Source organism: Vipera ursinii (assembly GCF_947247035.1).
Source record: "Vipera ursinii genome assembly, chromosome: 2".
Taxonomy (NCBI): domain Eukaryota; kingdom Metazoa; phylum Chordata; class Lepidosauria; order Squamata; family Viperidae; genus Vipera; species Vipera ursinii.
The window spans coordinates 212,165,763-212,309,941 of record NC_139513.1 but is presented as its reverse complement, the minus strand read 5'-3'; the positions used below and the strand labels follow the sequence as shown (position 1 = coordinate 212,309,941).

Genomic DNA, 144,179 nt, shown 5'->3' with positions numbered 1-144,179 from the left:
ACCACATCATTCCAATTTTTTAAAAATCTAACAAAATGCTTCCAGAATAAGAACGGAAGAAAGATACATGGTGTTCACAAAATGCAGTTTGGAAAGCAACCAGTTTCGCTTTGGATTCATTCAGAGGCTGCCCACTCCAGCTTGGCTAGAATTGGAAATTAACAAATGACCTTCATTTTTCTTTATTTATTCCATTTGATGAATAAAGCCTGATCAAGTGAAAAACGATTGTGTGTTATAAATACCCTTTTAAATTTTTATTACTATAAAAAACAGTGTGATTTCAGCAACATGTTCATATCTTAGCAAAACTGGAAGACATTTGCAATCATAGTTGCCTTTAGTGATAGGGTCAATTTTCAGACGAATAGCTTTGGTAGCTTTTGATATTGCATGAAATGTTCCAGAATAAGATGTAAGTTGTTCCCTGCTTGGAAGAATCTTGGAGTTTTGTTGGTGGTTTTGCTTTTTAAACTTAGAAAAGCTGCCAGTTAGGAAAACATTACAATTTAAGGTTGTATTTTTTCATCTGTGTGTGTTTAACTCTCCAGATTAAATAGACTTAAGCATTATCTAAATTCAAGCCCAGTTATTTATTTAATGAAATGTATTTCGATGCTTAACAATAAATACTTAGAATTAAGTTGTGTCAAGCACCTTCTTAACTTCCCTGTTTAAATCAATGCCTGAAATCTGCTCGATTGCCTGACTTTGACCAGCCACAAATGCCAATTCACTGAAGGTTTGCACCAGATTAGAGCAAAGAAGTCTTTAATCTTTATTTCAAAGTCCTTACATTTAAGTGCAAATGAATGAAATTAGAGAAAAGAAGTTGAGATAGATGTGGCAGTTGTATCTTTCAAGGAGCAGGAAGCATTTAAAGATTTCTCAAAGCTTGCCATTTTTCAGGGATTAGCCATAAAAAAAATGAAATTGAGTGTGGGCCAAATTGGACCGTGCATTTCTAGACAGCGTTGTTGGACCATATGACGATGCATTTAAAACTAGAGATGATAACTTGTCCTCTACAGTTTAATAACCATGCAATATTTATAGTTACGCTCTCTGGTTCCTTCCCCCTCTGCCTAGAGAGTCACTTTGATTAACTGGTATGCAGCAAAAACCTTTTTACGGGCTTCAGACTTTTCTTCACCTTTTATGTATCCTGTTTACATATTTTAATATTAATGGAAAGAAGCAACCATAAAACACGAGTCTTGACAAAAAAAAATGGCAGTATTTTAACATTTAAATTTGGCCATAAATAAGGTAAACATAATAAACAGAGGTGGTTGGGGGTTTTTTTTCCCCTCTCTACACATATTGCAGATTGAGTTAGCGTTACACACGAAGCTTTATATTATCATGACTAAACTGCACGGTTTAATAATCAGATTTTAATTTTGGACCTGCACTCCTAAAGTTGTCTACATTTTTTTTTCATTGTCATCACCTGCAGTAGTTCAGGGGGCTTCAAGTTCCTAACTAATCTTCTGTGCAAGTTCCTGCCTCAGAGTCCAGCTTCTATCTGCAATTCTCCCTCCCTCCTTCTTTCCTGATTTCTCCTACAACTTTGCCCATCTTTTTTCTTTCCCAGAGAAAAGAAGAAGAAAATAATCCACCAAGGCAGAAGAATGAACCAAACCATTTAAAATGTCTCGACTGGCAATGTTAATCAAACTGAAAGTACAGTGTTTCCCCAAAAGTAAGGCCTACCCTTGTTGTTAGCTGCGAAGTTGTGTCTGATCCATCGCGACCCCATGGACAACGTTCCTCCAAGCCTTCTTGTCCTCTACCATCTTCTGGAGTCCATTTAGGCTCACGCCTACTGCTTCAGTGATTCCATTCAGCCACCTCATTCTCTGTCATCCCCTTCTTCTCTTGCCCTCAACCTTTCCCAGCATTAGGCTCTTCTCCAGTGAGTCCTTCTTTCTCATTAGGTGGCCAAAGTATTTGAGTTTCAACTTCAGGATCTGGCCTTCTAAAGAGCAGTCAGGGTTGATCTCCTCTAGGACTGACTGGTTTGATCGCCTTGCAGTCCAAGGGACTCACAGGAGTCTTCTCCAGCACCATAGTTCAAAGGCCTCAATTCTTTGGTGCTCAGCTTTTCTTATGGTCCAACTTTCATTGCCTTACATTGCAACTGGGAAGACCATAGCCTTGACTATACACACTTTTGTTGGCAGGGTGATGTCTCTGCTTTTTAGTGTGCTGTCTAGATTTGCCATGGCTTTCCTCCCCAGGAGCAAACGTCTTTTAATTTCTTGGCTACAGTCCCCATCTGCTGTGATCTTGGAGCCCAGGAAAATAAAATGTCACTACCTCCATTTCTTCCCCATCTATTTGCCAGGAATTGAGAGGGCCAGATGCCATGATCTTGGTTTTCTTAATGTTTAGTTTCAACCCAACTTTTGCACTCTCCTTCTTCACCTGCAACAAGAGGCTCCTTAGTTCTTCTTCACTTTCTGCCATTAGAGTGGTATCATCTGCAAAAATAAGCCTTAGCTTGATTTTTGGGGGTGGGCCTAATATAAGGCAAGAGCCTTGGTGGAGCAGTGGGCTAATACCTCCTTAAGTAACACCAGCTGCCTGCAATTAGTGCAGGTTCGCATCCCACCAGGCTCAAGGTTGACTCAGCCTTCCATCCTTCCGAGGTAGGTAAAATGAGGACCCAGATTGTTGGGGGCAATAAGCTGACTTTGTAATAATGCCGCTTGGGGGGGGCGAAAGCCCTAATAAGCAGGCATATACATAGAATGAAGGCTATTGCTAAGCACATTGGTTTGTGCTTAAATTGTAAGCCGCCCTGAGTCTTCGGAGAAGGGCGGGATATAAATGGGATTAAAATAAAATAAAAATAAATAATAATAAGCCCAACTCCAATAAGCCCTAGTTTTGGGGCGAGGCACACACTTAAAAATCAAGCTAAGGCGGGGGTAGGGGTATGGATCTTCCCCTCGCACCCTGCGCCCATTACCTTGCAGCCAGGCCTCTCCTTGCCAGCCCACTTCTTCTGCCACATCTTCTGCAGCTAGGCCTGCATTTCTCAGTCACAGGCTTTTCCAGAAGGCCACTGCAGCCGAGGACCGAGCTATGGATTCAATCCATAGCTCAGTTCTGCAAGACCTCTGCAGCCGAGGACCGAGCTATGGATTCAATCCATAGCTCACTTCTGCAAGACCTCTGCAGCCAAGAAACAAGCTATGGATTCTGCAGTTGGAGAATAAAGCTGCTCCTTCGGCCCCAGAAGAAGTGGACCTGCTGGGCCCCGCTGTTGGTGCCGGAGGTGAGTAAGACACCACCACTACCACCCCCGAAAATAAGACCTGAAGGAAGAAAAAAATGAATAAAACCTGGTCTTATTTTGGGGAAAACACGGTAGGTAGTAAGGCAGAGATTGATGAGGTCCATGATTTTAGGTATACTGATCCAAGTATATTTGGCTGGTCTGTATTTGGCTGGGTCTGGTGTTTTGTGTGGTATTGCTGTCGTAGATTATTATTTTTTTGTTAGTTCCAGATCTAGGGGCCTAAACCGTGCTGTGATATTGAATGAAACCACCATTTCGTCTTCTTCTATTTTTAGGTCCTTGATTTTTCTGGAAGCACTGTAATGGGGAGGGGGTAGAATGTTGCTACCCTGTGTGGGATGTCCAAGCTTTTTTGTACAGGTGGTCCTCAAGTTACAACAGTTCATTTAGTGAACACTCAAAGTTACAACATCACTGAAAAAAGTGACTTATGACCACATTTCACACTTATGACCAATGCAGCATCCCCATTGCCACGTGATCAAAATTCAGACATTTGGTAACTGACTCACATTTAAGACCTTTGCAGTGCCCTGGGATCATGTGATCATGTTTTACGACCTTCTGACAAGCTAAAGCCAATGGGGAAGCCAAAATCCACTTAACAGTGGTGTTACTAACTTAACAACTGCAGTGGTTCACTTAACAAATGTAGCAGCAAAGGTCGTAAAATGGGGCAAAGCTCATTTGGCAAAGGTCTCACTTTGCAACATAAATGTTGGGCTCAATTGTGGTTGTAAATTGAGGACTGCCTGTAGTTCTTTGACTGTGCTTCCCATTAGCAATTACCTTCCACCTCCCTGCTCCCAGATCCTGGGATTGTCTCTTTGCTCATGAAGCCAAGAGTTTGCCATCACCTAGTCCAGCGTTTTCCAACCTTAGGAACTTGAAGATGCGTGGACTTCAACTCCCAGAATTCCCCAGCCAGCATAGCTGGCTGGGGAATTCTGGGAGTTGAAGTCCACGCATCTTCAAGTTCCTAAGGTTGGGAAACGCTGACCTAGTCTACCATTGATAATCTGGCTAACTTTTTAAGCCATCCTTCTCTTCACTCACTTCGGTCAGTCAGCCTCCAAGAACATTAGTGAGGACATGTGACAACATGAAACTACTTGACAACATGAAACATGAAAGCCTAGAAATTATTTCAGACTAGCCCAGGGGTAGGCAACCTTGGCTCTTTTATGACTCGTCAACTTCAATTCCCAGAATTCCTGAGCCAGCTATGGGAATTGAAGTCCACGAGTCATAAAAGAGCCAAGGTTACCTACCCTTGGACTAGCCATTGTCATCAATATTACTCAGCTTCATAGCTGAAGTGTTGTATGGAATTTGGAGAAAAAGGTTTTGCAGTTTTGGTTTGCTACTATTTGCATTTTTAAAATGTTGGTAACATTTTTATTATGCAACCTTAAAGAAACTTGATCTAATTCCTTGTTCATGTGAATCCCTTGCCATCTTTGCAGTGAGTGACTAAATACATCAAACCGCAGAGATGGCAAAAATCTCAAACATATTTGGAAGAAAAGCAACCAGGTCTCTGATTTCCTAAACAATTTGGGCAAAACATTTTTTTTTTTTGAGAAAGCAATACTGTAATGGGGTAAAAAGTGTTCCAAACAACCTGAAGTGTACGGAGGAGATGCCTGTAATTTGTCTTTTAAAATAACATTCTGATGTTTAATTATTATTCTCATCAAATCACCATAAAAACAGCATTAAAGCCTCTTGCCAGCAATAATTGGTACTTTCGGTTCACAGGGGTGTCACACCATTTTATTTTGATAATTTCAGCAGCAATCATGCCAATAATGAAACAGCAAAACAAAACTAACCAACTACTGGACTGGTGTTTGGATAAAATTGGGGTGGGGAGAAAATAAAATAAGGAAGAAAGAAGGATTATAGCCATCTAAGCTGAACTATCCAACTAGAGCAGACATGTCAAACACAAGGCCCGGGGGCCGGATCCGGCCCGCGAAGTGGTTTCATGTGGCCCGCGAAGCCATCCTGGAAACAGTGAGGGAACGGCCCCCACTGCCTTGGCCTGGCCCAGAGACCCTCCTTCTGCCAGAGACCCTCAGATCTGTCCCACTCCTGCCCAGGCCCCCATAGGCACCCTTGATGCGAACGATGTAGAGCTGGCCATGCCCACCCAGTAGGCCATATGCACTCTAGCCACACCCACCCAGTAGGCCACACCCACCCTGGCCATACCCACCTGGCCCCCTGAGGGCAACCGCAATGCTGATGCGGCCCTCAATGAAATTGAGTTTGACACCCCTGAACTAGAGAGTTCTAGGTATGGATTTATCTGGACCTTACACTAAATGCCTCATGACCTCCCAATGGGATTGGGAGTTGTTTACAGGTAGTCCTCGGCTGACAACTACAATTGAGCCCAAAATTTCTGTTGCTAAGCAATACAGTCGTTAAGTGAGTTTCCACCCACTTAATGACCTTTTTAGCCACAGTTGTTAAACGAATCACTGCAGCTGTTAAGTTAATCATGTGACTGTTAAGCAAATCTGACTTGCCCCATTGACTTTGCTTGTAAAGAGCCAGGTGGGAAGGTTACAAATGGTGAGATCACATGATCCTGGGACAGTACCACTGTCATAAATACATGCCAGTCGCCAAGCTCCCAAATTTTGATCACCTTACATGGGGATGCTGCAACAATCGTAAGTTTGAAAACTGGTCATAAAACACTTTTTTCAGTACCATTATAAGTTGGATCAGTCACTGAACAAGCGATTGTAAGTTGAGGACTACCTCTATTAACAAACCAATAGTTAAATGTGACTAGGTCTGTTTCTGAGTTTTGCCCCGTTTTATAACCATTCTTGCCCCAGTCGTTAAGTGAAATCGTGGCAGTTTTTAAATTACTAACCTGGTTGTGAAGTGAATCTGGCTTCTCCATTGACCTTGCTTGTCAGAAAGTGGCAAAAGGTGATCAGATGATCCCGGGACACAGCAATGGTCATAAATACGTATCAGTTGCCAAGCATCTGAATTTTGATCACAGGGATGCCTGCCGCAGTGGTCGTAAGTGAATACAAGTCACTTTTTTCCGATGCCCTTGTAACTTTGAACGATTGTTAAACGAATGGTTGTAAGTCAAGGACTACCTATGGTTTATATCAGGGGTCTTCAAACTTGGCCCTTTTGTGATTTGTGGACTTCAACTCCCAGAATTCCTCAGCCAGGCATGCCTGGCTGAGGAATTCTGGGAGTTGAAGTCCACAAATCACAAAAGGGCCAAGTTTGAAGACCCCTGGTTTATATGATAGCAACTGTATTCACTACTGACCACTAGAAGGCACTGTGTGACTGGTTTCATTCCTGTTAGAATTATTTACAGCATTATCCAGAGTTTTCAGGATTTTTGCAAACTAAGGTAGTAGTAATGGGAAAAGCTTTCAATCACTTCAACGGTGGCTGAATGATGCAACAGGGACTCTATAAGTCACTCATGTAGAAAGAACTTTCCACAAACTCACATCAACTGAGAAAAGAAGACCTAAAAAAAAGGGGGGGTGACGTTGATGCCATGGCTTTGGGTCCGTTTCAGTTTATATGCAGACCAGTCTTTCTTGCTAAACTAGTCCTCAACTTACAACCACAACTGAGCCCCAAATTTATGTTGCTGTGTGAGAAATAGGATAAGTGAGTTTTGTCCTATGTTACGACTTCTCTTGCCACATTTGTTAAGTGAATCACTGAAGTTGGCAAATTAGGAAAATTGGTCGTTAAATGAATCTGGCTCCCCCATTTTGGCCTTTGCTCCTCAGAAGGTTGCAAAAGGGGATCACGCGACCCCGGGACCTTGCAACCGTCATAAATATGAACCAAGTTGTCAAGCATCCAAATGTAAATAACTATGCTGTAACGGTCAGAAGTATAAAAAGTGATCATAAGCCACTTTTTTCCAGGGCCGTTGTAACTTTGAAAGGTCACTAAATGAACTGTTGTAAGTCGAGGACCACCTGTATAGATTTTAATGTCCCATGGGGAAAAAAAGAAAATTAATGAGATGCTACCAACTGAAAGCAACCACAGCAGAAAGAGAATTCACTTCCAACTGCATTCATCTATTATGTAACAAGTCCATGTTTACATTTCCACATCAAAGTTACCCAGTGTGAAGCCACTTTGGGACTACCCAAAAGCTTTAGTTATAATTCCAAGAACCTAGGTTGTCCTACAGATGCTGATTTGAACCTGGGAGACTGAGTTTGGATAGTGGACATGATAGTTTGAAATGGCGCTCCATCACTGGAGATTGTCACTGTGTAAGGCCACATTTGGAATACTGCATCCAGTTTTGGTCACCACAATGTAAAAAAGATGTTGAGACTCTAGAAAGAGTACAGAGAAGAGCAACAAAGATGATTAGGGTGGCTAAAACATATAAGGAACGGCTGCTGGAATTGGGTATGTCTAGTTTAATGAAGAGAAGGAATAAGGGTGACATGATAGCAGCCTTCCAATATCTCAGGGGCTGCCACAAAGAAGAGGGAGTCAAGCTATTCTCCAAAGTGCCTGAAGGCAGGACAAGGAGCAACAAATGGAAACTAATCAATGAAAGAAGCAACCTAGAACTAAGGAGAAACTTCCTGACAGTTGGTACAATTAACCAGTGAAACAACCTGCCTTCAGAAGCTGTGAATGCTCCAACACTGGAAGTTTTTAAGAAGAGACTGGACAGCCATTTGTCCGAAATGGTATAGGGTTTCCTGCCTGAGCTGGGGGTTGGACTAGATGACCTCCAAGGTCCCTTCCAACTTTATTATTATTATTATTATTATTATTATTATTATTATTATTATTATTATTATTATTATTATTATTGACATTCACCTGTGTGTGACGGTATAGGTTCTCCTGCTTCAGCAGGGGGCTGGACTAGAACACCTCCAAAGTCCCTTCCAACTGTGTTATTCTATTCTGTTCTGTTCCATTCCGTTCCATTCTACTCCATTCCATTCCATTCCATTCCATTCCATTCCATTCCATTCCATTCCATTCTATTCTATTCTATTCTATTCTATTCTATTCTATTCTATTCTATTCTATTCTATTCTATTCCATTCTATTCCATTCTATACCCGTTCCATTCCATTCCATTCCATTCCATTCCTGTTCTATTCTATTCTATTCTATTCTATTCTATTCTATTCTATTCTATTCTATTCTATTCTATTCTATTCTATTCTATTCTAGTACCTAGAGATATGAGAAGAGAAAAAAAGGAAAATTGGGGAAGATCATAAAATAAAAAGACCTGCAAATAGAAATAGAATGATTGTGGCAGAAGCAAGCAAAGGTAGTCCCAATAATACTAAGTGCCTTGGGTACAATCCCAAAACAACTGGAGCACCACTTGAACACTGTTGGCACTGACAAACTCACCATCAGTCAATTGCAAATGGTGGCATTATTTAGAATAGCTTACATCCTGCAATCTTTAACAACATCAAACAACATCTGCCTATCCCAGGTCCTTGGGAAGGACTCAGTAGGTAGATAAAAATGCCCAATCCAGTCTAAAAATCTGGCTGATTGTGAAACCAACCATAAAAATAAATATATGTGCAGTTCAGAAAAAGTCAAAGATGTGTTTTCCAAGGAAAAATTGCCACATGAGCCCCCAAATTATAGTTATTTGAGGCAGTCAGACTAGAAATTTAAATCTAGCTCTCTAATATGCATCTCCAGTTTTGTTATTACTGTATATTCTTGGAACAAGTAAGTGCACTAACTTACTATAAAAATTAAACATACTTGTTTCTAGTTACAGAAATTTAAACCATAGTATAGAGGACCTGCTCCTATTTCTTTACCATTACCAAATACTTCTGCATGAGGGAGCTTTGTAAAAAAAAATTTAAAAATGTGATTGGCTATTTTATTCATACTATGTTTGGAACTTTTCAAAAGCTATTCTAATATGCTCATTTTACTTCACCAAACGGAAATTAAATGTCCGGGCTCTTTGATTGACAGCATCTAATTTACACAATACATACAATACAGGGGTATTGGCATATTTTTGGTTGATTTACTAAATTAAATAGTATTTTTTGCTCACAATCCATTGTATTAAAACGAAAAAGCACAGCTCAGCTTTTTAATGCTGGATTTATGTTATGGATTCCAATTGAATCAAATTTTAACTCCTATTTCATTTAATCCCAGGTTATTTTTAATATGTGCTTAATGACATTATTTTCATTAGTTTTTAGATAGATAGATAGATAGATAGATAGATAGATAGATAGATAGATAGATAGATAGATAGATAGATAGATATAGATAGATAGATAGATTACCTTGCTAGGCCCCAAACATGGGACAAATTTTATTTCCTGTTTCAGCCTAACCCAAGGCCATCCACAGGCAGTGGTCACAGTAGTGACAGCTCATATTTGTGTAATTTTTTTTTTGGTTTGCTAACAAAGAGTTATCAGTCTCCCTTTAACTCTTTGTTAGCAATCAAAAAAAAATTACATATATATATTACATATATATAAATTACATATATATTACATATATATATTTAAATTACATATATATATTTCCCTTTAATTCTTTGTTAGTAATTTACATATATATATATATATATATATATATATATATATATATATATATATATATATATATATATATATATATATATATATATATATATATACACACACACACACACACACACACATACACACACACCAATTTTCATCCTGTCCCCTGCAGACAGGGTGAAAAGAATAACCATACAAATAACCAGAAAGAGTGGAGTAAATGTTTTAACTCTTCAGCTATTGATTTTTAAAAAGTATAAGCAAAAATATGTAATATTCAACTGATAATATTTTGCCAATTACAATGAATCTTTAGATTATTCCTAAGATAAGAGGCTAAATGTAATTAAGAGGGGTGAAGTGGGTCCTGTGGATTTACAATTAAGCTCACAAAAAGCAATTTAAATAAACACTGCAAGAGATTGGAAAGCAATAGAAATGCCTACATTTTATAGATTGTTGTAGGAAAGTCGGAATTAGCATTGTTAGCAAATTAATTCCTTCTGTTACAGGAATTAATACAAAACTGGCCATCGCTTAGAAACGTTGAGAATGCAGATTGCCAGGACAGAATACAGCACTTATTTTCCTTTCTTAGTGCCCATTTCCTTTTTTTACATTTTCTGTGTCTTTCCTTTCTCTATGCGTTTATAATGTTGGTAAGATAAAAGTGGGCATTATAAAAATAACCAGGGTAAAGAACAAAACCCAAGGTGGCTCTGGGCTTTTAGCGGGGACAACATGTTACAAATACTGTTAAATAAATAATGTAAACCAATCCCAAACTTCTCATGGTACAGAGCACTGTTTCTCAACCTCAGCAGCTTTAAGATACGTGGACTTCAACTCCCAGATTTCTCCAGCCAGCACTGAGCATTGCCAAGATTGAGAAACATTGGTATAGAGCAGGGGTAGGCAACCTTGGCTCTTTTATGACTCGTGGACTTCAACTCCCAGAATTCCTGAGCCAGCATTTATCACCTTCCACCCTCATTCTTCCTCCACCATCATTAGGCAGCATGACAAAAGCACTTTGTTGCAAAACTAATGAGCTTCTATGCCCCCTGACAAGTCTCAATAGAATTTTCAGTACAGGAGGAATGGATTATGTCAGACACAATACATCCGAGATCAGGGTTAGGTCCAAAATGAGTACAAATATATTCCAGGCTTCCTCTAAGGAAGAAACTGAACTACTAACAGTCAAGGCAGATTGGCAGTAGATAAAAGTCAATGGGATTCAGGGAGGGCAGGATTTAGATCTCTTGTGGAAATGAAGGGACTCTAAACTGATGACACATTTGGCCCTTCCCTCCGGCTTAGCCTAGTCATCTCCTATAGATGATACGATAGCAAGCAGCTTCACCCCATCACTCAAAATTCTTTCAGGAATGCCGGTGCAGACAACCTTCCCTGAAAATGGTGGGAGGGAGGCGGGTAACAGTCGGACCAACAATATCAAAGGTGGGCTACTGTCAGCCTTGCATGGTAGCCTAGAAAAGGAAGGACGACCAGGTGGGCTAGTTCCACTTTATCACAAGGTTGCATTACCAGAATCTCGCAAGTCTGAAAGTACATTTCTCCCCCTTTGTCTTTACATAGGCAGGCCTTGACTTAGGACCACAAATGAGCCTAAAATTTCTGCTGCTAAGCAAGAAGTTCTTCGGTGAGTTTTGCTCCATTTATACAACCTCCCTTGTCAAAGTTGTTAAGAGAATCGCTGCAGTTGTTAAGTTAGTAACACCATTGTAGAGTGAATCTGGCTTTCCCCCCCCCTTGACTTTGCTTGTCAGAAGGTCACAAAAGGTGATCACAGGATCCCCGGGGACACTGCGACCGTCATAAATCTGAACAAGTAGTGAAGCGTCCAAATTTTGATCACATGACCATGGGGGATGCTGCAGTGGTTGTAAGTGTGAAAAACTGTCATAGGTCACTTTTTTCCAGTGGTGTTGTAACTGTGAACAGTTACTAAACAAATGGTTGTAAGTCAAAGACTACCTGTAGCCCAAGAAACTAGGAAAGTATGCTTCTGAGATGTTTGCCATGCTCACATTCTTGCTGCTGTTTAAGTGACCTTTTATTTGAATTTTCCCCTGGCTATGGCTCTCCCCAAGGTTATTCTCAGGTACCGTTGCAGATGCTGATTGAACTTTTTTCTTTCTTTCTTTTTCTTTCTTTCTTTCTTTCTTTCTTTCTTTCTTTCTTTCTTTCTTTCTTTCTTTTTCTTTCTTTCTTCTTTCTTTCTTTCTTTCTTTTTCTTTTTTGCAAGCTCTTCTTGGCTATCGTGGATTGACTCATATTGTTGCCAGGTTTCCGAGATCAGCAGGAGTAAAAAGGCATTCAGAAAGACCGTTCCAAGCTGCTTTTTAGAGCTTATGGAAGTGTCCAGAGTGTCAGTTTTGACTTCACCGCTGATGAAAGGGCAGAATACCCCCACTGTGTCTGAGAACAGCAGGCAACAGGGAGGCAGGGCAAGTTGTCTGGCACACAACTCTATCTGCAATCTGTCCCTGAGCACCTTATGCCTGAGGCAGCTGTCTAGTTCTGCCTAATAATAGAACCGTCCAAGCCACGGGAGAAACAGCCCATTTAGCTAGGTCCAGAGGCTCATTAAGCGCGCACTGCCACCACTTAAATCCCCCGATAGATAAGGGATGCCCACCTCCACAGAAACGCACAGGCCAAGGTTATGCACCACTTGCCCTTTCACGTCTGCTGATGGGGCCCATTCTGAACAATACACGATAGGCTAATTAAGTTATTTTTAAGCCTATCTTTTCTAGAACGGAGGAACCAAATCTTGGCTTCAAAGGAGAGCCGAAGAACGAAGAGTAAATAATGCAGCAGATGAAGCGGAGCCTTGAGCAGCACAAATGGCTCCTCGGGGAAGATTGAAAATGGAGCAGTGATCTTTGATATGGGATGATGTGCTTTATATAGAAGCGGATCCCTGTTTTCATCTGCAAAATCAGAGACAGCACGTCTCCCAGTTCCAGCTTATGAGCCTAGCCTAGCATCTGGTGAGGTTCGGCAGAAATAGAAGGAGAGACTTTAATCGAATCCATCACATTATTTACTTCACTTTTGGGGGGAATATATGCATATCAATGGAGTGATGCAGTCTTGAAACCGACTACATTAAACTCTGCACAAACAAAAAATGTTTCCTGGTCCCCAAACCTCTCACTTGGTCACTCAAGGCAAACAACAATGGAGACTATCAACTTCTATGAGCACGGCCCTATCCTTAATACCTGGGCCTGCCACTCTTTTAATAGAAGAACGAACTGAAGCAAAAAACGGGTCATCCTTGACTTACAGCCATTTGTTTAGTGACCATTCAAAGTTACAACAGCACTTACGAACATTATTCATAAGTGACTTATGAACATTGTTCACATTTACGACCGTTGCAGCATCCCCCATTGGTCAGTTGATCAAAGTTCGGATGCTTGGCAACCGGTTCCTATTTATGACAGTTGCAGCGTCCTGGGGTCACGTGATCGCCTTTTGCAACCTTCCGGCAAGCATGATTAATGGGGAAGCCAGATTCACTTAACAACCGTGTTACTAACTTAACAACTGTAGCGAATCACTTAACACCTGTGGCAAGAAAGGTCATAAAATGGGGGCCAACCGTACTTAACAACTTAGCAATGGAAAGTTTGGGCTCAATTGCGGTCATGAGTCGAGGACTATCTATACGCAAGGCCATATCTTTTTCTGGCTTGGAGTTATTTCTTCAACAATGATTTGCCTTTGCCCACATGGCCTGAACTGGTAGAAATTAGTCCGAGTCTTGCTGGTTGTGATGTAAAGCAGTGATGTCTATCTTTGAAATCCTAAATGTTGATGGAGACCTAAATGCAGAATTGCTGTTAGTCCTAACCGTTGGCCCATATCTAGGGATATTTTTTTTCCTTTAAAAAGAACACGTTCACAAAAGTTCTTTGCTTTTTTTAATACACAGCCAGTTTAAATGCTATCAAATTAAAATATGTAGAGTAACGCAGGGAAAATGTGCAACACAATATTAAATGTAAACAAATTCAGTACACAACATTTTTGTACTCGATATCCAAAAAAAGGCCACCCAGAATAGCAACATGTCCCACTTTAACCCTCGTCAAATAAACCCAATTTTGTGTTCCCTCTTCTTACAACAGTCATGGTCTATAATCCATTCAGATGGTTGCTGATCCTCGTTACAAATTTCTTCAATACTTTAGGCAGCCTCTTTTGTAACTCCAGCGAAAAAAAAGTCCAACATCCCAAACTGAAAGCCATGAAAAACTATCTACAGTAGAAGAGGGGGAAATTGAAGCACAAGCTTGCAGAATACTGCTGATAGTTCATAAAAGCCTCAGCGGTTCCAAAGTGCAGTTGCTCCTAAACCAGTGGTTGCTGGCAAACTCTCAAGCACAACACGGAATCAGTTAATTTATTCTTTGATAAATGTCTCTAGTTGCCCTGAAGGTATTTATTTCGTTCGCACAATCAGTTTGTCAGTCATACGTATGTACAAGCCCACACCCGCTTTTGTAGGTTTTGCTAGTTTTAGATTACTGCAGTTGAGAGATGTCATTGACTTTGGTTTATTAAATGCCAAATGCCAGCAGCAGAAAATCAACTTCAGCTTGGCTTGCTGGCCTTGGAATTCTGGGAATTGTAGTCCCAAAACATCCAAAAGATGCCAAGAAGGGAAAAAGACTCATCAGAGCTCAGTGCCATGCCATTTTTAGAACCAACATTTTCAAAAGGGAATTATAATAGCAGTCCCTTTAGTGGCTACGGACTGCACAAATGCCTTAACCTTCTGCATACACTAACAAAAACAATTGCTGTATATTTAAATGGATATTTAAAACAACTTAAAAATATTTAGATATTTTTTTAAAAAAATTAATGTAACTTATCAATATCCAATTACTGTATAATCTGAACTAAAAATAATCCAGAGGAAAAATCCCAAAGTGATGTTGACCATTTCTTATTTGAATTCTCTGTGGATTGTTTTGGTTTACTGATATCCTCTTCAGCTTTTGCTTTATAGACAAATTGCAGTGGAACTTCGCAACTTGTAGGTTTGAAAACTGGAAATCTCACATCTCCTCTCAAAAAATACTGTGTGTCTCATACTTCTGGTAGGAGAAAGGTTCCCTGAGGATTGACTCCAGCACGAGTCCAAAAGCTCAGAAAACTAAACCTCTGGCGCCGGTGACTGACTCAGATTGGATCCGGTCATATTCTTGTCCTGATTTCTGCTTTGAGTTATTGGTATGGTAGTTCCTGCAGCCACCACCTCTCTTCCAGGGATACCTCCCCTGGCATACACATTTGTCTCCGGTGCATAAGCTCTCAGTGTACATACAAGCAATAAGTGATAAATCATAATTATAATCATAAAATACATTCATCATAAATCAGAATAGAATAGAATAGAATAGGATAGGATAGGATAGAATAGAATAGAATAGAATAGAATAGAATAGAATAGAATAGAATAGAATAGAATAGAATAGAATAGAATAGAATAGAATAGAATAGAATAGAATAGAATAGAATAGAATAGAATAGAATAATAGGAATAGAATAGGAATGGAATGGAATAGGAATAGGAATAGAATAGAATAGAATAGAATAGAATAGAATAGAATAGAATAGAATAGAATAGAATAGAATAGAATAGAACAGAACAGAACAGAACAGAACAGAACAGAATAGAATAGAATAGAATAGAATAGAATAGAATAACAGAGTTGGAAGGGACCTTGGAGGTCTTCTAGTCTAACCTGTTCAGGCAGGAAACCCTACACCATTTCAGACAAATGGCTAGCCAGTCTTTTCTTAAAAACTTCCAGTGTTGGAGCATTCACCACTTCTGGAGGCAGGTTGTTCCACTGGTTAATTGTTCTAACTGTCAGGAAGTTTCTCCTTAGTTCTAGGTTGCTTCTCTCCTTGACTAGTTTCCATCCGTTGCTTCTTGTCCTGCCTTCAGGCGCTTTGGAGGATAGCTTGACTCCCTCTGCTTTGTTGCAGCCCCTGAGATATTGGAAGGCTGCTATCATGTTATCCCCTAGTCCAGACATGTCAAACACAAGGCCCGGGGGCCAGATCCGGCCCGCGAAGTGGTTTCATGTGGCCCGCGAAGCCATCCTGGAAACAGTGAGGGAACGGCCCCCACTGCCTTGGCGCTTGCCCTGGTCCCATCTCCTGCCAGAGACCCTCAGATCTGTCCCACTCCTGCCCAGGCCCCCATAGGCACCCTTGAGACGAACGATGTAGAGCTGGCTACGCCCACCCAGCAGGCCATACGCACTCTAGCCACACCCACCCAGTAGGCCATACCCACCCGGCCCCCTGAGGGCAACCGCAATGCTGATGCGGCCCTCAATGAAATTGAGTTTGACACCCCTGCCCTAGTCCTTCTTTTCATTAAAATAAGATACAACACTCAGCCATAGTCATAGGATACTAAATAAGCAATCAACATAAATCATACTAGGATACTAAATAAAACAATATAAATCGTAAGATACAAGCAACAAAGTTATAGTCGTAAGAAGATAAGGAATAGATAATAGCAAAGTTGAGATAACAGTAATGCAGCCCTTCTAGGCAGTTTGACAGTGTTGTGGAAATTAGTTCTGTAGCAAACTGTCTTTGTGTCTTGTTGTTTTAATGTGCAATGCTCTGTAGCAGCATCTTGAGGGAAGAAGTTGAAACTGTTTATGTCCAGGATGTGAGGGGTCTGTAGATATTTTCACAGACCTCTTTCCGGCTCGTATAGTATGCAGGTCCTCAATGGAAGGCAGGCTGGTAGCAATTGTTTTTTCTGCAGTCCTAACTATCCATTGAAGTCTGGGTCGGTCCTGTTTGGTTGCAGTGCCAAACCAGACAGTTGCAGAGGTGCAAATGGCAGACTCAATAATTCCTCTGTAGAACTGTATCAGCAGCTGTATCTCCCAGTTGTGTGAGATAGGATTCTCACAATCTATGCTACCTTTTAATTGATAAAAAGATAAAAATAGGGGAAAAAAGGAAACAATTTCTGTAATGCAAACTTTTGGCTGCCTAACTTAGAAGCATTCAGTAAAGATTTCATCTCTTCTTTTCCTCCTTGGTAGGCAGAACAATCCAATTAGCGAAAAATGTCAAAATTTATTTAAATGGTGCAGTACAAGTAGTCTTCGACTTATGGCTACAATGGAGCCCACAATTTTCATTGCTAAGCAACGTTAAGTGAATTGTGCCCCCATTTTATGATCTTTATTACCACGGTTGTTAAGATGATCACTGAAGTTGTTAAGTTGATCACTGAAGTTGTTAAGTCAGGGATCTTCAAATTTGGCCCTTTTATGACGTGTGGACTTCAACTCCCAGAATTCCTCAGCCAGCGTGCCTGGCTGAGGAATTCTGGGAGTTGAAATCCACACGTCATAAAAGGGGCCAAGTTTGAAGACCCCTATGTTAAGTCAATCATGTGGTCATTGAGCTTCCCCTTTGCCATAAATAATAAGTAAATTCCCCCCCCCCCGACTTTGTCAGAAGCTCCCTAGTAAGGTTGCAAATGACAGTCTTGGAAGGCTGCAACCATTGTAAATACATGACGGCTGCCGAAGTTTGATCATATGATTGTAGGGAATGCTACAACTGTCCTAAATGTGAAAAACTGATCACTGAGTCACTTTTTTCAGGGCTGTTGTAATTTTGAATGGTCATTAAATGAATGCTTGCTATGTCGAGGACTATCTGTACAAAATATATCATATACAGCAGACATGTCAAACACAAGGCCCGGGGGCCAGATCCGGCCCGCGAAGTGGTTTCATGTGGCCCGCGAAGCCATCCTGGAAACAGTGAGGGAACGGCCCCCACTGCCTTGGCGCTTGCCCTGGTCCCATCTCCTGCCAGAGACCCTCAGATCTGTCCCACTCCTGCCCAGGCCCCCATAGGCACCCTTGAGACGAACGATGTAGAGCTGGCTACGCCCACCCAGCAGGCCATACGCACTCTAGCCACACCCACCCAGTAGGCCATACCCACCCGGCCCCCTGAGGGCAACCGCAATGCTGATGCGGCCCTCAATGAAATTGAGTTTGACACCCCTGCCCTAGTCCTTCTTTTCATTAAAATAAGATACAACACTCAGCCATAGTCATAGGATACTAAATAAGCAATCAACATAAATCATACTAGGATACTAAATAAAACAATATAAATCGTAAGATACAAGCAACAAAGTTATAGTCGTAAGAAGATAAGGAATAGATAATAGCAAAGTTGAGATAACAGTAATGCAGCCCTTCTAGGCAGTTTGACAGTGTTGTGGAAATTAGTTCTGTAGCAAACTGTCTTTGTGTCTTGTTGTTTTAATGTGCAATGCTCTGTAGCAGCATCTTGAGGGAAGAAGTTGAAACTGTTTATGTCCAGGATGTGAGGGGTCTGTAGATATTTTCACAGACCTCTTTCCGGCTCGTATAGTATGCAGGTCCTCAATGGAAGGCAGGCTGGTAGCAATTGTTTTTTCTGCAGTCCTAACTATCCATTGAAGTCTGGGTCGGTCCTGTTTGGTTGCAGTGCCAAACCAGACAGTTGCAGAGGTGCAAATGGCAGACTCAATAATTCCTCTGTAGAACTGTATCAGCAGCTGTATCTGCCTCCCAGTTGTGTGAGATAGGATTCTCACAATCTATGCTACCTTTTAATTGATAAAAAGATAAAAATAGGGGGAAAAAGGAAACAATTTCTGTAATGCAAACTTTTGGCTGCCTAACTTAGAAGCATTCAGTAAAGATTTCATCTCTTCTTTTCCTCCTTGGTAGGCAGAACAATCCAATTAGCGAAAAATGTCAAAATTTATTTAAATGGTGCAGTACAAGTAGTCTTCGACTTATGGCTACAATGGAGCCCACAATTTTCATTGCTAAGCAACGTTAAGTGAATTGTGCCCCCATTTTATGATCTTTATTACCACGGTTGTTAAGATGATCACTGAAGTTGTTAAGTTGATCACTGAAGTTGTTAAGTCAGGGATCTTCAAATTTGGCCCTTTTATGACTTGTGGACTTCAACTCCCAGAATTCCTCAGCCAGCGTGCCTGGCTGAGGAATTCTGGGAGTTGAAATCCACACGTCATAAAAGGGGCCAAGTTTGAAGACCCCTATGTTAAGTCAATCATGTGGTCATTGAGCTTCCCCTTTGCCATAAATAATAAGTAAATTCCCCCCCCCCCCGACTTTGTCAGAAGCTCCCTAGTAAGGTTGCAAATGACAGTCTTGGAAGGCTGCAACCATTGTAAATACATGACGGCTGCCGAAGTTTGATCATATGATTGTAGGGAATGCTACAACTGTCCTAAATGTGAAAAACTGATCACTGAGTCACTTTTTTCAGGGCTGTTGTAATTTTGAATGGTCATTAAATGAATGCTTGCTATGTCGAGGACTATCTGTACAAAATATATCATATACAGCAGACATGTCAAACACAAGGCCCGGGGGCCAGATCCGGCCCGCGAAGTGGTTTCATGTGGCCCACGAAGCCATCCTGGAAACAGTGAGGGAACGGCCCCCACTGCCTTGGCCCTGGCCCAGAGACCCTCCTTCTGCCAGAGACCCTCAGATCTGTCCCACTCCTGCCCAGGGCCCCATAGGCACCCTTGATGTATAGCTGGCCATAATCACCCAGTAGGCCATACGCACTCTAGCCACGCCTACCCAGTAGGCCACGCCCACCCTGGCCATACCCACCCAGCCCCCTGAGGGCAACCGCAATGCTGATGCGGCCCTCAATGAAATTGAGTTTGACACCCCTCATATACAGTATCCAGGTAGACCACAACAATATGGTGGCTTTCTACAGAAGAATTGCAAATTAATGTACACCCGACCAGAGGATTATAACTAAGTTTAATGTCAGCCCAAAGGATAAGAAGGCAAGGCTGGGGTACGCTCAACTTTCTAACTTGTACAGAGGAATTAAAAATGTTAGACTTTTAGCACAGAAAGTTAAAAAATAAACTTAGCACAACGTTCTTAGCGATATGTTTTTACCTATTGTTTTTCCCCAGAGATAACGGCTTCACGAAACAAATATTCTGCCTGCCTTAATTATTCCTGGACTTCCCATTTCCTGGGAATTCTTATAAATTAATAGTGAGACTGCTGAAGAGATAGACAGCAGTTTTCCCCCCCCCCACCGCCCCCGTATCTATAGCTGCTGTTCTTGTTTAAAAAGACGTCACATTTTTCTATTTCCAGCAAAGAAAGGAAGGCTTGGGTAATTTGTCTCAGCAAATGACCAAATGACATCCCTGACTCACTGAAGGTTGAATAACTAGCGGGCGTGAGGCTGGCAGTTTGCAGAATTGTTAATGCAGGCTGATATGTGTGTATATGAGCTGCATTGGCTTCCGGTTGTCCTCCGGGTAAGATTCAAGGTGCTGGTTATGACCTATAAAGCCCTAAATGGCATGGGTCCGGGTTACTTACGGGAGCATCTGCTGCCGGCATCAACTTCCCTTCGTCCAGTGCGCTCCCACAGAGAGGGCCTCCTTAGGGTGCCCTCGGTCAAAGAGTGTCGACTGGCAGCCCCCAGGAGGAGGGCATTCTCTGTGGGTGCGCCAGACCTTTGGAACCGTTTACCGGTGGAGCTCCGGATGGCTCCCGACCTTCGCTCCTTTCGACGTGACCTAAAAACATATTTATTTGAACAAGCCAGCCTGGTCTGATGGGTTTAGGGGTATTTTAACATTTTGTATTAATTTATTTAATTGGGCTACTGTATTTAATATTTCTTTTAATTTTTATATATTGTATTTTATTGCATTGCCCTGTACACTGCCCTGAGTCCTTCGGGAGAAGGGCGGTATAAAAATTAAATAATAAAAAAAAATAATATATTGTGCACTTCTTTTTTATGTAATTTTTATTGAGGGTTTTAGTTACCACAGTAAAAGATAAAAACAGACTAAAAAAAGAAAAAAAGGGGAAAAAAGGAAAAAAAGAGAAAGAAAAGGGGACACCCCCACTTCCAAGAATTCAACTTCCCACCCTCAACACGTTGAGTATAAACAATTTCATAATCTCTTCACCTGTTCTTAATTAACAAATATAAATGTCTTCATTCCATCACTCTTCTAGGCAAACCCAACATCTTCTCCAATGCAGGTGCCAGCAAAAAAGAAAGAAAGAAAGTTAAGAAATCCAAACAGAGCTCTAAAATAATAATTTTAATGAACATATATAAAACTCAACATTCCTTATCTGAACTTTTAGCTGTAAGCAAAATCACATTTAAAAGGCATAAAGTGGTCCTGTGATCCTTTTGTAAGCAAAAACCCCAACAACTATTTTAAAATGACAAAGAGGGGCCATTTTTCGCACAAATATCCTTTTCTTCTAGAACAAGTGTGGGGAAAACACCATGTTCACTGTAAACAAACTCAATACACAACATTTCTTTCATTCCAAATGCCAAAAAATTCAAAAAGAATCCCTCTAGAAAGCAACATATCCCATTCAGATAATCGTTCCATGTCTCAGTTCCTAATTATAAACACATCTAGCAAAGGTGAAAGTAATCCCAGTGTCCTAATATGAACAAAAATTTTTTAACATTTTTTAAAAATCCCATTTATATCCCGCCCTTCTCCGAAGACTCAGGGCGGCTTACAATCTAAAGCACAATGTGGTTAGCAATAGCCTTCATTCTATGTATATACCTGCTTATTAAGCGGCATTATTACAAAGTCAGCTTAATTGCCCCCAACAATCTGGGTCCTCATTTTACCTACCTCGGAAGGATGGAAGGCTGAGTCAACCTTGAGCCTGGTGGGACTCGAACCTGCACTAATTGCAGGCAGCTGGTGTTACTTAAGGAGGCATTAGCCCACTGCTCCACCAAGGCTTATGTTATTTAACATAACAAAGGATATTTTTTCCCTTTAGAAAGAACACGGCTTGGAGTTATTTCTTCAACAATGATTTGCCTTTGCCCACATGGCCTGAACTGGTAGAAATTAGTCCGAGTCTTGCTGGTTGTGATGTAAAGCAGTGATGTCTATCTTTGAAATCCTAAATGTTGTTGGAGACCTAAATGCAGAATTGCTGTTAGTCCTAACCGTTGGCCCATATCTAGGGATATTTTTTTTCCTTTAAAAAGAACACGTTCACAAAAGTTCTTTGCTTTTTTTAATACACAGCCAGTTTAAATGCTATCAAATTAAAATATGTAGAGTAACGAAGGGAGAATGTGCAACACAATATTAAACGTAAGCAAATCCAGTACACAACATTTTTGTACTCCAGATATCCAAAAAAGCCCACCCAAAATAGCAACATGTCCCACTTTAATCCTCGTCAAATAAACCCAATTTTGTGTTCCTTCTTTGTACAACAACAGTCATGGTCTATAATCCATTCAGATGGTTGCTGATCCTCGTTACAAATTTCTTCAATACTTTAGGCAGCCTCTTTTGTAAGTCCAGTGAAACAAATTGTTCTGATGGATCCATTTTATTAATATGCCCTTAGGGACACTACCGCATCTCTGGAGAAGAAATCTGTATCAGGTGTCCTCAACCTTGGCAACTTTAAGACTTGTGGACTTCAAGGAGGAATTCTGGGAATTGAAGTCCACAAGTCTTAAAGTTGCCAAGGTTGAGGACCCCTGTCCTATAAAACCCAAGAATTGGGCTGAGAGAGGCCCAAGGTCACCCAGTTGGCTTTTATGGCTAGAACCCACAGTCTCTCGTTTTCTAGCCCGGTGCCTTAACCACTAGATCAAATTGGCTCTATATTATTGTAATTGCACATTTGAGAAAGAACAGGCCTGCTGAATCAGACCAATGCCTGTTGCAGTCCATCTTTCACAATGGCTAAAGAGATGTGTCTGAACTGTTGATAAATAGAAGTTGGAGACATACTTTCTGTTGCTGTTATTGCCCTGCAGCTGGTATTTGGAGGCACGCTGCTCCCCACCTGGAAATAACCCCGAATCTCAAAACTAGTAGTCCTTGATGGACCCGCTCTCCGTGAATTTATTGATCTTCTCTTACAGCAACCCAACTTAATGGTCGTCACCATGTTTTGTTACGATGAATTTCTCAAGCTGATTTTGCACAAAGCGAAGAAATACCTTCTTTTATCTGCTTTCAATCTCCCCCAAATTACTCCATGGAGGATGATGAGAGAGGAGACAAAACTGTCCATTTTCACCACAGCGAGTATTCATTCTGTTATACATCTCAACCATATTCCCCCTCACTTGGCTGTTTCCTGAGCTAAAGACTGCCAAACATTCAAACTTTTTGTCATAGAAGAGCGTTTGAGCCTTTAGTAGTCACTTTGGTTGCCCTCTTCGATGCATCACTTTTTTTTCCCAAATGTAATATCTGAGAGCAGCATATACAGAATTCTGGATACAGTGTATCATTGCTTTGTGTGAAAGCATGACAATTTTGACAATTTTCTAGAGACTCCTATCATGGAACTTGACTTTTTCACAGCTGCCAGATATTGAGTTGATATGTTCGTCGTGCCATCCATTGTAACTCTTTAAGATCTTTCTCCAGGATGGTAAAAAGAGAACTCGGATCCCATCACACGTGTGGCTATCATTAGGGCATTTTATTTTACCCATCGCTTCGCATTTATTTAAATTTAACTGCATTTGCATTTGATTAACCATTCTTCAGTTTAAATAGATTGTTCTGAAGCTCTTCTCGCACACGTTTTTTTTGGGGGGAGGGCTATTTTGAATAGTTCAGTATCGTCTGCAAACTTGGTCAGTTCTGTTTCCCCAGGTCAAGACGCACCGGCATATCTTCTGCTGTACGGCGCACTGTAAAACATGTAAGATGTGCTACGTGTAATTTTCCTTTAATTCAATAGGAGCCAATCTTCTTCTTCTTCCAATAATACCCTTTTAAAATGCTACACGTAGCGATGGTGGAGATGGGATGGAAAAAGCCATTTGTTTCCTCATAGGAACAAAGGATGATAATGACGTTAACCATTCAGTTGTATCCGACTCTTGGCAATTCTATGGGCCAGATCTCTCCACATCTTCCAATTGTGAGTTCTTTGAATTTTCTATGCTCTGGCTGGTGCCAGCTTTGATGGAAACCAGCCACCGTGTTCTTTGACAGCCTAGTTTCCTTTCACCGCTAGCTCTTCCAAGCAAAATTGCTTTCTCCAGTGATATAGAAACAAAATGAAAAAGTAAATGTAAAAATATGAAGCTAGAAGGAAAAGGTTACCCACTCGTATTTTTTTTTAGACATTGGTGACCCTAAACTTGACTTTTCTGGGAAAAAAACAAAGTCATGAATTTAATATATAGTTGCATAAAAGAAGATGCTGCTATAAAGGTACTTAACAGTAATGAGCTTTAAGGCTTACATATTATTTAATGGTTCATTTAAAAAAGTTTCATGAATCAGGTGATTAAGTAGAAAAATAATGTTAATATTGAGCAAATAGAAAATTAAGTAATCCTATACTCATACTGCATATTTCTGAGAAGTGAACTGTTTGAATTCTGTAGGTTTCATTTTTAATGAATGCATTGTTTTCCACACAAGTATTACATGAAAACAAATATAAACCAATTTTATATTTCCAAAACTAATAAAAAACATAATTCTAATCCTCTCTATGAAACCATTACAATCACATCTGCCTATGTGATTCCCTCCATTGTTCACAAGGACTAGCTGAAATTTTCCAGTCAGCAGCTTCTGCTTTTTAAATTTCAAATGTTGAAACCAACATTACCTAAAACCAGGGCTTTTTTTGTCACAGAACACTCAGAACGGCGTTCCAGCACCTTTTTTGGATGGAACCTTGTAGGGCAGGCAAGGCGGGTTGTATAACGTGTGTGAGTTCCGGCACCTTTTTCTTTCACAAGAAAAGCACTGCCTAAAACTATAACCCATAAACGTGTCTTCTAAATGCCCCTGAGATGTTTGGCTCCTTGATCATTTCTGGAAACTAAAGGCAAGACTTGCAGAAACACCAGCGGGTCAATCCCTATTCATTTCTCTCCCTAGATTTGTCCCTTGGTCGCCTGCCCTACATGCTGTAGGATAGAAATAAACTCGTTTCCTTTTTTCAACCCAGCTTTGTCTCTTTAAGTCCACTTAATGATGCTCACCTGATTCCATTCTCTTCATTTTTTCCCCTGTAAGCAAAACATCCAGGCTTAAGAACGTGGGAGAATACAGGATAATAAAAAATGGGTACTTCCTGACCAGTTTGTCTTCATTCCTGTTTTGCAATATCACAGTGCAAATATCCACACTGAGATCAGTATACTTACATATCCTGCAAAGCTTTTTGGCATGTGCTACCCTGCTTCAATTTGGATTTCCCACTACAGCCAAAAATCTTTATTGGTAAAAAAAAAAAAGTCCCAAATCTGCACTTAATAAGTTAATTTATTGCCAGTCACTTATACATGTTGATTTTTCACCTGTATTTTCAAACTGGTGGGCTACATGCCCTGAACAAAGAACTACAAAACATGTTGCATGTTCAAACAAAAGCATTTCTTTTAAAGATTTTAATCTGGCATTACTCTTCTCTATAGTTCACAATAGCCAAATATTTAAAGAAGAAACACAACTCCCTCTAAACTAATTGCAGATGTGTAATTTGGCTTTGCCAAAGAGAAGTTCCAAAACATTACTGATAACGAACAATAAAGTACCTTACAGGTCAAGAAATTAACTACTTCTGTGCCACTTGTTCTAACAGTCAGGTGCCTCTGTAATATCCTTTGAGTTTCAAGTTTTACTTCCATCATATTGATTATGCAATCTAAGCCGTGCTCAAAGATTCATATAATAACTATGCAATTCACATTCTGGAATATTTGGTGCTATTCACTCTCAGCTACCAAAAGTTGCTTTATCCAGTTATGATAGCAACTGGGTCTGGGATTACCATCACTAAATGGGTGACATCATGTGACATCATGTAGGATGACAATCCTAGTAAACCCAGGTGCCCTTGTAACCCTCTGTAATGACCCTTAATGACTGTCTGGGTCATTCAGTGGGAAGAGGTGGGAGTCCAGGGTAAGGAGCATGGACGGTACTGTAGGTGGGCCCTGGGGAGTGTGGGCCACCTGGCAGGAGCCAATGGTGGCAATGGAGAGGGTGGCCGGGGGAACGCTATGGAGTACAAAATCCCTGGTATCTCATACTCTCTAGGGGGCCTCCTTGGGAGAAAAAGCAGCAAGAGCAACTTACAACATTATTTGTGACCTTCCCTGCCAGCTTCCCCATTGACTTGGCTTGTGGGAAGCTGGCAGGAAAGGTTGCAAGCGGCGATCATGCGACTGCGGCTCGCCCAGCTGCTTGAGCACCCAGATCATGATCACATGACCACGGGGGAACGCTGCAAGGACCATAACTTCATGGACTGCTCATAGGTCCCCCTCATTCAGTATCGTTGTAATTTTGAACAGTCACTGAACAAGTGGTCGTTAGTCCAGGACTGTCTGTATAGAATGTGAGATTTGTTGCTGGCGCCAAAGCAATCACAAACCATCATAAATGATGATGCAAGATATTTTTGTGGTCTGGACTCTCTTAAATGTGTGGGGCTTCTACTTTTTACTTCCCTGCAGTTATAACTGCTACATAAAAGCAACCACAGGTTCAACTCCTCAAAAGCTAGAGCTAGCTAACCCTGTGGTTATTCTGGTCTGTAAAGCAACAGGGCTTAGCTGCATCCATACTGCCTCTGACTGTTTCCAATTCATGTTGGGAAGTAATCTAAGCCAAAGTGGGGGGGGGGGGAGGAAGGAGGGCAGCTGGAAAAAAAAAGCAGCATCAAACCAATCCATTTACATAAGTCAGAGAAGCAGACTGACGGCCCTGATAAACCACTGCCAACTATTTCATTTGGCTATGAGCTAGAATACCCAAAGGGCTTGAACGAGGAATGTCAAAACTAGTCCAAACAGACCGTAGAGTGGAAGGAAGCTGACCCTACACTCATCAGAGCAAATCCAACGATCTAACAAATGAAGCAGCCCTGCGGCTATTTTTTAACATCTCCAGCTTTCATAAGGGCCTTGATAGCCCTCGCTCGCATCTCAAGCTCCAGGAGCTCCAGCTGCTGTGCTGATGGCTGAACATCATCTGCGGGAGGAACTGCTAAAGCTGCCGCCTTGGACTCTTTGGGGGAGGATTCGGCAAGGCCCAGGATTTCGTTGACGCTTTTCTCAATGTCTTTCTGAAGGTCATCGATCTGACCGTCCCCGCTTCCGACCGTCTGTTCTGGCACAGCTGGATTATCTTCTTCATGGCATGGTCCTTCAATGTCGCTGTCATATGCATCTGCATTGATGCTGAGAATGTCGCTATCTTCTCCTTTGCCTGCGGCATAAAAATGAACAAATTTAGAAGGCTCGCTGAAAAGGAAGAGCTGTTTTTCACCTTGCACTTGCTTCTGCACACAAATATTCCCTTGCCCAGATTTAAAGTATAAGAAAGGTCATCTATAAATTAAAAACAGGTTTCTCTCTTTCCAGCCCTCTCCCTACCCTAAGTCTGATTTAATTTAGACGAGTCTTAATGCATTTTTTTTATTCCAATTTACAAGAACATGCAGTAGTCCAAAGCAGCAGTGCTTGGAAAATTTATTCCGTCGTATGGAATTGCATGATCTATTTTCCTAATTAAAATGTCATAAGGTTTTATATCATAAGGACGCGTCTGCATTTCAAAATGAAAGTTGATGTGGGAAGCCTCTGGGACTGACTACTGTTTATTATTTTAGAAGTAAATCTAATTCCTAAAGTGCAGTTTAAAAGTACTCTTAAAATTACTTTATGTACTGTAACGAAAATACGAGAATAGTTATCAGTACAGTAATATATGTATTAGATATAGCTATGTAAAGACTTTCAGAGAGGTTTAGGCTTCAATTTAGATTTCCTTCATAACAATTACGGCATTCTTATTTGCTTGATTACATCTGATGGCAGCAATAGGACTGATGAGGGCCAATAAATTAAATTTGAATCTTTAGAAGACAAAGCTGTTGTTGATGGCCAGATCTCTCATTCTAAACGACCAGGTGCGTAATCTGGGGGTTCTCCTGGACTCACAATTTCTGCTCAAGGAGCAGTGGTAGTTGTGGCCAGGAGGGCTTTTGCACCGTGGCACGTTGTGCACCAGTTACGCCCTTTCCTGGACCAACAGTCCCTATTCACGGTCACTCATGCCCTTGTCAATGCCTTCTACATGGCACTGTCCTTGAAAAGAATCCAGAAGCTTCAACTGGTTCAAATTGTGGCAGCCCACAATGGTTTTGTGTGTCATCTCTCCTGAAGGAGCTACATTGGCTACAGATTTGTTTCTGGGTCCAATTCAAGGTGCTTGTAAGCCGCCCTGAGTCTTCGGAGAAGGGCGGGATATAAATGGAATAAAAATAAAAAATGTTCAAAGCCCCACACGGCTTGGGACCAGGTTATTTGAAGGACCATCTTTTCCCAGCCACATCTACCCAACCGACCACAGCGGGGAGGCAGGGAATGTTGCGGCTCCCCTCTCCTAAGGAAACCCATCCAGCAGAACCAAAAAGATAGCGGCTCCCTCCCTGCGGAACATTGTTCCCGTGAAGACTGCCCCCAAATTGGACATTCTTTTGCAAGGTCGTGAAGATCTGGCTTTGCCAACAGACCTGGGGACCCCAGAGTGGGACCAAGCCATCAAATGGTTCGTTTGATTGTTGTCGCCGGGAGGGGTCAGGGGGGGTTACTGCTTTTTTATTGGCTTTGTATTGGCCCTTTATTCTTGTAAGCCAACTGGGGTCGCTGAGAGTGAGTTGAGAAGGAGGCATAAAAAATTTCTTAAATAAACAAATGAAATACACTAAAATTTTGCCCTGGATATTCATAAGGCCTTTACACCTTGCTCCTACAAATGTCTATTTTTACTTCCCAATCTTCAATTATCCTGTACTGTATGTAGTGATCCATGGTGTGATAATGTGTAGGTTACTGTAAAATGAAATTGTTTTGGATGGTCCAAAATCATTAGGTAGTACAGAACTATCTTATACCTATTCTTGGTTACTTGTACGAGTCAATTATTGGTGTGGATTTACAAAGCCCTAAACAGCGTAGTGCCAAATAATTTGTTGGAAAGCCTCTCTCCTCTAATATATCATCTTATTAAGATTTACAGTGACAGTTTTCCTGCGGTGCTGACAGTGACTGCATATGTTCCTGATTCTGCTCTATAGTTTTAATATATTAATGTTTTACAGTTGATACTTTAATTGTTATAAACTGCCTTTTGATTGCAGTGAGGGCATGGACTAAGGCTCAGAAATTTTAGAAGTGATTTCTATAAATACTAGGTCCCCATTTTATAATTCAACCTTCTACAACATAGAAATTCTAATACTAATTAAGGACACCTGTTTGGGAAAATCTATTTAAGTTACACTGCCTTTGACATTTCCATTGGGTTTAAGAATAATGCAGTAAGATAACTGAGGTACTAAAAATGTACGTCCCAAATTCTCTTGGATGTACAAAACCAGCTGTGAGGATCTTTTAATCCAGAGAAACTGAAGTTCTCAATGTTGCCAAGGTTAAGATGTTTGGATTTCAGCTCCCAGTATTCTCCCGTCAGCAGTTGAAGTGGACATATCTTAAAAGTTGCCAAGGTTGAAAAACATTGATCTAGAGCAGGGGTGTCAAACTCAATTTCATTGAGGGCCGCATCAGCATTGGGGTTGCCTTCAAGGGGCCGGGTGGGTGTGGCCAGGGTGGGCGTGGCCTACTGGGTGGGCGTGGCTAGAGTGCGTATGGCCTACTGGGTGGGCGTAGCCAGCTCTACATCATTCGCATCAAGGGTGCCTATGGGGGCCCGGGGAGGACTGGGACAGATCTGAGGGTCTCTGGCAGGAGGGTCTCTGGGCCAGGGCCAAGGCAGTGGGGGCCGTCCCCTCCCTGTTTCCAGAATGGCTTTGCGGGCCACATGAAACCACTTCGCGGGCCGGATCTGGCCCCCGGGCCTTGTGTTTGACATGTCTGATCTAGAGCGTGGGTGTCAAACTCGCCACGTCACGTGACGTGTCGCGACGTATTGCAACCCTTTTTGCATTGCCGGCAATGGGGTGGGCGCGGCTACGGTATGATGAAACAGGCCCGCGGGCTGGCACTTTAACACCCCTGATTTCTAGAATGTGGATTTTAAGAAAGTTTAACAGAATATGTACAATACAAGAAGTAAGAATTCTGACATGACTATGCTTTGATAGTAAAAGAAAATATATATATTTATATGACATTCAGTCATCAGGTACTGCGAATGGGCAGCCATTTATACTTTGAAGCCATCTACTAATCATTTTATTTCTTTTTTATTAACAGAGCAATTTAATCCAGCAAAGCAGTACAATGACAGGTTTCATAGGCAGAAAAATAAAGACACCAAGAGAGAAAGAACATGTTTTCCTGGATTAGGACAAAGTTCCAATTAGTTCAGCATTAACAATACCATCTATATACAGCAAGCCAAATGTCCTTTTGAAGCTAATGAAGATACTTTCAGCATCTCATGATTCTATTCATAGCTATTATGGCTAAATAGCATAGTTTCTGCTGTGAATTTGTTAAAACAAAGTTATTTAAACACTTTCAGAAGTTATTTTCACTCTTTCTGACATAATTGGGCATTCTATGAAACACTCTTTTTTTTTACTAACAATGAGCTTTAGCAGGTTTAAACATTTATGAAATGTTTTATAACCTTTCTATAAATGTCATAAGCTTTCTACCTTTTGGTCTTAATCTCTTTTAAATTGTTCTTTTCTGAATTTTTTCCAGCACAGAAGTTTCCCGATGACTTTCCATTCAAGTTCCAAGCTGGCTTATCTTTTCTCAATGCACCCCCTTTGACTGACTGTGGCCATCTGCTCAACTTGGCCAAAGAACAAATAATGAATTGCAATACTTAATTGATAGTACTTAAAAGAACTGGCAAAATAATCACGTCAGGACCAATGTACCTCCATTGACCTACTCCCCCAAACTAGAGGCTTCTGTTACTTAACAAGGGAGTGGCAAAACGTTTACCCATCTTGGGGTATGTAGATCTGTAGGGGGTACACTGGTGTGCCACACTGCCAATTCTGAGCAAAGGCTCAGAAGGAACAGACTTGCAACAAAAATAAAACATAAAAAAGTCCTTTCAACCTATAAATAAGAAGAAAACAATATCAAGGAAACAGTTGGTCCACTAAAGAGAGAAAGGAAGTAACAGGCAGCAGAGAGAAAGCAGAGCTACTTCACTCATTCTTTGCATCGGTCTTCACGCAAAAAAGAAATTATAGCTGAGCATAACTGAACCGAAACATAACTGAAAACATAACTGAAAAAGACAGACTAGAAATAAAAGTTAAAATAAACAAAAAACTGGTAAGAGAACACCCGTCTGATCTTGACGAACATAAATCACCGGGACCTGACAGACTGCACCCCAGAGTTCTGAAGGAGCTGGCAGATGTCATCTCAGAACCACTGTACCATATCTTTGGAAAATCCTGGAGCACCGGGGAACTACCAAAGGATTGGAAAAGTGTTGATGTGGTTCTCATCTTCCAAAAAAAAAGGGGGGGGGGGGAGGGGGAGAAAAAGACCCAGGAAATTACAGATCAATCAGCCTAGCATCGGTACCTGAGAAGATACTGGAAAAGATAATAAAAAAAAAAACAGATCTGCGAGCATCTAGAAACAAACAAAATTATGACTAGAAGCCAGCACGGGTTTGTTAAAAACAGATCATACCAAACCAATCTTATTTCGTTCTTTGAACAGGTGACTAAATCGGTGGACCATCAGAATGCTGTGGAGTGTGCTATACTTGGACTTCAGCAAGGCATTCGACAAAGTGGACCACAACCTACTTCTTGGAAAGCTTAAAAAATGTGGGATAGACAGCATCACCATCAGATGGATTTTTAACTGGCTAACAAACCGCACTCAAAGGTAGTCCTTAATGGTACTACGTCTACATGGGGGGAAGTAAGCAGTGGTTCTGTCCTAGGCCCAGTACTCTTCACCATCTTCATCAATGGCTTAGATGAGGGAATAGAAGGGGAACTTATCAAACTGACAGATGACACTAAGCTGGCAGGAATAGCCAACACCCTAGAGCAGGGGTCTTCAAACTCGGCCCTTTTATGACTCATGGACTTCAACTCCCAGAATTCCTCAGCCAGCATGCCTGGCTGAGAAATTCTGGGAGTTGAAGTCCATGAGTCACAAAAGGGCCGAGTTTGAAGACCTCTGCCCTAGAGGATAGGCTCAAGATCCAGAGGGGTCCTGACAGACTTGAACACTGGGCCCTATTTAACAAAATGAAACTCAACATAGGGAAAAGTAAAGCCTTACACTTAGACAAGAAAAACCGAAACTACACATATAGATTGGGTGAGACCAAGCTTAATAGCAGCAACTGTGAGAGGGATCTTGCAGTCTTAGTAGACAATCAATTAAATATGAGACAACAGTATACGGTGGCAGCCAAAAAAGCCAATGCAATCCTAAGTTGCAGTAAAAGAGGGATTCAATCAAGATCACGTGAGGTATTAATACCACTCTAAAAAGCCTTCTCTAGAATGAGTCCATGGAGTATAAAATCTACTTTTTAAAATCTTTAATTTCAGAGCCATTTGATAAAGATACAAAAATTAGGTCTGTAGGTACAAAGACAAGCATTAGAGCATACAAATTATATCCTACATCCATTTTGCTAAAAATTGCAGTTACCTTGCAACAGAACTAGAAGCCATACATGTGAAAGATCACATGTGAAAGACTCTGATCTAAAAATATGTAAATTAATTTTACTTTTCCACAGAGTAACATAATTGCTATATTTGCTTTTCTATTTAACATTCATTGTAAGTTGAGTGAATGATGTATGCAACACAGATTTAGCTTTAGGATGACATATTGGGAATTTCATCTTGGATATCAGCACATATCTAAGCACTTCAAAAACATTCCCCCAAGCAGTGTACAGACATATTTTGTAAAATGGAGGAAGGAACCTTTAAAGAAAACTATAGCAAGATGAGAACAGAGAGGTTAGAAAAAGAAAAGAAAAAAAATGTTTGTGTGAATTAATGCACTAGGGCATCTATAGAGATTCTCAATCATCCTGTTCATGGTTGTCCCAAAGGTGCTTTTTCAAAAGACAATTGGACTTTTTTTGGTTTTTCCTTGAAGACTTCTTCAGTTATGACTGAATGGGGAGAATGGAAGGATTTATCTTCCTTGCAGTCATCTGGTCATTAGCATTCTCTCTGAGAGTAACTGAAGCCATTTGGATGGCCTCGTTCCATTGTTGAGGCCACTTGGAGACTGCTTACGACCAAATGACTGCATGGAATATAAATCCTTCCATTCTCCACCATTCAGTCAGAACTGAAGAAGCTTCATGGATGAGAAACAAATTGTCTTCAAGGAAAAACAAAGAAAGTCCAGTTCCCTTTTGAAAAAGCATCTGTGGGATGCATTTGGGCATTAACAATCCCAATCTCAATCATCAGAATGAAAATCCCAGACATGTCTATCTAATCAGAGTTTATTGGGACAGGTAGACAATTATTAGAATTAAATGTTTGGCATTACTGGCTCTTCTCAAAATTACTCAGGTACTGCAATTTGAAGGTTGCTTGTCATCTTTACATAATAAAAAAGGCCTGCTAAAGCACTTAACGTTTTGCAAACCTGTGCTCTGTTCATTGTGAAGGTTTCAGAAACCAAAGATTCTATAAGAGTGTTGCTACCCTAACTATAGGGACGCGGTGGCTCAGTGGGTTAGGACGCTGAGCTTGTCGATCAGAAGGTCGGCAGTTTGGCGGGTCGAATCCCGAGTGCCGCGTAACAGAGTGAGCGCCTGTTACTCGTCCCAGCTTCTGCCCACCTAGCAGTTCGAAAGCACGTAAAAATGCAAGTAGAAAAATAGGGACCACTATGGTGGGAAGGTAACAGCGTTCTGTGCGCCTTTGGCGTCTAGTCATGCCGGCCACATGACCACGGAGACATCCTCGGACAAACGCTGGCTCTTCGGCTATGAAACGGAGATGAGCACCGGCCCCTAGAGTCGGAAACGACTAGCACGCATGTGCGGGGGAACCTTTACCTTTACCTTTTACCCTAACTATTCTACTGTTTGGCAGTAATAATATACTGCATCACTGAGTTGACAACACGAATACTTATTTTGGAAAATGGGACAGAGAAATAAAAACTTTTTCACACAAACAAAAAAAGTTAACGTTCTGCATTTGATCTTTATACCAATTACTTTCCATTCACATCAAAGTCTGTCCAAAGACGGAGCAGCAGAATACATATTACTGAAATTAATCTACAGCAGTTCCAAACAACTTAAAGCAAGATTACTTTTTTTCCTCTTCAGTCGAAAGTAAGAGTGAGAAAGGCTTTAAAAAAACTATTCTAGTTTTAAATCTTTTCTGAAAGAAATGCCATAACTTTCACTGTGTACGTATGTGCGTTGGTCTTGTGTTTATGAGCTAGGAAGAAAATCTTTAGAAAAACATACTTTCTTTGACTTTTTATGATATAACTGGTATCTGGAGGGAGAAAAAAAATCAATACTGAACGCTAAGAGAAATGTATAATAAATGCTCTTGCCCATAAAGTAGGAAGTAGCTTTTCTTAAAAAAACTGGAAAGTAAAGCATTGCGCAAGTAGTTTTACAGATATTAGAAATATAGAATAAATAGGCAGCTGTAGCATATAAGGAGTATTATGATTTCCTCAGTAATATCAAAATAGCAAAACCAAAATAGCCAATTATGCCTATGCAAATTCACAGATCTCTGCTTGCAAGTTCTGATTTCAGAAATGTTACTTTAAGACTAATTTTGTGTCAAACTATTAGTAAGATTCTTTCAGAAAAATATATCTTTCTGATACATTTATTTTATGTACCGTGTGAGTGTGTGTGACTGTCGTCAGGTTTAGCAGAACCAGGGAAATCAGATGAACAGAACATTAGGCCACCATATTAAATGCGTCATACTTAAACTGGGCGTAGGACAACCTTTGCAGTGTATGAAATATTGATTGTGATTTTCTATTTCCTAGTTACATCTGATTTTGTTGTTGTTAGCTGCGAAGTCGTATCTGACCCATCGCGACCCCATGGACAACGTTCCTTCAGGCCTTCCTGTCCTCTACCATCTTCTGGAGTCCATTGAAGCTCACGCCTACTGCTTCAGTGACTCCATCCAGCCACCTCATTCTCTGTCGTCCCCTTCTTCTCTTGCCCTCAATCTTTCCCAGCATTAGGCTCTTCTCCAGTGAGTCCTTCCTTCTCATTAGGTGGCCAAAGTATTTGAGTTTTAGTTTCAGGATCTGGCCTTCTAAAGAGCAGTCAGGGTTGATCTCCTCTAGGACTGACCGGTTTGATCGCCTTACATCTGATTAGGTGTCATCAAATAGTTACGGAACCTTAGCAACCACGCAGATAGATATGCTCCGAAGAGATCCTTCCCAATCTGGCCCTTCAAATGCTCCAAAGGTCAACCTATTGTTCATCTGTGTTGCTGCTAGATACCTTCCTTCTCTTTCCTTTTACCTTTAAGAGCATTATAGAGTTTTCTAGAGAAAAGCTTCATTTAACATGTCTAGTTTGATCATTTGAACCTGGTCACCTGCATCGAGTGATAATCGACTATCTACAATATTCTCACAAATCTTCTCCAAAGTTCAAAACCATGAATACTCCAAAGTTCCAAAAAACCATGAATACTCTTCCTATCCTGCTTCTTCAAAGTCCAACTTTCACTTCCATACAGTATCACATGTAAAGCCATTGCTTGTATGATTCTGATTCTTGTAGGCCTACATACCCCAGCCTCTTTATACATTTTTCAAGGCCTTCACTGATACACGACTAATCTGTGGCATATTTCCTGACTCTTGGTTCCTTTAGTGTAGATATCTGATCCTAAAAGGCATAAGCTACCCACCACTTCAATATGTTCATTGTCATCTCTGAGGCTAGTTAGTCTGTTACCATTAGTTTGGACTTCTCATTCTCTTCGCCAGTCTTCTCCTTGATTTTCATTACTACAGATCATTTGCATTTTCAGCTATTAGAGTCGTGTTTAATTTTGGTCTCCTAGGCTATTACAGTAATATATTTTCTTTCTTACTATTTCCAACTCTAGCATTCCAGTCTACATTCACAGGCAGCATATGTTGTTTGCAGGTTTGAGCAATTTGAAATTGAACTTGACCATAAAACTCACCAACCTCCTCTTCTACGTGAGTGGTTGGAGCATAAACTTTAAAACTGTCGCATTAAAGGGTTTTTCATAAAGTCTAATTGGTAGTACTAGGTCTCTAACTGAATTGTAGTCATGCTATAGCTTTCCTAACTATGAAAGCAATGCTGTTCCTTATTTCTCAGGTCTCGAGCAGTAAATAGCGCGATGCTCTGACTGAAAGTATTCAATCCCAATCCATTTCAATTTGCTGATGTCTAAGATGTCAATTTGTGGTCACTTTATTTTATCTTTCACTACGTTGATTTTCCTGTGTTCATGCTTTTTACGTTCCCTATTCCCACTGAAAGTCTATTTTTGAGGCTTTAGATTTTTTTTTCTGCATGGCAGCATCAGCAACTAGACATCCTGAAGGCTTTAATCTAACCATGCCATAAACAGCATTGGTAGCCTGAAAGAGCTCTTCCTCAATAGCATATTAAGTGCATCTGGCCTTTAGGGGCTCATCATCTGGTGCTATATCATCCATCACTTTATCTTATGCATCACGTGCATATGTGGACGAGGGAGTTTTGGTAAAATACAGGAGTCATTTATATTGCCTTCTCCTGCATAGCCTTTGCCATTATCACTAAAGAGATCGTGGGCATCTTCCTATATTGTTGCTACCCAATGAAGCTGCCTACATGCTTTAACTGGGCAGCTGGAATGACCTTCACGCTCTGATGACCCTGTTGTGATTATATATTCTTGGTATGTATTCCCAACGTTCTTTGCTCATTCATGAACTGCCACCAGCATAGGCAGGGAGTGGGGGTGAATTACAGTTATTACAGTTATAAAACAAAAAGTTCAAAATCAGTAATTTGGAACTTCTGAAAAATCTACCCGTCGATATTGCCTTCTGAGAAATAGTTGTCAAAATAATAATCAAATATTCAGCCCGAACCTGCAAGATGCAATGTTTAATTTTCTACCACCTAAGAAAAGCAACTAAATATCAGGCTGCTAGAAACAAATGAGAAGTGTGAAAGACCAAATGAAATGGGAATCAATACGATTAAGGAATGGAAATTCTTTTGCCTTGCTACAGGGTAATAGTCCATATTTACTTAATATACCGTTCAACTAAACAGAAGCTCTTCAGTGAGAGATCAAGTTCCCCTCTGAATAAGCCTAGTTCAAAGATCAGAAGTTATGTTCCAGCATACTCATCTCTTTTTGTCAAAGGCCAAATGTTCCAAGTGAAAGAAGAACTGGCCTGAGGGAGTGAGGCAAAAGTATTTTTTTGGAGGAATCATTTCTCCTTTTCCTCCAGAATGAGAAGTTATCTGAACCTGAAGAGAAGTATTATCAGCACTGGTTTTTTTCTTCTTCAGTGCTTGAAATCTCCACAGATGCATGCTACACAATAATGACATAGCTGTAATGGTCTAAGAAATGTTTAATTAGTTGAGCTGCTTTATTCTTTTCTGCATCCATAATTTTACATAGCAATAAAAGTCTCTGATGGTATTTTTCTCATTTTCCTTCTCATTTTATCAAAATGAGAAAACCCGTATTTATACTTTCAACTAAAATTGTGAAATTTATTTCTGGGTTCTTAATTTCTCTCTCTGAGTCATTTTTTCTTGGCTTTTCTATTTTTCATCTTCAGCATGACAGTGTAGAATAAGAACAGTTACTAAGTTTTGCCATTTTATGTTTGCGCATTCTCCAAAGCTCCTTAAAATCTAACATCCTGACTGGCACTGTTGTCATTGCCTAAAGCCATCATGAAACGGTGGCTGATAAAGTCATAAAAGGACAAAGAAGTAATCATCTGCAAGAAGTCATCAATTCCCCCTGATAGCAGAAAAGAAAGGGAGCAAATCTGCAGGAAACATGTCAATTCAAAGGTCACACCAGAGTGCAAGAAAGCAGTATTTAAACTGTTCCTTAGAAAGTCACAGCATTTTACTAAAGCTGGATTGCCTTATAATTCTATTTAAGTCAATTTTTCTTTATTGGCTAATACAGAAAAATGAAGTATTATTTTCTAAGGAAATAATTAGTGGCAATATGTATCCTAATAAGATCTTATTTGATCCAATCCTATAGTTTGTTGCACGTGCCTATCATCGTCAAAAGATAGACAGGGAACTGTTGAAATTCAAACAGACCCATAGATGGAATTTCTCACTGAATTCGTACCAACTGCCACCAATAAAATAACTTATCCTCTCCCCTACAATTTCTAATGTGCATTGTTCCTGTCAATTTTCCAAACTCTACAAATCTGAGGTATCAAATAGGTAGGTTAAAATATTCTGAAAGTCCTACAGGAGATAGGGCATCTGGTGAGAATTCTGGGTGCTGAAATCCACAAAACTAGGGGAAAGAATAAAGTCTGTTCTATGTCTACAAAGTAGTAAAGGATGGAGTTTATCCTCATCACAACTGTGAGATTAGGAACACCATTTTTCTTTTCCCGCACGGTTGAATGAGAATCATTCATTAACATGAAATGACAATTGTATGAACAGCAGGACAATGCTGCTACTGAAGTCCACCTGTTCAATCCGTTCTATTCTACCAGGAAGAAAAACTCAGTCGAAATCACAGTTAAAGAACTGGCATTATGAATATTGAATTTACCTGATGGGAACGTGCAGCCCATATATGCCTGTCCTTCTCCTTACTTGACAAATAAAAAGTAATTCAAAGTTTTATATTATTCTGAAATATATTTTTCCAAATTAATATGTAGTGCTAATGGTTCTTCACAATATAAATAGTTATATACAAGTATTTATATGCATGCACGGAAAGTTCCCCACCCACCCAATTTTCAATCACATCACATCCTCTTCTATATTCAGGATACATAACACAGGGGAGTTTGATTTTCTCCAATCCCTACCTGGTTTCGAATCCAGCCCTTCCAATTTGTTTTCTTCCTTCAAAGATGACGTGGAATCTATGCTATTGTCTTGCCTGAGAACAAGAACACATTTAAATTAGTTTGCCTTTTATAATTATAAAATAAGCACCTCAATATATCAATACCTGCTTAGCGCCCTGTTTTATTGCTTGATTTATGTAATGACATAATCATAAATAATTGTAATACAATGAAGCACACGCAGTGACAGTTTTCAGAAAAAAATTACGTTAGTTTCCCTAGCCTGGTACTTTTCCCTTTAAATGTGATAGGGCCAGTACTTTCAGAATTCCAAGCCAGCTTGAGAATTAGGAACTTATGGTCCCAATATACCTGGAGGGAACCAAGTTGGATAAAGCTGAACTTGATGCAGTGAACCCAAAGAATTAGTTTAGAGGTTTCTGAAGGCATAAGATATTTTGATATTATTTGGGCATAAGAGGTAGACCTTATGCCACTGAAAATGCACTATATGAACATTGTTACCAGTAAAATAGTCAAATGCAAAAAAAAAGGACTGATTCCCATTTTTTTAAATATGTACGAAAAAAGAAGGAGGTGGGGCTTCTGCTCAAAATCTTTACTTTGGACAACAGTTAAGAGAGAGGAAGGTTTGCCTTTCTTTGCAACTACTTAACCTAATGAGTCCAGGAGTATAGTAAGCTTATTTACTACCTCAGAGTATTGCCTGGCTATCCATACTACCTGCAAGGGATGACAATTGATAATCTCAGTATTCTGCATAGAATAATATCTAATATATTGAACAATGACCTCACCCCAAAGATATGTGCTATTGTTGATTCTCTGAATGGGCTATATGACCCTTTGTAGAAAAAAGATCCATCCTTGACCTCTTAATAAAATGCTTTCCCGGCTCCATCTTCCCAGAATTGGCCTTCAGCATTTAAGTCCTAAAGAAGTCTGACTGAAGAATTCAGAAGGACTAATAACCTACAAAACATCTGAAAACAATTACCTTTATGAATGGCAGGCCCACAAAGCCTCCAGCAGTGAATCTGTCTAGTGCTACTACCTTCAGAAGCAGAATCTTAAAAGTTAATTCCTTCTACATCAGATAGGATTTAAAGGTTCCCCAGCAAGCAGTTTTAGGATCAAACTACGATGCCTCAAAATAAACCCACTGTGTTAGATAAGAAGTAAATGTAAAATTCACTTGAGGGTCTATCCTCAGAGAACTGCATAAAGAACCAAATTCAAACCTTTCATGTAGTACTGCTCAGTGCTACATTTGCAACTGCTAACACCATTGCTACCATCACAGTGATGATAAGGAATACATTTTAACAGTAACTTAGCCTTTTTTTCCCCAAAACTGAAAAATTATTTCAGGAAAGGCTATTATACAATCTGCAACAAGGAATAGCCTAGCTCAAAACTGTGGCAAGGACATCTCTTTAAAATAGCTTTGTAGGTTTGACATAAACTGTCATAGAACTGAAAGAAAAATTACACATTTTCTTAGAAGAGTTGATGAGATGCCAACTTAAAAGAGATTTTTTACATGCTTTCACCTTAATGTGAGGATTTCTACTGTACAGTGAGGGGAAACTGCTAAATGGAGGCACCTTATCTGTTGTTTAATTGTCTTTGTACAAAGCAGTAACAGAAAAGACAGACTATAAAACACAGGATACAGCTCTCCACAGGATTTTGAAATCAAGGCAGCTTAGTTCAGTTGCTGAGCTTAACAAGCATTTTAGTCATAAAGTTATTTTATATTTATATAAGTAATTTTATACCTGAATTATTTTGTCCAACCATTGCAAAGTACATATTATGTTAATATACATACACAATCAAACCACTCAATGACACAGCAGGTCAAAGTTAAACAAAAATAGCAAAGAGTCTTCTGTTCTTCAAACAATCTTATCATGGAATAATCTTATACCATAATAATTCTGGTAATGTTTTAGATGCCATAGGAATCCCCGTTTGTAAAATAACAATATCATACCATAGTGCCATAATACAATTCGCAGGACTTTAACCTATGTCTACCTATTTTAACTATGCAAAACATCAAGGGTACATACAGTGTTGAAATTATCTCATAGCTGGACATGCTAACAGACCATTGGAATTAAACTCAAACTGCAACATCCTTAAAATTGCAGTACCCTTCCAATATAAAGTTAAATACCAACTATTCAAAGTAAACTACAATTATAGATTTTTTTATTTATGTTGGCAAACAGGAAAAGGGTATTTGACAATTACACCCCTGGCTTTTTATTTCCTCTTTTCTAACTGAACATAGGATAAAGACTTCAATTTCTCAATTAGATGGTAATGCTATACTCAAGCGCTTCCTATCAGCAAACTAAAAAGGATGTTTGGGGCAAAATCTACTCTTATTGAAGAAGAAACTACCCAAGGATATAGGTTCCCTAATAATAAAAATCTTTCTTCCTTGAAACTTGCTGCCAAATTTCATTCAGGATTCAAAATTGTTCGTTTGGCAGAAGCCACACAGTCAACTTCTTTTGTTCTAATTATGTGGCTTGTAGTAGAGGTCATGGAAATGGTTACAGTCAACCTATTTAGCTATGTCATTTTTCTGACAACTGAATAGACTGATACAAAACCATCTGGGAGAAAAATGTAGTACCTGGTTTCTATCAACCACTTCAGCAGAACAGTACTGTACATATACTAATAAGACAATGTGTTGTCCAAAACACTATCGCTGAGCAATTCTTTCCTGTCACATGCAGAATTTCTGATAAATTCTTTTAATATGCATGCATTTTCTGCCATCTTGTGGCTAAATGGTATACCTTTTAGGGACCACATTTCCCACTTAACTTTTACTTTAACCAAACTAATCCAATTTATAAAGTCATTACAGCATGACTTTTCACATAAATTAATATTGTTTTAAGATTTTAAGGTCGTATCACACAATTAATTCAAACTGCTGACAAAGATTCCTTACGAGTATTTATTTCCTGGAAAATGTTGCTTCCTCACAACCTACTATATTTTAAAAAAATAATAATATTACCATATCTATTTACATCTAAAGATTTTATTAAATAGTGCCTGGTTGCTTTTTACTTTTTTTAAAAAAATCAAGAAACAGACAATTTCAAAATCACTTATGGAAAAGCCAGTGAAGGCAAAATGACTTAGATTAGGTTGATTTTTCTTCCTTTCCTGCTATGATTTTACAATAGCCTTATAACTGTCCTATTAGCATATGTGTGTATCTTCTGAAGACTTATAACTCCCAATAAACAAGTTAACTATAGGCTTATACTAGACTGGAGGGGCAGAAAGAGAAATCAGATCTACAAAAGATGTATGTTAGTAAGGACTTCAGATAACTCAAAATGATTATTATCTGAGAAGCAACACAATCTCTTTACAAGGGATAATGTTGGAATGTGTACCTTTCTGCCTTCCAGATGTATCAAAGCAGATTACAATTCAAGCTCAATTTCAATACTTATAATGCCATTCCCTGCTATGAATGCAGTTCAGAAAGCAAAGACTCCCAATTGAAGACTGCAATTCTATATACATTCAGAGAAACAATTTTAAAGTTAGGATTTAGTTTGAAATAAATAAGTTCACTGTACACATACGCAACCAAGAAAAAAGTATTTCTTATAAGAAAAGCATACAGCACACATGAAGAGGTGATCTATGTATTTATCAGATTTGAATACAGTCTGATTCCTAACAGTTCTGGACAGCTGATTAAAATACATGAGGAATAGCTGAATTCTAATATTTGAATCTAGTAGATAGGCAATTTTACTTCTTGATTCAATAGTATCTGCTCAAAATTCAATTAAAAAGCACTACAGGAAATAAAAAAATTGCCAAATTGTATTAATAGGTAGGGTTCCATTGTGTAAGATCAATATTTTAAAAAGTACTATTTAAACTGAATCACAGCAAATACTCTCAAAGTTACTATTTAATCACATTTTAAAAAATAACAGAAAACAATTATAGAATTAACCATCATTATAGTTTTGCTGATATGCAGTCCTTTATTTTTTTTAGAGTATTTTCATCTGGGTTTCACAACATTTTGTCATGCTTTATGTTTAATTAATTGCACATCCTATAGAGCTCACCGAGGCTTTACACAGAACTTTGCAGGCTTTCATTTCTCTGATTTTTGCAATATCCACAACAGTTGTTCATTTGCCATATTGCAGCAAGATTTCATAAATTTTCACCAACGTTTCTACAGTTCATCCAATGTTTTGACAAAGTTTTAGTTGGAATTTTGCTGACATTTTGTAAACATTTCCAACTAAAGTTTTAATACAAGACAAAAGTTAAAACAAACTATATAAGAACAAATATAATTAATTTATGGGCAATTACTTACTGACTGGCTGGTTCATCTATTGTCTTTTCTTCAGCACCATTGGTCTCCTCGTCGCTGTCAGAATCCGCCCCATTCTCACCTTAAAATAAAAAGTCAATATGAGATGTTATGTTTTGGTAGCATTTTTCTGTCTTAATGTTATCCACCAATAAATATTGTTATCGCTGTCAAGGAAGAGGTAGTCCATCTGTTTCAGTAAGGGACTTGAAATAAGTAATCTCAAATTGCAATCAGTGAAGGAAATATCTGCATTTTATAGACAGTTGGTAATAAGAGGTACTGCAAGCTCTAAAGTTATACTCTATCCTAGAAGAGTAGCCGGCTGTTTTAAGATAAGCATTGGCTGGCTAGTAGTTGCTCCATATTTATACCCAAGGGAAAAATACCCCACATTAATGTGGCACCATGGTTATTGCAGGCTAATTCTAGTGCCGGCAGTTTGATTCTCACTGGCTCAAGGTTGACTCAGCCTTCCATCCTTCCGAAGTGAGTAAAATGAGGACCCAGATTGTTGGGGGAAATATGATGACTCTGTAAACTGCTTAGGCAAGGCTGTGAAGCACTATGAAGCAGTATATAAGTCTAAGTGCTATTGCTCTTCTTCATGCACAACAACTCTATCATCTCCAACGTGGAACCCTGCAGAAGCATTGCTAATAAGCATAGGCAAAGTTTTATCTTAGTGTAAGTTATCATCTGACCACTCAGAACCTACAGCTGGTCCAGTATGTGGAATCATGGGAAGTTATGGGCAGACCTTGATATGCCCATGTTAATCCACCTCTCTGTGAGCTGCATTGGCTTCCAATAAGCTTCCCGGTTCAATTAAAAATGCTGCCGTCTATTAAACCTCTTCATGGCGCAGTTAGGTTATATGCAAACCATCTGTCTCTTATTAATTCTGTCTGTCGGAACACATAATGAAATGCATGGATAATCTTGAGAATAGGGGAGAAGAGATGTTGCCCGTGAAACTATCGAACAAGAGAGACAGAAGCCCACAATCGTTTAATGGTCAAAGAAAGAAACTTAGAAAGGACCCGCCCTAACAGGGCTAGCAGTTAAAAGTGGCAGGCAGGAAGTTTGCATTTTTAGACTTGCAAGATTCTGTTCATGTAGCCTTACGATGAAGTAGACTTAGCTCACCTAGTTGTGCTTCTTATATAGTTTACCCGGGAGTTCCAACCCAACAAAGCCAACAGAGTTGGCAGAAATCAAGTCCTTTCCATCGAGCAATGGACTCGGAAGGAATACTTTCCAAGTCATGGTGCCTGCTTACCTCCCCACCACACCCGAATAATTTGATGGAACAGTTTATCTCCCAAAATATGAATGGAGATCCCGCTGACCTTTCAGAAAGCATTGAAGAGCTGGCTATTCCCGTAAGAATTTGGCCAGGAGCCAAAACGGAGACATCTTTAGAGATATGTTTTATGGCACTGAGTGATTGTCCTTACTTGTTTTTAAGGTTTGATATTGCACTTGGTTCTAAATTTACTGTAAAACTGCCCAGGTATTTTGAATTGCACAACCATATAATTTGAATAAACAAAAACAATCCTCATTAAGATGCATATAAAAGATACATGCAAAACAACTTCCCATTTTTAATTTGCAAAGTAAGAAAAAAGGCATTACATTTGTGAGCAACTCTGACTCTGAAAATATTAATCTTAAATTTCCCTACATTTAGAGATTCTAGCCACATTTCCCTGTATTTGCTAGAAGTGCCTTATCCTAATTATATTATAGACAACTGCTGTATTTGTCGACTGCATATATAAACATTCTTTTTTACTTAGTGTTCATTGGGGATCCACAATTTCGAAAAAGATTCTGCTGCTTTAGGACTATATAAATATATCACACAACAAAATCATAGTATAATTAATGAATGTGGTTCTTTAAATGCCCATATCTATATATTCGGGACTACTAATTTGGGCTGAGCTACTCAATATCGTCACAATGTCTCAGTATTCACATCTACCTTTAGTGGGAGAAGCTGCCCTTGATGCCAAGTAAGGGCACTGGCAATTCTCTTACTCATACTGCAATTACAGAGTAGAATTTATGCTTTCTTCATAAGGACAGAGTAAATGGATGTTTGATGTTTATATTCTAGTCCCATCTTGCTTTCCCTACAGTAACTGACCTTCTCTATCAACATCTGCCATCACTTCACTTCTATTCAGACTTTGACTTTATTTCATCCAAATCATATAATATCTTCCTCAAATCCCAGCATTGGTTTCTCATTCTGTCCTGCAGTACAATTTCCTTGTCTTTATCTGTAGGTCTGGCAGAAGATTGGGCTGAAGCTATTTTAATAGATAGGCAATGTCGATGAACAGTTGGAAGATATAAAAATGGGAGCTGCTCTTCTTTCGGTAAGACACAAGAATAAGGGGGAAGATGCTTCTTGCATACTTGGCGTGAAAACTCAGTGCTTTTCGCATACTTGGCCTGAAAAAAGCCCTGGGTTTCAATCCCTGATATTATCAGTTGCCAAATCTTGAATTTGAAAATGTAGCGATAATTATTGCGTGTCAGTGCAGGTAGTCCTCAACTTGCAACAGTTTGTTTAGTGACCATTCAAAATTACAACGGCACCGGAAAACATTTTTCACATGACATCGCAGCATCCCCATGGTCACATGATCAAAATTCAGATGCTTGGCAACTGATCCATTATTTAAGATTGGCTGCAGAGCCCCAGGTTCATGTGATCATCTTTTGTGACCTTCTGACAATCTAAGTCAATGGGGAAGCCAGATTCACTTAACAACTGTGTTGCCAACTTAACAACTGCAGTGATTCACTTAACAACCTTTGGTAACCGGTGGTAAGAAAGGTCGTAAACTGGGGCAAAATTCCCTTAACAAATGTCTCACTTAGCAATGGAAATTTTGGGCTCAATTGTGGTCATACGTCGAGGACTACCTGTATAGGCAACACTTCCCTAATCAAGGTGCCCTTTAGGTGCATGAACTGCAACTCCCAATGACTAAGCTATCTGGATGATTCTGGGGATTAAACTCTATGAATAAAGAGGGCGTGCATGGTGGAATAAACACCACTAAGATAGATAAAGTAAAGGCTTAGCTCATGGGACAAGGCAGTGCCCTAGGGTCCCATCTTTAAAATTTCCTGTAATTAAAAAACAATTTGCTTATTTGATAGTTGGTTCGTTCCACTTTTGTACAATACAGTATAAATTGTTCTACTACTGTATCACCAAATCAAGGGACAGATGGCAGTTTCCCAAACATGCATAAAAGATAAAATAAATAAAAAACCAACCAGTTATTAATCAAAAATATGCAATTAAAATAATACTAACCATAAAAGTGAATAAACTAATAACAAAATCAATACTAAAATAACATAATTAATCAATTTAAGTAACTTCAAGGTAAATTAAAAATGGCAATAACAAACTATTTACCAACCATTCTTCAGAAGAGTTCCATTTTATTTGGTTCCTGGATTGTTACAGATATGGAGCAAACCTCAGGAAGACTATTCCAGTAACAGTGACCGAAAAACAGTGTCTCCTGGCCTCCATTTCTCTAATTTCACTCATATCCCTGCCATGTGACATTTGTTCCTTCTACCCAAAATGCCAATCTCCCACACAGGATGACTGAGCTTTCGCAAGCATATAAGATTTGCTAGGTTTTTCATATAACCAAGCAAGAACAAGGGTGAAGCAGAGACTGGATTTATCACCTTCATAGTCAACAAGCAGCAAAATAACTCAGCCGAAAAGAACAGGATCGGCATACAAGCCAAGTTACAGGTCCAAGTAATCGGCCTTAGAAAACAAGGCAAAGGTTCTGGTTACTTGGTCAAGTAAAGAAGTTGTTTCAAACACTCAGTTACTTCCAATTCAAATCTCCTTCCTAAATCAGATGGTACATATTGGCTCATGTCACATTGCCAGTTCAGCTGGAAACAACAGTGGGGTCTAGGACAACTCACTGTGGCTGACTCGGCGCGGCCAACATGACCTCGGCAACTTGCTGTGGCCAACTTGCTGCAGGACAACTCTCTGCAGAAGAAGAGCTATACTAACACTGAAGAAATGGTGGAATAGAATCATTAAAGAAAGGATGCAAAAGGAGGGACAAAATGAAATGTGAATGACATAAATTAAAATAATCTTTAATGATTTAACTACGGTACTTAAATTACTGAATTGTCCCGCAGCGAGTTGTCCCAGAGTGAGTTGGCCACGGCAAGTTGTCCTGCCGTGAGTTGGCTGTGGTGAGTTGGCTACACTGAGTTGTCTGCAGTGAGTTGGCCATGGCGAGTTGGCCGCATCAATTTGTCCCATTCTGCAACAGTGACTCCTAAATAGACAGTTATTCCAGATAAAACTTCTCGGCTTTTTCACAGCCTCATTCTTGCCACTGCTCGCTTGAAATTGGAAAGTGCTTGGGGGAGCCCTAAGTGACATCAAAAGCTAAAGATAGCCCAGCAGTAGGAGCCATTTCTTTCTCACTTGCCCTGCTGCATCCTACTTTGCAGAACCATCAGTCCCAATTCTCCTCTGCTTCCTCCTAAATCTTTTTGTTCTTCTTCTGCAGGAAAGGAATGATCCTAGATAGGATCCTAGATATGACTTGACAGAAACGAAAGTTGTTTCTTTTTTTCAGATAATGCAAATATATTTAGATACCCATACAGTACCAAAATGATCAAACTTTGTAATTCTAAGCAAAGCATATATATTTTGCATTCTTAAAGCAAAGGCTACTGATTCCTTTTGCTATGAATTACTCCACAGTCTGAAACTCAATAATTAATCTAATGGCACCACATAAAATAGAGGGCTTCAACTCTATTCGTCTCTAATTCAGATATTTAAATTCTGATTTTAGTAACTATAACTGATGTCTAGAAAGACGCATAGGTTTTAATCATGTAATATATATTTCCAGACCATATATATGATCTGCAGATAAATCCTGCTGAACTCAGTAAAAGTTACATCTAAATAAACATATACATGGTATTTAGTTTTTTACTACAAAAATATTTCTAATTTTCTTAACTGATACAAAGCTGTATCCTCATCTAGTCTTCAGTAGTTGTTACTCTCAAGTTTTACAATAAGCAGTACTAATTTTAGTTCAGTGTATATGATTTTACCTTCAAGAATTTTCAATAACTTCTTCTCCGACATAAGTTCCAACTGTTCAAGACAAAGCCTTTTAATTTCTTCTATAGAGCAGTTCTAAATGAAATAAAAAAGAAATGTTTCTATACAATAATTAAAACAAGAGATACTTTAGATAAGCCAAATTTAAGCACGCTTGAAACAAACTTAAAATCTTATAATTAATTACTAATTAAATCTAAACTCACTAAAACAAAAAACTAAAAAGTTGGCTTTAAACAGTAATATTAAAATAAAATAGTGTCATAAAACAATGTAAAAATAACAGAAATCCAAATATGCATGATTTAGAACTTGAATATTGTTTTTCAATAGAAGGAATACAATTAAAATGATAACATTAACCTAATACATTATTAAATCATGATAAATATTCATTAAACTATTGATCAAAAAGTATATGTAAGTAATTATATATTCTTTTTATCAATCTGGGTTTGTTTTTAAAATACTTATATTGGATTAAATCAGAAAAGTATAAAATATAGTGAGCTATCCTCAATATACTAGAAATCCACTTGCTCTGCTATTTTTAGATGATTGGATATATATATTATTTATATTTATTGGCATAATAATTATCATTATGGATTAAAGACATGTTTTACATGGAATCATAGAATCACAGGGCTGGAAGGGACCTTAGAAATCTTCTAGTCCAGTGATGGCGAACCTTTTAGAGACCGAGTGCCCAAACTGCAACCCAAAACCCACTTATTTATTACAAAGGCTGTATCAGCATTATGGTGCCCTGGGGGGGGGGGGAAACGTGACCCACTGGGTGGGTGTGGCTACAGTGGTCACAGCAGACTGGGTGAGCATGGCCGGGGCCAGTGCCTCACCATCTCTGGGGCATCCCTGGGGGGGCCAACGCCGCTTGCTCGCTCACTTCCTGCCCTGTTGCATCCCAACGCCACGTGCTCGCTACTCTGGCGAACTCTGCTGGGGCAATGGCGCGCATGCCCACAGAGAGGGCTCTGAGTGCCACCTCTGCACACGTGCCATAAGTTCGCCACCACTGTTCTAGTCCAACCCCCTGCCTTAAGCAGGAGTCCTTATTCCCTCTAAGACAAATGGCTGTTCATTTTTCTTGAAAACCACCAACAATGGAGCAGCCACAAGTCGGGAAGGCAAGCTGTTCCACTGACTGTTTTCATTGAAAACAGATTGCAATAGAGAGAACTACAGAGAAAACAGAGTTATGTGGAAAAATTGGCAGTTTATATATCAGTGATATATAAAACAGAGAGAACATGCCGAGATCCACATTTGATGCAGAAGATACATGTTGGGATGTGTCTTATACATCAACCGTTGATTAAAGAGAAAAAAATGTTTTGGAGTAAGTGCTAGTGAATAATAAAAATGAACTATGAATTATGTTCAGTAAAGCTGTTTTGTGGTAAAGTTACTATTTTTTTCAGCCCTAGTAATTTGCCCTTGTCTGAAATAGATTTGGAACTTGCAATCATCACCACAGCTATTTTATGAATGCACATCCCAGGGTGACCATTCTGGATACTCAGAATTCCAATGTGTTTCCTGGCCCCAAAGCATTTCCAATATAAGAGATGTACTTTTTTTTATTGTCAGAACAGTCAAGGGGTCAAGAAATCCCACAAATGTTTAGCAGTTTCACTTTCTGAAACCATGCCAACAATCTCAACTTTTTTTCCTAGTAGACCCCAAGTTTAACATAAACCTATCTCTATTGCAGTCTTCTAAGCAGGCATTGTTTCTGGGTATTCTGAAAAAAATTTACAATTGCTATCTGTCCCCTTTAAAAAATATTTTAATTTAAAAATATTTTAAAATTTTTAAAAATAATTTTACAAAAGTAATTATTCTAAAGAAAAACAGAGATAGATTTAGGATATCACAACTGAATATCACTGCCTTTCTCACCTAATGAAAGCTTCATCAATATTCTTAAGAAGCACTGAATAGTAACACCTTAATGTTGCTTCCGTTTTATTTTTAAATCTTGCTTGCTTCTGATTTCTAGTTAGTTATTTCCAGGCAAAGATGTCAAAAATCCTTTGGGAGTAGTATGTTCTTTAATTATAAATGACTTATTTATAAACTGCCAGGTTGCCACATTCTTATCTGGTGTTATGTCCAATTAAAGAAAAATTTCAATATCCCCTTGGAAAAGCTATAATTATATATTACATTATTCCATATGCCACAGTAATTAACATTATTTACATTTCCAGTCTGATTTATTCCAAGGACTGTACATCAGCATTTATACCACAGAATTTATTAATATACAACCATATACAAATATATAAACACTAGCTGTCTTTACAGCAGTCTTAATAGCTGAATTATTTAATCCATATAAACCACTACTGAACCATCTTACAATTATATAAGATGCACACCAAATAACGGTGCAGAGTTTAATTGGCAGGTTAATCAATTACAGCTTACTTGATGAATCAGTGAGAACTTTAATCAGTAAAAAAAAATCACACTGTAATTGGTACGGTTGTTAAGACTGAGGTAAAGATGTCTAGTTCTGAAGATATTCAAATGTTGGTGTGGTATTTCAATAAAGAATAGATAACAAACAGAAAACAGTAATTTCCTTTCAAAAAATATATGGTAGGTAAAACCTTTTCTTTTAACTTTTTTTAAAAATGTGCACAGTTGTGGAACAATTTGGAGGAAAATAAACTAAAGCCACACCTGACTTCAACTGAGAAAAGGAATGTCATCCACAGGCAGAGAATGCAAAAGTTATAGTTTTTGAATATGAAAAATGCAAGAAATTAAGGATAGTCTGCCCAGGTGATAATGGAGAGACGGTTTAACATTAAATCTTTAAAACTGATTAAAAGCAAATTGGCAAACCCTACATTCTGTACTCTTAATTTCTGGCTTACCAAACCAAGTTATTTTACCATATTTTACCAATTTACCATATTTCAAAAAGGCCCCTACACTGAAGTACACTTTTGAAAATGTTTGGTTTAAAATACATTTTCAACCCTAATTAAAGGTAGGTAGTAAGTAAAAAGAATACAGTACCATCATTGTGATAAAAAGATATAGTAAGTTTTAAATTATTACATTTAATATCAATCTGTATTTAAAATTTTATTAACTTGCCATATCTCGTGTGTGTGTGTGTGTTGTGTGTGTGTCCCAAAGGTGCTTTTTCAGGAGGCAACTGGATTTTCTTGTTTTCTTTGAAGACATTTTGCTTGTCATCCAAGAAGCTTCTTCAGCTCTGACTGGATGGTGGGGAATGGAAGGATTTATATTCCTTGCAGACAGCTGGTCATCCGCATTCTTTTAAGAGAATCACTGATGCCACTTGGGTGTTTGTCTGTGTCCTCAGGATGACCTGAGTAGTGCAAATGGGTGTGGGGCAGTTCAAAGAAGATGTCTTCAAAGAAAAAACAAGAAAGTCCAGTTGCCTCTTGAGAAAATACTCGGACTAAGAATTTCCATAGACGTATATATGCGCGTGCGCGTGCACACACACACACAAACTCAAGCCTTCTCTTAAATGTGATAACATAAATATTCACGTGAAGCACTTTTTTTAGAACAATTTTAAAACCTGCATCTTTTTTTAGGCTCATAAATAACTTTCAGAAATTATTCTTGGCATGGGTGCGCACAACCAGTATACTTCGTGGCGAAAAACATGTTGGCTTTTTAGTAAAAATTTTTTAAAGTATTTAACATGTATTACAGTGCATTGTGAAGCATCTTTTTAAAAAAATTTGCACAGCTCTACTTGATATGCTTCAATACCTTTAAAACATCAGGCAACATCTTCTGCAATTTCTTCTCCCCTATGATATAAAAGCATTGCTGAAGCATTTCCTTCTTGTCCGTAATATAGAAACTGACAGGCTTTAATTGCACGGTCAGATCTAGTCCACCTTCTTCTATGTCACTGGGTTCTTCTGCCACATCTTTCTTTTCTGGAACCTGCGCAATGCACTTGGTTTCCTAAAATATGATACACAACAAAAATAACCAATACAAACTTGATTGACTCTGTAGTATTGTCAGCAAATAAACCATGACAAAGAACTGACAGTTCAGTCTCATGGAGCTCAATATGGATTACTCACAAGTGAATCCATATAGAATTGCAGTTTAAATCAATGAAGCTTCTAAAATTGCTTCCTACTAATGTATAGCCTAAATATCATAACACTCTCTAATGTTGTCACACTCGATGACAATATTTTAATATAGTTCATTAAGCTGCTCAATTTTGCATGTCAACATTATTTGAAAGATAAAGGAGTTTACAAATGAATGTTGGAAAGGAAGGCTAACAGAATGTTATCATTATATAAGACTAATTGGCAGTCTAAAAAAGCAATGACAGAAACCAATAATGTTTTATGTATAGTTTTGTTATATTGCTGCATATACTCTAAGGGACAACTTATATATTTTAAGAAATAAATGAAGGGTAAAGTATTAGATCATTTAAGGGAGACACAATATTTTTGAACATCTAAGCCAGGCATGTCAAACTGCTGGCTCGGAGGCCAGATGCGTCATCCCAAAACCGCACCCACCCCACTGCCAGCAATGGGGAAAAAGTCACGATACGTCGCGCGAGGTTACGTGACGTCGTGAGTTTGACATGCCTGATCTAAGGGGATAGGTAAAGGTAAAGGTTCCCCCGGACATGCACGCTAGTCGTTTCCGACTCTAGGGGCCGGTGTTCATCTCCGTTTCAAAGCCAAAGAGCCAGCGCTTGTCCAAGGACGTCTCCGTGGTCATGTGGCCGGCATGACTAGACGCCAAAGGCGCACGGAACGCTGTTACCTTCCCACCGTAGTGGTCCCTATTTTTCTACTTGCATTTTTACGTGCTTTCGAACTGCTAGGTTGGCAGAAGCTGGGACGAGTAACAGGTGCTCACTCTGTTATGCGGCACTCGGGATTCGACCTGCCAAACTGCCGACCTTCTGATCGACAAGCTTAGCGTCCTAACCCACTGAGCCACCACGTCCCTTTTAAGGGGATAGACAGTAACAAAAATTCAGAGCTATGTCTCCAAAGAAAATCAAAGTTATGAAAGTCTTGAAAGAAGAAGAAAAATTGAACCAGATATTGGAAAAAAGAGGAACTGGAGAAAATTAAGACAACTATCACATTATTTGATTACTGATTATTTTGATTATCACAAAGTTAGTGATTTTCTTGCTCCTTAGAGAAAGATAAGGCAATGGAAGATTAGAGAAGATTATAAAATTGGAAGATGATCAGGATAAAAAGAAGATCCAAAGATTGATTACTAGAGATCCAAAAAAAGTCACAAATAAATAATTTCTTAAAGTGAGAAGCACCATATTTAGCAAAGGACTGAACATGCAGGACCAGGGTGAATTTGATTTAAATCATGATTTAAACCACTAGTAAAAAGGCTTGATTTAAATCAACTCGATTTAAATCATAATTTTTAAAGAGCAACTGTCCTATCTGTCCCACTGTGCTCCTCCTCTGACCCACTGTTAACTCACCAACAATCCCACTCACTTTGATGGGATGGCTGGTGATGCGGCAGTGACACAACAAGGTGAAGGATGTAGCAGGCAGTAGGTGAGCAGATACCTGCTAACAGGCGCTGCCAGGAGTGATCTGAAATGACAGGTGCTCTTTAAATGTAAGGACTCATTCTTGCTGGTAGTTAGAATCTTTAATATTATTATTTGCAAACAAAATGATTGTTTTCCTATTTAGAATAATAAGCTGTCAGGTTAATAAAACAGTGATATCAAAACAGATTTTAAGTTAATAGGTTAATCACTCATAGTTGGAGAACTACTCAAATTCTTTTATTTAATTAAAACACTTAGAGCCCGGTACAGATGCATTTCTCTTCAAAAAAAAATCATACAGTTTGTAGTGTACATAGATTTGCAAAATAATGGGATCAAGGAATATTCCTGAACTTTGTTTTATGATTTATCTCATGGTTACTGTGAAATTGTGTGAATGCATCAGTGCAGTGCATGTTATCTCAGCTTGCAGAGCATGGATTCATTGAATGGGTTTACCAAAAATATAAATATTGCAAAATGTACAGCCTCATGCTACATAACTAAGCTCCATTTCATGCTGAATAAACTAAGTTATTAATGTATCTTAAACAGAAAACTATATTCAGATAGATTTTTACTCCAAAAACATTTTATTAAAAAATAAAAATAAAATAAAATTAATTTAATTTAAAAAATACAATTTTTTAAAAAAATCAATTATTATTCACGCTGTGCAGGACAAAGCAAGCAAGCCACTAAAAGAAAAACCAAGGATATATTTTAACAAACATTGAAATATGGTGAGCTGAGTTCAAAACAATAGCTCACACAAGCAAAAATAGTAAAAGGGCAGTATAAAATGTAGGAGACAACACTGGAAGTTCTCAAGTAGAGTATGTTCAACATATCAGTACCGAGATCCATAGGATATGATGAACTCATTGGGAGCAATGTGTGTGTTTTACAACTTATTTTGGAATGCTATGAATCTTAAAATATATATTTTCACTGATCCTTAGAATATACTTGTTGGATGTAATAGGATTTAATATCATTCCAGAGTATAATCTAGATTTTGTAGTTAAATTTATTAAAAAGTCACATAGTTAACATACTTCATAAAAATTTCATTCCTTTTTTTACTGATATAGTTAGTTCTCAACTTACAACAGTTCATTTAGTGACTGTTAAAAGTTACAACAACATTGAAAAGTGACTTATGAACGTTTTTCACTTACAACCACTGCAGCATCCCCATGGTCACATGATCAAAATTCAGATGCTTGGCAACTGACTCATATTTAAGATGGTTGCAGTGTCCCTAGGTCAAAATTCACTTAAGAAATTTTTCACTTAACAGCATAAATTTTGGGCTCAATTGTGGTCGTAACTCGAGAACTACCTGTAATAGCACAAATTATGTATGATTACTCAGACATCATGTCGTATTCAGTGGCATTCTTTCCAAGTAGGAAATTTTGCCTCATTTTATGACTTTTCTTGCCACGGTTGTTAAATGAATCATTGTGGTTGTTAAGTGAATCTGGCTTCCCCATTAACTTTTACTTGTCAGAAGATTGCATCACATGACCTAGGGACACTGCAACCATCATAGATAGATAGATAGATAGATAGATAGATAGATAGATAGATAGATAGATAGATAGATATAGCCATATTTCTCATGTTCTAATTGGCATACTTTATCTCCGTTGCTATGAGCTTTAACATTTGTCCTTACATTCCTTTCTAACCTATCCACCTGACACTCGTTTTTGTGTAATAAAAAAGCACTAATTTCCCTTCTAAGATGGCCCACCTAGCTCAGCTTCTTAATATTTTCAGCACTTTCTAGGAATATTTTGCCCTATTAAGTTCCAGAGAATAAAGTAGCTTGCGTGTTAATGGCAGCTGAGGCTTTCCTTAAGCACATTTGCTCATGGTTAACTAGAATTTACTCCGTCAACCAATCTTCTGGATTTAGAGTTAGTTTAAAGTGTTAATCGCATTTAACAGAACTTCTTACTCAGATAAGATGCTGCCAGGCTCCTAATTTCCAGAAAACCAGGAGGCCGGTAGCACCTTTTTCTGAGTAAGAAATGCTATTAAACGGTATACGATGTGGTGAGCTCACTTCACAGTCTAATTACTTGATTTGATTGAACCAAGATACGGGTTTTCTTGGCTTTTCTGCTCTTTTTTTGTTGTTTTTTCGTTTCGCAACCCGCTATTTTGTGTAACGCGAGTTTTAAAAGAGGACCCAGATTGTTGGGGGCAATTAAGCTGACTTTGTAATAATGCCGGTTGGGGTGTGTGTGTGAAAGCCCTAATAAGCAGGCATATACATAGAATGAAGGCTACTGCTAAGCTTGTAAGCCGCCCTGAGTCTTCGGAGAAGGGCCGGATACAAATGTAATAAAAATAAAATAAAATAAAAAACGAGACAGCTACAATCCCGCCAAAAAAGGCGGGCGAAGGGACAGCAGGATGAGGCTGCATCTCCCTGTCACGTGGCTCCGACAACTGTATTCTGCGCCTGCGCAATTGAGCCGTTTCCCCCCCCTTCTCCTCCCTCCCCCCTGCCGCAAGGCTGACGGACTGTGATACCTCCAGAGGGCCGCGGGTTGCCTCAGTGCTCCGCCGTTTCCTTTCGTTGCCGCCTCCTTCCTCTGGGCCGCTTAAGCGCGAGCGGTGCCGCTTCTTCTCTTTAGAGAATTTACGGCCCGTCATGGCGTCCGCCTCCCCGAAACGGTGGAAGTGCCTTTTAACGCGTCTTGAAAAATAAATAAATAACCGCATCAAACAGCCATCTCGCGACTGGCGGGATCGGAGAGCCGCGCGTTGCGCTCAGCTGGACGCCCGTCGCAGTTTGCTTGCGTCACTCTTACGACTTGTTCGCCATAGAGATAGAAATCTTAATTTTAGATAGATAGATAGATAGATAGATAGATAGATAGATAGATAGATAGATAGATAGATAGATAGATAGATAGATAGATAGATAGATAGATAGATAGATAGATAGATAGATAGATAGATAGATAGATAGATAGATAGATAGATAGATAGATAGCAGACGAAGTCGGACATATGTCTATGGAGATTCTCAGTCATCCGGGTCATAGTTATCCCAAAGATGCTTTTTCACCAGTCAGCTGGACTTGCTTGTTTTTCTTTGAAGACGTTTCGCTTCTCATCCAAGAAGATTTTTCAGCTGAAGAAGCTTCTTGGATGAGAAGCGAAACGTCTTCAAAGAAAAACAAAGTCCAGTTGACTCGTGAAAAAGTACCTTTGGGAAGTCTGCATAGTTTCCCTCTTTTGCAAGTTAACCCCTCCGCTTCTGATCCCTTGCAGCATCTTTTATTTGCATGCAATTGGCAAAGAGTTTTTTTGGTTACTGAGCTTTCCTATACAGTACGTTACAGGTAGTCCTCGATTTGCAATTCATTTAGTGACCATTCAAAGTTACGGCACTGAAAAAAAGTGGCTTGTCACCATTTTTCACACTTATGACCATTTCAGCATCCCCGTGGCCATGTGATCAAAATTCAAACAGTGATTTATGACTGTTTTTTTACAAGACCACTGCATGTTACATGATCAGATGCTTGGCAACTGACTCATGATGGTTACAGTCTCCTGGGGTCATGTAATCCCCTTTTGCAACCTTCTGACAAGCAAAATAAATGGGAAAGCCAGATTCACTTGAAAGTGTTACTAATTTAACACTTTGATTCAGTTAACAACTGTGGCAAGAAAAGTCATAAAATGGACCAAAACTCACTTATCAAATGGCTTACTTAGCCACAGAAATGTTGGGCTCAATTGGGGTCATAAATCAAGGACTACCTGTATTATTAATCCAAAACTGACCTTAGAATTATTCCAGCTTCAATAAAAATTGCTCAGATTGCTGCCATTTAGCCCACATCCAGTACTCTAATTCATCCTAAATTCCTGGGCTCATTGGTTATCATACAAGTAAAAGGAATACTGTAGATCCATGATTGTTACGGTACACTCCCCTTAGACAAATCTGATTTATTAGAAGTATCTAATAATAAATCATATTTGTCCAGGGGAGTGTACCCTAACAATCGTGGATAATTTTTTCCAGTGCCTCAGCCAACAGCTGATTTTTTAAAGTCAGTTATTAATCATGAAGATAGATTATTATGAAATCTGACATTTGTGTGTTCCTCTGTAAATATACATTTTTTTTAGAGTCTTCACTTTGATTTATAATTTTGCACAGTGTTAAGTGTTGTGAAAAGTAGGGTTCTATAATTTGTATGATTTGGTAGATCACCATAATTGTGATCTATGAATTTCAGTGGTTCCAATTTAAAACAGTATTTGAATCTGTGAACACCATGCTCAGATCTGTTATTTGTACCTGAGTTGCATTATAAATAATTGAAAATACAAAGGTAAATACTGTATAAAAATCACATTTTGGGGGAAAAATCCTTAACAGTCAAAAAGATTTATGACTGTGCACCTTTTTTGGTTTTTTTTATTTTGGACCAGTGGTTAAGACATTGGCCTGTTGACCAGAAGGTTGGCAGTTTGAGACCCAAATCCTTGCCCCAGCTCCTGGTAACCTAGCCATTTGAAAGCATGCAAATGCAAGTAGATAAATAGGTACAAAGTAACAGTGTTCCGTCTCCCTCGGTATATAGTCATGCCAGCCATACGACCATGGAAGTGTCTTCAGAGAATGCTGGCCGAAGGAAATGGGAGATGAGCACAGCTCCCTAAAGTCAGACACTACTGAGTAAGGCAAACCTTTACCTTTTTAATATTGTTTAACAGAGCTGCCTGCCTGTAAAGACACAGGAGAGGATCATCTACTGACCGGCAGCCGATTTCCTCTGATGATTAACAGGTGCCTGCTCCACTTGATCCAAGGGCAAGGAGAGAGGAGTATAGGCAAGCCCAGGGAAGGGCTGCAAGGTTACTGGGAGGAGGTCACCCCACCCTTCCTCTCAAGAAACACCTGGAGGGGAGTAATTTAAGAAGCCGTGGGGAGTTACTCTTTGCCAGGAACAGTTGTTTGCTTTGGCTTTCACTTCCTTGGCTTTTACTTGTGCCTGTTGCCATTTGCCTTGCCTTGCCTGGAAGATTGCTCTTTGCATTTTCTTTTGGACCTTGCCCTTCTCTGGTGGCCTCCGTTTGGCCTTTGCTTCAGTGGGGCTTTGGAACTTCTTTTTCTGGGACCTGTTTCTTGCCTTGAGGACTGCCCTTGTATTATGCCTGGACCCTGCCTGGTGGATTGGACTTGGAACCCTGGACCTTGTCCTGTGAGCGTGCTCCTATTCTGTGGACTTTCTCGGTACAATCGGGGCTGTTGTTTGGGGGACTGAGGGTGGAGCCTTACCGGTTGTTGGAAGGCCATTGGCTGGAACATTGTTTAAGAGAAATAAAGAACTCTTTAGAGGCCTGCCTTGACCACCTGGGTCATAACACCTGCCAGGTTTCCAGGTAGATGCTTTGGCCCTTCGGAAAGGAGAGTAAATCTATCCTGCTTGAAGAGCCAATACGTGTGCCTGCAAATGTTCTCTCTTGATCCTAGCCGCTTTCTAAAACTAACCCTTTGCAGAGAATATTGAAACCTTTTGAACGTGAAACGGGCAGCAAGGCAATAGGGCAATTTCACAGCAAGCCAAAGCAACCACTTGTATCTTTGACCATAGATAAAGGTAGCCGTGCCAGCGGTCTCTAAAAATGAGGGGAGTGTAATGTGTTCATCTTTTATGTCTATGATTTATAAAGAGTCAGAGGTCCATCTTCTTCAACATCATCTGGTAACCGTCCAAAGCAATAGAGAACCGCAACCATCTAAAGCAGTAAGATACAGTACAGGGAGTGCAGAATTATTAGGCAAATGAGTATTTTGACCATATCATCCTCTTTATGCATGTTGTCTTACTCCAAGCTGTATAGGCTCGAAAGCCTACTACCAATTAAGCATATTAGGTGATGTGCATCTCTGTAATGAGAAGGGGTGTGGTCTAATGACATCAACACCCTGTATCAGGTGTGCATAATTATTAGGCAACTTCCTTTCCTTTGGCAAAATGGGTCAAAAGAAGGAATTGACAGGCTCAGAAAAGTCAAAAATAGTGAGATATCTTGCAGAGGGATGCAGCACTCTTAAAATTGCAAAGCTTCTGAAGCATGATCATCGAACAATCAAGCGTTTCATTCAAAATAGTCAACAGGGTCGCAAGAAGCGTGTGGAGAAACCAAGGCGCAAAATAACTGCCCATGAACTGAGAAAAGTCAAGTGTGCAGCTGCCAAGATGCCACTTGCCACCAGTTTAGCCATATTTCAGAGCTGCAACATCACTGGAGTGCCCAAAAGCACAAGGTGTGCAATACTCAGAGACATGGCCAAGGTAAGAAAGGCTGGAAGACGACCACCACTGAACAAGACACACAAGCTGAAACGTCAAGACTGGGCCAAGAAATATCTCAAGACTGATTTTTCTAAGGTTTTATGGACTGATGAAATGAGAGTGAGTCTTGATGGGCCAGATGGATGGGCCCGTGGCTGGATTGGTAAAGGGCAGAGAGCTCCAGTCCGACTCAGACGCCAGCAAGGTGGAGGTGGAGTACTGGTTTGGGCTGGTATCATCAAAGATGAGCTTGTGGGGCCTTTTCGGGTTGAGGATGGAGTCAAGCTCAACTCCCAGTCCTACTGCCAGTTTCTGGAAGACACCTTCTTCAAGCAGTGGTACAGGAAGAAGTCTGCATCCTTCAAGAAAAACATGATTTTCATGCAGGACAATGCTCCATCACACGCGTCCAAGTACTCCACAGCGTGGCTGGCAAGAAAGGGTATAAAAGAAGGAAATCTAATGACATGGCCTCCTTGTTCACCTGATCGGAACCCCATTGAGAACCTGTGGTCCATCATCAAATGTGAGATTTACAAGGAGGGAAAACAGTACACCTCTCTGAACAGTGTCTGGGAGGCTGTGGTTGCTGCTGCACGCAATGTTGATGGTGAACAGATCAAAACACTGACAGAATCCATGGATGGCAGGCTTTTGAGTGTCCTTGCAAAGAAAGGTGGCTATATTGGTCACTGATTTGTTTTTGTTATGTTTTTGAATGTCAGAAATGTATATTTGTGAATGTTGAGATGTTATATTGGTTTCACTGGTAAAAATAAATAATTGAAATGGGTATATATTTGTTTTTTGTTAAGTTGCCTAATAATTATGCACAGTAATAGTCACCTGCACACACAGATTTCCCCCTAAAATAGCTATAACTAAAAACAAACTAAAAACTACTTCCAAAAATATTCAGCTTTGATATTAATGAGTTTTTTGTGTTCATTGAGAACATGGTTGTTGTTCAATAATAAAATTAATCCTCAAAAATACAACTTGCCTAATAATTCTGCACTCCCTGTATATATGTCTGCTGAACCTCTGACATTTTTGTTATCGCCATAACTTTGAATGGTCTCAGCTGTGTTGTGCAAGCCAAACCAATTGTAGATTAATATCTGATGCTAAGACATTGTTTGTTCCTCAAACTTAACCTACGACATTCTGATTGTTTTACACATTGGCACCAAATCTAAGACAAGAAAGGTTTGAGACCACTCCTTATATACCACACCGAGACTAAGGAAACTTCCTGTAATTTAGGGAAGCGTATAGACTCCCGATGATGTTGAGCACTGCGGATTGTTTCCCTAGTTTGGCTAATGAAACATCTACAAGAGAACAACCAAGCTCAGAGAGCACCCAGGACCACTCTGATGCCCACTCACGTAACTTTTCAACTACTGTCGTGTTTCTTGCGATCAGAATTAGTCAATTTGGTTGTTTCAAATATATCACATTCATATGGGGGTTGTTTGACTGTAGGGAAACACAAAATAGGAGGAATTCTTGTATTCCTACACTAAGTCATGATGGGCGGGGCTACTTTTTGTGCTACAGTGGATAATAGTTTTGACACATTTTCTCAACCCAAACATTGTAGTTTGCAATCTGTTTATGTCTTAGCAGGGTATATGAAATGTTGAATATCTTGTTAACCCTGTTAAACATGATATTCGGACTTTGATTCTGAAACTTGATAGGTCTCACACAAAATTGACTTATAATTTCCATTTCAATTAAAAAAACATCCTCCTATGAAGGAAACCCCCCCCCAAATAAATTGAGAAAGTTCAAAATGGAAATAATTATTTGCATCTTTAGCCTTGAAGCTGCATTTCTAAATCCAGAAGAAATGATAAGCATAGGAGCTGCATTTTTCTGATAAGGTACTAAGAAATAATGCTGACATTTAGGTATAAGGGCTTAGAGTTTAGAATGAGCCTTTCATCAATATGAATGTGACAGCTCATACTCTGTAGCATTATTCTGGCAAATCTGGCTGGCTGAAGATAACACTGCACTCAACAATGGGAAGGTTATCACTAAATTCAGAGAACGATAGAACCATATGTATTCGGAAGAAACATTCTATAGAAAGATAACCAAAAATGAAAAAAAGCACCTGGAACTACAAAAGACCTATTTTGTGGCATCCTACATTTTTCTGTAACAGTGGTTAAAAAGACATGTACTGTATGAGGGAAATCAACTGTCATAAAGAATCAAGACCACTATTAAGTAGCGTCACACAATGTAAAAGCTCAACATCAAAACACATTGCTGGAATTTCTTCCAAAATAGAAACTTAAAACTAGTTAACTTTTCCTTCCAGCTCTTTCAGTCCCCCTCTTCTTTGCAGCCCTGTGGATTTAATCCCTTATATACAAATTGATTCTAGATGGTTTCACCAAAATGGAGGCGCTCAAAGAAACAAGAATCCATTCGGCAAGTGATTTCTGTCTGATGAAAGGCAGCAGATAAGTCACACATGTCAACGAATCAAGATCTCCCTAATTTTTGTTACTCCTAACCCACAGGAGGTATGAAAATTACCTTTAAAATAAGCACGCGCTTAACAGCTGTGAAGAAAAACACTTTTAAAATCAGTGCAAAAAAATTTATTCAGATCATTTTAATTCCAGAGAGCTTTCCCACAATATTTATTTATTTTTTTGTAAAATATGAAAATGGGCATCTCTGATAATAGTCCTAGACTCCCAAGTGTGTTTTTTTAAAGGTTTACAGCAAATTAAGAACAAATCTACAGCATTCATTTACTTTAGCTGGTTCTGATATAGAGGAATACTTTTTAATTTGAGAATCGACTCCTAGGGACTTGGCTAATTGTACAGCATTTGAATCATCACTGATCAATGTCCCCAGAGCCACAAGCAGTCTAAAAATAGCTTCAAGGTCTTGCACTACCTCCATGACTGTGCTGATCACTGACAAGCACTGAGCTTTGCCCTCAAGGTTGTTATTCTTATGTAGACAAACGGCATAGTTTAGAGCCAACGTGGCCAGCGCAACGTGAATGTTCTTATTGCTGCTCAACTTCAGTTCTATTGCTTGTGACATTATGGAGTCCCCCTGTGCCAACATGAGCTTTTGGCCAACTGGGTGAATAAAACAATTGCATAAAGTTCGCAGAGCCAGCATCTGATTGGCTTGCTTTCCTCCAGGGCTCAGGAATTTGATGAGATGACTGCAGAACCGAAGGCCATCTTTTTCGCTACAGAAGCTTTCGTTCACACTGGGATGCCTGACTGCTAACCGAAGAATATCTAGTGCTGGAAAGACAAAGTCTAAAAACAGAAATACACAAGCAGTTAATGGTTTTCTTATTAAATTGTGCAGAATTGTCTTGTAAATTGGTAAACTCTCGCTATTCCAAATCTGAGCAGAATTAACTCACCAAAGGTTAGGAATGAAATGGTTTTCTCAGGAACGCATTTCATATTCCCACCGGCAAAAATGAAAAAAACAAACCTAAACATTATGGATGTCAAAATGAACACATTCAGAAGGACTCCATTTAGAATGTCTAGGTTGATGGCCATGTTTAGGCTCAGAAGCTAAGCAACGCCAAGCCTGACTGAAAATCTGTTCAGCAATCTGGATATAAAAGGGAAACAATGGTTTGCAATACATGTGGGTGTGCACATAGTATCTCTGTTATGTAGTACCCGTACATACTCTGAATCTGGATTGCAGTAAAGTCTCGATAGTTATGAGAGCTATTCAGGAAACACTGAGCTGTAAACGAGGCTGGGAAGTTAAGAAATATTCCATAAGAAAGCTCTGGCAAACCATTTCTGTACTGTTGCCAAGAAAATCAGACATGTCTTCATGAAGTCAACAGGAATCAAGCTCAACTTGTAGGAGACTTGAATTTAATAAGTAAGATAGTTGGCTAAAACAGAAATTAATCTATAGATCTTTGTACAGCATTTGCAACAACGGACTGAATATAGCACATTATGAAAATCTAGGTTAACCTGTGTGTAAGGTGATAAAGCAGTATACCAAGATCCCTGAAGAAGGGCTCCAGCACAACCCCAAAAGCTTGGAAAAAATAAACCTCTGGTCCTGGTGACCAACTCAGATTGGATCCTGCAGTATTATCCTGGGATATGTATGTTTGCCTTCATTCACCTGAAAATTAGACAATTCTGAAAGATGGCTTAAGTACAAGCCAAACAAACATAATGAGTATTTCATCACAACCCTGAGAACTTTACTGTTCCTTTTCATTCTTAAAACACACCTCTTCTCCAATAAATATCAGTAATGGAAATCTGAGAATGTCACCCCACTGCCAACTAATTCACCCACCTGCTCGTTCCTTGCCTATAGAAAATGGGTTATGCCTCGAGCTTTCTAAATTGTCCAACAACTGTTTGCAACAACAAGCAACTATTTGTAACCAAAGTCGTATTTCTATGATGGGCAGTTGCATGAACTTCCTAAGGAAATAAGCTATTCATGAGAAGGAAAGTCCTAGAAGTTAGAGAGAGCTGCAAAACTGGATACACAATTAGCCAAGAAATGGAAAGCAAACCAGTGGCTCATTAAAATCACTCTTGTAAGTGAAACATGCATCCTAGTGACCTTAAGAACATATCCATATAATTTTCTGGACAAAAATACAGAAATCATATGCCACTGCTGCTTTTGGGGTTTTTTTTTTCTTTTTAATTACCTTAGAAATCACAGATAAGGCCCCAATCATTTTTTTTCCTAGAGGAAAACAATTACTAGCATTATCTAAACATAAGCATGCTTTCACTGTGTGCATTTTCAATTAGTCAAACTACATAACTAAGTTGAACTTCCAGCTTTTAGTTAGTTCTAGTACATGGATTTCCCCACCCCCCCCCCCAAATATCTTTCTTCAATGGTAGATACACTGTGAATTTTGTCAAGTGGAAAGAGTTATGCAGACACTTGCATATTCACGCAGTGGCACCTATGGATGTAATTAATAATAAGGTACCCGTTTATCAGAATAGTCCAAGCAAAACAGTGTGCTACACCTACCATCATTCCTAATTTCTAGAAGTTTAAGGAGTCCACTGTTATTTGAGAACTATAATCAAAATTTTTAAAAAGCATGCATTATAAATGTTTGTATCGCTTCATGAGAATTATTCCTAAGGCAATTCACATTTCTATGCAGCTTGCGTTCATCATCACCTCAAAGCAAGATTAAACTCTGTCAGAAACATAAGTTGCCGTAGTTGCTCTAGAATGGGATCGAGCGCCCCTGATGAAGCTAGTTGGTGATTGGACGAAGGAGGGGCTCCTGGATTTGTGGTTCCACTGAAGGTAAAGGTGGAAGTCTTTGCCCAGCTCTTAACTGACTTGTCAGTTGCAAACCTATCTGCACAGGGAAGTCTCAGCAACTGTAACTCACGCCTTGATGAACATGAATGGAAACTGCAATGCATTCCACGTGGGGCTACCTTAAAATACAAGGACTTGGGAGGGTACAACTGGTATAGAATGTAGCGGCCAGATTTCTAATCAGGAACATCAACTGTAGTAGAGTCACAACAATCTTATTAATCTATAGGTCACGGAGCCAGAATATATCAGGATGTGTCCTGGTAAATGTGACTCTGATTGGGTTATTTATGGAGGGCGTGCCGAAGGTCCCAATTCTGGAAAGACCAGAAGGCAGACTCTTTGGTAAATGATCTATACAATATGTAACAGCAGCCCCTGGAGGCATACATGGCTTCCACTCCCTCCAATGTTTTAGGAGCTACTTTAATCCAATTCTTTTTCAATGAAAATTTGGCTCAGGATGAAGATTCTGAGAGGCCATTTTATGCAACGTCATGTAAGGGTTTTAATTGTTCCTTGTATCAACACAGCTTAGAGTTTATGTGTTTGGGGCTTTCTGTAAACATTATGAATGGAGAAAGTGTCGAAAAGAAGGAGAAGGCTGAAAAAAAATCACAATTGGATGGAGATCACATCCTCCAAAAGAAAGAACTAAGAAATTTAAAGAAAAAGAAAGCAACATATGAATCAGCATATGGCTAGAGTAGAAACGAGAATGGTTTGTAAGGACAGGAAGATGTGAAATAGCGTGAAATAGCTTCAGCTAGATTCTCTTTTCTCCTTTCTCATGCCTTGAATTTCTTTGGCATGTTATTTTTTTATTCCCTTTTTTGTACTCCATGTAAGGTTGCTTACTCCAGAAGGAAAGAATATGTTGAATATGTACGTAGCTACATAAACATTTCTCAGCTTTAAATTTGGAGTGTACTGCTCTAAGGTTAAGTGTGGGATAAAAATGGCTTACTTAAAAAGATGTATTAAGATACTGCCTTTAGTCCATATCATTTGTGAGATCTGTCCTCAATAATTACTGCATACCATTTGGCCAGTTAATCGCTTTCCACAAAATTTTCAGCTGCTCCCGTGTGGGTGTTTCCATGGAGACACTGCACATTATAGACAGCATCTTTTCTAAAACGTCCAGAGCATCTTCAGTTAACTGTTGTTCTTCAGGTACATTTCCATTTAACTCTTTCATTTTACCTACACGGGAGATGTGAAATAATTCGAAATGAGTTTGCTGTTATCTCTACAATGCATTTAATTCCTTGTTATGAAAACACTGCATTATCTTTCCCGGCACCACTGAACGGATCAAATTCTGTCAGGTGTGAGCATTCCTTAACATCAACTTGTGTGCACTGATCATATAAATTAATGAATTTCAATTGGTAAAACACATCTTACTTCCAAAAAAAAAAAAAGCTTAAAAACAAGATCGCCTAAATACAGACCCACCATACTTCATCCATGCATGACTTGTTGGGATTTTCATCGTTATGTTCAAATTAGGCGTAACTGTAGCAATTTCCAAATACAATAAGACTGCCCACAAGTAATAAATTTGTTGTAGATGTGGAACAGTCTTATCACCAGTTTCTAATCCACAATAGCTTATAAATATTTAGGTGTTATGCAGACGCTGTAGCACAGGTTTACTTACCACTAGAAAATATTTTCAAACAAATACATTTGAAGTACAAGTGAAAAATTATGAAAATTGAAGATGATTTATAACACATGCTTTGGGTTCCCAAGTACCAGCAAGGATCTTACAAGGCTCTGGACAAAATTACTGCTAAACAAGACACTCTCTCCTTGTATAATCAATTATCCTGGTCAAAAACTGAAATAAAAAGTGATTATTGAGCTAAAGCTGTCACTTTCAATGTAACGCTTTCTGAAATCCTCAGTCCTTGAAAATAACTTCATAAAACTTTGGTATTTATTTATTTATTTTATTTTAATCCCATTTATATCCCGCCCTTCTCCGAAGACTCAGGGCGGCTTACAATTTAAGCACAAACCAATGTGCTTAGCAATAGCCTTCATTCTATGTCATCAGACTTTGGTATTGTGGCCCCAAAATACTTTCTATGATCTCAAAACTCTAAATACAGTCTTAACATACATCTTATGAACACTGTGGAAACTGGGAACAGTTATAAGATCAGGGAAGTAATGAGTAATAAACTAATGCTGGCTTTTGAAAATTAACACTTTATGCTTTGGAATATAACTGATATACCAGGATTACAATCTCAGATGTGATGATGCAGCATAGGTGATCCACCTAAGGAAACATGTTATGTGAGAGAACATGTCATGAGCTGGCTGATTCAGACAGACTGGAACCCAGTTTTTCAGAAGACTATCTGAACTGTTTTCTGCAATAATTAACGCTATTCATGTGGTAACATAAAATTAACTTTGATGTTTCAAGAGTGAAAATGGTTTATATTGTATTGGTTGGCTGGAAACCACTTGATTGCAGTTCAAAAGATTGCACCCTTTGATAAATATTTCAGGAGTCAGAAAGAGGTTGGTGTTACTTTTCCAACTAAGAGATTTTATTAAAAGAGACAAAACTTTTAAGAGTTGCAACTCACTTTACACAGAGAGTGCACAGCCAGCCAGTGTGATGACCCGGGGGCACGGCACAGAGGCAACACAGTCAGCTGACAGTTCAAACCTCCCCTTTATTGCTCCAAAATGTTCCCCAAACTCTGTGGCAAGTCCCAGAGCAAAGTGGTGACACACATAATACACACACCTTCAGCAGCCTCTGGCTGCAAGTTGTCCAGCACAAAGCTGTGAGCACAAGGGCTGCTAAAAGAAGAAATCCAGCAGGGCAAGGGATTAAATCAATTAGTCCAGGAAGCAAAAGAATGGCAATTAATCCAAGAAGCAAGAAATAAAGCAAGAAGTCCAGAAAACGTCCAATGTCGGCAACGGCACACAACCTCCATGAATTCACGTTTGTTCCCGACAAATGCCCCTCCCCACAGCATCTCCTTAAGTCTCAGTCTCCGGGTGTGCCTTGTGGACAGGGGCAGGGCGCTCTGCTCCCGAGTAGTTGGGTCAGTCTATGCTAGTGGTGGCGAACCTATGGCATGCATGCCAGAGGCGGCACTGAGAGCCCTCTCTGTGGGCACACGTGCTGTTGCCCCAGCCCCGCCTCGCCCCCTCCTCACCAGCAGCCCCCTCAGTAGAGAGTTGGCCCCGGGTGTGGGCTGCTATGATGGCACAGCCAAGGACAGGGACAAGACTCCGTCCTCACGCCCCATCGTGCACAGATGATGCTGTGGGGCGCGGACGGAGGGCGTGGCCGCTATGACGGTGCTAGGCTGCCTGGGCGATCTGCTGTGGCGGGCCGTGGAGGTGGTGGGTGGCCCCGCGGGTGGGGCAGAATAAAGAGTGGGGACGGGGCAGGTTTTGGGCACTTGGTCTCTCAAAGGTTCACCATCACTGGCCTACGCTGTTCTCAGCTTCTCTCCACTCTCCGTGCTCGAGGATCAGGAGAGGGTGGTCCTTGCTCATCGCCTGAGCTCTGTCTCTCATGTTCTCTGCTGAGCCTCTCTTGGTCATCCTGCCCCTCTTCCTCCCTGTCTATAAGCCATCCCAATCCCGAAAGGCTCTGGCCTGCCTCTGCCCATATTCCTCCAAAGCCAACGACGCCTCCCCCTCCATCTCAGTTCCAGCTCCTCTTCCTGTGTATATTCAGGCTCCAACGGGGGCACGACAGCCAGTTTGGTACAGGGTTTAAGGCGGCAGGCTTAGAAACCAGGAGACCGTGAGCTCTAGTCTTGCCTAGGTGATTTTGAGCCAATCATTCTCTTTCAGCCCAACACCCCCTCGTAGGATTGTTATGGGGAGAAAACAGCAGGGAGGAGGAGCTTGAAGTAAGTTTGGTGGCTTGAGTTATATGTGTAGAAAAAAAAGATGGAATAAAAACCTAAGAACTCTCGGCATCTGATGGAGTAAGTGCAACTCACAAAAGCTTTTCCCCGTTTCATAAAATTTGGCAGTCAGAAAAGCAGCTCCTTTGGATTTGTGTTTTCCCACCCTGGATTAATACCGCCCTCCTCTTACAATGTCTTCAGCTATGTAGAGAGGAGAAAGCAGGCAGCGCTTTTAATGCTCAGCCTGATAACAAAACTCTTACCCAGGGAAGATTGTACCTGATGGCTGATCAGAAAGGCAAAAAAGTAAACGCAACAAATTTAGCATTATTCCAACATTTTCTCCAATAGGAGAAAACAAAGCATTGTTGGGTAAACAGAAACTCTTGGGGGGAAAAACTGACCTGCAATACCTATCCTTTAGTTTATGAGAAGCAAATAGCAGCTTCATTCTATTAAAAAAGATAAATTCTCTTTCTATATTTATTCTCAGACATGTAACTAAGAGTGAAGACGTTTGTAAGTACCAAGGGATTAATATATATATATATATATATATATATATATATATATATATATATATATATATATATATATATATATATTTGTTTTCTGAGGTTTTCGCGGGTGCCTGTATGTGGATCCTTGGTTTTTCGGGTTTTTCCCCACGTAGAACTAAAGGTGTGGGCGCAACGTTTCAACGGAATCCCATCCGTCATCATCAGAAGAAGGAAGCTAAAGCCTGATGATGACGGATGGGATTCCGTCGAAACGTTGCGCCCACACCTTTAGTTCTACGCGGGGAAAAACCCGAAAAACCAAGGATCCATATATATATATATATATATATATATATATATATATATATATATATATATATATATATATATATATTCAAGATTAATATGCCAAACAAATTGCTTTGTGCATGAATTGTTGAAGTCACTGCAAATATACTCACTCAGTATTAATGATGGGTTGGCCTGATCAAATGTAACAGCTTCTTTCTTTGGAAAGTAAATATTTTCAGCGTTAGCTATCACAGATTTGGGCCCTAAAGAGGAAAGGGAAAAAGAGAAGGAGATTGCCAGCTACTTTAGCAGAGAATCAATTTATTGCTGATAAACTGAATAAAGAGTAATTACTTGATTGCCAATTGTATTTCAATAAATACAAGCTAAAATGTGACCTGTTCTCCGAAAACTAGATAAAGAGAACTCAATTAAGCAAACGGATCAAAAACATTCTACTTCTTCATGGAGGAAAATGATCTAAAGCTGCAGATATTCCACACGTTCAACCATTCGTTGAATGATTGTTTAAAATTAAGACGACCAGATTTATGACCTGTCTTTGAAGTTATGACTCTTGCACCATCTCCATGGTTATGTGATGGCGATCTGGGCAACCAGCTCACATTTACCACTGGTCGCAACATGCTGCAGTCACGTGACTGCAACCTGCAATATTCACAGCTGATTTCCAACATGCAACATCAGCTGGAAAGGGTCAGGGTATCTCTCCGTGAACTGAAGCTCAAGTGGATCATGCAGCAAGACAACCACCAAAAAGACCCAAGTTGTGTGACCAAAGAATGGTTAAATCAAAAAAGAAGTTAATGTCTTGGATTGGCCATGTCAAAGTCCTGGCCTTAATCCTATAGAAATGTTGTGGAAAGCAGGCCGTTCATGTGAGGAAGTCCACCAACATCCCTGAGCTGAAATTGTTCTGTAAGAAGGACCGGGCACCAAAGAATCAATGGTGGTGCAGTGGTTAGAATGCAGTATTGTAGGCTAATTCTGCCGACTGCTAGCAGTTTGATCCTCACCAGCTCAAGGTTGACTCACACCCTCCCGTCCTTCTGCGGTTGGTAAAATGAGGACCCAGATTGTTGGGGGCGACGTGCTGACTCTTTAAACTGCTTAGAGAGAGCTGTAAAGCACTATGAAGAGATATATAAGTCTAAGTGCTATTGCTGTTACTATTGCTTTAGTGGACTAAAATTCCTCCAAGCTGAACTGTACACATACCCAAGCACATATTATAGTTATTGATGTAGCCTAAATATTTAGTTCAAAAGTAAGTCCATTTGTTTTATTCTTATACTTTCTTTCACTTGCCACTGCCTATCACCTCTGTCCTTCATACCCTGATCTGCCTACTACATTTATTATAAACCTCATTTACTTGTTGAAGTGGATTATGAGTTCTAGTTCTACCTTGCACAGAAAAGCCAACTGGATGACTTTGGGCCAATCTCTCTTAGCCCAACCCACTTCACAGGGTTGCTATAGTGGGGGAAACGAAAGGAAGGAGTATGGAATATGTTCACTGCATTGAGATTCATAAAAATATCAAAGGCAGGATGTGAATAAATTATAATACACTAATACATTATAATATCCTAGGTTCTTGGGAAGAGCTTGATACATATGAAAGTTGATATGAGCTAAAGAACCAGCAGCTGTGACTTCACACTGTTGTGAACAGATAATAATAATGTCCCAAATTCTGTGATGATTCACACCCTGTTGCAAGCCACATGTTTCTCGAGTTCAGATATACCATGTTATGTAATTCCAACTGCTGTGGTTTGTAAACCATCGTTTATAACGAATGAATCCAGTGACACTATAAGTACCTTTTCCAATATAAACTTTTAAAAGGCCAATAATATTTCAAAACCTGGAGAAACTATAAAATAAGCAGAATGCTCATTTCCCCCCACCCCCCAGTTATAGCACAGCAGTGGTTCTAGCTATAAAAAGGTAGTTAAACAGATAAGTGGCAACAAAGGAATTGTATTTGTTGAGTATGACAAATAAGGAAGAGAATAATGAATGCAAGTAGCCAGTTTGGTAGTTACAGTATTGTTCTTTGGCACAGTTAATCTCTTGTCCACTTACCTGTAAATGGATGAGTTCCACTTAGAGTAGTTGAAAGATTAGATGTACCACCTGGGACGTAACGACCAGAACCTTAAAAACAAAAGAACAGTAAGAAATAAGGTTATATTCACAAAGCTTACATAGACATTCATAATATAAGCTTATATAGACATTCAATTCTGTCAAAAAAAATCAAATCCATACTTCATTCTTAATATAGTTATCCAAGTTTATTGTATTTTATAGATTGTGAACCCAATTCGCCTCACAGGGTTGTTATTGTTAAGAAAATAGGAAGAGGAAGGAGTACTAGGTATAATCACCACCTTATTTATACAAATAAGATGGGGTAAAAATAAAATAATAACTGGCGGTAACTTCCAAATAATATAAGGAACAGTTTATTGACAGATATAAATGAAAGAAGTACAAAGTGAAAACAAAGCAGCCAACAACGAAAGAACAGCATCAAATAATTCTCATTCTCTTGGTTAACACTAGATTTATAGCCTAGTCCAGGGGTAGGCAACCTCGGCTCTTTTATGACTCATGGACTTCAACTCCCAGAATTCCAGAGTCAGCTGACTCAGGAATTCTGGGAGTTAAAGTTCATGAGTCATAAAAGAGCCCAGGTTGCCTACCTCTGGCCTAGTCCTAGTATACCTAAAGGTAAAGGTAAAGGTTCCCCCGCACATGTCCGAGGACGTCTCCGTGGTCATGTGGCTGGCATGACTAGACGCCAAAGGCGCACGGAACGCTGTTACCTTCCCACCGTAATGGTCCCTATTTTTCTATTTGCATTTTTACGTGCTTTCGAACTGCTAGGTTGGCAGAAGCTGGGATGAGTAACAGGCGCTCACTCTGTTACGCGGCACTCGGGATTCGACCCGCCAAACTGCTGACCTTCTGATCGACAAGCTCAGCGTCCTAACCCACTGAGCCACCATGTCCCTATACCTACTAATAAGCAAAATGACAGTAATACCACTAGATGGCAGTCAAGGACCTAAATAATTTAAAAGCTAACAAATTTTAGGAAAAAAAATTACTAAAACCTTTCAGGATCTGCATGGGACCTCTTAAAAAAATTGAACTATTTACAAAAATAAAGCTTCTGGCCCCCACCCTTTGGAACATCGTCCCCTGAAAATCAGATTGGTTTCTGGCCGTGAAAATGTGGTTCTGCCACAGGCACAGGGACTCAGGAATGTGGTAAAGCTTGTGCTGTGTTGATTATTATTGATGGAGGTTAAGACTACTGAAGCTATGATTTTTTTTGTTGCGTGGGGGTTTTTTTATATTGTTTTTATTTTTCTTATATTGTTTTGGTCTTTTATATTATTTGGCCCATGAGCTGCCCAGAGTAAAATGTTATTTGAGACGGGACAGCTAAATAAATTGAAGTAATCAATAAATACATAATAGATATCTAAACAACATACCTGATGTACCAGGAATATTATACATTTGTCTGAAAACACTTGATTCCTGGCACATTTCTCTCTACGTGTTTAAGCTGAATATAGGCCAAGAGTGTTATTCACAAAGAGGAGGGGACAAATATAATTCATTATCTTTTCTGACTTCAGTTACGTTCATTTGCATCTGAAGGTATAAAACACTGCTTATATTATATGCATTCGTGCACGCATTGGTGGTATAGCCTTTTCCTTTTTTTGTTGGGAACATTCCTCTGACTCTTAAATGCATGGGGTCAACACTGTGTGTTTTCCATACTGTCAACCAATTTTTAGTGACTTGCAAACAAAGTCAATACCTGTAAATGGATCTGTAGCAAATCCTTCATTAGATTCTGAGGAAGAGCCTGGAACATAGCGACCACTACCTGCGAAAAGATGTACCCAACAGAAGAATCAGGTCATTGTCATACTGATTGATTGATCCTGCACTACCAGGCTGGCATCAAACTCTTAATGACCACACAGAGAGACCCTCTTTGAGATGGTCTATCCCAGAGGTAGGCAACTTTGGCTCTTTTATGACTTGTGGACTTCAACTCCCAGAATTCCTGAGCCAGCCATGCTGAGGGGAAAGGGAGAGGTTATTATTATTATTTATTATTTATTACATTTATATACCGCCCTTTCCCGAAGGACTCAGGGCAGTTTACAGGGTGATTAAAAACAAAGATACAAAAGTTAAAAACAGATTAAAAAAAATTATATTCGTCCCTGCATAAATAAAACCCCAGTTAAAATTAAAATTAAAACTAAAATTAAAATTCTCAGCCTGGGCCAGAGAGCTCGAAGAGCCAGGTCTTCAGGTCCCGGCGGAATGAACGGAGGTCGGGGGCAGTCCTAAGCTCCACTGGCAGCTGGTTCCAGAGGGCAGGTGCACCCACAGAGAAGGCCCTCCCCCTGGGTGTTATCCGCCGGCAGTCTTTTACCGCCGGCACCCTGAGAAGGCCCTCCCTGTGGGAGTGCACAGGACGAAGGGAACTTGATGCTGGCAGCAGGTTTTCCCTCAAATATCCCGGACCCAAGCCATTTAGGGCTTTATAGGTCATCACCAGCACCTTGAATCTCACCCGGAGGGCAACCGGGAGCCAATGCAGCTCGCGGAGTAGAGGTGTTACATGGGAGTATCAGGAAACCCCCATCACAACTCGCGCGGCCGCATTCTGCACCAGCTGAAGCCTCCGAGTGGTCCTCAAGGGCAGCCCCATGTAGAGAGCGTTGCAGTAGTCTAAACGGGAGGTCACGAGCGCATGAGTGACTGTGCGTAGGGCATCTCGGTCCAGATAGGGTCGTAACTGGCGCACCAGGCGAACCTGGGCAAAAGCCCCCCTGGTCACGGCTCCTATATGGTCTTCAAAATTGAGTCGTGAATCCAGGAGGACGCCCAAGTTGCGAGCCCTATCAATGGGGGGGTAACACCTCACCCCCCATCGTTAGAGATGGAATAGTCTGGTTAACCCGAGATGCCGATATGCACAGCCACTCAGTCTTGGCGGGTTTCCATGTTGGCTCAGGAATTCTGGGAGTTGAAGTCCACAAGTCACAAAAGAGCCAAGGTTGCTTACCCCTGGTCTATCCTCAACACAGCCCTTCAAGCCTTCGGATGAAGCATCTATCACGCCCTTAATTCCACTTGTTGCCGGTCTTCCTCTTTTTTCTCATGCCAGCATGATAGACTTCACATGAGAACAGGATCTTCCCGCACAATTATCTTCAAAATATAAGCTGAGGCAGATCATTTGTGTCTCGGATGAGAATCCTGTATGTTCTCTTCTATAATCCAATTGTTTTACTTAGCCGCTACATTACATATTTCATAAAGGATTTGTTTTACATTAGTGCCGCGTAACAGAGTGAGCGCCTGTTACTGGTCCCAGCTTCTGCCAACCTAGCAGTTCGAAAGCACGTAAAAATGCAAGGAGAAAAATAGGGACCACTACGGTGGGAAGGTAACAGCGCTCCGTGCGCCTTTGGCGTCTAGTCATGCTGGCCATATGACCACAGAGACGTCCTTGGACAAGCGCTGGCTCTTCGGCTTTGAAACGGAGATGAGCACCGGCCCCTAGAGTCGGAAACGACTAGCACGCATGTGTGGGGGAACCTTTACCTTTACCTTACTTTCTTTTACAGTATTTTGTCACCAGAGGTGGCATGGCTTGACTCAGTCAGTCTAGAACAGGGTAACTTATAACGAAAACAGTGTTACGCTAGTTTTCTTTTAGTTTGTCCCTTGTTATGAAAATCCAGGTAATTTAATTTTTTGGCTGCTAAATTTTGACTGCATGCTTTGTAGAGGCTCAGGAAGGCACATATTATTTAGGATTACACAGACGGTGAAATGGTTAAAATCTTTGATTAAGCCCAAGGAAATACAGGTGTTAAGCCCTTATCCTATAAAGTTTGAGGAAGCAAGAATTCTGGAAGTTTCTCTTTACTTTCAGGAAATCGCTACTTGATCAGGTCTTAATTGGATTTGAATAAATTAGTGCTAGTTGAACGTGGCTGAAGCAAAACAAATGCCAAGATCTACATTACACATATAAAAATAAATATGTCATACTCTGTCATGCTTTTTCAAGCAGTTCAAGAACATAATTTTCCCCTACCTGTGAAAGGATCTGAAAATCCTGTATCTGTGCGCCCCAGCATTTGCCCTTTGGTGTTATCTACTATGAACTTGGCCACTTGATCCAGGAACATGGGATTCAAATCATTCTTTTGCAGGAAGTTGTATGCTGTCAGCCATGGATCGTCAGTAATACTGTATGGCAGTTTATAAGAGGGGCCACCTTCATTTACGTCAATAGTGAAAACATAGTCGTATTCCTTTCAACAGAAGTCAAAATAAAAACAATGATTTTCCTATGCTTTCCTTCAAAGCACACAGATGAATACACTGAACGATTAAGTCATTCAGGGAAAAAAGGATTTACCTTTCCTTCAAATAAAACTTTTCCAGATGTCTGCTGGGTAGCTCCAGATGAGCCCACAACATCTCCAATTTTGATCCACTTGTCTTCACTACTGCTCCACTGGTAGGCTTCAACTTTTCCAGCCTCTTTAATAAGTCTTGTTTGCCCATCCCTTGTACCTTGAAATAGAGAGAGAAGAACATTAACTCCATGACTACAGAAAGTAATTTAATAACCAATGTGTTTTTTCCTGCATCAAAAATGAGATAATTCTGGGAGTTTTGTCTTGTCTTGCCCTCAAATATAGCAGTGCTTATAATTTGCCTTGAACTCTTACTAAGGTAGGTAGGTAAAGGTTCCCCCGCACGTGTGTGCTAGTCGTTTCCGACTCTAGGGGCCGGTGCTCATCTCCGTTTCAAAGCCGAAGAGCCAGCGCTTGTCCAAGGATGTCTCCGTGGTCATGTGGCCAGCATGACTAGACGCCAAAGGCGCACGGAACGCTGTTACCTTCCCACCGTAGTGGTCCCTATTTTTCTACTTGCATTTTTACGTGCTTTCGAACTGCTAGGTTGGCAGAAGCTGGGACGAGTAACAGGCGCTCACTCTGTTAAGCGGCACTCGGGATTCGACCCGCAGAACTGCCGACCTTCTGATCGACAAGCTCAGCGTCCTAACCCACTGAGCCACCGCATCCCTTTGAACTCTTACTAGCACCGGGTAAAAGATTAGAATTTGTACGCCGTAATTTTAGAGGTATGAAATGCAATGTCATGGGTCAATCCTCGACAATCTGCTGATACAGATTTGAAAGAAATTCCACTATCTATGCCTCCTACCTGGCTTACAAATTAATGCAAATCAGGCTTTCTCCATTAAGGTTGAGGTCACCAGGGATTTCATGAGATGTCACAATTAAAAAAAAATATTTTTTGAACTTTGCAGAATGCCAGCCCTCGGACTGGTGAACATTCTCACATGCTATTGTTGTAAACATTGTTAAAATGTGGATTAGAAGTTAATTGTATAGTGACATTTTTGGTATTTTTCCCCCTCCAGTTAGTTTTGAGGAAGAGCACTCTTGAGGTCTAAAGATTATTTCAAGGGTTCCTACGGTTTTTTTTAAAAAAAGGCTGAGAAAACCTGCTCCAGATTAAAAATTATATCTTACGCAATATAGCATGAACACTTTTCAGGGTAAAGCTAAGCTCTGATTATGCCTCTGGTATACCCAGTAAATGTAACTTTGTACCATTAGTACTGTAGAGAATGCTGTTTATGGCAAAAGTACAACTAAGCCTTGTAACTTACTCTATTTCATCTTTATACGAAGCCATTATGCGAAAGCCCTGATTGACCAAAGGCATAATGGGTGACAGTTCTCAGTATCTATGGGTCCATACTCAAGTGCCATATATATGTTGTTGCGGATGTATATGGTGGGCGGAAAGCACAGATTGCTGAGTTTGCTTTTTCAGTGCAAAAGGCACATCAACCTACCTGGACCGAGATGCCCTACGCACACTCACTCATGCGCTCGTGACCTCCCGGTTAGACTCCTGCAACGCTCTCTACATGGGGCTGCCCTTGAGGACCACTCGGAGGCTTCAGCTGGTGCAGAATACGGCCGCGCGAGTTGCGATGGGGGTTTCCCGATACTCCCGTGTAACACCTCTACTCCGCGAGCTGCATTGGCTTCCGGTTGCCCTCCGGGTGAGATTCAAGGTGCTGGTGATGACCTATAAAGCCCTAAATGGCTTGGGTCCGGGATATTTGAGGGAAAACCTGCTGCCAGCATCAAGTTCCCTTCGTCCTGTGCACTCCCACAGGGAGGGCCTTCTCAGGGTGCCGGCGGTAAAAGACTGCCGGCGGATAACACCCAGGGGGAGGGCCTTCTCTGTGGGTGCACCTGCCCTCTGGAACCAGCTGCCAGTGGAGCTTAGGACTGCCCCCGACCTTCGCTCATTTCGCCGGGACTTGAAGACCTGGCTCTTTGAGCTTTCCGGCCCAGGCTGAGAGTTTTAATTGGGGTTTTTATATTTCTATTTCAGGGACTGAATTTAATCATTTTTAATTGTTTTTTTATTTTTGTATCGATGTTTTAAACACCTTGTAAACCGCCCTGAGTCCTACGGGAAAAGGGCGGTATATAAATCTAATAAAATCTAAATCTAAATCTAAATCTACTGTTGACTGCAACAGATAACAAATAAATAACTGGGGAAGAGCATAACTTAATACATCAGCAAAGCTGGCCCATGACTCACTAGCTTGCTTAGCGGGCAGTTGCAAGTCAAATACAAGAGGCTTGTGTTTCATGCCTCTTGATTTCCTGGAATATTTCTTATTCTTCCAGTCTGCCTGATTACAGAGAAGCTCTCTTCCAACTTACCCATTTACACATAATAGGGAGAACTGTATTATCATGATTACGCAAAAAGAAAAAAACCCAATAAAGCCATGATCTCATTATCTTGTAATAGATGTTGCAGACTAACGACAAATCACAGACTTACATGAATTCAGAAATTTTATTTCAAGGATCGAAACCTAAGGGGCTATTCCCTAAAGTTTGAACTCAGCCTGCAAAATCTTCCTCTAAATGCATTCACTTGATTGTAATTCTACTTTTTTTTATTCCATCATTCAGCACTTCACCATGCCTCCTATCTTATTTTTTTTCCCCTAGATTTTAAATTGTTCTGTTGGAGATAGTACCAAAGATTGCTCATTTTTAAAGCGGCAGAAAACATTCAGCAATTAAAGAGTTCTAGTATGCATGTTCAAAAGTCATTAATGTTTGCTTCAACTTTTGGGAGAAGGGGAAGACAACAGCTACCATACCAGGTTCATTCAGATGTTCTCTACCAGGAAGGTCATCAGCGTTGATGTCCCCTAGGTCACCAGTTTTAGAATCAATGGTTGCTTGAGAAAGCTCATTTTCAAAAGCACGAATCTCCTCCAGGCTGGCTGTGCGCTCCAAGGATTCTGTGAACACTCTGATAATTCCATCACTGAAGGAGGAGTAAAAATTGTTCTGGTTACCCAACAAAGTAGTTTCATTCATTACTTTTCCATTTACTGCTATGTTTGTCTCTAAAAGGTCCATCTTGGATTCCGCCCCCCCCCCAATGAATTCAAAATAATGCATTGAAATATCATAGAGACTGGCTCATTTTAACATCGCAGTCTACTTTTTAAAACATGGAAACACTAGATTCCATGAACATCGACGATGTGTCATAAAGTTATAAACAATAAGACCTGCTGAAGGATACCTTCAAAATTCATCTAAAAAGCCCCGTGTTGAATGGACTTCTTTGCTTAATATAGTTTGAACTAGAATTAAAATCAAAATAGCTACAGTATCTCTAAAAACCTGACTGGTTCAACTAGAGAATAATTTTCTCCGGTATCTAAAGTTCATTAACTTCTTAATATGGAAGTTCTGTTTTAAATTGCAATGATCAAGGGCTAGTATAGAGTTATTAATTACTTAGGGAAAAGGGAGAAGGCTAACAAACAAGCTAGCTTGTATTTTTCAAAGAATACAAAATATCAGCCGGCATTACATGACATACAAAGCCCTACATGGCATGGGTCCGGACTACCTGCGGGAGCACCTTCTGCCAATGTCAACGCCCCACCGTCCTGTGCGCTCCCACAGAGAGGGCCTCCTCAGGGTGCCACCGCTCAAGGAATGTCGGCTGGTGGCCCCCAGGGGGAGGGCATTCTCAGTGGGTGCGCCAGCCCTCTGGAACAGCTTGCCAACCGAAATCCGGATGGCCCCCGACCTCCGCACCTTCCGGCGCGAATTAAAAACTTACCTGTTCCAGCAGTCCGGCCTGGCCTGATAGCTCTTATTGGGGTCCCAATTTGTATTTTACTATTGTTTGTTTTTCACTACGGTTCATTCTGTATGCCTATCTTATTCTGTACACCGCCCTGAGTCCCTCGGGAGAAGGGCGGTTTATAAAAACAAATAAATAAATAAATAAAATAAATTACCTACTCTTAATTTGCTCTTGAAGAATTATTGTCTATTCCGCTGGCCACTGAAATTTCTCAGCAGTTTTCAATCAAAGCTAATTTAAAATCAAACCCTTCAAAGTAATTAAAATAAACCCAACAAAAAAGTAAACTACCTAAAATAATTAAAAATAACCATCGCCAATTTAAAAATTTTTTAAAATTTAAAATAAAAATAAAAATAAAGACACTGGGCCCCTCAATTTGGCTGGGGGAGTATTCGAAAGAGCTATCCGTGGTAGTAACAGAAAAGGCCCAATGCCAATCCATTGCCAGAAATTCTCATGGCAACCTTCCCACTCTCTGCAAAAGTGAAAGTTCGTGGAAAAAGGACATTCCCTCAAACGGCTTGAAGGCTTTAAAGGCAATCATTAACACACTGGGTTTTGGCCAGAACCAAACTGGCAGTCTGCGCGGTGCTTTAAAGCCCAGGCATAATATGGCCTCTGTGTTTCTTCCCAGAGACCGACCTGGCTGCTGATCTCTGCACCGGCTGAAGTTTCCAGATTTAGATATAGAGGCAGCCCCACATAAGAGCCCATTACCATTATCAAGCCTGGAGGTTACCAGCACACACATCACAGTTTTAACATCATTTCCTTCCGGAAAGGGACACAGTTGGCATATCAGCTGAAAATGATAAAAGGCATTCCTGGCGGTTGCATCCATCTGGGGAACCAGAGAGAAATTTGGGTCTAGAAGCACCTCCAGACTTGCATACCCTGCTCCTTCTGGGAGAGGAGAATCCCGTTCAGAACAGACCTGCTTACACCTCTCTGGAATTATGGTCCCTTCACAACCAGCATCGCCCTCTTGTTTGGATCCCATTTCAATTTACGTTATCCCTCATCCGGCACGCTATTGAGAGCCCACACCACTGCCTGAAGACGTTACTGGACGTCAGTAACCTATTGGTGGCATCTTATCTCCAAACTTCCTAATAATCTTCTCTAGGAACAACACCAAACACTTCACCTGTACAATTTATTGCAGAATCCCACTGAAGGTATGGTCCTTGCCCTCACGTCACTACACAAAAGAGCCCCAACAGCCTTAATTCCTGTCCTTTCCTTGACAGAACCAGCAGCTGCATAACACCCCTCCTAGGGAAGGAGCCCCGGGTGGTACTTAATTACCATCTAATTAAGCAGGCTGCTGTCCCAAGTGATGGGTGAGGCAGGGAGTGGATGTAGTCTGGGGGGGGGGGGAAATGACGTAGTGTCCTCTGTTTCAGACGATGCTTTGCTGCTAAACTCTGCCTTGCTGTTTGAAACCCACACTCTCTCGTGTATTTTAAACTATCATTTAATGCGACACTCTACAGGTAGTTCTCAGCTTACAAACACAACTAAACCCAGGATGTATGTTGCTAAGTGAGACATTTGGTTAAGGGAGTGTTGTCCCATGTTGACGACTTTTCCCGCCACATTTGTTAGGTGAATCGCTGCAGCTGTTAGATTAGTCAAACGGTGGTCAAGTGAATCTGCCTTCCCCCATTGACTTTGCTTGTCAGGAGGTCGCCCCCCCAAAAAAGGGGGGGTTCCACGTGACCCCGGGGACGCCGACGCCGTCATAAACAGCAACCGGTTGTCAAGCATCCGAATGTAAGACACATGACCGTGGAGATGCTGCAACGGCCGCAAGTGTGAAAAATGGTCGTTAAGTCGCTTTGTTTTTTCAGCGCCACTGTAACTTCAAACAGTCACTAAACAAACTGTTGTAAGTCGAGGACTACCTGCCCTTTTCATATTAGGTTTCCCCCAACTCCTGCCGCCATACGATTGGAGCTTATAACCTGGGTTTTAAAATCCTGGAAGTTTCCCACAGTGACTGAGGTAGTGAGCGTAACGGCTGACCTCGGACAAATTATGACTCTTCTTAATTTGTGGCTCCTTGAAGCCAACTCAGCTGGTCTAATTTCCTAATCAGAAATGGAAAAACAGAAGCTTCCAATCACTCCTCAGGGCCAGGCGAAATAAAAGAGGACAGAGTGTAAACCTAACTATGCTAAGGGTCATTTGTATAACACTGAAGTGATACATAACTGTGGCCAATATTAGTAAACCCACCAAATTATTTAATTACATTGTATGAAACCGATGCCGTTCTTGCCTAGCGCTGTTACTAATTTATCTAAATGGGTGGCAAGATACCTGGCTCCAACCACAAGATCCCCATTGTCTAAGATACAGCAGCACCAGACAGACTGAGCTGGAAGCCTGATAGTTTGGACACAATCTCCTTTTCTCCAGATTCTGAGCGATCGATCTTCACCGGCTGTAACAAAATCTGGAACGAGACAACAAGGCAGGACTGTGTAAAAAGAACTAAACCGAACAGCTGCATTATTGTTCACGCAAAGGTTAACCTGTATTGCGGATGTACGATAATCCCATCTTAATATTTGCTCATTTGAAGCTGCAATTTCCCAGACTGTGCAGAACGATTTACACACCACAACATCTTTATACGATCAGAAGCGTTTGTTCTCTTACAGTTAGATTTGAGGAGTGGGTATAATGGGTTTGAAAGCATGTACCAAATCCCTTCACCTAGCAGAGGAGTGGGGGACCTTGGCTCTTTTGTGACTGGTTGACTTCAACTCCAGAATTCCTGAGTCAGCATGGCTGACTCAGGAATTCTGGGAGTTGAAGCCCACAAAGTCATAAAAGGGCCAAGGTTCCCCATCCCTGACCTAGCAGCAGTTGCTGTGCTATATTGCACACCATACTAGAAGAGGTTCTCTCCACACCAAAGAAAGAGGAACAAAACTCACCAAAATGGAAGCGGCACTGCACAAAAGCTGTTCTTTGGAGCCAAGCTATTAACCTGAACAAATTCAGGGAAAACTACCAAGAAATCTGACAATTAAACCACACCAAGTTTGCTTAGCTAAAAAGAAATGTGTCAGTATTGTATTAGAGGAGAATGAAGTATAACACCCATTATTAGGTCTCTACTCAAATGCCTTCTTAGAGTAACTTTCTCAAATGCCTTATTAGTAACTTTCAAGGAGTTTTAGAATTTTATCAGTCTTTCAAAGAGGAATGAAAGAAGATTGTCAACAGTCTTCTTGGACAGTTTTTATTTATAAATAACTCTAGAGCAGTCCTTGATCTAAGGCAGGGGTGTCAAACTGCCGGCCCGCAGGCTGGACGCATCATCAGGAAACCACGCCGGCAATGGAGAAAAAGCTCCAATACGTCGCGCGACATCATGTGATGTTGCATGTTTGACATGTCTGATCTAAGGTGAATTATTAGCTCAGAAGAGGCAAACGAAAAGACTAAACAAACCCGGACAGCACACTGTGAACATTACTAGGGCTCACATGTTGATTTATGATTATCTATTTATTTGTATTGTAGCACAGCTGGTTGAATAAACCACAATGCCATGGCTCACACATTAAATCATAACCACTTTGCTCACAAACTGCTCAACCAAAATCAAACCACATTATTACTTGGTATTATGTATTCATGCCTCAAACTCTGCTTCTTCAGAGTTTGGGACAGGTGGCCAGGGATGCCTTGGCAGATGGAAGAATTCTTGTTACCTTAAGTAATAAACTTGAACTATTATTCCAAAACAAGGGAAGAAACTGGGATTTTATTTAGTAGTAATTCTATACTACCAGCGACAATTGTCTAGAAAATAAAATAATGATGTTGCCATTTGTAAAAGGAAAAAAAAAGTGGAGAGAGTTATCTTGCAGCCCAAGTCTTACCTTTACTTTGAGGGAAGACAGAAATGCAATATATATAATTGGTGTGGCCATAATAAACTTGAAGACATTCACCAGATATATGCCATCTTCGAATGCTGGCATCATTTGCGCAGGAAAGAAATTCTGTTTCACTTAAAATAGCTAGGCCTCTTACACAGTCTTCGTGTCCTTTGAAAAGAAAGGTTTGATAGATTAGAAATTTATTTCTTTGATGAATTGTTCAAACGTTTATATTCTCCCCACAAAAGAGCCATACCCCCGTGTCCAGCCCTACAAAGAAGACCTGACTCAACCTCTTTTAAATGACAACAAGCAAGGTTTGTAACCAGGTTTACAGTAATTGCCATCCGTGCTCTTGCTTTCCTGGTCTGTGAGATCAGTCTTTCAAATATAGACCCTGCTAATATTCATGATGGGACGTGGTGGCTCAGTGGGTTAGGACGCTGAGCTTGTCGATCAGAAGGTCGGCAGTTTGGCGGGTCAAATCCCGAGTGCCGCGTAGCAGAGTGAGCACCTGTTACACGTCCCAGCTTCTGCCAACCTAGCAGTTCGAAAGCACGTAAAAATGCAAGTAGAAAAATAGGGACCACTCCGGTGGGAAGGTAACAGAGTTCCGTGCGCCTTTGGCGTCTAGTCATGCCGGCCATATGACCACGGAGATGTCCTCGGACAAGCGCTGGCTCTTCGGCTTTGAAACAGAGATGAGCACCGGCCCCTAGAGTCGGAAACGACTAGCACGCATGTGCAGGGGAACCTTTACCTTTTTAATATTTTAATATTTTAATGTTTTTATTGTTGTAAGCCGCCCTGAGTCCTTCGGGAGATAGGGCGGCATATAAGTCCCAAAAATAAATAAATAAATAAATAAATAATATTCATGATATAAAATCAATACTGCTATTCTACCTGAGATTTCTCTGAGGGACTAGAAACCATGTCGGCACATAAGCCATAGTTAAGTGGAGAACCATATAGCAATGTGTTACGCATACTGCATGCATCTATGATGCAACTTAATACATAGAAAAACATTTTCATTGGTACAAAAATTACAACAGTGCTTTCAACCTGGATATTTATATATCCTTTCCATACATAGATTGGAGTCTCTTCATACTCAAATACGTAGCTAACGTCACACTGATGCACGAAAATACCAACAACACTGGACTATTTCTAAAACTTAAAAGAAGGAAGCCTGGCGTTAAGCTCTAAATAGCAACACAACTTTTTATTATGATAAATTAACATAGAAGTATGTATTGCTCCAAAGTTTTCTTGCTTCCTGCCTTCGGCAAGAAAAACTAGTTTGAAAGTTGACAAACAACACATATCAAGAATCAATACTGAAAATCAAGATGTAGACTTCTGTTGTATGGTCCTTATGGGTGGCTCCCTCCTCCAAATAATCCACATTTTTTGATATTTTGGTAGATTCCAAACATTAAGCATATAGCCAAGAAGAAAACATATGCTTCTTAACACGTTAAGAGTTCAATCCAACCCTGATTTCTGTCCAAAATGTGGCAATAATAGAATAATAGAACAAGCCAAAACTGCAGCTGGCATCTCCAACATCAAATCAACAGTCATTAACATTATCGATCACACTTCGAGTTATCGAAGAAAAATAAAACAAATGACTTTGCATAGTAATCTGAGATAGTAAAAGACTATTTTCCTATTATTTAAATCGACTTGTCAACTAGTTTACCAAGGTAGAGCAAATTCAATTACTTCACATGTTGCATAACTAAGGTAATCAATATAAATTTCATCAACTTCCTCCAACTTCTTATAAAAAGCATTACAGCCTTAAGAGACCTTTTTTGCCAGCCACTAGGGAACTTCTAAAACAGCAACAGCTGAACCCAACAGACTAAATAACAAATGACAGAGGTGAATAAACCACCAAAAAGTGTTCTCCAGTAATCAAACTGGTGTTTTTTTTTAAAAAAAAACCCAGTTTTCTTCATCATTCCTTGTCAGAATCCTATTTACCGATTACGCTGATAGGGATATCAATTAAACTGTGTAAGAGACAAATTAAAATTTTAAACTCCACCCTATGGTCTTGTAAAAATGTGAGAATTAATACTTCTCTCACTGCATACTTTTCAACTCTTTTGTTGGCAATCTAACATAGAATGAAAGAGTAATTTTCCTCTTATCTGCCCCAAAATGCAGGATACAAAAATTAGCTCAGAGACAACTGGTGGGTCTCATTGACTCAAGCTTTATACAGGTAGTCCTCCATTTATAACCACAATTGGGATCAGAATTCATGTTGTTAAGCAGGTTAAGTGAGTTGAGCCTGATTTTATGACCCCTTTTTTTGGAGGGGGCACGATTCTTAAGCAAATCACGGTAGTTGTTAAGTGAATCATGTCATTCACTGAATACTGCTTTCCCCCTTGATTTTTGCTTGCTGGAAGCTGGTTGGGAAGGTCACACGTGGGGACCACGTGACCATCGTAAATACATGCCGACCGCCAAGCACCCACATTTTAATCATGTGATTGTGTGGATGCTGCAACCAGCCTAAATGGGAGGACTAGTTGTCTCCTGTTTTTCAGTGCTATGGTAACTTCGAACAGTCCCAGTCGTAAAACGAGGACCACCTGTATCCAAGCTAAATATCCGATTTCAGCATGCCTAACTGGTCGAGTAACTTTCTTCTTATCCATGTTAGCTTTCCCTAAGCATATCCAGATCCCTTCCCAGAAATTCTGCCATCTGGTGGGACCTCGGAAGCAGGCCTGTTCCATGGCTGTCCCTACCAAATGGAAAAAAAAAAACAAACCCATCCTTTTAGCCATTTGGAACGCCATCAAGAACTGGCTTTTTACTCAGGTGATAGGATGGGATGGGACAAGATGGGACGGAATGGGATAAACTAAGCGCAACTGCACCTTGCTGCGAGGCATCCTAAGGAGCTGATTAATGCTTGATTTATCATTATTTTTACTGGTGCTATGAACCAACCAGAGTTGGTTGGTAACATTAACAGCCATGCAAACCTTTTAAATAAATAGGTTTTCTCCAGCATACTTTCATTTCTTTCTTAGACACTTCCCTGTATGATACCAACTGCCTCCCCACCCAACATGAGAAAAGATGATCTTTTTTTTTTAAAAGGAAAGTATTAACTTTTAAGATCTGAGACTTTTCCATAATGGAGCAACATTCATAGGAAACTTTGCTAAGAGCTGGGTGTCTGTGGGGTGCCTGGCCCATTATTTGCACAAAACAGAGACTTCAGAGATGAATAATTGCCATTCTAGTGGCAAAGTCAAATATGGAATATCCTTCCACAATAGTGGAAAGGGCTGGAAATCTTCACATATCTTTAGATTCTAACCATACCTGTTTATTCGTTGACAATAAAAATTTCAAACCTTTTTAAAAATTATTTTTCCCCAAACGTACACACAGACTTCTTCTAAATACAAAACAATTCCCACGTGCCTGTTAGTTTACACTAGCTCTCTGTATTTACAGTAAGCTAGTTATCCCAAGGAGAAATATTTTTCTAGTGCCTGGTGCTTACTTTATCATTTTTCTATTCTCTGTTCCAACTGTGCATTAACAAACAATACATGAATTGCAAATAGGTTTATTCAGGCAGTAGGCTAACTACATTCAATGGAAATGTTATCCTCATATGAAAGGACTCAGAAGTGAATCCTTGGGTTAAACTCACTTAGGTGAGAAGATACTTTGTTAAACTCTAAACTTTCTTAAGATTTCCCCCCCCCCCCCTATAAATCTAACTCAGTGCTATCAATTCACCCATCAAATGGACCCAGTTATTTTCTTGCACATTATTCATTAAATGTAAAAAGCCTTTTTTTGATAACCCAATCAAGATTGTTTACAGTGCAGAGTGTACTGTAAAGTCAAACTGATATGACCAGTAGTCAAAAATCTGAATTGGACGAGTTATTTCCCAAGAACACAGTAAACAAAAGCTGAACCAGTCTAGCAAAATAAAATATTCTAATGCTTGTATCTATTAACAAAACAAAGATTTTGTCCTTTTTGTATCTCAACATTCAGTGTAGGGCAGGGTTAGGCAACCTTGGCTCTTTTATGACTGGTGGACTTCAACTCCCAAAATTCCTGAGCCAGCCATGGCTCAGCTTGGAAACCTCTCCCTTTCCCCTCAGCATGGCTGGCTCAGGAATTCTGGGAGTTGAAGTCCACAAGTCATAAAAGAGCCAAGGTTGCCTATCCCTGGCGCAGGGGAACAGTATCCATTTTTGCATAAAAAAACAAGTTTCTCACAATTTTGTATTTAAAAACTGTACAGGCAATTACCTACCAGTAAATGTTCTCTCGCATCTACCTGCCTTCCACAGTTTAATAGTTTTATCAGCTGAACCAGTCAACATCAAACCTTGTTCAGGTAGTATCTTCACAGCCCAGACTGCTGCAGTGTGGCCCTATAAAAAAAGGATATTTTCTCTGCCAAAGCCTGTCTGTGTTTTCTGAAGCGTGCACATTCCAACACACACACACACACACACACACACACACACATATTATTTATCTGTTGGTTCACTGTCAGCAAAGGAGTTTCCATACCTGTAACGTCATCATGCACTTGTCATTCAACCAGACTTTAGCTGTAGTGTCCCAGGAACCACTAAGTAGGGTGCCAAATTTTCCAGAGGAGAGACTGCAAACTAGAAGAGAAATGAGCAGTGTCAAACTTAGAAAAGTGGTGATATTCTAGCAATCAGGAACAGCTTAGATATAGCTTTTCAGATAACTACTGTAATCTTAAAGATACATCAGAACAAAATCCAATATTCTGATTTTCATACTTATTTCCTTTATGAAGTAGCAATAAAAACTATGCTAAAAAAACAACATCATAGCCAAAGTAAATACCTAAACAAGTAACTTCCTTTCCATACAGCTATTAACACTATGTGTTAGTTTTCCCCGACCTTGTTTTTTTATCACTCTTTCTCTCATTCCTACAAAGTACTGAATTCAAACTGCTTTTCCATCTTCCTTTAACATGTCGCTCTGGATTTTTCTAAGTAGAAATATAAACTTAAAAGTATTTTAATAAACAAAAATATTTAATTTAAAGATGCACTGCATAATGCAAGAATTTATGGTCATGGGCATAATGCAGTTATCAATATAACATTGTTAGTTTAGCCATTCCCTAAATATTTGTCCTATTTACAAGGCTAAACTGACAAATGTAAAATCCTTTATAAAAATATACTAATATAAAATGTTGTACAATAGTACAAATTAATATTGTTTATACATTTATCTTTATTCAAGAGCATCATAAAATGTGACTGGCACATTCATAATTATACTCTGCCAAATTAATCAATTCAGAATATGAATTACATGTGACATACATTTGGATATTTCTCCTAACAAAATATATCTGTATGTAACAGCTGCTAAGATGCCTTTTCACTGGAAATTACACATAAATTGCTTAATTGTATAGTTAAAACAGATTTGTCTTACCTGTGTTTTTATGACCTTTAAGGACATACAGTGGTGTAGACTTGTCCATAGTGAAGATACAAATATTGCTGTCATTACCACCAGTAGCAATTAATCCATGGGGGTAAAAGTCACTTGGAGGGATGACACACACACAAGAAACAAAATTGGAATGGCCGCTCAAGCAGTGTATTTCATGAAATCCTGTGTTTGGACTAAAAATAAAACACCAAATTTACAACCAAAATCAAATAAAACTTCTATACCTTAATATACTAAAGGGATTAGAGAAATCTTTTGAAACATAAAACTAAAATTTAGTATACTTTATTAATGTGTCATAGTTTTGTTTAGTTCCTAAACTAAAATGTATATTTCAGCAAGTAAGATCAGGTTAAAAATCTTTAAACTGTGATCTTTTATTTTCCACAAAACTCTTAAATTTGTGTTGAAAAAACCCAATTCTTGTAAATCATAACACTACAAGCACCTAATTTAAACTTATAAGCTGAAAGATGTTCCTTTTGGTTTCACTTCCTTAGTCAAAATAGTTTTCATTTCTCCAATGGCACAATACTTTCTATTTCTCCAGTGAATGCATCAAATAACTACTACTCAAGCCTTTCATATGTACATCTAGTCCTAATTTGTTTATTACTCTGAAAACCACTATTCTCTAAAAAAATGGACTTAGAAGTTTACAGCAATATATTTAAGCAAATAGTTTGGGAAAATATCTGAGAAGCAAATCTGAGAATAATTTCTAACAATGGATTTATACTGACAATGCATCTATAATTGATTTGTGCTTTACATTGTAAGCCACCTTGAGTCTTCGGAGAAGGGCGGGATATAAATGGGATTTTAAAAAATGCATGTAACACGAGCACTGTATTTTTGTTGTATATTTGTAAGAAATCCTAAGGCAGTCATTATCAATTTCAGAAGACTGGACTTTATATTACAACATATAAAAGTTCCATCTTCCACTGCAAAAGCCAGATTTGGTGCTGCTTCTGGCTGAAATTGAACATACTGGCCATATCAGTCCATTTCTTTTTGGCGTGTTCACAAGAAGACTGAAAACATTGGTTTCCATTTCCATAACGGCAGATAAACCTCTAGGATGCATGTGCTGGGACTAATCTACATATGCACAATGGATGAGCATATACAAAGCTGTTTTTGATTTTTGTTTTTAAAAAAAATTATGGCCTGTTTACGAAGACAGGTAAAGTACAATCCTCCTGATGTCCGGATCTGCAATTCTCAGAAGCACCTACCAATTACTACGCTGGCTAGGTCTGATGAGAACTGTGGTTCACTGGGACCATCAACCTCCGATCCAGTCAAACAGGAAACAGGAGTAATAGGGACAGATTTTCAGCCCAGATCCGCGTGTTGTCCTAACCCAGGGGTAGGCAACCTCGGCTCTTTTATGACTCATGGACTTCAACTCCCAGAATTCCTGAGCCAGCTTGGCTGGCTCAGGAATTCTGGGAGTTGAAGTCCATGAGTCATAAAAAAGCCGAGGTTGCCTACCCCTGTCCTAACCCTCTCAAGAATGAACCGGCTAATTGTTCAACTCCCTTCCGATCCCCCCGCACCCAGTGGATCGAGGAGGAAAGAAAAAAAAGCCCATCAGATCTCATACTGCACGCAATCCCTGCAAGGCAGGCGCCCCCAGCCCCAATACACACACACACACACACACACACACACACACAACTCCCGCCACCCTGTTACTACTAACCTGTTGGGCGCCCAAACACGCGCCGTCCGGTCTCGGGATACGGACACGAACGACCCTGTCGGGAAGAGGCAGCAACTGAGCCCCCGGACGTCCAGCTCGTGCCCAGTCAGGGAGCATCGGAGCCGGTAAACACCTACCGGAGTGGCCATCCCGCCCGCACTCAGCTACACTGACACAGCAACAGCAGCCGCCACCACCGCACCCGCTTCCCTTCCTCTTCCCACCCACTTTCTGCCCCTAACCCCCCCCCGATATGACGTCAGTACCGCGCGCCGGAAAATCCCCCCCCGACGAACCACAATTCTCTGCGGCGAGAAACAGACGAGGACTACATCTCCCGAGATGCCTTAGATCAATAAGGACGGAAGGGGTCCTAGATAGAACCCCCGAGCGGGAGTGGGGTTCCCCCTAAGCTTTCTCTTTGACGGGACCTTGCGTTTATATTCGTTGTTATTAGTCAGTGAGCACCACCATAACGAACACAAAGTAGGATTTTAGACAACGGGGAAGAGTATAGAGCAGGGGTCTTCAAACTCGGCCCTTTTATGACTCATGGACTTCAACTCCCAGAATTCCTCAGCCAGTGCGCCTGACTGAGGAATTCTGGGAGTTGAAGTCCATGAGTCATAAAAGGGCCGAGTTTGAAGACCCATGGTATAGTGCAGGGGTAGGCAACCCCGGCTCTTTTATGACTCATGGACTTCCAACTCCCAGAATTCCTGAGTCAGCATAGCTGACTCAGGAATTCTGGGAGTTGAAGTCCATGAATCATAAAAGAGCCGAGGTTGCCTACCCCTGGTATAGTGTGTGCTGTGGGTTCGGTGGAAGCAGGCAAAGGCAAACCACTTCCGAAATCTTGCAAAACAACAACAACAACAACCCCGCAGGGACTTTATTCAGGCAGTCGCCGGGAGTCCACGCTGACTGGAAGTCCCAAGTTCTTTTGCAACGAATAAACCTTAACTTCCTTTCGCTAGATTTAGGTTTGCTACAACTTCCTTGTGCGATGCATCACTTTTTTTAACATGAGTAGTGAATTTACTTTCAGAGCAATAGCTCTGACAATATAGCAACCACGGCATCATTAGGGTACCAGACGTGCTATAAAAAGAAAAGGACGGTTGTTAAAAAGTGGGGTTGTGTATATGAAGAAATGATCGCATTTGTGTACACAGGAAAAGTGATAATTAAATGAGCAAATATTCTCGTAAATCTATCTACTCTAATATAATATCTAATATTTATCTAATATATATATTATCTAATATATATTTATTATGCTATACCAGGGGTAGGCAACCTTGGCTCTTTTATGACTCGTGGACTTCAACTCCCAGAATTCCTGAGCCAGCCATGGCTCAGCTTGGAAACCTCTCCCTTTCCCCTCAGCATGGCTGGCTCAGGAATTCTGGGAGTTGAAGTCCACGAGTCATAAAAGAGCCAAGGTTGCCTACCCCTGGTATAGTGTGTGCTGTGGGTGCGGTGGAAGCAGGCAAAGGCAAACCACTTCCGAAATCTTGCCAACAACAACAACAACAACAACAACAACCCCGCAGGGACTTTATTCAGGCAGTCGCCGGGAGTCCACGCTGACTGGAAGTCCCAAGTTCTTTTGCAACGAATAAACCTTAACTTCCTTTCGCTAGATTTAGGTTTGCTACAACTTCCTTGTGCGATGCATCACTTTTTTAACATGAGTAGTGAATTTACTTTCAGAGCAATAGCTCTGACAATATAGCAACCACGGCATCATTAGGGTACCAGACGTGCTATAAAAAGAAAAGGATGGTTGTTGTGTACACAGGAAAAGTGATAATTAAATGAGCAAATATTCTCGTGAATCTATCTACTCTAATATAATAACTAATATTTATCTAATATATATATTATCTAATATATATTTATTATGCTATACCGGGGTAGGCAACCTTGGCTCTTTTATGACTCGTGGACTTCAACTCCCAGAATTCCTGAGCCAGCCATGGCTCAGCTTGGAAACCTCAGCATGGCTGGCTCAGGAATTCTGGGAGTTGAAGTCCACGAGACATAAAAGAGCCAAGGTTGCCTACCCCTGTGCAGCTATAGATAATGATAATGATAACTTTATTGTCACTTTGAATGTACACCAATCGGCATACATCAAAATGAAATTTCGTTGCATACAGCTAATGTTATGTTATAATATATGATATTTATAGTATATTTATAGTATATTATTAACTAGAGTCGCCTCCAGACGAGATGGGGGGGCATAAATCTAGTAAAGCAATAAACAAATGTTGTATGAGAGAGAGAGAGAGAGAGAGAGAGAGAGATCTCGCGATAAAATACGTGAAGGGACGCTCGTTGTCCAAGTTCCGGAATGGTGAAAGGAAAACGGCGCTTTAACTGAGCTGCCTCCCGTTGCTATGATACGGGCGCCGCGCGCGTAAAGGAGTTGGCTGGCAGCAACCGCCGCGGCCTTTGCGTTTCGCGCGTGTTGGGCGGCAGGTAAGAGGCCGAAGCTCGCAGCGCGGAGCAAAAGCGGCGTCTTTAGATTCGTCTGGCTGAGCCGCTTCGGCGAGCAGTCGGATTGTCACCGACGCCCCATAGGCTGCCCCCACCTCCAAGTCCGTATCAGCATCGCCCCGATTTTGTGCTCTTTGGCTTTTCTTCGGCACGGCTCTTGAACGGTAATGGAGGGCATAGACTGGTGTGTAATGGAATCAGAGGGTCAAGCCTTGAGGTGAAATGAGGTCCCGTCACGACAAATCGCCTCACTTGTCTGGATAGTTTATTCAACAAACCCCTACCTGAGGTAAGCAACCTCGGCGCTTTTATGACTCGTGGACTTCAACTCCCAGAATTCCTGAGTCAGCGTAGCTGACTCAGGAATTCTGGGAGCTGAAGTCCACGAGTCATAAAAGAGCCGAGGTTGCCTACTCCTGCACTGGGCTTACAAAATGCAAAATGTAGTTCAGGGGTCTTCAAACTTGGCTCTTTTATGACTTGTGGGCTTCAACTCCCAGAATTCCTCAGCCAGGCACACTGGCTGAGGAATTCTGGGAGTTGAACTCCACAAGTGATAAAAGGGCCAAGTTTGGGGACCCCTGATGTAGTTCATAGTTTTCTAGGCAGATTTTGGGGCGTATCCTAAGCCAAATAAGCTCTGCCTGTGTTGCTTTTCTGTCAGTTTAAAAAAAAATGATGGAGAGCACCCAAAGGTCTTTTTGGGTTGCATAGGATATATTCACCAATATTTACTATTAAAAATTAAAATGGATGGAATCGCTACCGCCACCGCTTCTCACAAGTGTCTGATGGGATTTTAATACGGTATTATTTTTCAGCATAAGCTGGCAAATAATTTTGATTACATGGACCTTTGGAAGGCTCTTGGAGGGCCCCCAGGGATCCTCAAACCACACTTTGAGAAACCAAGCTGTGGTGTTTTCTGCATAAGAATGCTAACATACTACAGGTAGTCCTCGACTTACAATTCATTTAGTGACCATTCAAAGTTACAGTGGCACTGAAAAAAGTAACTTATGACCCATGGCATGGGTCCGGATTACCTACGGGAGCACCTACTGCCAGCGTCAACACCCCTCCGTCCTGTGCGCTCCCACAGAGAGGGCCTCCTCAGGGTGCCACCGGTCAGAGAATGCCGGCTGGTGGCCCCCAGGGGGAGAGCATTCTCGGTGGGTGCACCAACCCTTTGGAACAGCTTGCCTGCCGAAATCCGGATGGCCCCCGACCTTCGCACCTTCCGGCGTGACTTAAAAACCTACCTATTCCAGCAAGCCAGCCTGGCCTGATAGATTTTGGGGTTTCATTTGTGTTACTATTGTTTTACTGTATACTTACCTTGCTCTGTACACCGCCCCGAGTCCTTCGGGAGAAGGACGGTATATAAAAACAAATAAATAAATAAAATAAATAAATTGTTTTTCACAGTTAGGACCACCGTAGCATCCCCATGGTCACCTGATCAAAATTCAGATGCTTGGAAACTGACTCATATTTATGACAGCTGTTGTGTCCTGGGGTCATGGGAGCATCTTTTGTAACCTTCTGACAAGCAAAGTCAATGGGGAAGCCAGATTCACTTAACAACCGTGTTACTAACTGAACGGCTGCAATGATTTACTTAACAACTGTGGCAAGAAAATCATAAAATGAGGCAAAACTCCCTTAACCAAGGTGTCATTTAGCAGCATAATGGTGGGGAATGGAAGGATTTAATAATCCACTTAATATATCCAAAAATCCTTCCAGGAAGGGAGGCATGCTGTCAAATTCCCTTCCTGAAAATCTGAGAAATAGCAAACAGTACAGAATAATGCAAACATTTATCAGTATGATAAACCTAAGTGCCAGGAATACTGTAATTATACAATGTGCAAAATAACCACTCATTTGTTCACTTATAATTTTTAAAAATGCTCACTGTTCCTTCTTTAATAGACCATGTTTTGTCATTTAGGTAGCCCCTATGATTTATAATTAAAGGTAAAGGTAAAGGTTCCCCCGCACATGCGTGCTAGTCGTTTCCGACTCTAGGGGCCGGTGCTCATCTCCGTTTCAAAGCCAAAGAGCCAGCACTTGTCCGAGGACGTCTCCGTGGTCATGTGGCCGGCATGACTAGATGCACGGAACGCTGTTACCTTCCCACCGTAGTGGTCCCTATTTTTCTACTTGCATTTTTACGTGCTTTCGAACTGCTAGGTTGGCAGAAGCTGGGACGAGTAACAGGTGCTCACTCTGTTATGCAGCACTCGGGATTCGACCCGCCAAATTGCCGACCTTCTGATCGACAAGCTGCCCCTTTCAGTAATTGCTCTCAATGCAATTGAGACAAGCCATTTCTTTTCCTAAAGATTGCTTCCTTATTGCACATGCACACTTTGTCAAGATTTGTGATTCTAACTTAAAATATGAAGAGCATTTTATTATTTTCTTAAAAATAATTGGTTTATCAGGCAGATCAGAATTATCTATTCCTTAAGGAGGATTTTGGATAAAAAGTTACTGTCTTTTTCTAGAAAGAAAGTTGAAGAAAAGAGCAGAAATGGCTAGTAATCATAAACCTCCTACAGCACGTCCTTCTTCACGAATAGGCCTGGGTGTCAGGCCACCTTCATCCTCCTTACGACCTCCGTCTGCAGCATTACTTGGTGCAGGGGTAAGTTAATATTAATTTATTCAAAAACCAAGGAATCGTAGTTCACCTTTTCCAATTTAGATATATGGCAGGCACTGATATGTTTTGGTAGGCAAATGATATTAAGGCAGTTCTGTGTGTTTATTTGTGTCAAGGAGATTATTTTGAAATATGCTCCCTGTAGCTAATTGTGTGCCAATATCATGGGAATCTTCCTAGCCTGATTAGGTTTAGATGAGATCCAGCTTGACTTTTCTGATGTCACACTTTTCTTTGGCCACCACTATCCCCTTTTTAACTCTAATTGGCATAGTACTCTATTCTGTATACATAAAGGTCTAAAACGGTACCTTAACAATTGTAAGGAATAAATGTGCTTTTTGTCTTTGGTTGGGTGTTATGTGAATCCTGCCAGTATGGTTTGTGAACCAGGGTCTACAAATTATGATATATTCAGTAACCATAGTTTAACAAACAAATGGCTTAGCTTAGTGAGTTAACACACCATCTTGAAGAGGTTCTAGAAGAAATCATTTAATCATATGAGCAGTAGGATCTTAAATTCTTTCCAATTCACTACTTCTTTCTCCATATCATATTGCTAACTATTTCCCACAGTATAAAAGCTAATATACATGTTTTGCATTTACACAATCTCTCCCTTTCTATAACTGCTCTTCCTTTAAACAATCTGTTTCATATATAACATTAGTAGCTATGATTTTTTTAAAATTTCAGTACCTTAACCTATTTATTCATAGATTACAAATCGGAACAAATGTTCTTTGGGAGTGCTATTTTAATTATGTTTTCTCATTGATTTTGATCTCTGTATCAGATTCCCCCAGGTACATCCAGGCCTGGTACACGTGGTGGATCGATAGGAACTGGTGTGGTTTTTTCCTCTCAGATTAAAGTTGCAGACCGTCCAGTGACACAACAAGGACTAAGTGGAATGAAAACAGGAATGAAAGGTATTTTAAAATAGGAATGTACAAGAACATTAACCTTATTTATCTTTTTATTAACATTCAAAGGTTAAAACCATTACAAGGTTAAAAGCAAATGAAAATTAAAAGATTAAATAATTAATACAATGTACAACAATATCTAATCTAATAGGAATATAGATTCCACTCCATTAGATCCAGGTTTTCCATGCAGCAATTGTTATTGGACAGAGGAGAAGTCTGCTAGGTCCAGAAGGCAATGAATGGATCAGATAGTGAATGGTATATATTGAAGTATCCATGCAACAACTTTACTCCAAGAGTGAACTGATAGACATTTGCTTCTGGGTACAATGTAAGGTGCTGGTTGTCGTTGTTATAGCTCTTTGGGATTTGAGGTCTAGGTACTCCTGGAACACATTCTCTCTGTAACATCTGCCCGCTGATTAGATCCAGTGCTTGTTTTGTAAAAGAAAAAGGTGCCAGAACTCACACATGTCATACAACCCACCTTGCCTACCCTACAAGGTTCCATCCAAAAAAGGTGCCAGAACTCTGTTCTGAGCGTTCTATGAGAAAAAAAGCCCTGATTAGATCTAATATGCTAGACTTGCCACATGTTCCCTCAGTAAGAGGCTGCCACTTACAGAGGCCCTATAAACAGACCTTCTTATTTAATACCATTCCTCTGGAAGGGAGCCCATCCCCTTGTTTCATTGTTCCCTTCTGGGAGGCTAGTCTTTTCGTAATTCTTAAGTCACAAGATTGGGTTCTTTCACTAGTATGAATGTTTATACACAACTGCTGATCGATCCCGAGGACAGAATGGGACAATTTGCCCCCGCTGGGTCACCGCCACTGGCTTGCTACCACCAGCTCACCTGGCTGTCTCACCTGAGCAACTCGCTGTGGGATGACTTGCCTCGCAGGAGGAGGAAGAAGAGGGGAAAGCCAGACCCCTGATGGGACACCAGCGCCCCAGTGCAGTTGTCTCACTTGCAGGAAGTTGTCCCGCAGGATGAGTCATCCAGAGTGAGTCACTTAGGGCGAGCCGGCTGGGGTAAGCCAGCAGCAGGTGAGCTGCTGCGGGCCAGCAGTGGGGACCCAACGGCAGTGTATGATGTGTTTAGTTGACCATAACAAAGACTAAAATAATGTATCATTATAATACAGAATAAGCAGTATGTTCAGTGCTAGATTGAGCCTGATAGTCAGAGCAGACCAAATGTATCCAGGGCCTATAGTTTTCTAAATGTGTAGATAATATATTATCATTGAACTTTTAGGGAAAAAATATGCTGCATTTTTTGTCATTAGTGAATAGGTATCTTCTCTATGTGATTGTGTTGTTTTGCAAGAATCGTTTCACTATTTTTAATTAAATAGCTCTTTTTGTCATATCAGAATAATATATTTTTCCCTAGGTCCACAAAGACAAATTATGGATAAATCCTATTACCTTGGAGTGCTGAGGTATGTGGAAGAATTTGTCACTAGTAAGACGGGATAAGATTAGTTCAAATATTGTACAGTTAGTCCATATTTGGAAAAAATATAGTATCAAGCAAGATATGCTTAAGATCTTAATGAGGAGGGTGTAGGGTCATAGTATGTTCTCAGTATTTCATTTCTTTATGAAATAAGAGATTCTTAACTTCCTAGTAGCAACTATACTCTCTTTTCTTTTTTTCTGTATTGTATGCTTTGCTTTCCACTTCCTTCCATTGGCTAAAGCTAGTTCTTTAGCTCATTTTAAGTTGTCATCACTCCCTTACTATATAAGTGTGAGGTGGCCATACTCCACACCTTGCATGCCTTTGAGGCTAAATCAGACTTCTTTCAAGGCATCTTTGTATTTCTTTTCCATGGTTATGTATGCTTATGGTAGGCCAAAACTTTTGATTGAATATAATGAGTCTAATGTGTATGTAACTGGTAAAAAAATGTTGCTTTCAGAATTTGCTTTTCCACAAACCCATAATAGATAAACTATTTTTGGCTCAGATAATACAGTAAGCCTAAGAAAATAAAATAGGCAAAGGCAATGTGGTATGATTAGCCAGCTTTTTTGGTTTTGTTTGCATGTCACATGATCATATGAAACTCCCAAACTTTGTCATAAAATAAGATTGCAGCTAAGCTGGATCTGTTTAACCATAGTTTGGAAAACAATATTTTGTTTTCACATAATCCTAAGTCATTGAGTGAATTCACAGATAGAACAGAAGTGAAGAAACCTACATTTTATCTTCAGAGTATGTATGAATTTGAGTCCTATTTCTTCTATCTGTCCATATGCTCTTGGTAGCATATGGACGGTCTAATTAAACACCCTTAACTATGTCTAATTTAAGAATTTTCATTCTATGATTTTAATGGCAGAATTGATAACTTATAAAACATTCCTTTTTGTAAACAAATCTATGCAAAATCTGTAATAGTCCTTACCCTAGAAAAAACTAGCTGTCCCTAAAATAATACAGTATTGTCAAATTGGTCAGTGATAAACACATCCTCTTGTATATTAAATTAATATTTTAGAACACTCATGTGGAAATTTTAAAAGGCATCTACTAAATATACTATTTTAAAATTAAAATCAGGACTGCAGGTCCTTGAACAAATCCACTTTAGTGCTTGTTCTTCTTAGCCCAGGCATATCAAACTCGCAGCCTCAAGTGACGTCACGCAACGTATCGTGACTTTTTCCCCATTGCCAGCAATGGGATGGGCGCAGTTTCAGCATGACGCATCTGGCCCGCGGGCCGGCAGTTTGACATGCCTGACTTTTCCCTTTATTGTCAAATGAGAAAAAAAGAAGTGTTTGTAGTACATTTGGTTCTCTCAACTTTATATGAAATTTCAGCAGTAACGAAGATTAAAGTATATATGTTAACGTGATCACCTATTTCTTTTCTTATAGAGGCAAAATAAATGAGCTTACCTTAGAAATCAATAAGCTTCAGAAAGAAATTGATATGTATAACCAGGAGAATTCTGTCTATCTGTCCTATGAAAAAAGGTAAGCTAAACTGCTCATCAAAATCTGTAAATACGCTTGTTCTTAATGGATTCCTATTTATGAATAACTTTTGGGTTGGAAGTGTAGAGCTGAGCTTGTTTTAGATTCCATTCATTGCTGGGCTTTGTAATAATCTTGTGTTTTCTTGTGCTCTTAGAGCAGAATCTTTAGCTAGTGAAATCAAAGAATTTCAAGGACAGTTGGCAGACTACAATATGGTATGTTATTGTTTCACAGATAACTTTCAATATTTAGATTGAATTATGCAGTATGAAAATTGGACACAATTTTGAATTGTGTTTGTAAATACCTTTTCAACTATTGTTTCTCTAATATAGTTCAAACCAATGCAGATTTGATAGTAGCTATGCAAACAATATGAGATTACACGAATTAATTAACTTTTCTTGTTGATTTAGTTGGTAGATAAACTTAACACAAATACCGATATGGAGGAAGTAATGAGTGACTATAACCTGGTAAGCATAAGACTAATGTTTCATTTCAGTACAGGTGTTATTTCTTACACATATGGTGATGTTGTCAATGATTTTGTCCTTTTTAATAGTTAAAAGCTCAAAATGACCGTGAAGCTCAGAGCATAGACATTATATTTACAGAAAGACAGAGGTAAGTATCTAAATTCAATTTTTTTAAAAAAAATAATAATAATTGTAGGATGGAATTTTCATGTACATTCAAGTTTGTCCAGTGTTTGCTCTCAATCGTTTGAAGAAGCCTTTCACAACTCACATATTTACCACACTAAAAAACAATAGTACTCACAAGAATTGGCATAAATATTGTAAAGCAGCTCTAATTAAGTATGGTGTAATTCCTCTCATGGAAATTAGTGCTGTCAGTGGCCTCTGAAGGGAGAGGTATAGGGCAGAGCAGATTGACAAAAGCAGTGGTCCATGATCACAACCACATTTTTGTATTATATTGTTGCATGCATTCCTATTTACACAATTTTTAATTTATATTTCCCATTTCTTAAATGCCCATCCCCTCAGAGATTAATTATGTAAATAAATACGGATAACATAGACATCATAAAACCAATGCCATAAATTACCACAGAAATTTAATTCATTCCATTAGAAATCCATCATATCAATAGCTGTTAAATCAGAGCTATAATGTTTTTCTTAATATATTTAGATCACATGAAATTGAATAATGACACAACAACACAGATTGTGTGTATATTTTTGTCCTAAGTATAGGACGACAAAAATGGCGCAATTCTGTACTAATAACAGAAATAGTTTCAGTCTACAATGTGGTGAACATTTATGGATCAATATATTTGTCTTCAATAAATCCGTCATCTTCTGGAACATATGGATGGAATTGTTCAAAAACACCTATAGACTCTTCATTAGGCTCGGATTCTTGTGGGGGGATGCATAATTGAGGTGTGAATGTTTCTTCAAACATCTCAGATTCCTCTTTTTCTTGGAGACGTCTGTGATTATAGCTTTTTAAATAATGGTACCACGTTGGAAACTTGATAGCAGCAATAATCAGTGTTGTAGTGCTGAGGCTAACTGCTAGGACACCCATCAAAAAAGTCCAGCTTTTGCCAGTGGGCTGAATACCTGCATGTTGAAATAAAATATTTGTTTGTACAAATATATACATATATGTCTATATAAATAATAAAATATTGTAATGTATAGTCATCCTCCATAACTGTCTTTTCTTCACAAACTTTCTGAGAAAATGCTTGGTTTCCAGAGGACATTTATTAATGTCTATTGATCGGATTAAGGAAACTGTCCTCTTCCTTAGGAGAAATATAGGGTTTAGGTTATTTAACTATTGACTTTTTAAAGAAAAAGATGCAATAAATGCTGTAAACTTTTAAAGTAATTTTAGGTGAATATCACACTGTGGAATTTCAGCAGAATTAATAAATAGATCAATGAATGATCTTGACTTTCTGTATGGATCTCTAGTACCTGCCTAGGTTATGGTCTAATTTATTCAAAATTAATGGCCCACCTAGTTTGCCCTAGTATAGTGCCAATCCTATAACTTCAACTGGGATCTATTTGACTTTCATGAGAGGAAATTGTTGCCATATCAGACAAGCTGAAATTTTATGCTCAAAAGGACATACAACAAATAATTGGAATATTGGAACCATCCAGATTATGTGATTAACTGTAGTTTAACAATATGCATGTAAAGATTCTCAGGCCACTTTGCAATTTAGCAAATTCAGTTATGTTCTGCTAGGGAAAATATCGTTTCGGTTAGGTAGTGCTGTTAAAATTATTTCAGTATATTTCCTGGTTTAAAATGTAACGAATGACTGAAATCATCAAGTTAGGAAGAGGGAAGGTTGGGAGTAAAACAGCTGTTTATGAAAATAGTGTGTAGTTGGCCATTCCAGACACATGAGAGAAAAAGGCAGCTATCAGTCCTCTACAGGTAAAAAAATAAAATAAAAAACAGAATTCAACCCTGCATTATGCATGTATGCATCTGCCCATCTATCTGAATGGCAACTTTTTAGTTTGATAGAAGCTGCTCTTTGTCTCAGTTAGGTGGCTTGAAGCTTCGTATAGTCTAGTAGATTTCTATGAATGTGCCAAGATGCAGATAGAATATTGCAGGCGTTTGAGGGCAACCTTGACCTAAGCTATTCTTAAATCCAACGCAATATATTAGAAAGGTTTTAATTTGTGTGAATGTAGAACAGTCAGTTTTTATGTTTAAAAATATTCAGTGCTTCATAATCCATGTAAGTGAATTATATCATTTTTGACATTTTTTTCTGAAACAATATACCCCCATATATACACTTAATTGTTTATTTAAACTGAAGTGTACCTGAATATGCTGATTCATTTGTATAATTATAGGTTGTGCCATTGATATTACTAATAAAAGGAAAAGGTGACAGAGTTGTTCCAGATGTTCCCATTTGTTTACAATTTAATATACCGGTATTTGTTGTCTCGATAGGATAGTTTTTCAGAGTAACGGGAATAGGACACGTAGCATTGTTCTCATTTTCTGTAAATATAACCAGTATCAGTGTTAAAATGTTTGGCCTGCACTCTTACTCCAAGCTAAACTTTTTAAATTAAATATATAAATTTAAAATTATTTTTTGTAACTTTATAAATTTTAAAAAAGATGAGTTAGCACAATAGGGGTGACAGAGTGAAGCAAAAGAAATAGTATCTAGCATAATAAGCCTACATGAATTTATATTCATTTTAATCTAACAGAAAAGAAAGCCAGCATAACAAACAGACAAAACCAACAGTCTTCTAGGACAATTAACCAGCTAAACATATCAATAGAAAATAATTAGCATTCATGCACGGAAAGCAAACTTCATCTGAGAACTTCAAGAAACACTGTCCAGGTTTACTGCTCTTATGCATTAACAACTGGTCTGCATGCATCAAAAGAATTTCATAGATAAATGCCACTTTCTTGGTGCCAAGATTAGTAAATAGCTCATTCAAAGCAAAGCTGTATTCCAATACTGTTGGCCTCAGTAATGGAATATTTCATCAGATAGTCATCCAGAAGATGTTAAAATTGAAAATCAATTCTAGTAATGCATATCCCAAAAACTAGACATCCAAGGAAAACAAATTCTATGAATTGTATTCATATTCATACAAATTGTATGAATATGTTTTAATGGTATCATTATAAAACTGAATGATATACTGTATATTATTGTGTTAGTTATCTGTTTAAATGGCCTTAATTGCTCTCCTAGAAGGATATTCTTTAGAACTCATAGTGACTCACTTATAAGCAGATACCTAAATGTAGGATTACCAGGTCAGAGTTGGAAAACTCTGAAAAACTACCAGATGACAGCAATTAAAGTTCTCTGTATGCTATCATCTAGTGGTCCCCTTGATTTTTTTGCAGCTCAGATCTGGTAGATAGCCCTAGATGAAGTATGCAAAGTTATTGTACTGAAATACATTATTCTGAATACATTTCTGGTTCACTGTGCAAATCTTTTTTCTAACCCACTTGGCTAAACAGATAACTTTTCAATTTGCTATTTTGAATACTTTAAAATATGAGGGCTATATTTAGTTTCAAATCCAGATGTTAACCAGTTGAATAAACCATGCTTCGTATGTGATTGGAATGAGCCCAAACCAGACCTTTCAGCATTAGGCAAAGAACCTTGTCAATATGTAGTTTCATGTTCAAAGATACTAGCTGTGTATAAATTACTTCATGATTAAAAACAAACTCGGTTATATAAGCCAATTTTACAATCCAATTGTTTGGAAATCATATTAATGTTGTACATAAGCCAAGTTCTCTTAGGCTGTTCCAATATAGAGTTTTCTTTTATGGTTTTTGGCTCCCAAATTAGGAATTTCAGAAAGCAATTCTGGAATTACTTTTAGAAATAGAAAAATAATCAAGACTAAATATATCTTGACCTACCCATTATCACAGTAGAGTTATTCAGCCAATGCTGTAAACTAAGAAGGTCACATGAACAAGTCCACCTACTTCCATTTAATTTAATACATATTGAATTAAATGTTCTCTTAACATCAAAATTTTTTAGAAAATTATTTTGTAGGTTTATAACTTTCAACTTGTTTAGCACTGCAAATATATCAGAATTTAATTGTGTAATTTTGTTATTTTGTAGATTCAGAATCTGCAATTCATTTAAACCAGCAAATGCTGCTTTTTCAACTGTTTCGATAGAATTATTACTGACATCAAGAATTTTTAATTGTAAAAGCTTTTCAAAGCTGTAATTAGAAACAACAACAATAGAGTTGTTGTTCAAATACAGTTCTGTGAGATTACTGTACTGGCAAAGTGTTTCTTTGTCATTGTTGTCTAAAGTAATATGATTGCAACTAAGATATAACACAGAAATGTCTTTGATTAGGCTAGAAGGAACAGAAGAATGGTTTTTTGCCACTTCCTGGCAGTTTACCTGTTAAACAGAGAGAAAAAACAGTTATGAAAATATCATAAGAAATTATTTACAAAAATCTTTTACAAATCTGTATACTATTCGTTGTTTAAAAAGTTCAGTTCAAACAGAAATTCATGTAGTTTAGATAATAAAATAAAGAGCAATGTGACAACCAAATCCCATAAGATGTAGAAAAGTAGCAGCAGAGAACAGCAAAATAAACACTACCCAAATCAGAAACAAAGCAATGTATGCTGCTTCTAGTTAGGAATATTTTCATTCCGTATACAAGAAAGAAGTTGGTCATGAATATTGATTCTGAATACTTTAAAATTTCAATACTTCAAGTCTGAAATAGGTTTAAAAAGCTTTCTGTAAAGGAGTAGGAAGCATGACGCATGTGACATTTCCATGTAACCTAGACTGAAAATTATCTTTTGGCATAAGAGGCTGTTTCATACTAACCATCTCTAGAGCTGCCAAAGGATGCAAGTGACACCACGTGTTTACATATACATCATACCAACAGTGTGACAATTTTAAATATTTAAATATTTGCATCACACATCATGATGCAACTATTGCAAATTGCATAAACTAGGGATGCTTCTTCGTTTTTTTAGCGTAGGTCAAATGTTGTCTATAATAGCATCTTCTGCAATAAATGCATCATAACCCAGATGTGTTTATTATGTCATTGTGGTTTGTAATGGACAATGTGTATGCAGCAGAGCATGATACTTGAAGGAATTGAATCTGAATATTAAAAAATGTACAGGGCTATATTGAATCTCTAATCTGTTTAAGAATAAATATTCTTTAACAGGGTTTTAGTTTTAGCATTCTGAAGAAGCATTCCTTATTTTTAGTCTGGAATGTGTGACATGCTCTGGGCATATATATGTGCAAGAGTAGTGGAATAACTGATAGCATTAATAGAAATATGTGATCATTATATTTTATAAATATCACAAGTTTATACATGTTCTAAAACATATTTTAAAAGAAACTGCATGACATTAAAAAACCTTTATTATTGGATCTAATTCTCATTCTTATCTAATTAGAAATTGGGAACTAACAGCTTCTTTAACAAGTGGCTAAAGAATGATAACTGTATTTAGTTTCAATACTTACAGTTTGAGAAGTATCACTGCATTCAGTACTGACTGGATGAAGAAAGAGAGCTGCAACCAGTATCAGGAGCCAAGCAAGCTTCATATTCAAAATCTGTTAATTTTTGATATAATTCAAACAGTAACAAGAACTGAGGATTTAACACAGGGAACTAAGGAGCTATTATTATTTGTTCTTCTTTGGCTCACGATTTGTGGCCATAGAATGCATCAAAGTCAATTGCAGAGCAAAATAAATGAATAGAATCCTTGGAGCTGAATTAAAATATTGAAATTGAAGTAATATTGTTTTCACCCCTAAATTCGCCCCATCTAATGACCTGTGTATGGAAGAAACTTTTATTCTGATTTTCTAAAAGATGACTGCATGATGTAGGGAAAAACACACACATACCCAGATAACATACCCAGAGAGAGACAGTAATCCTTCATACTCCCATATTTAAAATTCTGCTTTTTTTGTTTGGAATAATAATATACGGAAACTTGCAAAGGTGACTGACAAATAACCCCATGCAGAATACATATGTGGGAGGCTGCATCCTGGTCTTTATTTCTCAATAATGTAGAACTTTCTAAGTCATCTGGTTCTCTCTCCAATTTTGGTGTGGTTTTCTGATAGAAAATGTGACTAGGTAGGGGAAAGGCTGTGAAACGTGCCCCACCATGTTTCAAAGTAGATATGATTTTCTCTCTTAAAGCCTCTCTAGCTGGCAGCCAAACAGCAATTACTTTTTTTTAAGAATTCAAATGTTACGTGCCAAGTCCACTTGCTAAAGGTACGAGCTCTTCACTTCAGAAAAAAATGCATTGCTTCAGCTAAATAATATTGTTGTAGATTTTTATAAAGTACAAAAAGCTACAAATATTTTCTAAATGGAACTTCAATAATTGTAGAGCAAATTTAAACCATCCTGAGAGCTTTGCTTCTTCTTGCTCCCAACTGAGCTCTAAAATGGTTCCACTTTAAAGGGCAGCACAAAGCAGAGTCATATCTCCTTGTCGTGATGCAGTTTATGTCACCATTCTTTACAAAGAAAACTGCATAAATCTCTCAAGGATTGGTAAAAAAAAATACAGCTAATAAGGTGTTTATTTGATACAGTGCAGTAGCCAGAGGGGGGGGGGAAACCAAGGTTGCGGTGAAGTTTCGTGGTGAAAGCATCTCTCAATCTTATCTTCAGCCATATTTTTTTAAAAAAATAAAGTATATGTTATTTCTCAAGGTTTCCTATTTATTGCCAAAACAATCTTTGTTAACCTTTTAGGTTGTTTAAAAACAAAGTACAGCTTCAAGGTAACAGTAGAGTTAAATATGACTTCTCACAAAACATTAATCGTTCAGAATCTTTTCTGAATTTCATAAGGAAATCAGAACCAGACAGTATATATATATATTCCAAACTCTTGGATTATGAATCAAACTTTGGTATCACACAACTATACAGTGATTTATATGCATATATCATACCTTTTTAATTTTTCTCCGGAAAATCATGCTTGCATGTTTTCCTGTGATTGAAAAAGAAGAGATGAAAAGTGCAATGTTTCTGCACTTGGTCACAACCTTTGTACCCAATTAACAGGGAGGAAGTTTAAAATAAAGTGCAGGACACCTTTAGCAAAAGATTGACTATTTGTGTTCATCTATGAGTTAGAGGCTTGCAACCAATCAAGAAGACTTTTGAATGTGATCTGTGCAGTTTTATGACATTAAATTGCAAGGTGAGGGAGGAGAAATCTCCAAGAGTTTGCAATAAGGCACGTTTGTATTGGATACAAAGAGCTAAGGCTAGATAGGTTGAGTTCTTCCTTTTTTAATGGGGGTGGGTGGGGGGGTGTTTGGTGATAACTGCCACTAGCAGTAAAAACATCAGTCCTGGCACACAGCATAGCCTATCTATAAATTTTGTTTTTTTAAAGGAAGCAGGCGTATGCTTGATTTTAGATCAAGGGTCAGGAAAAAAGAGCTAACAAATACTAGCTGAGCTACGTAATAAGAGTCTGAACATTGTGAGGAAATGCTGTTTCTCTCATACTTTCTTTAACAGTCAGGTCCTCTTCCCAATCCACCTCAGCAGTTTCAGGGTTTTAGTTAGTGTAAACAAATTGTGGCTTTCATGACTCTTTTTTGTGGTCCCAAGAGAACCCTCCAACTGCATTGTTGAATTTTAATTTCCTGTCACTTTTTTGTGGTAGGAAAGACAAAATCCCAAAACAGGTATAATATTGTTTTTTAAAAAAAAAAAATTAAAAAAAAAACAGCTTGAAACCAAAAAGTCCCCATAGTTGACAATGGCATTTCTATGTGTTCCTAACAAAACTATACGAATATATCCATGAAGTTAGTAGAACTTGAATTCAGCTCAAGGAAGGCTTTACTTTTTGTTGTTATTGCTTTGTTTTTCCTTTCACTCTCTTTAGTGTAAAAAATTACTGGTGTTCTAAATTTAAAAATAATTAGGATGCCAAAAGAAATGTTGGATTGGGTTTTACAAAATATTTATTTGTGTGATGCAGCAAAGAAAAACTAATTCAAGCTGTGGAAGATGATATCCGGCAGGAAAAACAAGCAGCAGAAAATATAATTAAAAATATGTCGGAAGAAGATCAAACCAAATACATAGAAATGAAAATGGCAAATGAAAAAGTCTTGCAGGTAGTTTTTGATATTTCGCTAAATTACAGTTTGATATGTGCCAGAATAATTTTGGACCAAAGAAATGGGGAAAAAAATTCCAGAAGCTTCAGTCAACATATCAAGGGAAATATCTTCCAGCCAAATCTAATATTTTAACCTCTTAAAGGTTGAATGGGTGTGATGAACTCTTTACCGCAGAAATCATGTTATAGAATCTACCAACCTCTTTTTCTTTATTATAGCTTTAGTTCTCCAGTTTCTTACCAGAAGCATGGTAAGCATTGCAAGAGTCATGTGCACATTAAGCACGCGTGGTTGTTTAGTATGCTGCGTAGCATGTCTTTGTAGGATAAAACTCCATGAAGGAATGAAAGATTTAATTGACCTTATTCAAGAAAAAATAAATTGTTCAGAACAAGATAATTGAATCCAAGGTTTAAAAGAGAAAACCTATTTAACACCAGAAAATTTACATTACGTCACATTTTGAAACACGAGCTATAATCTAATTTTGCTCGAGTGAGTTGGAAATGGTGGCAACTAAATAATTCAAATCCTAACTGAGGACCTAAGAACGATGATGATCATGTTACCTCGTTTCCCTGAAAATAAGACCCAGTCTTTTTGTCTTTTTTTGCCTCCAAAAAAGGCACCAGGTCTTATTTTGGGGGGATGTCTTTTCCACCGTGAGGTGAGACCAACAGCCCTACTCAGCTGGCCCATTTCTTCTGCGGCCAAAGGAAATGCCTCTGCAGCAGAGAATAGTTCTGGATTGACGCGTGCGGCGCCCCCGGCTGTATCTTACCAGCCGATTGAATCTGTAGCTCAGGTCTCAGCTGCAGAGGCCTTTCCGGAAGGCCTCTGACAGTGAAATGTAGGCCAGGGCAAATCCGGAGCTCCATTCTCAACTGCATAGGCATTTCCTGAAGGCCTCTGACGGCGAAATGCAACCAGGGGGTACCACAGAAGATGTGGGCCAGCGAGGCAAGGCGGGTGTCGATTCATGAGAGGCCTGGTTGCAACGGTAAGCTAGGGTGCAGGGCGCATGGGGCAGCACCACCCCCCACTCTAGCTTGATTTTTAGGCGTGCGCCTCATTACAAAAATAGGGCTTATTTTTTGGGTAGGGCTTATATTAGGCCCACCCCCAAAAATCAAGCTAGGGATTATTTTCGGGATAGGTCTTATTTTTGGGAAAACACGGTAGTGATAACATTATGATTAAACTCTTCAAAGAAATGGGCGACATACTTATCAAGCATAAGATTGGATGCCTTGAGGTTGAATTTGACCACAGCTGCGCATTTATATAGGATAGGGCCATGGTTGGACTACCCATGAAACCTTAATTTTAAGTTTCTTTCAAGCACTAAGTCTCTTTTAACAGTTTTTATTATATGAAAATCATACTTCCTTTCCTAGGAATTGGCCTCTTTACAACAAGAAATGGATGCTGTGAATATGAAAGAACAAACTCTGGAAGCTGTATGTATTTTCCTATTCTCAAATTCATTACATAATGGAAAGATAAGGTTGAAAGAGAAGACTCATAAATAACTGTCTTACGTACAATTAAAAATAAAGTCAAAATCCCTGGCTAGTATCATTTTAGCTGTTTGTTATCTTTACGATACTGATTATCAATTGATGGTTGCCACTGTAGTATAGAATAAAAGTAGAGAACTTTTTTCTGGTCCGTGGATCACACACTTTTTTTTTCGTGCTAGGGACTCTCATATCCAGTACTATGGTGATCTCACCAGATATCTCAATATGAAATGTCATTACTCTTTTTCCAATGCACCCTTGTTGCTACTTTGTTGTGCTGTTTGTAATCAGTCTGTTCAATCTTCTTAGAGCAGATAACTGGTGGTCCACTGTTTCTTTGGCTTCTTTGCAGAGGCAGCATTTGCTGTCTGCTGCTGTCTTCTCAATTCTGTCTTCGTATGCATTTGTTTTTAAGGCTTGTTCTTGTGCAGCCAAAATTAACCCTTCTCTGCTCTTGTTGTTTGTTGTTGGCTGCGAAGTCGTGTCCATCGTGACCCCATGGACAACGTTCCTCCAGGCCTTCCTGTCCTCTGCCATCTTCTGGAGTCCATTTAAGCTCACGCCTACTGCTTCAGTGACTCCATCCAGCCACCTCATTCTGCTCTTAGCCGTTGCCAAATCTTGTTATCTGCTTTGCCTGCTAGGTTTTTTCCCCCTTTGGGAAAAAGGGGGGGCATGTAATACTCTGCAAGATTTCTTTCCTATTTTTCATTTGGACTTTCTTGGAGGTTGGTTTGGTCTCTCCAATATTCAGTAAGCTTTCCTGATGTACTAGCTTCGATGCATCTTCTTCATTATCCTTCCGGTCTCCTTTTTTCTTCTTCTATCTGGTGTACTTGCAGCTTTCCAACCCATCTATCTTCCTTGAGTAATAGAGCCTCTAAACACTGTGTGAATGAAGGGCTAATTCATTCTCATTATTTTTCTGGTTTTCCTATCCAGGGCTTTTATTCTGCTTGAGTCAAATCCATTACTCCATTTGCATATCTAATATTATAATGGGTGATCTCACAAGCAGTTAGGTGTTTAAACTTCATTTGGCTTTGTTTATCCACCTTGGGAAGGATTAGATAAACGGATAAACAAAGCCAAATCTAGTTTAAACACCTGATTGCTTGTGGATAGGTAGATCTAAAAAATGGATATTGTTTTTCAGTGGTGTTAAAAGTATTGTCCCAAGATGTAAACTGTTCCAGTTAAAGCTGCCTTTTGCAACTGGCTGAAGTTGATTTTGTAAATGTCAGTGGTGTTCATGGGGCTTCCGACGTTTAGGGATGGCACCCAAAGCGCCTATTACTATTGGTATTATTCTTGCTTTCTTTTGGCATAGTCATTCCACTTCTACTTGGAGGTCTTTGTGTTTTGTGATTTTCTCCATTTCTTCTATTCTGTTGTATTATTACGATTTGTCACACAGTTGGCAAGGTATTTAGAATGTATTTTGCATTTTTATTTATCAAGTTCTTCCCAAGAACCTGGGATAAGCAGATGATATTAAATTATTGATCCTGTTATCCTCTTCTTAGCAATTTTTAACATAAAATACTGGAAAGGATATTATTTCCTGAAGGAAAATTACCACTATTTGCTTCCTCTGTTATGTAACACACTACAGTAAACCACGTCGCCGTATTCACATATTATATAGCATAATGAGTGAATTTAACCATTGGGGCTTGTAAACCCATGCAGTGGTGTTTTATTCAATAAATAAAAGTTAAGAAAACTATTATAAAGTGGGAACTTTTAAGTATGTTCTTACCATTCAGTGTATAATGTTAAACCACAGTATCTGTAATATAACACGCTTTATACTAACCAACAGAGCTTCTAGGTTACTTTCTAAATACTTGTTATCCAAAGTTTAATCACTCCCACAATGTGTGTGTGTTTGTGTGCGTGTGTATGCGCGTGTGTATCAACTGTTTTATGAATTTTCCCATTTGATATTCTGTTACAGGGGTGTCAAACTCGTAACGTCACATGACATGTTGCAACGTATCGCGATTTTTTTCCATTGCCGGCAATGGGGTGGGCACGGTTTTGCTATGATGCATCCAGCCCACAGGCTGGCAGTTTGACACCCCTGTTCTATTAAAAAGTTAGTATTATGACCTTTAAAAGGTTAAAGGTCATAACTTTGATAATACTTTAACTTCCTTAGTTTCAGAATCCCACCAGAAACTAATTTTGACAGCTGTTTTTATTACCTTGTAGTTTTTACATATTAGCAATTACATATAATTGGATAATACATATGTTCTTAAATCAAGAATGGTTAAGGAAGCTTAGAAGTAGATGTGAAATAAAAAATGGATAGAAATGTTAATTAACACTGTATATCTGTGTATGTGAAGATAGAGAATGGCTTTGTTTTAACTGTTTAGAAGTATTTAGGAGTCATAATATATGAATCAGTGAACATATATAATGAATGTATGTGCAGAATACTTAGTTTTAGCAGGAACTTTCCTATGCTACTCTCTAGTTGCTGTTTATCCACAAGATAATGTGGCTTGTGGGCCAAAACTGATTCATTGTCCCTGGTCTTTACTTTCTGTTTCAGTTGTATAAATACAAAATACCGTATGCATGTATTCTGTCTTTAGGAAATTACTCACTCCCAAATTAAACAAGAGGCCTTACAGCTGTACGAAAAGCTCCATGGTCTTGAGGAACATAGAGATCAAATGATTGCAGAGGACAAGAACATGGGATCTCCCCAGGAGGAAAGAGAAAGACTATTAAAGCAGGTAAAAAAATATTGAAAAAAGGTTACTTTGTAATATTTATAAAGCTCAGTTAACAGGTAGAAATAAACGGCTAGAGCAGAGGTGCCCAACGTTTTGGGCACCAGGGACCGGTTCCATGGAGAGAGGTTTTCCCGCGGACCAGAGGGTGTGTGGTTTTGTCTGTTGCCTGCATCTCACTTGTTTGTGCAGAGCAGTTGCTGGCACGCCGCAGCCTGGTACTGGTCCACAGACCGGGGGGGGGGGGGGTAGGTGGGACCCCTGGGCTAGAGTACTTACATATTGTGTTAATGTAGAAAAGCCACACTTATTTTCACTTTCACAAGATACCATCACGACTCTAGGCCAGCAGCTGTAATGATTGGAACTTGGTGACCTTAACCAACAGAGCTAACTGTGAGAGCACATTTATGTAAAGGGACTTTATTTCTGCAGTTTGGAAGGAGACATGTTGATTGTGGCTCAGTATTCACATATCATAAAAGAATTGGGAAGACAATAAATAAGTATCTCTATTTTACACAATTTTATTTTCCCTTCTCTGATATACTGAACTAAGCCTGTAAGGTAATAAATGAATCACAATTAGATGGCTGAAAAACACCACGCGTATAACTAAAATATTATGAAAACCTGATTTAGTAGGAGTAGATATGAAAAACGTGCTGAGTATAAGTCACCAGTGCAATGTAGCTGACAAAAAATTTAAAATGAATATAGGATATCTCCCCAAATGACACTTGTGCTACTCTGGGATTGGTTCTGTGTCTATTGGATCCCAAGCCGTCATCATCAGTGAATATACTGTATATTTCTAGCAGAATTTGGAGACATTTCTTGCCCTATTGGTAAGACTTAGAATCCAATAGTCATTGACTTACAACCTGTTGCTTAATAACTAGTCAAAGTTAAGATGGACCTCCCTGAGCTACTGACAACCAATTTTCAAAACTACAACAGTTGCATTCCCACCCACCATCATGTGATGATACATTTTGGACGGTTGGCAACCAGTTCATCTTTACAGCAGTTTGCAAGGTCCCACGGTCACATAACTGATTTGCAATGTTTTTTTCCAGTTTCCAGCCTTTACTTTCCAACTGGAGAAAATGGATTCACTTAACAACTGCCATGTTCACTTAATGACCACTGTATTCGCTTAATCACTGTCACACAACAAATGTAGGTCCAGTCACGTGATATACCTTGACTTATGACCGCAATAACTTATGGCTGTAATTCCCAGCTCAGTTGTAATTCCCCTGCTCAATTCCTCAACGTGCCTGGCTGAGGAATTCTGGGAGTTGAAGTCCACAAGTCATAAAAGGGCCAAGTTTGAAGACCCCTGTTGAAAATCAATCTTATCACTTTTTCTAATATACATATATTTGTGATACTGAAAGGTAAGGTGAAAGTATTTTATTAGAGAATACAATTAATATCAGTCTGTTTCTACAGTTAAGCCAGCATTCTTATCATTCTTTCCATAGCAGTAATTTATTTGTGTCACTAAGAAATATGTCACATTGATGTTATCTCTTTTTAAGGTGAAGGAAGACAATCAAGAAATAGCAAGCATGGAGAGGCAGTGAGTGTTTTTCTATATTGCTCCTCCAGTTTTTACGTCTGCTATAAAATCAGTTTAATTTACATCCACGTATTTTTTGTCAGCCACGTTTATTGTACCCGGATTTGTCATCCATGTGTATTGTATCCATTAACTGTAAAAATAAGCAGGGCTATTTTTGTGACCTACTTGTTGAAATATTCTGAAGAATCATATGTGAAAATGCAATTGGAATTAAAGTATCTGATGCCTTAACTAGGTAATACTATAGTAATAAGACAATAGTAATAAGTAATGCAACTGGAGAAGGTCTGAAATAAATATTTGTCCTGTGACATTTTATTGCTTATGAGACATGCTTCATTATCATATGGTTATTCATATTATTCAAAGAAAAATTAAAGGGAAGAGATTTTAAAGATGATACCTGTCATTAAAGGCAGGTATAAACAAAAAAATGCCTTGTATAAATACAATATTACATTTAAATTTACATATGTTAACTAGGTTACTTTAATTAATGTTTTCCGTACATTTTCTCTGAAATCAAACTTAATTTGAGAAAGTGACAGAAAGAAGCATTACTCTGTTGCAACATTATTGTAATGAAATCTTTTAACCAGCAGGGGGACCCATTATTTAACATAAGAAATTCTTATGTTCCTCTACAAAATTAAACTCCTTTAGGTAAAATTGTGTAAACTCAGTTCAAGAATACTCAGAAGCAAAAACAGAAAAAGACAGTGCTGTTTTATTGTTAGTCTGAAAGCTATTTATTCAGTACTTTTTGCTAAAAGCTGGTGTCTGAAGCTTTATATTTATAGCTATCACCATGCACTTGACACATTGTTTTAGGCTAACAGAGATGAAAGAAAAGATCAACCATCTCAATGAAGGAATTCGGCAGCTTGACATGGATTTAGAAGAACACCAAGGTAAAAGAGGGCTTTAAAACCTGACTCTTCAAAACTGTATTTAAATGTTCTAGTTGATTCAGAAATGTGGACTATTTATATTCAGGTAGGGTCTATGAATTCTGAGTAGATACTAACACGTGTTCAAACATGCAAACGACATGATTCTGTACAATCCTTTATTCCACACTCTTATATGATAATTATTTCCATTTGTTATCTTCCTGTAGTTTCCTTCCGCCTCTACCTATTTTTTTACTGCTAAAACAGTGGTCCCTAGCCCCTGGTCCGTGGACCGGGCCCGGGCTCTGGCATGCCCGCAAACAGTCTGCACAAACAAGCAAAGCCCTATCTATGGGATGCAGGCAGCACACAAAACCATGCGCTCTCCGGTCCGCGGAAAAACCTCTCTCCACAGCATGAGTCCCTGGTGCCCAAAAGGTTGGGGACCTCTGTGCTAAAACATCTATAAAAGATGTTTAGTCTAACACAGCTTCATAGTGCATTGCACCTGATGGCTTGTTAGCTGTCTGGAAATATCCCTTTTCTCAAAGGTCTTCGAAGAATGTGTTTCACTGCAAATAAAAAAAAAATGACAGCGTGGCAAAATAAGCCCCCCCCCAAGTTAATTCTCCCTAATGAAAGTTATTCAAATTCTATGGTCATGCACAAAAACTCCAACGTAAGTTAATCCTTGCAACAGATATGGGTGGTCTTCTCACTGCAAAAAAGGTTGTGTAAGCAAAACTATTTGGAAGAATGTGAATGTGGGTAACTCTCTGCATATGTATCATCAAATCTTTGAATCACGTGGAGTTAGGGGGGGAAAGCATTTCAACTAATCATGTAGCCTTTTCCAACCTGGTGCTTTCCAAATCTGAACAGATTATTGTGGGAGTTGTAATCCGGTGACAACCAACGATGCTTCTACGAGGAGGGTACACCTTGGGGTTGCTTTACTGAAACAGTGCCATCTTATGGAACCCCAAAGCCATGCCTTCTCAATGGCAGCAGTTGGGGTCTGGCTCTTTCCTCAAGCTTTTGGGCCAGTTGAGTAGAATTCCCAACTTGAGGAGTTACGGTAAAATCAGCTTTCATCATTTAATGACCTTTTAGGTTTTTTTATGTTTATTGGTTGATTATTTTCCCCCTTTTTTTCTTTTCTTTCTTTTTTAATATGCTATCCAGAACCATGTTATTTGAGTTGGGCGGTCATTTAAATGCCCTTAGATAAATAAAATAAGTACATGCAGTTTTAAGTTTTGCTTTAAAAGGAACTAATTATCTTAATGCTATCTCTTTAGAAGTGTGACTTAATCAGTATTGTTTTTCTTTCTTGATTCTTAAGTTTGAGCATATAATCAGTACTTGATTTTAGCATTCTCATAGTAATTCCCTCATTTTGCTTTTATCTGTTTTATTTTCACACACTTTTTGCATCGTTTTCCTATATTACTTGGATGACTGTAGATGGTAAGAAATTGTTTTACTTTTTATAGCTTGATGTCTGAAGCATAGGAGCTTTTCAAAATAGTCCATTATATTTCTTTATAGCAAAATCATTAATTATCTTTCTTCAGTGGTATTAAAATTATACCAAATTAAGGTTTGGACTGTAGCGACAAAGATATGGCATCAGGATCACGGGAAGTTATAGTACTGTTCTAGTTAGACTGCACCTATAATAATCCTGTGACCCATTCTGGTTACCACAATACAAAAAGGAAAGAATGCAGAGAAGAATAACAAAAATGGTAAGGGGATTGGAGTCTAAATCCCAGGAAGAGCCGCTAAAGGAATTTGGTATGTTTAGCTTTAAAAAGAGAAAAGTAAAAGGAGACAGGATACACACAGAGATGTCACAGAGCAGAGGGTTTGGTCATAGAAGATGAGGAGAAGACAAGAACTAGTGAGTAGAAACTTTGCAGAAAGAAATCCAAAGTTGAAATAAGGACAAATGTCCTCACTATGAAAAGTATTGAATAATGGAATACAGCAGGGGTGTCAAACTCAATTTCATTGAGGGCCACATCAGCATTGCGGTTGCCCTCAGGGGGCCGGGTGGGTGTGGCCAGGGTGGGCATGGCCTACTGGGTGGGCGTGGCTAGAGTGTGTATGGCCTACTGGGTGGACATGGCCAGCTCTACATCATTCACATCAAGGGTGCCTATGGGGGCCTGGGCAGGAGTGGGACAGATTTGAGTGTCTCTGGCAGAAGGAGGGTCTCTGGGCCAGGGCCAAGGCAGTGGGGGCCGTTCCCTCACTGTTTCCAGGATGGCTTCGCGGGCCACATGAAACCACTTCGCGGGCCGGATCTGGCCCCCAGGCCTTGTGTTTGACATGTCTGGAATACAGTATCTCTGCTTCCTTAAGTCATGAATGCTCCATTACTGGAAGTTTTCAAGAAGAGATTAGACAGCCGTTTGTTCAGTCTGGTATGAGGATTCCTGCATCACACAGGGGGTTGTACTAGAAGACCTCCAACTCTGACTTTAGGATTTTGTGATTCAATATAGGCACCATCGATGACCAGATGTTTTCTGCTAATTTGGTCTTCCCACAAAATCCTCTCCAGATCTAGTGGTGGAAATGCTATGCTCTTTCCCACTAACTAGAGGAGTGCTTTATTAGCCAGAGATCACATCGTCTGGCACAAAAATGTGTCTAAATGTTGCAGTCATGTCCACAAATGTTCTTGCAACCATACACAATCTTTTTGAGTTTGATTTAGGAATCCCTTTTCCTAAGTTGTCTTCTCCCACATCTCCATCTCCACCTGCCAACACTCCCATTGTAATTAATCTTAGCTTCACACTAACAAGAGGGATTCTGCCAGGAGCTTCCATTCCTGCTGGCATTGATTTCAGAGTCCTTGAAGGTACTGGGTACTCCCACAATTTCCAGGTTGTAATTCCCCAGAATATTTGCTCTGCTGGTTGGGATTTGTGAAAATTATAGTTTTGAATAGTTTCACAAAGTGTCAGACAGCAAAAGCTATTATAAATTCTCCTGATCATATATCACTGGCTCCTATTTTTCATGGACAATTCACTTTCTTTTATCTGAAATTATTTAAAAGAAATATTTACCCTGCCTTACACATCGTATTGGAAGAAGGGTGTTTTTGTTTCTAAAACACCTGTCAAAGCAAATATCAGTTCTACAAGAAAAAGTCTGTAACTACAATTTTAAACATTTGCCACATATAATTTAGACATTTGCACTGATGGTTATAGTTTCCATTAATATATTACCGAAATATTGAATAGGAAATATATAACCTAGACGTTTGTTTGTTTAAATTTCTACACCCACCCATCTCACCTAAGTGACACGGGTGATTTACAACATATCTAAGACAGACTCATAAACCTTTGTCAGTATAGTGTTATTGATGCAAATGTTCAATATTCTGAGGTTGTCATTTAAAACATCCTATTTTTTATTTAAAAAATCAAAGATTTCTTTTTTGTTTAAGTCCTCAATCTATGTCTCTGTTCATGGTCCTCTGAAAAGCAAATTAGATTTTAAGTTCAGTATTTTTTTTTCCTGTCATGAAAGGAAGAATTGGCCAGAAATAGGACCCTAGCTACCAGGATGTTTTAAAAAATGTGCTCTTAGGACAGTGCAAACATTTCTAATTTATAAACACAAGTAGTGGGAAAGTCATATAATACAGCAGGGAAAGGAGACTGTGGGACTGTCAATTTTAATGTGGTTTATTTTTAGCTTACGCATTCCATGTTTTTCTTTAGGTTTTGAAGCTGTTGTCTATTTGTATTACATGCTTTATTTTAAATTTTTGAATCAGACCTTTTTGTAAGTCAACGGAGATTACAGTTATCATAAATAATGCAAGCATATCATATAAGTATGTTATGGAACAGATATATCTTGTATTAATTCAAATGCATCTTGTTTATCTTTCAGTTTGTCCCCAATGCATCCAACAGGGCTCTTAGTGGTTTACAATAACATTATAGTATTACAAAACATTTGTGGTAAAAAAAAGAGTCCTAAATATACGGTGATTTACTTAATCAATTTTTAAGGTCACCACTCAATGACTAGGCCACTTATAATGGGTTAAAAAAAATAGTGGGTGAAAATATAGGCATAAAAAAAATAATGGGAGGAAATAGATTCAAATATACTACAGCATTGCTAGTGATTAGTGGCCACACACAAATGTAACTCAGAGGCTGCAGGAAGAGCCAGGTCTTAAGTGCCTTCCTAAAGGCATTTAATACAAAATACAAAAACCATACATCATATATCAGTGTCATTTCTTTCACCATTTGTCCTTCAACCTTGTTCCATTTTTAACAGTTTCTAGAAGGCCAATAATATAGAGGCCAACCTGATAGCAACAGGGAGGCTGCTCCATATTACAATTGTGGCCATTAAAAATAGGTTTTTTTGTACCAATAATTTTATTAACCTATTGAAAAACTAATGCAAATTAAATTAAAAGAAAAAGAAAGTGAAAAAGACAAAAGACAAAAACAAATAGAAAGGAAAGAAAAAATAATATTATAGCAAAAAAGAAAATACATAAAGAAATTATTTCTCCCTTTATCACAACAAGTATAGACAATTTCAGTAACTCACCATTTCTTAAAATACCACAAGAGGAAGAAATAATTAAAAAAAATATTAGACTGTGGAATAGGACACTTATTATTCTGAGGTTGAAAGAAAAAGAAGACAGAATATTTTCAAACGGGACTTATTTTATCAGTGGCTGTAGAAACAAGGTATTAGGAATTTAATTTGTATTAGTGAATGATAAACTCAGACAACATGTTTGTTGAATAAGTACTTTTGAATTGTATTAAAAATATTAATAAAAACTTTTTAAAAAATGTTCTCTTCTACCTATCTCTCATCTCTTATCCATAAACAAATCTTTAAAACCTTGTTCAGTCCTGCTCACAAAAATCCATTAAGGGTTTGCAGAGATAACAATTTCTACTTTAACTTTGATCAAATTAAACTCACTTTGTTTTCCTTCCTTTTCCTTTTAACAATCTTGACCTTTATCCCTTCAAATACTATCCTAGAATTTGGTCTTTTTTCATTTTTTTCTTTGTCTCTTCTCACAAAAACCTTCAAAACTTTAATAAGACTCTTTTGTAAATTCAACATAGGAAAGTTATCAAGATTGTTCTCTTGACTTGTTATTTGTTTATCCTCTTTAATAATTATGATGATTTTTATTATTGTTTTTGTAACCTGTCATTTTTAAAACCACTCAATCTCAAGTTTATCCAATAAAACTTGTTCCTATTCCACAACATTTTTTAAACACAGCTTACTTATAATTCTGGGCTTATTTATTTATTTATTTTATTTTATTTTATTTCTATACCGCCCTTCTCCCAAAGGACTCAGGGCGGTGTACAGGGCAATAAAAATACAACATACAAAAATTAAAAATAAGATTAAATTAATCTAGCCCTAACAATAAATAATTAAAAATTAAAAATACCCCAAACCCATTAGACCAGGCCGGCTTGTTCAAATAAGTAAGTTATTGTTATTGTTCACAAATATCCTTCAGTACACTTAGTGTTAAACTATTTTGCTCCATTCTATGTTAGTAAGTCAAATCTAAGTATTATTTTCCTTTAATTGTGATTTTTAGTATCTCCTGGTTCCCTCTAGTGTCCAACCTTCAAAGTCCCATCCTATCACTTTTTTAAGACTTCAAGAGAAATTTCCCATGTAAAGAATTTTTATAATTAATTTCAAAATTTTATTTCAGTCTCCCTTGCCTCTTAATCAATTTATAGATCATTTATAACTGGCCAAAACCAAAATTCTAATCACCCTTTTGCTTTTTATTCCAAATTAATAATAATATTTTTTCTAAGTTCTTAAATTTGTATTTATTTATTTAGTTTTGTTAAGGACTGAAGGAGATTCACCTGGTACTCTAACATAACTTGTTATAAAAATTCCTAGTAACTAAAAAGCAGTTAAAAAGCAATTTCTGAAAGTAATTAAGAAGTGAGGCTCAACGGCTCTGAGGGAGCAAATCGGGAATGATTTGAATTGGGACGCCTATCAACCAGCGGGATTTGGTTAATGATGGCAATGGGAACTGGTGATGACCTATAAAGCCCTAAATGGCATGGGCCCGGATTTTCTAAGGGAACACCTGCTGCCAGCGTCAATTTCCCATTGTCCTGTGCGCTCCCACAGGGAGGGCCTCCTCAGGGTACCACCGGTCAAGGATTGCCGACGGGCGATCCACAGGGGGAGGGCATTCTCTGTGGGCGCGCCTGCCCTATGGAATCAACTGCCAACTGAACTCCGGACTGCCCCCGACCTTCGTTCTTTTCGCCGGGACCTAAAAACCTGGCTCTTTGAGCTATCTGGTCTGGACTGAAGGGTTTAATGTTTTTAAATTGTGATTTAATTTTTGCGGCTAGACTTAATTTAATTTAATTTTAATTTTATATTGGATTGTTTTTAAATTTTGCCTTGTAAACTGCCCTGAGTCCTTTGGGAATAGGGCGGTATATAAACCGAATAAATAAATAAATAAATAAACTACCGGGATTTCCATTGCTAAGGAATAAGATAATGTGACCTTACACTTTGACCGCATCATTTAGTAATGTTACCATCATTAACCAAAGTCTACCTGTACTCTAATCTGTCAATACAAAATAACGGTAGTATTAATTGTTTAATTTTAAATTGTTTTTTGTAGGTGAAAAAAATCTGAAATATAAAGAATTGAAGAAGAGAGAAGAAAGCATGGATAGTAAGTAGATCCATAAACATATATAAAATGCACACGTTGCATTTAGGGCCCTGAAAACATTTGTTTCAATAGATCTACTCAGGAAAAAAATCTTAGCAGTGTTTTGTCCTTGAGTCTCAAGTGAGAACAAAACCGCATCCTCAGTCCCTTGGTCTGAATGCCAGTCTCAATGGTAAGTCCAACTCTTTATGTTTCCCACTTGATGACTGCGTGTATGGCAACACGTAGGGTAAAAATTGGTTCCCACTTGGGTCCTCTGAACTTCAGATAAATTATTGGAAGCTAAAAGTAAACTGAAATCCTTATGTGATGAAAAAATATTTTAAAGGAAAGCAGAAACATTTGGCTAACGAAGGGCACTAATTTCTTAAGTTAATTTCATTTCAGAAATTCTGTAGGTTGTTACTCTGCACGGAGAAATTGACAAGGAAGCCTTTAGTCTATTTTAACAGATCCCTTTTGTGTAAGGAGCTGCTCAGCACCTATAGGAACTACCGAGACACATTTTGGAGGCCCCCGTGAGAAAAGAGCATCCTGCTTCATTCAGTATTGCTAAAGTTCCATGGTCATACCGCAGTTGCACTCTCACGGCTTCCCTCCATATTGAATCTTTGCTTCTGAAAGCTCTCCAGCTATCAGGGAGATGTATGGAGCTTCCAGGCATACTGTGGCTTAGTTAAAAACTCAGGAAAGGATGTTTTCTTCCGTTTAAACAGTCACACAAAATTTGTAAATGTTGGGAGCTATTGCCCAATCTTGGGTGGTGGTGTGGATGACCTCAGTTCTCCTAATTTTTGCTGGAATTGCCACACTTGCTTGGAAGAATTTACAAAATCCAGAAGCCCCTAGTAAAGAATTTCTCTGTTTGAACATTGGTATCCCCCAGGCAGTCTTAAGGTTCAGGATCTTTCATACAGTCTGATATGAATGTACATATGGTTTTATGGATCGTCATCAACATTTCCAATTGGATTCAGAAACAGTATTGTAGCCGGTGAAGCTATTGTTAGAAAAAAGTCAATCAATAAGGGATAGCATTCTGCTTAAATTTTTGAATATTCTTCAGAAATTATGTTACAATAGATAAATGGATTGTGTTACAGGAGTCTAGTTGGAATGTAATTAAGGCATTGAATATCTTAAAAATTTGTATATATTATTATTTCTAGTTTGCCATATAGCGCTCAACTGACAGTTGAATAATTCAATTGAGTGACCATTGTACTTTTTCATATAAACTAATTTTTCATCATCATCATCATCATCTGATTTTAAACTCCCTTTTTATATATTTTTAAACCCCTTGAAATTCAAAGTGCAATTGTTAAGCAATGCTGCTGGACTTCTCTGCTGTTCCTATTGTAAACAATAGCTTCCTCTATCTTTTTTTTTTCATTTTTAGACTTTCTCGAATCTTTTGAAGAGACAAAGAACCAGGAACTGGAACGGAAAGCAGAGATAGAGGCCAGTGTTGTGGCCCTTTTAGAGCACTCAAGTCGGGTAAGAAGTAATCCCTCTTGAAATCTTAATTTACCGTTAAGGAAATGCAGATAATATCTCTCTCTCTCTCTCTCTCTCAAAAAATAAAACCAGACAATTATTATTTAATTTTAAATATTGAAAATCACACTATTAAATAATAAAGCCATTTGATAATAACACGGGTTTTTATTTTTACCTCTCTGTACTTGCATTACTGCAGAATGCAAAGAAGAGTAAATCTAACAGTAAGTTAGACTTCAAGAGTTCTCAGACTTTATGATGCTGTGACCCTCTAACATAATCCTTGAATTTATGTGACATCTCCCTCCCCATCATGAACTGCACGTAAAAGAGGAAGGAAGGAAGGAAGGAAGGAAGGAAGGAAGGAAGGAAGGAAGGAAGGAAGGAAGGAAACCATTTTACATGGGTACAGGAAGGAAAGAGATGTGCCCACTAGTAACAGCCACCAGGGAAAATGGCTGTCTTCATATCTTGAGAGCAGCCACCCTACGCAACTATAGCACATAGAGGATATGCTCCAGAGAGACAGGCAGGTAGGGCATGTCAGTCTCCTATCGCAAAAAGGAAAGAAGAAGCAATGTTTCACTGGGTGGAATGGACATCCACACTCAGTGTTATCCCCCAGGAGGGCATAGAAAGAAAAGGAGCATTGTGTTGGAGAGTAGTCAGGAGTGAGTAGGGGGTTTCATGGGGAGTTAAATGCAGTGAGTGCAAAGGCTATTGAAGAATGTTCCAGCAGCTGGATCCTGCATACAGCTTGGTCTGGTACTAGCAAGCTCCATCTCTAGACGACGTGGGAGTGAGCGCAGACTCCCTTACACTTTTATCAGACCTCCTTAAGGGCTGTGAACCACGGTTGGAGAAGTCAAAAGAAGGCGCTGAGATTTCTTCCTTTCCCAGTGTAGATTTTTCAAGTCAACACAGTTAAAACAAAGGAAGGGTCTAGCCTTGCTTTAGCCTTTTTGCTTCCTGAAATGGTGACTTCTGTTCTTCACACCAAGATCTTTTTGAAACGCATTTGAAGCCGGTTACAGATCCTAGCCACTAGAATAGCAGAATAATTCTTTGGTTTGTTGTAACATTGGTGTTAATTACTTTAATTAATTAACTTCCTTAAGGTGTGGTTACATTTCCAGAGTTTTTAAAATAGCTCATAGAAAGTCATCATTCCGTAGAATTGATCTTGCTTCTGTGCTTTCTTTCTCCCCCCCCCCATCATTTTTGTTTCTTCTTTTGATACCTTAGGCTTAGGCCTGAAAAAAAGAAAAAAGGACCTCAGATTGCAACCAATCGCATGTGATGTGAAACAGCCCAGTGATTGTCAGACATGCTTTTTATGTTTCCAAAGCACCCCAACACAACTTAAGCATGTAGTAATTACACTTCATATACGTGCCTAAGAACTGCCTTACATCAGATTTATCAGTGTTTTATTAGGTCTTTTGCAGATACAAGTCAATTCACTGGAAACTTCTTAAAAGTCATAGTCAAAATAGCTTCCTTTAGAATGGGCTGTCTCAATTTCTGAAGTAAAATCTGATTGTCCCATCAACATTTTAGAAACTGTTTTCCTTTAGGATATATTACCCGTGAAGATGTTTTTCTTAGCTTAAGGCAGGGGTCTTCAAACTTGGCCCTTTTATGACTTGTGGACTTCAACTCCCAGAATTCCTCAGCCAGCTGGCTGAGGAATTCTGGGAGTTGAAGTCCACAAGTCATAAAAGGGCCAAGTTTGAAGACCCCTGGCTTAAGGGTTAGGTTTTTTTTTTGCAAGAAACAATTACAGAATAGTCCTTGACTTACAACAGTTCATTTAGTGATTGTTCAAAGTTACAGTGGCACTGAAAAATGTGACTTTATGACCGTTTTTCACATGTACTACCATTGCAGCGTTCCCATTCAAACCCTTAGCAACTGACTCTTCTTTATGATGGTTGCAGAGTCCCAGGGTCATGTGATCCCCTTTTGAGACCTTCTGACGAGCATAGTCAATGGGGAAGCCAGATTCACTTAAACCACAGGTCTGCAACCCGCGGCTCCGGAGCCGCATGCGGCTCTTTCAGCCATCTCCTGTGGCTCCCAGTCCTCTGCCATGTGCAGTCAAAAAGAAAAGTGGGACTAAAAAAGTTCAACCAATCAATTCAAATATGCAGGGTAGGTGCATATCTCGCCTTGGCTCCACTCTTCAGTCAAACCCTGTTCTGCGCATGCGCGCATGTACGTGCATGTGCACACAGTTTTTACGGCTCCCAGTTTTTCCTTTTGTGAGGGAACCGGTTCCGAGTGGCTCTTTCACTGTTTCAGGTTGCTGACCCCTGACTTAAACAACCTTGTTATTAACAACTGTAGTGATTCACTTAGCAACTGTGACCAGAAAGGTTGTAAAATGGGGCAAAACTCACTTAACAAATGTCTCGCCTAGCAACAGAAATTTTGATTTCAGTTGTGGTTGTACGTCAAGGACTACCTGTATCCTTAGTGTTGAATTTCCTCAAATTATGTAAGCCTTTAATATCTTCTTCGCCTTTAGCCTTGACTCATTATGTAAGGTAAAGTAATAAAACCATTTGTGTGGATAACACAGCAGTGCTTTGTTTGAGATGCATTCTCCAATGTTTACATTTCTTAAGGGTATTAACTGTGATTGATATAATTGCTATGGAAAAAAGTTTTCCCATTAATCAGCCTCTAGGCATGGCAACACATTTGGAAAGTTTTTGTTGTTGTTGTTGTAATGTGCAGAATGTAAGTCGTATGAAGCAGATCTCTTCTGTAACAAATCAAGAATTGAAGATCATGCAGGAAGATCTCACTTTCAAGTCAAGTGAAATGCAAAAATCACAGAGTACTGCTAGAAATCTGGGTTCAGGTAAGACAGGAATACATTTGAGATGTATTTATTCCATTATAAAAATATATATAACTCTTCCCCTTTTATATCTCAAGGACTCAGCTATTTCACAGTTTATACTTTACCACATATATTTATACACTTTTTTTGAAACTGGTAGAGAATCAGGCAAATACAGGTAGTCCTCGACGTACGACCACAATTGAGACAAAAATTTCTGTTGTGAAGTGAGACATTTGTCAGGTGAGTTTTGCCCCATTTTGTGACTTTTCTTGCCACCGTTGTGAAAGGAGTCACTGCAGGTGCTAAGGTAGCAACACAGTTTGCTTGTCAGAAAGTTGCAAGTGGTGATCCCCTAATCCTGGGACACAGCAACCGTCATAAGTAATGAACCACTTGTCAGGCATCTGAATTTCAATCAGGTGATCATGAGGTGGCTTCAAAGGTCATAAATGTGAAAACTGGTCATAAGTCACTTTTCTTGGTGCCGTTGTAACTTTGAACGGTCACTAAATGAGCTGTTCAGTCAAGGACTACCCGTACTGCTGATTTCCCTAAACATATGGATATACTCTTTCAAAATAATTTCAAATAGGAGTTTTACTTACATATTCCAGAAGCTAGAGTCGGAAACAACTAGCACGCATGTGCAGGGGAACCTTTACCTTTACCTATACTTTCTGTGCATTCTGAATGGGAACATTTGTGGAGTTCATTATAGATTCATAGTTTCTGTTATATCTGAATTGTGCATCTGGAATTGTTCTCTTAGCCAGGTCTTAAAACCAAGAATCGCACTGTAAAACAAATAAATGAGATGTAATTTAAAGGGAAGATGAAAAAGGCAGGCGAGTAAGACCATTTTTTATTCTGTTTTAGCTGTCTTAAACTGCTTAGTCTATTACTCTGGTTGCTGGTTTGTTTAACCAACCATAAAAGGGTAAGACTCTGCTGGTCTTGAAACCATGTCGTTTACTATCTGCACTTTGCTGTTTGCTTAGTAACCAGTCTTCCATATTTTAGAAAAGTTCTTCAAGGCTACACGTTCCCTCTTTGTGTAAAATACCACTACAGAGTAGTCTGCTTTTCACTCCTTAAAGGAAACTTATGCGAGTAAACAGATTTGCTGATGGCAGCATTTCCCACTAACGTTTCCCTAGGTCAAAGCACAAAAGCAATTTTGTCTCAGAATTTGCTACTATGTACACACGGCTTGCTGAAGTCTGTGACTTAGTGGCATATCAGAAGGAACTGGACTGCATCCTCTTCCTGTCTCTTCCCAGAGAGAAGGGTTGTTGTTTTTTTCCCCCTTTTCCTTTCCTTTTTTTTTTTTTTACTCTAGGATGGTATTTGGATGAAGAAAATTAGTACCTTCTCCAGATTGTTCAGCAAAAAAGTCAAATTGTTGCTCTCTTGATATCGCTTATACTGTTTAGCAGCAGCTTTCTATGGTTTTAGACAGGAATCTGGAATTTGGATGTTCTTCACCAGGTGTGCGAACAATTGTTCAGCAGAAAAAGAAATAGTAAAAGTATTGTAATAAATGCCTTGGATGCAATTCCAAAACATTTAGAATACCACTTGAATAGCATCAGCACTGATCATCGGCATTGACAAAATCACCATCGGTTAATTGGAACAGGCAGCTTTGCTTGGAAAAACTGACATGCTGCAACAATACCTTTCATATTATTAAACAACAAACATCTACCTATCCCAGGTCCTTGGGAAGGACTAGATAGGTGTACAAAAATGTCAAATCCAATAGGAACATCTGGCTGACTATGGGACCATCCCCAATAATTTCTTTTTTTAAAAAAAATTAAAAATTAATTTAAAATAGCCATGACTCTACTTTTTTTCAATTCCCAGACATTCCTCAACGCAGGATTTTGAATCCTGCAATCATTACTGTAGAGCACAAGCCACATATCCTCAAAGCAGAAGGCCAGACAGGAGCGCAGATTGCCCAGTTCTGAGACAAGGAGTTAAACCATATCTAAGAAAGGCATTAACAATACACCATGAGGATTTTAAGTCATGACGATATGCACTACTTTCTCCAGCATACTAATTTGATACCTCGGTATCTTGCGTTGAAGCCTAAAAAAATCTTTCAATCTAAAATATAAACTCAGGTAACTCTGAGGTGTAAATGGGGCTGCCTGAAATTCCCAGATGAGATCATGCAGAAGAGATTCAAATTTTGGACTATAAGGGTTTGGTGTTATCAGGTCTATTTTACAATAAAATGGTCAGACCACAGGGTGCACTGGGTAGTAGCTGGATATAAGTTCAATATTTAAAAACATTTTTTAAAAATACAGCCTCAAAGCTGTATACCAGATGGATTCTATTGCGGGTCAACAAAATTGTTATACAAAGGATCGGCTTTTATCTGAACGCTTCAATTATAGTAATCTGCTTTTTCTCTCTTCTTCTTCTAAATTACCAGCACAATTATTAGGAGTTTATCACATTTTGGATAGTTTAAAGCTAAAGAAGGCAAGGGAATTATTTTTTTATTGTTCTTCATTTTATTCACAAATAAAAGTGAAGCGTAACAATCTTAATTTCAGTTTGGCAGCTTTTGCTGCAAGCAGTAAAGTTATTTCAGCACCAGTCTTTGCCATACTGATAGTTCATCAGATAATGGATATTTGTATGCAAAAGATAACATTCTTGAGAGCTTTACTGGATCGATGCCAGGGTGAATAAGGCAAGCCGGACTTGGTTGTCTTCTTGGATAAGTAAATATTTTCTGTGATGGAAAATAAATCTTACTGCATGACAGTAATGCATCCTAGACCGTTTCCCTTTGTTGTAGATAGTCAGCGACTCCAGATGGACCTCCAGAAGATGGGATTATTGGAGGGAAAGATGGTCGATGAACTAACTTCACTCAAAGAAAAAATTGAACAGATGAACAAGGACCTGGAAGTGTATAACAATCTGCCTGCTCTGAAAACAGCAGGAGAAGAAAAGAAAAAGGTAATTGGCAGTTCAAATCCTAAAACCCTTGTAGAGTTGCAAGGGATATTGGGAGTCATTTAATCAAATTCGTGCTCAGTACTGGATCTACTAGAATATCTCTGACAGATGATCACCAAGCCTCTCTTTGAAGACATCTGGCGAAGGAGAACGTGGCACTTTGTGTGGTAGCCTATTCCGCTGGATGATAAAGAGTCAGGAAATTCCTCCTGTTGTCTAGTCCAGTTTTCTTATGTACTATAGGCAGTTCTCTTTAGCAACTGCCTTGTTTAGCGACTCTTTTCAGTGGGGAGGAAACAGTAGCTTTGCAACCAATTCTCGCATTTATGACCTCCGCACATCTGTAAACCAAAGGAAAACTGAAGTAAAAAAAACGTAAGCGCAGTCGAAGTTTCACTTAGCGGTGATCCCGCTTAAAGGCCAAGTTGCCAGTTCCAGTTGCGGTTGATACAGGTAATCCTCGACTGACGACCACAATTGAGCCCCAGATGTTTGTTGCTAAGCAAAACATTGGTTAAGTGAATTTTGTCCCATTCTACAACTTTCCTCGCCACGATTGTTAAGCGAATCACTGCAGTTGTTAAATTAGTAACCCGGCTGTTAAGTGAATCTGGCTTCCCCCATTGACTTTGCTTGTCAGAAGGTTGCAAAAGACGATCACCTGACCCCAGGGACACGGCAACCGTCATCAATATGGGTCAGTTGTCAGTCGCATTGAACGTTTATCCTGTGACCCTGGGGGTGCTCCATCGTCGTAAATCTGGAAAACGGCCGTAAGTCTTTTTTTCCAGTGCTGTTGTTAACTTCGAATAGTCATAAACTGTTGTAAGTGGAGGACTACCTGTAAATGAGGATTACCTATAGTTTTAAGCCACTGGTTCCGATTCTGCCTTCTGGGGCAATGAGAATGAGTTCACTTTCTCTCTTCTGTGTGACGACTCTTTAAAAAAAAACACAATTGGGAAATATGCATGAGAACCAGTTCTTCCAAATGCAGACTAAACTATTTGGCATTAACGCGTCTTCAACCTCCTAAAACCTATCTATAGAAACTGCTGCCTGATGCTCACTTTGGGAGGACCATGCTCCACCGCTTCTAGTAGGGCTTGCACTGTTTAACGGCACAGTGAAATAAGGCAGGGCTATTTCCCCTAATCCTATCCCAACTGAGCACGGCAGAGGCATTCGAATGGGTCAGTAATAACTCAAAATAATTGTGATCCTCACATATTTACTGCTGCAACTCAAGATGCCAGCCAGCTGCTTCAGATGGCTTCCCATTCTTCCCAGTAGAAGTTTAATAGACTGGTGTTTTTTTTAAAAAAAAAGACTTTAAAAGTATTAGTGCTTGCTTAGAAAGTACTTTATGCCTAAAACTGAAAAGTCCTTAAACTATTTTCTTTTTTTAAAAAAATAGCCTTTCATTTTTTTTCCTTATACAGCCAAACGTTTTCTCACTTGAAAGAAATGCTGTTAAAATTAGCGGTGCTTCCTTGTAGGAATGGATGGTTAGAATGGGTGATAAATGAAACCAACGAAAACAGATTCTCCCTCTTTTCTCTTGCAGTGGGGATCAGTTGTTTCCAAATAAACTTTCCCGTTGCTTTTTTCCTTTTTGTAAGAAGGTGCATCTTCAGGCTATCCCAACTATTATTTCCTCGCCTTACAGAACTAAAAGTGATTGCCAGGAGATGCACTTGGTGTAAATGATAATTTAAAGAGTTTGCATGCTGCCAGCAATACAAAATAGCTTCATAATTATGTTTGTTTGCTACATTTATTCATGTCAGAAGCCAGTTAAAATCAAGGCATGCTCTGTGACATACAATTTAAAATATAAAATACAAGATTGAAGTTAGGTTAAATGCTAATGGTGTTTGGCATGGAATTCACCTGGGTTTTATTCCCCCTTCGCCGGTGTTTGTATTGACTGTTTTCTTAGCTTAAGTAATAAATAAAATAAATACTGTATGTTATAATTTATAGTACTAAATTATATGGTGAATTCTAATTCTATTTCTGTGGTATTCCTACTTGGCATTATGATTGCAATAAACAGCAAATAACATTTTAATAAATGGGTAAATAAGGTACAACATAAAATAGTGGCGTATCAAATAAATATAAAATGTTGGAATCCCAAAATGAGTAAAATTAAGAGCCTTGGTGGAGCAGTGGGCTGATGCCTCCTTAAGTAACACCAGCTGCCTGCAATTAGTGCAGGTTCGAGTCCCACCAGGCTCAAGGTTGACTCAGCCTTCCATCCTTCCGAGGTAGGTAAAATGAGGACCCAGATTGTTGGGGGCAATTAAGCTGACTTTGTAATAATGCCGCTTGGGGGTGTGTGTGAAAGCCCTAATAAGCAGGCATATACATAGAATGAAGGCTACTGCTAAGCTTGTAAGCCGCCCTGAGTCTTCGGAGAAGGGCGGGATATAAATGGAATTAAAATAAAAATAAAATAAAAAAAAATAAAATAGGTGGCTTATCTCCTGTCGTTCAACAGAAAGACACAATGCAAAAAATCCTATTCCTGCCAGGCAAAGGTCTGCAGGATGTGACACAACTAAGGAGGTTTCTGATAGATATAAGCAGGAAGCACTCTGATATGATGCAGACATAACCCTAACCATAATTCCAAGAAAACTCTTGGGATCTTTCAGAATATCAAATGTATAATTAAAACACAGTTAAAACGTAGCCTAATGAAACATAACTTCCTGGACAATTTAAGAACAGTAGCATTCACAAAATCTGGGGGGGGAAAAGCCATAGAAGGGGGGTCCACAAACACCCTAAACCCAGTCCAAGAAGCAGAACCACGTCTTAAGGGGCTTAGAAAAGACTGGAAAAGTGGGAGCCATAGATATATATCTCGGGGAATGCTATTCTAAAGGGGAGGGGCTGTGACAGAAAAGGCACATTTCCTTGGATCCATAATATGACATTTAATTTAGAGAACTCATAATAAAGTTTTATAGATACATTAAGGCTAACGCTTTAAACTCAGTTAAATCAGCAGCTAGTGAAATTCTTTCCACGAACACTGCTCTGTGACAATAACTCTGTGCACTAGATAAACAACCATGCCTATACTTTTTGCACTCGCATTTGTTTCTGAAGCACTGTGCATCCTTTTGTGTTTTTCTTACCCTGTACGACAGCAGTGCGTCCCGTTTTGTGACGGCTCCTTTTGTTCCTAGCTTTAATAGATTAAAAAGTGTGATGGTTTTGTGCCACGCTTTCCCCAATGGAAAAAAAAATACTGCAGATTCATTTCAGCCATTTTTAAAAAATATTTGGTAACTGATAAATGCAGTCTAGATTTAAATCCCTTCTGTTTCCCATTCATGCTAAGAGCTGTTCCCCCGTTGAAGTTTTATCGGAGAACGTGCTTGATTTGAGTCAGAGGAATTGGACTTTGTTGTATCCTCCTTCAATATGTTATTAACCATTCCAGTTTTACCCTACTCTTATCTTTCTGATAGATCTGTAATAGTACCTCCCTTTTTATGACCCTGTAATCCCTTAGATCCTTTATTCTAATTGTGCATTATTTATATCAAGTGTTTCAGCATTTAAGTACCATTTATTACATTGAACAAAAGTTTTTATGAGAAGAGGAAATGTGTTAGAAAGTAAAAGCTAGGAAAAAATAGCAGAAGCCAATGTGTTCATAAACACTGGCTGGGAATCAAAATTAAATCTACAGTGAGTGCCCGAACATAGGGAAAGAGAAAGAAATGATTCACAGAAAAGGTATGAATTTCTAAAGAAATTAGAAGTCAGAATTCACGCAAATCTTCAGGTTTCTATTTTTCCACTTGTTAAAAAATAGAATAACTTAAAAGGTTGATCGCTTCAGTCATACTCGGAAAAATCAGTTTTATTTCATTTTATGTGGTCTTTACGGAATACGCTGTGCTACAGACTTAATTATAAACAAAAGTACTTTTTTCCTCCTTGAGTGGTTTGACTTTGTATTATTTTCTCATGCTAAGAAACTCCAAGAAGAGAAAGAAAGGTTAACCAAACACCGGGATGCATTCAAGAAAATTATGGAACATTTGAATAGAGAATATGAAGGCCTAAAGTTGCAGCTCCAGGAGAATGAAACACATTCACAGGTAAATTGTTACAGATACACTGAATTGCTTCAAAACTTCTTGAGACAAGTGTTTTAACATCTGGAGACACATGATGTATTTTATAGTAAATACATCTGATGGCAGATTTGAATTAAATAGGAGGATGGAACTCAACTTTCTGAAATGAACATAGTGGCTACTGTATTGGAATAATATATTATAGGGTATGTGGAAGCTCTATAAAATTTTATCATATGGATTGATAACTTTTGATGCTGAACATGCCACAGAAAACAATTAATTCTAAAACGTATGATGCTTGTTGTTCAGTACTTGGTGTCTCAAAGTTTACTGGTAAATAAAATTTAAAGTGCTTTTCCAACACAAATATTAATGGGCAATTGTTGTTTTGATGTGTACAGTGGCTTATATTCTCATTTTCCATTTACTGTGAGATATTCTTAAAGTAAACATGTTGACTTCCACGCAGTGTTTTCGAAAGTTTCATTGTAAGGAGCCTACATGTTTTGGCTCCAAAGGTTTGAACGGTAATATCAGGCAAGCAAACTGTTGCTAGTATTTTTAGGAAACAGCCATAAATATAATAGCCATATAACCTTGTTATTTATGCTCAGCGGAATGGCTAAAATTCCTCTGTTTAACTTATTGTGTTAGACTATTCTCAGCACAGACCGGTTCTTAATCGCACATTCTGCCATCAGACAGGAAATTCAGCTATGGAAGTGAGGGAAGTTTCTCCCTCATAGTGCAGAGCATACTATAGTTTAATATGTGTAAGATATTTTGGAAATAATTACTGACCCCTCTCCCCCCCCAATCCCCCCTCCAAAAAAAACAGATTAGGAAAATTCTGTGCCTTACATAAAACAAATTTCATTGTGATGAGTTGTTGTTTTAATAGTTTGTCACTATAAAAACAAGTTTGTGTGTCTTTATTTGATTTTTAACCTGTCTTCCTTGTTTTTATAAATAACTCAAGATGGTGAACATCTATGATACTCTTTCCTCCTCCTATTTTCCTCACAATGACAACTCGATGAGGTGAGGTGGGTTGGGCTGAGAGAGAATGACTGGCCCACAAGTTCATCTGAAGCAGGACTAGAACTTGCACTATCCTGGTTTCTAAGCCAGTACCCTAACCATTAAACCTTTATGTTTATGTATGTGTGTGTGCACAAACGCACATGCATACATGCAACCACATAAGTACGTTCAGAGAGAGAAGATTACACTGCAATTAGTCGAATGCTTAAGCAACATAGCTAAACAGTTGAATAGAAGGGAGGTCAGTCTTGTGTTAAAAAATACAATTTTCAGTCCTATTGTTACCATATTCTTTGTTTTCTACCTTCAGCTTACCAATCTGGAAAGGAAGTGGCAACACCATGAACAAAATAATTTTGTTATGAAAGAATGTATCCTTCTCGTTTTCAGAAATAGTACTGCTGTTGTCAAATATTGCAAAGTGTCACTATTGCTTCCTGCAAAGCATCAGCCTTTATTAAGCTGTACTGACATTTATTCTGAATAAATTTGGTTCAGATTTCTTTTTTCTGACCAGCACACATCAGTCACTTACAATTTACACCGAGTTTAATAATAAGGTAAAACCAGTGCATAAATTGAGACTTGTTGAATGTTGTCTACCTTCTCAGATCACAGCGAAACAAAAATAAAATCTACTTGTTGTGTAATGCAGGGGTCTCCAACCATGGCAACTTTAAGACCTGTGGACTTCAACTCCCAGAATTCCTCAGCCAGCAAAGCAAAGCTGGCTGAGGAATTCTGAAAGTTGAAGTCCACAGGTCTTAAAGTTGCCACGGTTGAGGACCCCTGGTGTAATGTAATATGGTTAAATACAGCAGTTGGTTTAGAATAGGTCAGTGTTTCCCAACCTTGGTCACTTGAAGGTGTGTGGACTTCAACTCCCAGAATTCCCTAGTCAGCTATGCTGAGTGGGGAATTCTGGGAGTTGAAGTCCACACATCTTCAAGTGGCCAAGGTTGGGAAACACTGGAATAGGTGATGGTTGCTTCTTTGTTACAAGGTTTATTGGGTTTATTTGACCAATAGAAGCTTCAGATTGGTAATGAGTAGTTGTGAGACTGAATGTTCTTACCAGTCGGCCATTTTCTGGGGTGGATTTCCAGATAACTACAGCAAGCATGAATTTACCAATGGCATATGTGTTTCCACTGTACTGTAGCAGATGACCAGGCTGAACCCGAGGGAGGGGGGTCAAATGTGTCATCAGTCATGAGTCCCTTTGTATCCACAAGAGATCTGAGTCCAGCCCATCTTAAATTCCTTTCTATTCTTAAAGGTAAAGGTAAAGGTTCCCCCACACATGCGTACTAGTAGTTTCCAATTATAGGGGCCGGTGCTCATCTCCGTTTCAAAGCCGAAGAGCCAGAGCTTGTCCGAGGACATCTCCGTGGTTATGTGGCCGGCATGACTAGACGCCAAAGGCGCACGGAACACTGTTACCTTCCCACTGTAATGGTCCCTATTTTTCTACTTGCATTTTTACGTGCTTTCGAACTGCTAGGTTGGCAGAAGCTGGGACGAGTAACAGGCGCTCACTCTGTTACGCGGCACTCGGGATTCGACCCGCCAAACTGCTGACTATCTGATTGACAAGCTCAGCATCCTAACCCACTGAGCCACCGCGTCCCTTTCTATTCTTAACCCCTGCTAATTTCCCATGACCATTAGTAGTTCAGATTCTTGTAGAGAGCTTAAGCTTACAATAAACCTTTATACACATTTGAACTGCCCGGATCTCCTGATTTCCCTGGAGCTTGACATGTTCCTTCTCACTGCTGAGTAGGCTTTGTGTAACAGTGAATTCTCTGTTTTCACACCTACAGAGGTTCTTTTTTTAAAAAAAAAATCTTTTCTCTTTCTTGGCCAAAAAGAGTCAATGAAGTCACAGTGAGGGCGAAGCTGTACCAATGTTCAGTGTAATAAGGGCCTTTAGGATGCTTAGCATCAGTAGCACTGACTATTGGATATACATAGCACACAAAGTGGAGGGATGGTAGTATCACGTACTGCCCTGTACACAGGGGCATGATGTAATTTAACATCTGGCCTATCTTATTTTTACAGCTGGCATCAGTGGTAAATCCAGGTGTGAACACACTAAATCATGACAGGAAAAAAGAACTGTACTTGCTTGCCTGTGATTTTTAAGCATCTTTCTGTATTGTATGAATGTGCCTATTCGGTGGATCAGACCTATTTTCAATTTCTTGACCCTGGAACATGATAGGATAGGGCAGGGGTCGGCAACCTCGGCTCTTTTATGACTCGTGGACTTCAACTCCCAGAATTCCTGAGCCAGCTTCAACTCTGGGAGTTGAAGTCCACGAGTCATAAAAGAGCCGAGGTTGCCGACCCCTGGGATAGGGGATGAGGGGAAGGGCAAGCTGTTTATACATTATATAAATTTCTTATTACATATATGGAAGTTCTGCAGATCTTCCTTTTCCCTCAGAGGTGGTTATTGATTTTTTTTTTTAGAAAAGTATAATTTTTGCTAATTGAATCGTGTGAGGTTTAACCTGAAATCAAGAGTTATCACAACAGCTTAACCTGCTGCCACATTGTCGGGGGCAATAGCTGGCTTAATTTGCTATTAACTGAGAACAAATCTTGTTGAAAAATCGCCCTGATTTTTCTCAACCTGAATGCCTTTTTTCTGCCTGGCAAAATGATACACTCAAAAAAAAAAAAAGATAGATATCTAATTCTCCCCCCCCCCCCCGATATGGCTTCAGTTCTTTAGATATTAGGAGTTAGCGTGGTTTCTTATTGGTAGTTTTTATGTTTATTTACTGGAGAACTTTTTCCTTGATTGATATAATCAGTTATCGCTACAAAAAGCCAGGAGAGTGACTACCGGCCCATAATGAAGAATGTGATGAAGGAAGTTGCAGAATATAACAAAACTATAATAGAAGCTTTACAGAGCAGCAAGAACTGATCCTACATCTACCTATCCTGGTTGGACCAAATTAAGGGCTATGTACAGTTATTTTGAAGAATGTTGGCATTTGAAGGCAGTCCAGTTCACATTAGTGTAACCTGTGTGCCTTTTTTTCATGTATTCTAGGGAGCATGATAGGCTAGCAACATTGGTTTGTTTTCCTTTGAGTTAACTCTGTATTATAAAACAATTGTTCAAGGGAGATTCTTTAATTTACACTTGCTTTGCTTTGTTAAATAAGCAATATAGTTTGATTTACATCATTTTAAAAAAACAGCGTGATGGCAAGTACACTGTAGTGCTTAAGGTTCTCCTTAAAGTTGTAACTGCAAAAGCAGCAAATGTTATGGTTCTATATTTCTGTTTTATCTCGCTATGTCAGAATTGTTCTACGCTGAATTGTGTTTAAGGTGGATATTGAGGATATTAAATAAAGAAATTTAAGGAGAAATGCATCCTGTATTTCCCCCCCCCCCCAAAAAAAAGTATGCGGTCACATGTAGCAAAACAAATATCTTAAGAAATGACTTCTTAACTCTTAGTATCTGAGGAATCCAGGGGCTCCAGCTTGAAATAAGCTGCCTGACTTGAAAAATTCACAGCATTCTTTCTATCTGAAGTGTATGAGGTTCTTATGGAGTCACATTCTTGCTGTAGGAGGATAAAACTCCCCACGGGATCCAGAAAACGGCAAACCCGAAGCACTATGTTGAAAAGGGAGTCATCCTGAATGAGCAAAATCCAAATCAGCTCTTCTTGTTGACCCATCTCCCTTGTTCCTAAGAGATCCTTCGGTGACTAATGTTCTGTTTGTAACACCCCCATTGATAAGCCCGAATAAGAAAAGCAGAGCAAAAATGTGTTACTAGTTTATCTGACTGATACCAACGGGCCAGTTATAATAGCTTTTTCATGTTGCTTTTATCTATCCCATGGAAGGTCAGTACCATGCTATTTTCTGAGAGATGCAGGAATAGTTACACAGATTAGTTAATGTAAAATAATAAAAATGTTGTCCAATTTTTTTTAAAAAAATATTTGGAACTATTTCTAACAGATTTTGGCTTTTTGTTCTTATTAGATTGTTGCATTGTTATTATATTGATTCTTTGTGTCATGAATCAAAGGCCATTATTTTTATTATTTCATTTATTTCCTGACTTTCCTCTTAAGTTTTCAGGATGGCACACTTGTATGTCTCCGTTTTGTCTCTGTAGTACAAATGATATGACATATATCCTGATGGGACCCAGTAGCTCATTTCCAAATGGTTAGTCAAACAAACCAATGGCTTCACCATCATTGACAGCATCACATATTATACTAAGCTCTAAAGAAACCACCTAATGATTTAGCATTAAGTCAGTGATTGCCCAAAATCATTCAAATGAGTTTCCTTAGACTAGAACTTGACCATGACAATACATGATTTCATACTTATACTAGCCCTAAACTAGCTTGCAGTAGACTTGATAGATTGTATAAATCTGGAATATGGATTGAGAAAGTTGGTTTGTCAAGCTTTGCCTCTATTTTTGGCAGATTAAGACAATTTTTTAACCAGTCACATGTCTAGATGGGTGGATGGATGCATGGATGGATGGACGGACAGACAGATTGATAGAGTTAGATGATAGAGAGAGAAATGATAGATAGATAGATAGATAGATAGATAGATAGATAGATAGATAGATAGATAGATGATAGATAGATAGATAGATAAAAATCTTTACCAGAGATTTGCAGAAACCCTAAGTAAACTGGCACTATTTCCTCTGTCCCAACAGCCGATTTTTTTTTATTGAAAAGTTTTACAATACATTTTTCCTTTAAAGAACCCCCCCTTCCCCCTCCCTCCTCACCCCCCTACCGATTTTTATTCTGCCTCTGAAAAAGGCTAGTAGGAGATCCTTTCCTGACAGCTTTAATATGGAACAAGTTAAACAAAGTGGTTGATGGATATCCTGCCAGCTCCCCTGAACATGGTTTGCACTGAGGGATGTGTTTTGACTGGCAAATTTAACCAGCTGTTTTCCTCTCCTGCCTTACCAGGAAGTCCCCACTTGCCCTATGAATTAGAATTATGCATGGTGTCCATTGGACAGATGATCACTCTTCCTGTTTCACATTGCAGGGTCGTTTTATCTTCTTTTGTTTCATTGCTCATTCTATCCACCATCACCTGCTCTACTGCCATCACTCTCTGTTGTTAGCTCTACTATTCTAACACTAGCTCCATCATCAGTGCCACCGTCTCAATTACTGGTCTCCATCATCAGCTCCAAGATTTGAATCACCAATTCCATCAGCAACTATTGTTACAGCCCTATAATTGGCTCTAGGGCAGGTCCATCACAGCTCCATCATTCCAGCTCTATCACTGGCTCCATCACTAGTGCCACCTTGCTAGCTTTACTATCAGATCTGTTTTTGACGAGTTGGCTCTGTTGCTGGTTCTATCACCTATATATATCATGGGTGGGTGGGTGTGTTTGTGTGTGTGTGTGCTTTCACCTTTCTCTTGCTCTTCCTTCTGCTTTCTTTCTGTGTCTCAAAGGTAGGTATTTGAGGGTACTATTGACAAATAATAATATTTAATAATTTGATTTCTATACCGCCCTTCTCCCAAAGGACTCAGGGCGGTGAACAGGGCAATACACAATAAAAATCGAATACAAAAATTAAAAAGCCATTAAACATAATGCCCATAAAATCAATACATATTAAAGTTAAAACTAGTTTTAAAAACCCAACCCCATCCCGTCAGGCCAGGCCAGCTTGTTCGAAAAAGAATGTTTTGAGATTGCGCCGGAAGGAACGAAGGTCGGGGGCCATCCGGAGCTCAACCGGCAAGCGGTTCCAAAGGTCTGGCGCGCCCACAGAGAACGCTCTCCCCCTGGGGGTCACCAATCGGCATTCTTTGATCGGCGGCACCCTGAGGAGGCCCTCTCTGTGGGAGCGCACTGGACGGAGGGAAGTTGATGCCGGCCGCAGGTGTTGCCGTAGGTAATCCGGACCCATGCCATGAAGGGCTTTGTAAGTCATAACTAACACCTTGAACCTCACCCGGAGAGCAACCGGTAGCCAATGCAGCTCGCGGAGCAAAGGTGTAACATGGGAGTATCGGGAAACTCCCAAGACAACTCGTGCGGCTGCATTCTGCACCAGTTGGAGTCTCCGGGTGGACCTCAAGGGCAGCCCCATGTAGAGAGCATTACAGTAGTCTAGACGAGAGGTCACGAGCGCATGAGTGACTGTGCGCAAGGCATCCCGGTCTAGATAGGGGCGCAACTGGCGCACCAGGCGAACCTGGGCAAAGGCAAATAGCAGTGAGTAGATTCTCCTGCTTCAGCCACTACTACTGGGGAAGATGGAAAACAACACATTAACATCATATTGGATAGTTAGGTAGACTCAGCTAATAGCTGGATAGCTACAGTAGGTAAACTTAACTATGGGCTGAAGATGAAATGAAGACTACATCATGAAGATGTGATCTTAGAAATGGCTGGTGCATGTTCAGATACAGCCAGGAATGTGTTGAGGAGCTCTCAGCCTTTAAACTGTGTTGAGGAGCTCTCAGCTCATGTCATCAGAAAATGAGGTTAATTCTCCAGGATCTGAACCCTCTTGGATTTATACAACGCTTATATAACTAGTTAATTTAATCTGTTCTCATGATTACAGATACGCTTCAAAAGAGACCAGGTTTTCAGCTTTGCCTGGAGGAGAGTTTTCTTTCATTTTAGAATAATGGAACACAACAGCACTACATGTCTGACATTGTGCATTTGCTGATAGCCAGAAATCACTAGCACTGCACTCAGCAGTATGGGTAAGATGCAGAACAGGAGAGCACACTCACAGTTTTGGGAAACTCTTAAAGGGGCTAGATTTGTTATTCTGCACAACTTTATAAAAGCTTGGTCTTAGCTCCATGCATTTGCTAGCATCTGGCTTCATTTTTGATCCATCCGAACGGAAAACAAAAAAGGTACTGTTTATTAAAATGGAAATTCAGGAGTACCCTTGCAGAATTGTCAATTTCCTGCTTCAGCTCAATAAATCTGCTTCATATCGTAACATCTAGCTAAGACAAAACAGGATTTCTATAGACCCAAGGCTATTATCTAGGGGAAATTCCCACTAATATCTCTTCCTTCCTTTTGGGGAGAGCTTTCAGTTATTCCAGTGAGACTCTCTCTTTTTTTTTATTAAGATAAAAGTTGGTCTCCAATAATTTCACAGGAGTCTTTTTGTCAGTCTCTCGGTTTATCCATTGAAATCCCCCAGGCTGCAATAACATATTTTGATGAACGGTGGACAGAAGTCGCTCTCTGAGTAAACACGCCAAATGAAATTTCATTGTGCTCTTCACATGGGGTCAGTGGCAACATGGCACTGATTTCGCAAAACAGCATGGGAAAGTTCCCCCAACCTTGCGTCTCTACTTCGCGGGATAGCTACAGTAAGGAAATCTTGATTCTAGAAATACAAACCCTGGTTTTCTCTCTGCGAGACTTATTTCTTACCTATAGATACTGTATCTCAAGAATCCTTTTGGAATCTGTATCCCGCTGCTTTGATACTTAATACTACAAATATTTTCTGCCTCACGAGCTGAACGTATTCTTCATTTTGCTTCTTTTTTTTTAAAGAAGGCCTGGGTCCGTGGTGGTGAACCTATGGGAGGCGTGCCACAGGTGGCACGCAGAGCCCTCTCTGTGGGCACACGTGCCGTCGCCGCAGTCCTAGACCTTCAGCTGGCTTTTATAAAATCTTTTCGTTTTAGGCCTCTGCCGCCGTGTGCAAAAAAAAAAAGGTTCAATCAATAAATTTCAACTTCTGGTGGGAAAAAAAAAGATTTGCACAGTTGGAATTGATTGATTGAACTTTTTAGTCCCACCTGGTCTGCCGTTACCACTGCAACCACACCCACCCAATGGGCCACACCCACCCAATGGGCCATGCCCAGCCAATAGGCCACGCCCACCCGGCACCCGACAATACATAAGAGGGATTTGGGTTGCAGTTTGGGTAGACGGTCTCTAAAAGGTTCGCCATCGCTGGCCTAGGTTGTAGTACAAAAGAGACAGCCGTATGAAATAATACTACAGTGACCAAACCTGGAAAATCAAGTGTTTTGCACCACTCCAATTCTAGCACAACAGCTCCAGGGAGAATTAGAGAGGTATCAATATTAGAGAATTA

General features: G+C 39.2%; 3 protein-coding genes across 3 annotated transcripts; 1 reads left to right on the top strand and 2 right to left on the bottom strand.

The window, feature by feature from the left end:
• Positions 1–25,321: 25,321 nt before the first annotated feature.
• Positions 25,322–57,029, bottom strand: CAAP1 (caspase activity and apoptosis inhibitor 1). The gene is made up of 6 exons (XM_083356794.1): positions 56,815–57,029; positions 52,452–52,652; positions 48,653–48,737; positions 43,496–43,574; positions 39,100–39,173; positions 25,322–27,289 (listed from the first exon to the last, which is right to left on the bottom strand). The coding sequence occupies exons 1-6, from the start codon at positions 57,004–57,006 to the stop codon at positions 26,952–26,954; spliced, it is 969 nt and encodes a 322-aa protein (XP_083212920.1). The 5' UTR covers positions 57,007–57,029; the 3' UTR covers positions 25,322–26,951.
• Positions 57,030–63,217: 6,188 nt separating this feature from the next.
• PLAA (phospholipase A2 activating protein) lies at positions 63,218–92,357 on the bottom strand. The gene is made up of 14 exons (XM_083353786.1): positions 92,137–92,357; positions 90,405–90,598; positions 89,487–89,587; positions 89,224–89,344; positions 84,900–85,067; positions 83,323–83,458; positions 79,985–80,154; positions 77,165–77,322; positions 76,838–77,057; positions 74,531–74,599; positions 72,772–72,843; positions 70,827–70,919; positions 67,002–67,166; positions 63,218–63,919 (listed from the first exon to the last, which is right to left on the bottom strand). Exons 1-14 carry the CDS (start codon positions 92,283–92,285, stop codon positions 63,354–63,356), a joined length of 2,382 nt encoding a protein of 793 aa, XP_083209912.1. The 5' UTR covers positions 92,286–92,357; the 3' UTR covers positions 63,218–63,353.
• Positions 92,358–94,480: 2,123 nt separating this feature from the next.
• IFT74 (intraflagellar transport 74) lies at positions 94,481–140,058 on the top strand. The gene is made up of 20 exons (XM_083355083.1): positions 94,481–94,626; positions 97,161–97,300; positions 98,118–98,253; positions 99,654–99,702; positions 101,153–101,251; positions 101,409–101,469; positions 101,671–101,730; positions 101,820–101,881; positions 109,850–109,988; positions 111,392–111,454; positions 114,127–114,270; positions 115,815–115,855; positions 116,690–116,769; positions 123,470–123,523; positions 124,926–125,023; positions 127,769–127,895; positions 130,705–130,868; positions 134,870–134,995; positions 136,332–136,392; positions 138,850–140,058. Exons 2-20 carry the CDS (start codon positions 97,187–97,189, stop codon positions 138,963–138,965), a joined length of 1,794 nt encoding a protein of 597 aa, XP_083211209.1. The 5' UTR covers positions 94,481–94,626; positions 97,161–97,186; the 3' UTR covers positions 138,966–140,058.
• Positions 140,059–144,179: the final 4,121 nt, after the last annotated feature.

Excerpts from the sequence above, each read along its gene's own strand:
- IFT74 (XM_083355083.1), top strand. The coding sequence starts at position 97,187 with ATGGCTAGTAATCATAAACCTCCTACAGCACGTCCTTCTTCACGAATA. Across the intron at positions 101,731-101,819 it reads TAATGAGTGACTATAACCTG|TTAAAAGCTCAAAATGACCG; the intron begins GTAAGCATAAGA and ends CCTTTTTAATAG. Across the intron at positions 136,393-138,849 it reads TAATTTTGTTATGAAAGAAT|TTATCGCTACAAAAAGCCAG; the intron begins GTATCCTTCTCG and ends TGATATAATCAG.
- CAAP1 (XM_083356794.1), bottom strand. The coding sequence starts at position 57,006 with ATGCGGTTATTTATTTATTTTTCAAGACGCGTTAAAAGGCACTTCCAC. Across the intron at positions 52,653-56,814 it reads CAACCCGCGGCCCTCTGGAG|GAAACCAAGTGCATTGCGCA; the intron begins GTATCACAGTCC and ends ATCATATTTTAG. Across the intron at positions 39,174-43,495 it reads ATAGATGAACCAGCCAGTCA|GCAAGACAATAGCATAGATT; the intron begins GTAAGTAATTGC and ends TCTTGTTCTCAG.
- PLAA (XM_083353786.1), bottom strand. The coding sequence starts at position 92,285 with ATGGCCACTCCGGTAGGTGTTTACCGGCTCCGATGCTCCCTGACTGGG. Across the intron at positions 89,588-90,404 it reads TAAAGGTCATAAAAACACAG|TTTGCAGTCTCTCCTCTGGA; the intron begins GTAAGACAAATC and ends TTTCTCTTCTAG. Across the intron at positions 77,058-77,164 it reads AAGTTTTATTTGAAGGAAAG|GAATACGACTATGTTTTCAC; the intron begins GTAAATCCTTTT and ends TTCTGTTGAAAG.